At 36.3% G+C, this 144,179-nt stretch overlaps 2 protein-coding genes across 4 annotated transcripts; one reads left to right on the forward strand and one right to left on the reverse strand.

Annotated features, from left to right (window-relative positions):
* Positions 1–10,684: 10,684 nt before the first annotated feature.
* On the reverse strand, positions 10,685–71,031 carry mindy4 (MINDY lysine 48 deubiquitinase 4). 3 transcript variants are annotated; one of them, XM_088643030.1, is made up of 18 exons: positions 70,751–71,025; positions 69,207–69,326; positions 68,801–69,048; positions 67,482–67,761; positions 66,485–66,813; positions 50,967–51,025; positions 47,976–48,022; positions 47,397–47,513; positions 39,343–39,431; positions 35,311–35,412; positions 34,955–35,018; positions 34,455–34,520; positions 33,548–33,615; positions 26,196–26,259; positions 24,302–24,463; positions 19,687–19,867; positions 17,155–17,227; positions 10,685–11,504 (listed from the first exon to the last, which is right to left on the reverse strand). In XM_088643030.1, exons 1-18 carry the CDS (start codon positions 70,808–70,810, stop codon positions 11,456–11,458), a joined length of 2,178 nt encoding a protein of 725 aa, XP_088499156.1. In that variant the 5' UTR covers positions 70,811–71,025; the 3' UTR covers positions 10,685–11,455. The 3 variants fall into 3 exon arrangements, with proteins under 3 accessions (XP_088499156.1, XP_088499155.1, XP_088499157.1); XM_088643029.1 differs by having other exon boundaries at positions 47,913–48,022; positions 70,751–71,024; XM_088643031.1 differs by lacking the exons at positions 10,685–11,504; positions 17,155–17,227; positions 19,687–19,867; positions 24,302–24,463 and adding an exon at positions 24,470–25,380 and having other exon boundaries at positions 47,913–48,022; positions 70,751–71,031.
* A 20,277-nt stretch (positions 71,032–91,308) lies between these two features.
* On the forward strand, positions 91,309–113,232 carry LOC148657150 (uncharacterized). Its single transcript, XM_088644417.1, has 2 exons — positions 91,309–91,459; positions 112,211–113,232. The coding sequence occupies exons 1-2, from the start codon at positions 91,309–91,311 to the stop codon at positions 113,230–113,232; spliced, it is 1,173 nt and encodes a 390-aa protein (XP_088500543.1).
* The last annotated feature ends 30,947 nt before the right edge of the window (positions 113,233–144,179 follow it).

Genomic DNA, 144,179 nt, shown 5'->3' on the forward strand with positions numbered 1-144,179 from the left:
TTACAGTATTTGAGAGGTATGTCTTGACACCGATACAATGGAAATACTGCTCATGTATATGTTTCTAGGTTTATATTATGCATTTCATACGGTCAAATTACTTTTGAGCAACTGATAAGAAGCGCGAAACGGTATGCCCAGGGCGTTTTAGTTTTCGTTTTGTTTTAATGCAGTGCAGTGGATTGATTAGAGATATCAAGTACATACAAGTCATTTTTTAAATGTTGTAGTTCGTCTTGTAAAAATGTTACGAGTACATCATCTGTCAACAATTACACAGGTTCTGTTTCCATATTGCGGATTTGGTTACGTAATATTATTTTCTAATTTCACGTTGTGAATATATGATTTGGGCAAACAGAGCCGCAAAGAAGTACATTTTGGGTTGTTGTTTTTTTTTGCAGTTTTATCTAGAACAAGCGATGCTTAAACCTTTGTCTGATTCTTGTGAAACTATCCACACGACAGTTACCTAGGAGTTGACTTCAGTGATGTCACTGATGGGATGTTTCTAAAAATCCATCCACTGTAAAGCGTCTTCTCTAGTTGTCCTGCATATGTATTCGCTAATGAAGCTGTGTGTTCTGAGCCTGGTTCTCTACATTTCTGTATGAACCAGCTTAGAGGGCTAAAGACAGCTTGTGTTTAAATTGAGTGTAGGGTAATTTATGCTTCTAAAGTCATGATCAGCATTTATTATTGTACTGTGCTGTAAACTTGTTCTGTGCCTAATTACATTATTTTATAGCTTTATCAAATCTGTACATTGTCTGTCGATAATGTTTCTGTAGTGCTTTTTCAGCCCTCAGCATGTGACCGCGCCGGTGGCGCTGTGGGTTAGGTTCCTGACTCCCATGTCACACGGTCTGTGATTGAATCCCATGGAACTATGACTTTATTTTTTAACAAACATTTCTTTGAAAAAATGAAACGTTTCCCTTGGTCAGAGATTAAATAAAACCTCACTCGCACCAAACAAATTTATATTTCTAAATATCACAACATGATTGAATTTAAGTCTTTTTAATAACAATGAATAGTCACCTATGCGTTACAAAATAAACATTTATACTGATTTGAATCGCGTTTTGATTTAAATCGTGTTTATGTGTTTAAAGGCAATATACTGTATAAAAGCGCTGATTCTTATGGAATGTGTTCCGCCGGGGATTCAAAAAAAATATTTTTTTAATCACGTATCTAATGAAAATTGCAGTATAACTTTGTTCATGCACAAACAGTGGCAATTTACATTATAATTTGGGTGTCTCCTCTTGCCAGAAAGCTCTAAATTGCATTTTGAGTGCGGTTTTTGACTTTTTCTAAATTGCAACCCATAAATAAAGCTGATACAGTTTAGACTTACTGTATTTTAAACTGTATTACAGCAGCACATTGGACAATGCAACGTCAATTGCAAAAATGCACTTGGAATCTGTCCAAGCCCTACTACGAAAATTATTTAAACTGCGACACTTATCATTCATCTTTAAATAAACTTTATTTTATATAGCGTTTTAAGCAAATAGGTAATTAGATTGCTCATAAACCTAATCGCTTTTTCTACATAAACACGGCGTTATTGCTCTCTGAAAATGCTTTTTCTTTATATTTAGGCTCAGATTTCAACTATAGATCGTATTATTATAAACTTTCTTGGAAAAATGTATTTTATGTAAACCATGTTTGCTATTAATTCATTTAGGGCTAAAATACGTTCATTGTCTTCCAATCGAGTCGAGTTGACATTGGAAGCTTGCCACGCCCGGACTGTTACACCAACGCATTAGCATGTTAAAGCGATTTCATTGAGGAGCCTAGCTTTCTTAAGTAGTTAACACTGTACTTACCTGTGAAACCGGTTTAATTTGTCACAGCCAGCACTCCGGCAGAGAGGGGGGTTGTACTCGCTAATGTCCGATGACATACAAGTGGAAAGATTACAGATTTTAATCGTCTTTTTTCTGAACCAGGGAAAATCTGATCATGTTTCTCTATAACAATAAAAAATCTTTATTTTACATTATTTTACATATCCCGCTTACACATCGCACGACTTTAATAAATCTATTCTTTATTAATACTAAATAAATAATACTAAAAATACTACAGCAAAGAGGTCACTTGATTTTTGGAATAATTCCAAATAGCACAATGATCCACTGGCATCCCTGAAGTCTGTTTAGTCCATAATCTTCCAAATACAATCACTAAGCAATTATAAGAATTATACCATCCTATTTCTTTGTGATGTCCTGTAAAAACTAAACCTATTTTTATAAGGCTTTTACTCAAAAGATTTCCAAACACACAAAGCATTTGTGAAGTACTATAGTATTTCTAAAGGTTACTGGTACAACATCAATCATTAAAGCTTAACAATAAAGTTTAGATTGCTAACTATGGACTAACTATATTAACTAACTGCAATGCAACAGTATACATTTTACAAGTAAGAATATCTGGTTGAATTTACTGCGAGAGATTTTAAGTTTTAACAGAAGAAAACTACGAATATGAAAACAGCCATAACAACAAAAATAACTGTGCAAATATCAAAAGGCTACTTCAGTAATGAAATAATAATCACAGTAGAAACCAGACACTGTTTACACCATATTGTTAAGAAAGACTCAAGACAGAAATGTTCATGTACAGCTGGAAAAAACAACTTCTAAAACAACAGACAAATTAAACCGGTTTCACAGGTATTTTCAAAGTAGGAAGTACAGTGTTAACTACTTAAGAAAGCTAGGCTCCTCAATGAAATCGCTTTAACTTGCTAATGCGTTGGTGTAACAGTCCGGGCGTGGCAAGCTTCCAATGTCAACTCGACTCGATTGGAAGACAATGAACGTATTTTAGCCGTAAATGAATTAATAGCAAACATGGTTTACATAAAAGACATTTTTCCAAGAAAGTTTATAATAATACGATCTATAGTTGAAATCTGAGCCTAAATATAAAGAAAAAGCATTTTCAGAGAGCAATCACTGCTGTGTTTATGTAGAAAAAGCTATTAGGTTTATGAGCAATCTAATTACCTATTCGCTTAAAACGCTATATAAAATAAAGTTTATTTAAAGATGAATGATAAGTGTCGCAGTTTAAATAATTTTCGTAGTAGGGCTTGGACAGATTCCAAGTGCATTTTTGCAATTTATGTTGCATTGTCCAATGTGCTGTTGTAATACAGTTTAGAAATACAGTAAGTCTAAACTGTATCAGTTTATTTATGGGTTGCAATTTAGAAAAAGTCAAAAACCGCACTCAAAATGCAATTTAGAGCTTTCTGGCAAGAGGAGACACCCAAATTATAATGTAAATTGCCACTGTTTGTGCATGAACAAAGTTATACTGCAATTTTCCTTAGATACGCGATTAAAAAAATAAATTTTTTGAATCCCCGGCGGAACACATTCCATAAGAATCACCGCTTTTATACAGTATATTGCCTTTAAACACATATATTTAAACACGCGTTTACGATTTAAATCAAAACGCGATTCAAATCAATATAAATGTTTATTTTGTAACGCATAGGTGACTATTCATTGTTATTAAAAAGACTTAAATTCGATCATGTTGTGATATTTAGAAATATAAATTTGTTTGGTGCGAGTGAGGTTTTATTTAATCTCTGACCAAGGGAAACGTTTCATTTTTTCAAAGAAATGTTTGTTAAAAAATAAAGTCATAGTTCCATGGGATTCAATCACAGACCGTGTGACATGGGAGTCAGGAACCTAACCCACAGCGCCACCGGCGCGGTCACATGCTGAGGGCTGAAAAAGCACTACAGAAACATTATCGACAGACAATGTACAGATTTGATAAAGCTATAAAATAATGTAATTAGGCACAGAACAAGTTTACAGCACAGTACAATAATAAATGCTGATCATGACTTTAGAAGCATAAATTACCTTACACTCAATTTAAACACAAGCTGTCTTTAGCCCTCTAAGCTGGTTCATACAGAAATGTAGAGAACCAGGCTCAGAACACACAGCTTCATTAGCGAATACATATGCGGGACAACTAGAGAAGACGTTTTACAGTGGATGGATTTTTAGAAACATCCCATCAGTGACATCACTGAAGTCAACTCCTAGGTAACTGTCGTGTGGATAGTTTCACAAGAATCAGACAAAGGTTTAAGCATCGCTTGTTCTAGATAAAACTGCAAAAAAAAAACAACAACCCATAATGTACTTCTTTGCGGCTCTGTTTGCCCAAATCATATATTCACAACGTGAAATTAGAAAATAATATTACGTAACCAAAATCTGCAATATGAAAACAGAACCTGTGTAATTGTTGACAGATGATGTACTCGTAACATTTTTACAAGACGAACTACAACATTTAAAAAATGACTTGTATGTACTTGATATCTCTAATCAATCCACTGCACTGCATTAAAACAAAAAGAAAACTAAAACGCCCTGGGCATACCGTTTCGCGCTTCTTATCAGTTGCTCAAAAGTAATTTGACCGTATGAAATGCATAATATAAACCTAGAAACATGTGCGTGAGCAGTATTTCCGTAGTATCGGTGTCAAGACATACCTCTCAAATACTGTAAATCAAGTTAAAAATATCTCAAGACCGATTCTGGTCATAATGAAACCATGTTTCATGTATGTTTTCTTTAAAGTACCGAGACCAGCCATATACTGTATGTTTATGTTCCAAAATTAATATCGTTTATGGCCTTCACACGCGTTGCAGTATGCTCCTATTCTTTTTATGCTCAGCTACTAAGATTTCCCTTCAGTGGTAAAATTCCATATGAATATTCAATACTACAACGGGCACAGTAAAGACGTTTACTGTAAATCTTTCTACGACAGACCAACAGCGTGCCCCTGTCGGTCAACCAATCACGTACCGCGGTACCCCGCGTCATCTTGCGTCACAATGCGCGACGCCGTAGCCAATTACCTCCGGTACGTGTCTGTACCGTGCACTTTGAATGGCTGCATCTGTATACACTTAGCTATATTTTAATCTAATTTCTCTAGTGCAGACATTCAATTTGATCAGAGAATGTTACACCTGTAGAGATAGCTACAGTGAAGACACCTACAGTACATCCATGTCAGAACTAAAGGACATGAAAAAGTATTAATATCCTGGCATTTCATAAAGTCATTTAAGAAGCCTCTTTTTGGAAGGATGTACATACTGTCTTTATCTGTATTATACTGTCTTTATAATGTATCAATACTATATGTACTGTATTAATGTATCATTGTATCACACAATTTGCTTGAATGCTAAGCCATACATACTAAGGTCATTTCAGACTGTATGATCAAAGCAGTTTGCCATAATTACTTGGGATTTTTAGTGGTTATTTGATGTCTGATAGAGTTCACCAGCTTGTCCACATTATACATTCCAGACCATGTACCTACCTGTTCTGTTATTAGATGTTAAGAAAGCTTTGTGATAAACTTGAGTGATCATGTTCTATACACTAAACCTTAAGCAATGATGCATCTTCCCATTTTGCAATATCTGTGGGCTGTCATCAGTCAACCCAATGCTTGAATATCTGATATTTTGAATTATTTTGGTGATCTTGAACATTGACTAAGTCTGAATTCCTAACATTAAATTATGCAATGGAGAGAGCTAGCCTGCTATTGACTGTGCCTCTGATCATCAGCTTTCAATATCTTGATACTTATATGTCTTGATATGCCAGTACTGTAAACAACTTTAATAACATTTTTAATCAGGTGGGTGCTGACGTCAATAGATAGACATGTTTTCCTAATTTTCTTCAAGCCTTTGTCTGTACAATAAAAAATAATGGGATTCATTTCTTTAATATCTTTAACTCTATGAGTCCTCCTTCTCCAACATTAGTCTATCATGATAGATTGCTTTCAAGTTTAGAAATTTCTATGAAAATAAAAGCAACTTCTTATACTTATACTTGTGCACATTTTACGCTATTAAAAGCAAAAAAGCTTTTGGTTCGTGAAAGTATCAAGTTTATTTTTATACCTTTGGTTTGACTTTATTTACTACTTCTTTTAATGCTGATAACTCCCATATCAAGTCTACATTTACTCTTGGTTCCATAATCATGCAACTACTTATGATTTGACTTTTAGTAGAACAAAAGTATAAGACATGACAAATACATTCTCATTTTCTCTTTAATCACAAACATATTGTCTTTCTTTTTCTTGTCCATAATTTAGTGACAGTGGCATCACATTCAAGGAGATATTTTTAATGATGACAGTCTTTGCTTGTTCTAAGACTTGGAATCCAAGCTTCGTATCTCTTCTTTCTTTTTTTACTTACAGTACATCTCCATTCTACAATGGCATCCACTAGGGACAAATTTGCCTTGGCACCCAATGCATAAACTGTTGGATCTCAGGAAACAAAAGGGATCGGCCTCCTCAGTTTTTATTGCAGGCTTCACGTAAACCCTTAGGATTGGCTACCATCTGGAATATGGACTGGATGAAATGCAGACACAGATCTATTTACAGGGGCTTGTTTGCTGCTAAAAAGGCAGTGCATTGTGGCACTCCATATTCCCTCCACTGGCCTAATTGTTTCCTTGTCTATGTTGGTATCATTTATGTGGAGTTAATTTACTGTGTGGGGTTAGCAAAGGGAGTCCTGTTAAATAAAAAAGGTGCTGTCACTACTGGCAGGAGTTTGACTTCTGCTTTTGTCAAAAGGCAACCTAATCTTCACTTTTACAACCCAGTAAGATCTATAAATCCTGCATGGGCTGGTGATTGGAGAAGGAGTTTTGAAAGGGTGCCCTTTATGCACATCTGTTAGTGTTTGTATACAGTGTTTGATCTCATCAGATGCTGTTATTATTTGAATACAATATAAATAAACATTTTTGGTTACCAAAAGTAAATGTTAGTAGTACAGTGGTGCAGTGGCTAGCATAGCTGCCTTGCACTACTGGGGAAATGGGTTCAATTACAGAACTATCTGGCGTGCTATCTTCATGTTCAGAAACATACTGATAGGTTAATTGGCCCCCGGGAAAACTGGCCCGCAGTGTAAGTATTTGAATGTTTGTGTGACTGCCCTTCGATGGACTGGCATCCTGTCCAGGGTACACCTTGCCTTGTGTCAGGATATCCCGCATCCCTGAAAAATATTAAAAGTCTGTTATCTTGACCAATAATAAGAAAATAAATGAAATCTTAATAGGGAATTTGTTTTCTTAAAAATTATTAGGTAAAGTTTTTTTAAGATTGCCAGTGTACCTGTATCAATGACTATATAATGATCAATTTAGAGTTTTGTCAACATTCCATTCAAAGCAATGTCAATATGAAACATGCTGTCAACCCCATCCTCTTCACCTACCACTTTAAAAACCCTCATGTGAATTTATTATGTTAATAATTCAACTGAAAACATCTGAACATCATTCACAATCTACCTGTGCCGTATATTTTTCAAATCATTTTAGGTATCAGCTCCCATTCTCCCATATACTTTTGAGTTGCTATCAATGGATTAAATAAAAGCCTGAAGTCCTGATTTGAATTTAGGGAAAGAGTCCAAGTCACAGATCTCCCCTGTGAAGGAAATTCCACCTCAACAGTGCATAGCAACTAAAAACAAATTGCTATTCATCCATTTCTACTTGTGTGCTGTGGCAGCCAGTAATGTGATAAGACAAATAATTTATCAATAGGTGTATGTGTGATAACTCATGATTGAAAAATATAAATTTCTAAAATGATATCAAATTGAGTGATAGTGTCATATATTGGCAATCCTTGGTTGCCTTTTGAGTTGCAAGGTACAACCAAGATATTTTTATATTCTCACACAAAACACATCCTGGGGTGTATTATTCCTGAATCTTTGAATGTGTAGTTGTAAAACGAAGAAAAAAACAGGTGTTAAAGATAGCTTGTAGATTTGCTTCTAGAATCAAGTCTTGTTTAGGCTTTTTATATACAGTAGATTATAGATCTAAAACTACTTACATTAGGATAAGTAAGATTATTAAGGAAAAATTATAGGAGTGGCATATTAATTTTGTTTTACAAAAATTGCAACAGAAAGTATGATCATAACCTTAGGTCAAAAAGTAATTTTTTTTAAATAAATTATATTACAATTTATTCCCATTTCTTGTCTTTAAACTTTCTAATAAAAAAAAATGTTAGAAAGATAGAAATGTTAAAATAAACTATTTAAGTCACTCATATTTAAGAGTGAAACACCACAATTATCCTCTTTCATTTATATCTTAGGATTCTTTTTGATCTTCTTTAGGATTCCTTGTTATAAAGTATTATTGTGTAGTAAGGTCTGTTAAAACTCAATCAGCAAAGGAATTTTGTTTGGATTTCACTTATCAAAACATTCTACACTTTTGGTGTTAATATCAGTGTTGTAAAAATAAGAATTGATGCGTATTTTTGAAGAAAATAATAATATTTTACTGCTTCGTGAAATTGACAGGAATTAATCTGTTTGGTTTTACAGCAGCTTTTAAAGTGAACAGATTTGGCCAACTGTCTCTAAATGCAGCACAAATGCTGCTCTTGATTAAATGTCTGCACTGACAGAGCAATATTTCAGTTGCACTAATATTGTATTATATTTTAACAATGCAGCTGCCCAAATATAGCATAAAGATAAAAAATGTGGCTTTTACATTTTGATAGTACTGTATTAGTATGAAGCACAAATGCAACATTTTATGGACAAACGTTTTAGACATACTTCATTGAAAAAAATGTATAAATGTAGAAATGTATTTGTAAAAGCTGAATATTTATTATTGCAGCAATTTCCTTGATGTGAGTAAGTGTTTATTCAATGAAGACCGTTTCCAAGACTCCCTGCTGGCAAGGAACAAAAATCCAATCAGGAGCGTAACACATTTTATTCTGACATTTAGGGGACGTGGTTACCATGCAAATGGTTGTACTATTACTAGAATAAGTACTGAAAAAACGAATCCAAATTGAGAGTTTTTGTAAAGCTTCTAAACAATGATCTATTTATCTGTTTTAACCGTTTTCATTTTACAGGCAAGTTAATTTTGCATATAATCTCATTACTCATATTCATTAATGTTTGATATTGAAATGAGCATCAATGCACTTTGTATTGAACTTTTCAAATGATATTCAATATTTGAAAATTTAATATTTGGTACTTTTATCAATATTTTTCCATTTCCTCATAACCAGAAGAACATCTTGTAATTTATGGAGCTACAGTAAATGGTGTTATTGGTTTGTTTACAAATCATTGTGTTGTATTTGTGTTTCTGTCTGAACCAGGATACATACATAATCAAAATGAAGTAATTTGCTTCTTATCTTTCTTCCACTTACTGATCTTAATTACTGCACCATACTGTGACTTGTTTATTTTAGCAAATACATTTATAGAACTTCCTCTCCACCACACTTATCTGCACGAGAAAGTAAATACTTCTAGTAGAGAGTTTACATTGAGCCTACTGTGCTTATGTTCTTCCAAGGCTCATTGATAGACATTTGTCTTGGTCCTTTAATTAATATAAGTCACTGTACTTAAACATATATTTATTTGACTATCTTATTGGTATTATCACTATTAGTAGTATTAAAACTACTTTAAATCATGCTTCAGTTTTGAAGCCATAGCAAAGCCTGTTTTTTTTATTTCAAGGCCAATATGTTTTCAATATGTTTATGTTGTATACAGATAAGCAGGGAAAGGTTCTATTTTGCCATGAAATGGAGTTCTGCTTAAGTCTATTAAAAATTGATACTTGAAGTATCTATTGAAATAATACACCAATTTGAAATTGCCAGGAGAATGAGATTAAATTAGATGTGTTAATAAGTGAACACTGTAAACTTAAAAAAAAAAACAGCCTACTTTTTTATTTTGAACAGTTCTTTAAAAACTAAAGCCAAACTCTAAGGAAAGACCAGGGACTACCACATTGCTGCTTTGGAATCAGTCCAGAAAAGAACAAGAACGTAGTGTCTGTCCAACACTGACAAACTAAAATATCTGAACCTCTTAAGCCTTGGACAGATAAGACAACAAGGAACCTCAATCATGTATTCAAAATCGTCAAAAGCACAGACAACATCAACCTAATAGACGTCTTTAGAAATAACAATGAAAAATTAGCCAGCAGACAAAAGTGAAAATTATAGACATGTGCATTTTAAACACAACAGGACTCTTGTTCACACAAAGGGATGTAGGAGTAGGATCTGGCTACTCAGCTATGTTCCTGAAGCTGATGTTTGAAAGAAGCTACAGTGTATAAATTGACTCCTGAGTAATGGCTACTGTAGGTTCAATCCTCAGATCAACCAGCTGATAAAAACTAAATGAGTTAATAATCCACTAAAAAGATCAATTAGTTAAAAGCAAGTAAATAATCTGGGTGTTCCTAATGGCCTCCTCCTATTTGATACCTGGTTTATTTCTATTAATATAGTGTTATTGATATCAATATAGATAATCATCATTCTCAGTTTCATGGGCTTCATGCATTCTTCAATATTGACTCCCTAATTAAAGTCTCCTGTATTTCCTTTGTTTTCTCACCATTTCTAGAATTTACTAGCTTTTCCATCTGTATGAGGAACCAGTCAATAACTTTTTTAGTGTGACCTAACCAGTATGGAAAAAACGGTTTAAGCACTGTAGCACCAGATTCTCATTTTATTAACTGTGCATACAGGTAAACTCTACAGTACATGCATTGTATAAAAATAATAAAGATTTTAAGCAAATTAAGCATCTTACAACATTATCACTTTAGCAGGGCATGAGTCAATGAAATTAACAAAGTTGTATTATACTGTGCCTTTCAAGAAAGGCATCTGCTAAAACTTTCATGTGATTGACTTAAAGAAAAAGTGAACTACTTCCCGCTAAACATACGTAAATACTTGTCTCCATCCAACAAAAAAAAAGTAAATACCAAGCTAAAGAAAGCTTTCTTAAACATTTTATTTATGAAAATATTTGTATAAATAAAATTTAAACTGAAATGTAGTTTTTCGAAGGCAAAACATGTATTTCTATTCTTATCATTAATCGTTGAGTTAAAGCACAACAAGCCATACATTCACATGCAAGACATGAATCCTAAATACACAATAAAACAAATGTATAAATGGAATAAACTACATGATTACAGTCTGGTGTGAGCCTCATTAGTTATTCAACTTCATATATTCAAATAAATCCTAAGGTACATTCTTTACATATTTCATATTGTTTTCCAAATCAAAATTAAAGGCACAGGTATACAGGGTTGAGGCAATAAAACAGAATCCATGTCTTTATCTTAAATATTTGTATGGGTGCTTTACAAGTTGTGTTTTTCAGCTTCACTGATACTTTATGGCTATAAATTAGGTCATATATTTTTTTTCCATAGAAGAATTTCATGTCTATAGCACAATTAAATCAAAGTAAAGGTTCAGTTTCATTCCAGTCAACCATGGCACCTTTCCATCTAGAACAAGAGAAAAAGATAATCAGTTACATCACTAAATGAAATTTTAAATGAAAGATGAGGAGATGGTCAAAGCTTACTCCACTGCAGCCACGACCCTATGGATCCCCACTGTCCTACAGATGCAGCCATTCAAAATGCGCGGGCGATACCGCATTATTTTCCGGTGCGCTGTACGCAGTCTACCGCGAGTTACCGGTAAGTACTGCTAGTTACCGTAAATTCTCCTATAATACGGCAAGCAAAATAATAGTATCCGGAATTTCCGCAAGGTGGAGCTAATAAAGCTCAACCTCCCATGTTTGAGCTGCTGCCATCAAAGTCTTTAACGAAGATATTACTAATAGTATTAATAATGAATGACCTTGGACAAGCTGTAAGTGTAAACTCAAAGTATTGCCCTGGTCCACATTCTTTTTTTCATTGACCGTCTTTGTATAAGTAACACCACAGCATTTCGCAATCACGCATTTGTTTCCAATCATGCAAAGTACAGTAATTTTTGAGAATCGATTCACCATGCCTTTCACATGCTCATAAAAGAGATTGATTTAGAAACATAAACATATTACCATATGCAAACTGTACTGTTTACAGTATGTATATGTATATTTAATGTCTTAACTGTGCCCGTTTAAGTATTGAATATTTATATGGAATTTTACCACTGAAGGGAAATCTTAGTGCCTGAGCATAAAAAGAATAGGAGCATACTGCAACGCGTGTGAAGGCCATAAACGATATTAATTTTGGAACTTAAACATACAGTATATGGCTGGTCTTGGTACTTTAAAGAAAACATACACACCAGTATTCCATTTCTCCCTAAACATTTTAAGCATCGAAGTCTTTAACTAACCTGACACCGGAGTCAACAAGCATACTTTTAGAATTTGATTAAAAGGGAATATAATATGGAATCGCGTATCTCAAGAAATTAATAACTATATAATTATATTCATGTTGCAAAAAAACTGCAACGGACATAAAAACTCCCTTGCTTTTAACAGAGCGTTCCATAATTTCTAACTACGAAAATTATTTAAACTGCGACACTTATCATTCAACCAGAGCTCGAAATATCACAAGGACCCTCTAGAGCACAGCAAAGACTGTATTAAAAGAATCGCGTATCTCAAAAAATTAATAAGATATAATTATATTCGTGTACTGCGACAGGGCTGTGTAGGGCTGTTTCACCTCTGTCTTCATGTGACTCTATTCAAAAGCCATTTAGCAAAGAGGGGATGAGAAGAGTGACAAAGTAGTATACAGTACAGTACTTTAGATCTTTTTTTCTGAACCGGGGAAAATCTGATCATGTTTCTCTATAACAATAATAAAAAACATTGCCACACCCGGACTGTTAAACCAACGCATTAGCACGTCAAAGCCCATTGAGGAGCCGGGTGCAATAACTGTTTTGTCCCTTGATTTACTGATCTGCATTAATTACAGAAATCGAGTTCCTGCTCTTTGCAGGAACCTGGTCCTGCTGTCGCCCACAGAACAGAGGCTGCCGCAGAACCTGGCGCTGCTGGAGCAGCACTGTCAGACCTGAGTGCTGACAGTCAATCTGGACAAGACCAGAGTTATGGTTTTCCAGAAAAAAAGCCAGACCCCCATCAGTCTTCCTGAGATCGTCGGATTATGAACTAATAAAAGCATCTTATTAAAAACGCGTTTGCATTTGTCTGGGTATTTACTTTGTAATCTGTGGTTTACATCTACTGTATTGTTTTGAGATGCCACTTTTAAAGGTGATATGTAAAATAAAGTTTTTTATTATTGTTATAGAGAAACATGATCAGATTTTCCCTGGTTCAGAAAAAAGACGATTAAAATCTGTAATCTTTCCACTTGTATGTCATCAGAAAATACAAGAAGTTTCTGCTTTGTGCTAAGACATTAACGAGTACAACCCCCCTCTCTGCTGAGTGCTGGCTGTGACAAATTAAACCGGTTTCACAGGTATTTTCAAAGTAGGAAGTACAGTAGGACAGCACAAAAAAAAACAGACATTGTGTGGTACAGCACGGAGCTCAGTCAATTCAAACAAGTTCAGTTTAAAAAAAACTGCAACGGACATAAAAATTCCCTTGCTTTTAACAGAGCGTTTCATAATTGCCAACTACGAAATTTAGTTAAACTGCGACACTTATCATTCAACTTTAAATAGACTTTATTTCATATAGCGTTTTAAACGAATAAGTAATTAGATTGCTCATAAACCTAATCGCTTTTTCTACATAAACACAGCGTGATTGCTCTCTGAAAATGCTTTTTCTTTATATTTAGGCTCAGATTTCAACTATAGATCGTATTATTATAAACTTTCTTGGAAAAATGTATTTTATGTAAACCATGTTTGCTATTAATTCATTTAGGGCTAGAATATGTTCATTGTCTTCCAATCGAGTTGAGTTGACATTAGAAGCTTGCCACGCCCGGACTGTTACACCAAGCATTAGCATGTTAAAGCGACTTCATTGAGGAGCCTAGCTTTCTTAAGTAGTTAACACTGTACTTCCTACTTTGAAAATACCTGTGAAACCGGTTTAATTCGTCACAGCCAGCACTCCCGCAGAGAGGGGGGTTGTACTCGTTAATGTCTTAGCACAAAGCAGAAACTTCTTGTATTTTCTGATGACATACAAGTGGAAAGATTACAGATTTTAATCGTCTTTTTTCTGAACCAGGGAAAATCTGATCATGTTTCTCTATAACAATAATAAAAAACTTTATTTTACATATCACCTTTAAAAGTGGCATCTCAAAACAATACAGTAGATGTAAACCACAGATTACAAAGTAAATACCCAGACAAACGCAAACGCGTTTTTTATAATAAGATGCTTTTATTAGTTCATAATCCGACGATCTCAGGAAGACTGATGGGGGTCTGGCTTTTTTTCTGGAAAACCATAACTCTGGTCTTGTCCAGATTGACTGTCAGCGCTCAGGTCTGACAGTGCTGCTCCAGCAGCGCCAGGTTCTGCGGCAGCCTCTGTTCTGTGGGCGACAGCAGGACCAGGTTCCTGCAAAGAGCAGGAACTCGATTTCTGTAATTAATGCAGATCAGTAAATCAAGGGACAAAACAGTTATTGCACCCGGCTCCTCAATGGGCTTTGACGTGCTAATGCGTTGGTTTAACAGTCCGGGTGTGGCAATGTTTTTTATTATTGTTATAGAGAAACATGATCAGATTTTCCCCGGTTCAGAAAAAAAGATCTAAAGTACTGTACTGTATACTACTTTGTCACTCTTCTCATCCCCTCTTTGCTAAATGGCTTTTGAATAGAGTCACATGAAGACAGAGGTGAAACAGCCCTACACAGCCCTGTCGCAGTACACAAATATAATTATATCTTATTAATTTCTTGAGATACGCGATTCTTTTAATACAGTCTTTGCTGTGCTCTAGAGGGTCCTTGTGATATTTCGAGCTCTGGTTGAATGATAAGTGTCGCAGTTTAAATAATTTTTGTAGTTAGAAATTATGGAACGCTCTTTTAAAAGCAAGGGAGTTTTTATGTCCGTTGCAGTTTTTTTGCAACATGAATATAATTGTATCGTTATTAATTTCATGAGATACGCGATTCCATATTATATTCCCTTTTAATCAAATTCTAAAAGTATGCTTGTTGACTCCGGTATCATGTTAAAGACTTCGATGTTTAAAATGTTTAGGGAGAAATGGAATACTGGTGTGTATGTTTTCTTTAAAGTACCGAGACCAGCCATAAACTGTATGTTTAAGTTCCAAAATTAATATCGTTTATGGCCTTCACACGCGTTGCAGTATGCTCCTATTCTTTTTATGCTTAGGCACTAAGATTTCCCTTCAGTGGTAAAATTCCATATAAATATTCAATACTACAACGGGCACAGTAAAGATGTTTACTGTAAATCTTTCTACGACAGACCAACAGACCACGAGTGCCCCTGTAGGTCAACCAATCACGTACCGCGGTACCGCGCGTCATCGTGCGTCACAATGCGCGACGCCGTAGCCAATTACCTCCGGTACGTGTGTGTACCGCGCACTTTGAATGGCTGCATCTGTAGCATCTCAACCCATCCTTTCTCTCCCCATTACGTCCCTAATGCTGCCCAGGAGAGAAAGTCAATGCTAGCCCAAACATGCAGTTCTGTCTGGATAAGGCTCCTCTTTTCACAAGCTTCGCTGCCTCTGGTGTCTGCAGTGCAGTTTTGCTTCTTCAGGCATGGTGCCACCACTCCCTCACTTCCCTGCTAATTTCCAAGATCATGTAATATCAGCCTCTAACTCCCTCCTACCCCTACTTCACACTTGTCACTCTGGTTCACCTTCCCCATATTCCAGATACCTGCTTAAGGAAGAAATATTTGCAGACCCTGGGCTTTGTGAAAGTGAATCCTTTCTGGATTCCTCAACTGCATTTTGCAATTTGCTTTGCTGCTTTTTGGGGGACCTAAATGATGCAGAACAGACGCTGACTCCTCTTTTTTAACTCACCCAAAACAACACTCCACAGAGCATCATTTCCTGAACTCTCCACTCTCACTGGTTTACTTGGAAATACTGCTAAGGCTTCCATTTGCCTTTCATATCCTTTTTTTTCTTTACAAATTGCAGCTGTATACTTGTTTACCTGCATATTTAGTCTTTATAACTTAAAAATTCTGCATCAGCATTATGGGTTCTCTTTTGCTGCTTTTGCAGGTTCTTACAAAAATGGTTGTTGTTCTCCTCAACCCAGAAAGTTATCCAATAAAGCATACAGGCAGTTCTTGATTTACACACTCATAATTAAACCAAACATATTATTTGCATGTTGTTGGATTAATGTTTCACGAATATACAGTATACTTTCATTTAAGACAAATAAGTTGTCTGTTTAACATGCTTAAGCACAGACAACAACAAGAAATTTAATGGAATGTTTGAGGCAATACCAATACCCTCCAAACACCAGTTGAGTGCAGGGATGAGTAGAATTGCTTTGATGAGGCACAGGAAACTGTAATTTGTATCAATCTTTGTATCAGCATGCTTCCAGGCATCGTTCATGCCCCATCTTCTCATGCTAACTAAATAAATCTGTAAAAAGTATTATCTTAGTCTGTTCCTTATGTTTATATTATATAAAATCCTTGCATTTTCCACACTTTACACCAATCAATATTCACATAAGTCTTTCCTGCATATTTTTCAATAAATTGTTAAACATCAACAAGCATTTAGTTTTTTTACACAACTATGTGAACATCTTACATGAATACATCTGTTATTGTTTTTTTATGCATGTATTCTTATGGGAAATTACTTTTTAATTTAGAGAGCATGTTTGGAAACGGAGAACTATGTGTTTTAATTAAATTATCTTCTACTCTGCCTTACATTAGAATTTGGACAAACTACTGGAACGTTAATGAACCATCTAACCTACACGGCCACGGGAGAACATATGAACTCCATGCATGTCACGCTCCAGGTCACAAACTGAACCCAGGGCCCTAGCACTGCGAGGCAGCGATGCTAAGCACTGCAGCTCTGTGCTGTCCACATACAGTAGTTTAAAACAATATTAATTACAGCATTATTTAACAGAAAAGTCTATGTTGAATACTTCTGGGTAATGTATAAAAGTATTTTTTACAACTCACTTTGTCCTGATGCAGTGTTCAAGAGGCGGAATCAGGTCATTTTCCACATCAGGAACATAGTTTTGAGATGTGTCTGTAATATTCAAAAAGAACATGACATTAAATATTATTTCAAACAACCAATAATTAAATATTTAAATAATGTGAATAAGCTTAAAAGATAACAGAAAGTTGTATGGTATGTCTCTATTCAGTGAAGATCAAATAGGAATTTTACAGTAGCATGGAAAGTGTGCTTTATCCTTGTGTGACTGTACTACCCTATTTATCATCCAAGGAAGTACTTGTAATGTGGATCATAATGGCTGATTAGTAAATGGATCTGAGTCACCAATTACTGTACTTCTTCCAAAAAAATGCGTAATAGAAAGTTTGGATTTTTCTTAACTGTTATTATTGTGATATGGTCTATCATTTAGACCAGACGTTACAGGCTTTTGGAAGAGGTGTTTCACTAGGGCCAATAAGAAATTAGCAATGTCATTAAGCTACAGTATACATGATATTTTATTAAAGCATTGGGTGATACCAGGATAGTTGCAATGCACTGGTGGTCTTGTAGCAACAAAACTATTATACTGCATAGCACCTATGCTAAGCTATTTGCTATGTAATTATTCAGAGTGCAGGGTTTAGAAGTCACAATGAATGTGTTTTGCACCATTTGGTATATCTATTTTTGTTAAAGCAACAATATGAAACTGATGTTCCCCTAATAAGATACAGGCTCATACCATCCCATTTAATGTTAACCATGAAAACCTAAAAAAGCAAAAAATAAAGTGCACAATTAAAACATCTCACACATGGTACATTTAAAGGGAAAGTACAACAAACTCAGATCTCACAATCCATTTTAGCACTTGGATCGTACACTGCATTACAAATTATTTACAGTCATATAAACATTGTCCAAAATATTAGTAAAACATATAGTAAGTATAGTCATTCAAATTTAATACATATACTTGTGTTATTGCTTTACATCATATAAACCACAAGCACGCATGCACAATTTACATTTTTATATTATAAGTAGTGTTCTCATGTCTTCTAAGGATAATATGTCTTATAAGGATAGTTTGGACATTGAATGTGGATGTTTGGTTTGATATACTGCTAATCCGATGTCCCTCCAAAGGTGGTTTCAGACTTGCTGTACTTTCAGAAATCTGAAAGTGGTCTTTCTGTATATTTCTGTGGTTTCTGTGGTCAGATGCAGTGGTGTCCTGGCGCTCTGGGATTAGAGTGGGGGATGCTAATCGGCTGAACAAGCTCATCAAGAAGGCAAGTTCTGTCATTGGGTCTGGAGGTGATGGTTGAGAGGAGAATGGTGTCCAAATTAATATCCATCATGGACAATGTCTCCCACCCTTTATGACATGCTTGTTGGAATGAAGAGCAACATTCAGCAACAGGCTGCCATGGTGTGACAGGGAGCGTTACAGAAAATGGTTCGTGTCTACTGCCATAAGACCACGGTATGTCTGGGCAGGGGCAACACTGTCCTGTTGTGACACCATACTTGTACACCTGAAACCTGATTCCTCTGTAACAACAGGTGCTTTGTTTTACTGGTGTTCTGTCTACATCTAGCTTATAGAAGTGCAATACGTGGAAGTGGAATGGGCAAATTATTTTTTACAACTATGCAATAGTTGCAATAGTTACCTACTTTGTGCAATATGCTTGGGAGTGTGCAATTTCTATACTGTGTATTACATCTTCCTTATGTTCTGTACATTCATACTTTATTTGTGCGTGTGTGCCATTTCTGTTTTGTTTGCAATTCTTTATTCAATTTTTTTAAAATGTATTTACTGTATCATATTACTACATTTGTACTTTACTGTGTTGATTGTGCCTGGCTGCTGTAGCACTTGAATTTCCCACATGGGATTAATAAAGTACATACCTTTGTCATTACTGCATCAGCAATCAACCACTAACATAAAAAGTGAACTCTAGCAACTTATTATTATCAACAAGTTATTCTTACAAATAGTTATCATGTTTGGTCAATAGTAATATTTTGGCATGGCAGATAATAAGTTTGATACATTATTTTTTAATTATTTTCCCGTAATCTTAAAGTTAAAATGTCTATATATTGGTTAAAATCAAAAGTGCAATTAGTGGTATAAGTGTCATTTTATAGTAAAAGTAAGAATGTTTGCATATAATACTGAAATGTATCATGCCATTTTTACAATCTGCAGTTTTGGTTTTTAATAAAATATAGAAAACAACTGATTCAACTCAAACAAGTTCACTTATTCTGAGCTGTTGAGAAAACGTCATGGAAAACACATGACTATACAGTTGGTAAATGGTGAATTTTGCAAAAAGTATTTTTTTAGAATGTAAAATTATAAATGAAAAATTAAAATAACCTCCAGATATACAATAAATATACTGAGAAGCATTAAATTGAAACATGTTTTGTTTTTATGGATCTCAGCAGACAGTCATTTTTTAAACTCAAAACCTAATTTACTTGCTCAAATTGGAATAAAATCAATTCTCACACACCAACAGTTAGGCGTATTTCCTCCTGTTGATTTGCTAGGCTGTCATAGTAGTAAAGGTCAAATCTCCTCTCCATCCTCCAATCACTCATTAACTCCTTGCGTGTAGAGAAAAGCACACTGAAGTGACTTTCACTGCATATCACCCATATTGGATACCTGGGAGTCTTCATATAGGTGCCAACCTACCAATAAAAAAATAATACTGTAGCATGAAGAGAAATTATAAAGTTACTTGTACATGTTGTTACATTAATATAAAACATTGCATATTAACAATTTAGCAATAAACTCATGGAATAAAACAGAAAACAGACTGTGGAAATTGTGTCACCACATAATGCCATAATGATAGTGCTACCTTTGATGTGATTTAAAAATTATCTTTCTAATACTGTATGTAAGTCTGGCTGCGATGTAAAGTCCACTTGAACTCTGCACAGTTCATTTGTTGTTTTTTCTGCTGTGTGTTCAAAATTTACAAAGGTCTATAATCACTTTATTCTAACTATGCTTTGGGAGACAAAAGCAATGGAATTCATAATGATAATGTACAGTTATTTTTTATGAACATGAGTGTTTCTAATTAATTAATTTAACTACTCTAAAAAAAGAATTGACAGGAATATCAAAACAACTTCAGAGAGGTGAAACTATGCTGTGGTGTATGATAAAAACAATGCCCTTTCTGGTAAAAACCTTTTACTTTTCTTTCCAGCAACATAATCTTTATTTCATATAAGTGCAACATGCATGCACTGCATAGTGTGTCAAATTCATTATTCAATGCTTTATCCAGACTTATTATACTGCATTGCAGACGTTCACAACTTTCCCTCCTACAGATAAAGCTAAAAAACTTAATGTCAAACAAATGCTGAAGGTGCTCTAAGGTTTAAGAAGTTAGATGTGGTACCTTCCAGATTTACTCATACCCCTGATGACATAGAAACAAAATCAAAACATCATACTGTATAATATTAAGAGTTATGGATTAATAAATGTGTAATATATTGTAATTCTAATAGCATTGACCAAAGTCTTATTTGTCATAAATAATTTAATTTAAATAATTTAAGTCCAGAAATGATGAGGGTCACATTTATTTACAACCCTGTAATTAGTAAATACTCATCTGTCATAGATAACACTAATATTTGCTATTTGGTTATGGCATTTCTCAAGGGAAATTTTTCCTCCTGGCAGAATTGCTCTAGGTCTTTGAGACCTTTTCCATTTGTAAACAACATTCTTCATTGTGAATGTTCAGTTGAATTGAGTTCTAGAGATTGAGATGACCATTTAAGAATATTTTTCTATGCAGTTAACACTTCTTTGTCATTTAGATATGTTATATACAGTAGTGTATACATATGCTCTAGATCTAGATTATTGTCATGCTGTGATGTCCATTTTTGGCCAAATACAAGATTTTTAATGCTGGAAGATCTTGGTTGGTACATGTAACATGTTGGTTCATGATTCCTTCATTTTAAGATGGGCCTGCCATATTTCACAGAAGGAATTAATGTTTTTCAAACATGATCTTCAGGTTTTTTTTTCCATCCATCTTCTAAACTGTGTACAGACTATTTTTAAAGACCAAAGTTCAGCAAGATGCCAATTTTGACAGAGCTGCCCAGCAAAGAAGATAAAGCTATTTTTCCCTCTCCTCTTGTCTGCACCAGGACCCCCACAGCACAGAATAGCTTGCCAACAACGGACCATGGACCAATCCGCCAAGCTCCGTCTTACCAGTAGGAAGTTTAACTCTTTAAAAACATCATGGCACATTAAAATTCTCAACAGTTGAACTATTATTCCAAACACATTCGAGGTTTAGATAATGACAGTAAATGCATATTCATTTGTATTTGAGAATATATATGTTAATTAATTCTATGAGATGGATAGAACCTATGAGCTAGACCATAACATTATAGTGTTAGACATTATAGTCTGACATTATTAACTATGATCTTTATAACTCTGAGTGAACGATCAGCCTGTAATGTCACAGCAGATCACTCAATGAATATATTCAATTAAGTTTGTTGTTTTCTATGCATGTTTTAGTTTTATATCAATAAATTGTATATTTAGAATCTGTTGTGCGAGACAGTAAAGTATTATGTTTGTTTCCAAAAAGGTGTCAAGTACTCTCGCAATCTCAAGTACAATCACAATTTTAATTTATAGTAAATTAAAACCCAAAATCACCTACACCTGGACAGAATAGCAGTTGGTCGCAGGCCATCAACTTTTTTATGTTAAACATAATGCCGATTGAGCATATTCAATTTTAGTTTCATTTTCCCATGGGTCACATTGTCATTCAGCTGTAGTTTGGCATTTCCAAGCTGCATCCTTCTGTAGCTCACCCTCAGAAGAGACTTTTTTTCTTGCAACCCAGCCATAAATACAGTATCATATTCCCGGAGATGGCATGGAATGGTATTTTTCAACTTGTATCCTGAAGATGCCAGTTTGTATTAGATATCTTCAGTTGTTGCCACTGACTTTATTGTTACCTCCTGAACCACTTGTCTCATAGCTTTTGGTGACAAGATATATTTGCATCCTTCCGGGCATAGATCCCAGTAGGCTTAAATTGCTTAAAAATGAACACAATAGTGCAGCTTTTTGTGGAGGTCAATGACTACCAGCCTGCAGTATTCGGAAAATTATTTGACCTCAATAATGAAGATGCATGCTACTACTAGATTACTTACTGAATGAGTGTTAACTCCTTTCATACTCGGGGGACTTTAGGTGGCCTCTAAATACAGTAGTTCTGCAAATTAAAAATGCACTTCCAAAGAATGTTACTCTTTTTGTTGGATTTTATTAAATTGATACTTACAGCTACAAATAAATGTGACTCTTTTTATTTCCTGGAATGAAAGTTGACAAATATGATTTTTAACTCTGTGCATAACAGTGCCCTCAAAAAGTAGTAGGATGGTAAAGTCACAACTGTTATTTTTGCTTTACAATTAAAGACTATTTAATATTTGGACTATTTGATATTAACATAAATAATGTTTTATTTTTGGGTAAGTTCAGTCATTCATGTGACAATACTAATGGTTTTGATATCAATTGGTTGAACACAAAGTTTGATTGTAATAGTGTGGCAAATTCAATTTAAATACATTTTTCAGGATTGTCAGGATTTGGTAGCATACAGTATTTCTTGGAAGCATTAACTGCATGAAATCTGTGACCCATTGAGCTCATTAACCTTTTTGTGTAATCATTTGAGATGCTAATTATATATTTCTCAAATATTCTTTGGGTGTGATAAAATCATTTTTCTAAAGAATATAAAGTGCACTGGGTTAAAATCTCGAGACTCACTTGGCCAGTCTAAGATATTCCACTTACTTTCTCTTGATGAACCCCTTTAGTTCATCATATCAGTTCAATACAATATCAGTTGTATTTTTTGAGTTACCGCTATGCTGTAAAGTTCTGCCCAATAAGTAGTGATGCCATTTTGTGATGCCAAGAGTTTTTCTGTAAAGAATTGTATGAATTTATTCTGCTGCAGTCATCATTACATCATCTATAAGGACAAGTGATCCTGTTCCAGAAGCAGCTATTTGTTATTTTTTCTAATCTTTTCCAAATTCTTTAGAGTCATCTTTGAGCAAATTCTGAACTATGGCAAAGTTAATGTCATGGCCTTGGCATGTATGGTCACCTAGCTCACTCATCACCGATGATGTACATAATGATTACAAATACAAATGTAAAGCCAAAAGAACTTTCTCAAATATCCTACACATCCATATAAAATGATGAGACAACCTCTATGCATAATAGAAATAGAGTATGCTGATCTCTTTTTAATTACTAATTGGAAACATTATATTTATTTTTATACATAAACCATAAAATTCAAACATAAAATTTATTTTCAAACACAAAATATGAATCATGCAATTTAAATGTATTTACTGAACAAACAGAATGATAACATTATGGAAACTTTATGGATCACAAATCACCACAATGTTTCTCAAAGGAAAATGCATCATTAGTTACAGTATGTTTTTGCACAATATTTCTGTCAAATGTATTCCAAAATATCTTCCCATCTTAGCTGTAAAACTTGCTGGTACATTGAGCATTATTCCTCACAACTTTCAAAGTTGCCTGATCAATTTCAAGATTTTACTTATGCCCTTTATAGTCAGTCTCTTGCAAAGCGTATTCTTAATCTTTCCAACAAAGATGGGGCAAGGCAAAAGTCACAACAGTGCATCAATTTCTAACCATTCCAAAAAAAAACAATTATAATAATTTAAAGTAACAAGTGATTTTAGTTAAAGTTACAAGTGATTTAAGGTTAAGTTTGGAAAGTATGTTCAAGATCACTATTACATTGTAAACAAAACCATACCTCGTGAGGGATGAACAGCAGAGTTTGAAGAAGGTGACAACAGTTTGAAATAAATTAATATTTTATGCAGATTCTTGAGTTTAGTTACAAGTTATATTTCAAAAAGGCTTTTAAGAAGGTCCCAAAATCTTGACTGATTTACTGCTCATCATAAAAGTTCAGAAAGCTAAACACATATAAAAAATATAATTATGATAAAATACTCACATACCTTGCAAACATTGTAATGTTCAAATAAGGAAAGTAATCCAATGTCACTCCGTCCTTTGATTCCCTTCAACAGGGTAATGTTTCCATTCCCGGAATCCAGTTCAATTTCATCATTAAACACATTTGATACTGCTCTTCCAGTCAGAAGAAGATTTACAAGTTCCTGATACATTTATGTTAAAGAAAAAACATAAATATAAGCAATCCTTAAAATTCAGCATCAATAAATATGCAAAAGGTGCAAAAAATAGCATAACATAACAAATGGGTTATGTTACATCTTAACCTGGATGTTGAAGGTTAGTATATCAGTAATACAAAGACCCTCAAGATGCATACTCAGTGCCCCTCACTACAGTATATCCCAATGCCCAACATAAGAACTTAAGAAAGATGACAAAATAGCAGAGGACATCCATCTAACCTATTTAATTGAAGCTAACAGATCCCAAGATCTCATCCAGTTGTTTATTAAAAAGAAGCCAGGGGAGTGGAGGGACCATCTCACCATTCAATTGTGTGCTGCACAAGAGCACAAGAGCACATCAACCTCTAAACCTCTAGGAGTAATATTTCTATTTAAGAAATCCAAGGTTATAAATAATAAACCTAGCATCCCCTTTCTTTTGTAAAATGGGACCACAAAAAGGGTTGTCTACCAGAGCAGTTACATCATAATTGTGTTCATTATGCAGTAGAAAAGTTTACAGCTATTCCTATCACTCTGGTCTGGAACCTAGGTGGCTGGGGCTGCATCATTTGATCCTCAGTCTGAAGAGGGTAAATATCAGTCAGACTATAAAAACATGACAAATAAGAGGATACCTTAGTGGTACCCTTAGTGAAAGTGCCAGCGACCCAAAAGGATGCCGGTAACTTGGTGACACAGTAGGCTGACTACAATCCAAGTAGGCAGGCACTGTTTAGAGAGGTCAAGGCTTTTATGTTTAGTGACAACTGAAGACCTAAACTATCTGGTAGCAGCTCTTCATCCTCTTCATCCTGTTGAAGGCCAGTAGACAAAATGTCATGGGAACCAATCTGGAGTGCCAGAGAATGTCTTATGCCTGACTGCACAAGCTGCAATAAAATGGGAGAAGGCATGGCTGGCTCACCAGTGACAGGATTAAATCCCTCTAGGGGGTGAGTGAATTGGCAAGCAAGTGGTTTGAATGCCAGCAACATTTTAGTTCACTGATGCCCAGAGATGGTCCAAACCAGAGCAGACAATTAATGGATTTTGCTATTACTATGTTGACCTCTGGTCACACAAACACAAAGACAATAGCAACAATCTCTGGGTGGAGGCACCATTCCAACATGACTAGGCTTCCTGGACAGAGGATATACACTTTGTTTAAAAATCCTGGTAAGTAAATCACCCTGACAAAAGGTTCTGGTTACATCACAGAAGCAGAAAGTGTGCCACCCTGTTCATGACACAGGAGTAGCAACTGCACTGTATAGCCTTTATAATTTTCCAGAAGACAAATCCTTGATGTTGAAGAATAGAATAATGGATTTCCAAGGATGCTTTTTTCTTTCTGTATACAGATAAAACAATTGTAAAGCTTTATTCTACCACCTAGTACTTAACTGAAGGCACTATGCAAGACTGAAGGGGTATATACAACATTAGTTGCCATTAAACAAAAAAAGGATATTCTATCAGTTGAATTGTAAGAAAACTGTGCCAATGAAGATGAAGAAAACAACTAAAACAGATAACTGATGGACTTCTCCTTTAATATCAAGAACTCATCTTACTACTAATTTCAATTGCACTGCACATCTCATCATATTGTTAGGTAACAGTATATTTTTGTAAATGTGTATAACTCTTGATTGTAAGATTATTTTGTTTTCTGAGCCTGATTAAATCTTAAAATACTAACCTGAGTGCAGTATCCATGGGCTCCAATCACTGAGTTTGTAGGCACATCAAAATCTTTTCTCACTCTAAAACAAACAAAAAAACAGCAAAGACTTTTAAGATGATGCACTTGTTGCAGACATTGGTGATAATCCTTGTCACAGGAGTAATGATCCTATATATTCTTACTTGAAGAGCTTGACCAAGTAAGCATACTAATCAATTATGTAACACATATTTGCAAGTTTCTTCCTTGTACACCATTTTCTCCCTGTGTAGTTGTCCAAATTACATTAAATGAAAGGTACCTATGGGATCTACTCACTGCAGTTGGGCACGTTGCCAGCTACTGGTGAATTTCAGCACTTGTCCAAATTTGGTGGGTGTTTTTAACATATCTATATCTTTAAATTGAAAAATATGTAAACCAGTTTTTTAAAATCACCAACCAAAACCTGATTGCATAAGACCACGGAAGATATTATATTTGTGCTGCATTTGGTGTAGAAATATACATTAATTATTCAAAATATTAGTACAAAAGGTCCATACCAGTGCAGTGTATAAGCAGTGTAATAATGATATGTTTGTGTTTTATTTTTTATTTTTAGACTTTTTTGACAGAAAAAGATATGTTCAGATTATGGTAGCTTTGGATATTGATAATGGTGATAAAAATAAAATTTAAAATGGTCATGGAAACAGTCGTTTTTTTTAATCTTGGGTGCACCTGTTGTTCAGTAATATGTCCAGAATTATGCAGGTCGCATACTAAGTAAAAGTACTCTTCTTCAGGATATATTTCCTGTCCTGTGTGCATTGAACTGGCTCCCTGTAAAATGTACAATGGACCTTAATATTCTCCCAATTACATATTTGTCAGCTTCATCAGTGTTCTCTTGCTGTACTGAAAGCAAATTCCACCAACTATTGTTATGTGGCAATAAATAATTGAAAAACCTATTTTGCTGTACATCAGTACTTTTCCTGATGTTCCTTCTTATGATTAGCAGACTGACATTTCAAATTGATTAAAACTACATTAATGAAGTACTGATAAATCTGAACTCAGTTTGCTTGATGTACACTTTGATGGACAAATAATATTGGTACATATGTAACTACTGTTTTAATGAGTGACAGTCGTCAATATTAAATGATGTAATATTTACTGTAAATCTTGGCAGAAGATAAACCTTTTCTATAGACTTTCTAGGCCTACAAGTTCTCTCTTGGCGACAAAAACAGTTTCTCTCAAGCAATAGAAAATAATTATTTTCAGTAATAAAAGATATGTTAGAGATGTTTTTAAATTAGTTCACTAAATTAAAAATATAATTATGAATGATTGTAGTTTTAACATTTCTTGATGATTGTCTTCTCAAAAGCTGTACTACAACTGTAATGTTTGTACTACAGCTTAAGGAGCACATACTGTATATAGCCTTTCATAGATTGTAAGTGCCCACCAATAGTCTGAGGATAGTTGTTAATTTGTGCAATATGCCACATATCCTTAAACCAGCAATACCATCTTTAAATGTATTTTAGGGTTCAATGGTAAATGAAGGCATACGACTTGTGAGACATACTTGAAAGATCTGGCTAGTCTTAAAATATAAGCAAAAACATCCTTAAGATAAATGTAACCATTTGATGAAAGTGTTAGAAGCACTTTGATATAAAGCATTGCAGTAATCGAAAATATCTTTTTTTTTTCATCTACCAAAAGCCAACGTATTAAATAGGTAAGCCGGAAAAGTTTTTTGTTAAACACATTTTCAATACATTCTTCTCTAAGAACTGTGTTAATTGAAATAATGGAAATGTGCAGCTCTTCAGACTGGCAAAAACACACTGAAATAAATGGAAGCTGAAGAGAAATTACTAGATACAAATAATAACGTTAACACCTTTATTACAATTAAACAAAAGATAGTGTTACAGCTTTAGGTGACTGAGAAGTGTCTCTTAGATTTTAGATAAAGTTTGTGACACTTGGAAGAGTAAACACTTCTAGCTTTACAGATGTTTTCTAAGGAGGAGCCCCTTCAGTTTTCAATTGTAAAGTTAACCTAAGTATACCTAGGCAAGTTGTAGATTAATGATTGTCAAGGATCAGTACAGAAACACACAATATAAGAGCACTTATATCATCCAAACCAAACCTGACTGGAGCTAAGTATTAGAACCATGCTAGAGAGAGCATGGCATTCTCTTTTCTTGTCTTTTCTGCTTAGGGTGCATTTTTATGGATAGGGATATAGGCTTGCATATATTTAGTGGCATCTGGGGTGCAGAGAGAGAGATTTAACTGCAGGTTATATTGTATTTAGTTAGAAGGTAGCGTATCTCTTATGTGGCCTCTGTAGGCATTAAGAGTTTAATGCTTAGTAGCAGTCTGGGATTTTCTGGGTGACCAGAATGTTAGGCCTTGTGTTTTGTATGTTTTGTTGTGTGTAGTGTAGTACTTGTCTGGTGTCATTGTAATAAGTATTTTTTTTAACCATGTGTGCCTGGATTATTACTCCTCTTACCAAAGATATGCCAGAGAAAAAAGAATTCACATGCTTCTAATTATACCATCTGTTCACGTGTATTCTAGAGAAATCACTTACAATTGGGGGTTATGAATAATTATTTCACTTATTGACTAAACCCCTCGGTCAAATCCTGATTTTCGCAAGTTTTTTAACCCCACATTTGTAACAATATGATAAAATTATGATAAAATGATCATCTGTTGAATATTTATCTCACTAGAAATGGCACATCAATCAAAATTTGTGGAAGTTCTCGGCACACATGAGATTCCACTTTTTAACAATCCCATAAGTGTCGGCCCTGCTATTACATCATGTTGGAACATGCTACAAACACAATAACTGGAAATTGGAACTACACAAGCAGGCATGAAACAATAGAAACCACACATTATCCAGTATTTTTGGAATTCTGAAAGATATGCCTGGATTTCACATCGGAAACAACTGCTGGGTTGATAGATAATAAACGAAAACTAATCTTGCTCCCAGGGTAAATGGAAAACTTTGACACTGCCCGGCAGTTCTCACTCCTGGTAATCTTTCCTCCATTTAAGTTACAGCAAAAGTAATATATTCCAAAGTCTTTGCAGAAGAGCATTAGAAACAAATTACATACATACTGTATTAATTCCATGCTTCACAATGAAATTTAATATGTGTGATTCTAATGCTCTATAGAGTATATATACTATAGAGTATATATATATATTTTCTATAGAGTATAAAACTGAAATTAAACATATAATATTTATCGTGACAAAAATCCCTTATAATGTGTACTGAAATTAAGATTGTTATTATAAAACATTTTGACATCCTTTTAAATTTAAATGGTATAAAACATTTAGATGCATAAATCATCTAAGTTATACCAATCTTTACAAAGTATATTAAGATGATAAACACTTTAGAACAGATAGCGATTTATTCTTTTTAAAGACATGGGGGAAAATAACAGTTTCTTGTTATAATACACAAGACTACATGTTCCCTTATGAAACAATGACATACATGCAATAACAATTATACATTGTACACTAAATTATTGTCTATTATTGTTATAAACTACACACTAATATTGTAATGTGCCTAGAATATCAGTAAATTGGTATATTATTGTAATTTTGTGTCTTGACAGTTTTTTTTAAATGACATTGAACGCAAAGTAAGTTTGTATTAGTACAACTGACCATAATCTATGGGATTTTGCACTTAATGAACCAGACTACAAAGACTGACTCCATGGGCTCATTAAACTTGACAAGATGCTACAGTACATAACAGAAAACCTGCTTTAATACCAAAATGTTCTATATCCTTTGTTAAGTATTTGGGAATGTATGAAGTGTGTCCAAAGCCTAGGCTTAAAATAAATCAATTAAGCTTTTAGTTACAGTAAACCCACGTTTCAACAGACTACACTTTAACAAACGTCAGATTTAACTGACAAAAACTGTTAAAGATGGGTTTTGTCTGCAAAAGAGACATCTGAGTTGTTGAATTGCGATCTGCAGTCAAACATTCTAGAATGATAATGTTCAGGGCTACATCTAAGATATAAAAAGGCACTCATATATGTCTGTGTTTCAGAGATTTGAGAAAACATGTCCCTGTTTTGCTATCTGAGGGAACATTTAGAGGGAATATGGAAGTAAAAATTTTTAACACAACATCATAATCTTGCAGTCTCTGGATTAGCAAACTACAGCCTTTAGCAAAACATACACCTTTCCTTCAGAAAAAATTCTGTGAATGATTTTTGCAAACATATTTCAGATTTTAACTGTCACTATTATCATATAAATATATTATTGTACTTGTTACATAGGAAATGAAAAGAAAAGATCTAAACCTAAAAGAAGGGAGTGTGCTATTTCTAAAAAACATTGCCTAAACATTCACCTAAACATGAAAACAGTGTTTACCAATTATCACAATAACACGGTTATTAGTAGCTAAAATAACATTCTAGGATACATAAAAGGCAATCTTTACTTCAGAAGTTGCAAAAATCTTTCAATATACTATATATTATAGTGACAATCTATAATCTGATAAGATCTTGGGAAACAGTTGGAATCTCATAGGACATGCTGCAAGATAGAATCTCAAGGCTTTTTGACATGTTCAAGACCAAACCAAATCAGAGGTTATAAGTGACAGTCTTCACTACCTGTATGCAAAATACAGTATGTTTTCATCTATATTATACATCATCTGCTAGTCTTGAATTTTATATACATTTTTTTTAAATTCAACATTCTACTTCTACAGTATTTTCTAATCCTTCTATTTTAGCATCACCTGCAAACATCACTAGTACAGTATACTAACTAGGGCTGGGCAATAATTCGATAACGATAATTATTGCAATATAATTTTCCTCAATATAATTTTAACAAAAGTTCGATAAATGTTCTATATATATGTTTATGCTTTGCGCATGATATGTGCATGCGCACAAAATACTGCGCGAGTGCACGTGCGTGTTGCAGACCAGGCAGCTAACGTGGTGTTGTTTACCCACACGGTGGTGGCTGACAGGATTGTAGTTAGGGTAGAGAAATAAGCGACACTGAAGCAAATGTAGTGCTGCCAACGACCAGCTTGAAGGACGATGACATCGTCGACAGAAAGGGTCATTCAACTTCGGTAATTTGGAGATATTTTGGCTTTTTACGATCAGACATAAAACAGAGCACTTTAAACTTTGCAGTCTGTCTGAGCCATCTTCTATGTGTGTTTTATCACACACCAGTATTTAATTTTTTTATTAAGATATTTATTTTGTAAATTTTACTCATGCATATTTTGACATAAAAAAGACTTGAATACTCTCTACCTCAGATTTGTTTAATGTTTCTGCTGTTTGGCAAGTGTTTGTTGTGTTCTTAAAATAGAGAGTTGTTTAATTTACCAATTAACTGTCTGGTTTTCACTCAGGAGAAAACATCTGCCTTTAAACTTGAAAGAAATAATGATTTGACATTTATTGTGATAATTATCTATATCGACTGGTATTAAAATTTTTATCGTGATAATGTTTTCGGCCATATCGCCCAGCCCTAATACTAACTATACCAGAATCATGGTCATTGACTTAAATTAAGTAGAGAAGTAGCCCTAGTCCCTGCGATAATCCACTAAGTACATCATCCCAGTTTGATGAAAGGGTGAATCATCCCAGTGTTGGGTCTGTGCTGCAGAGCAGACACACACTGCAAAGGTTTCCCAACTCAGGAAAATGTACATATACTGTATATATACAGTGCTGTGAAAAAGTAAAGTAAGGTAAGTACACCCAATGAAAAGGTGTGTGTTTTTCAACATATTTGCATGTATGGATATTTGATCTTCATTTCAACAATATTGATAGATAAAGGTGATCTAATTTAACAAATAACAATGAAAATTATTCTTTGCAATAATTAATTCAACAAAAATAATTGTCAGAAAGTCAGGAATGCAATTGTCTGCTGTGGAAAAAAAAAGTACACCCTATTGACTTGGCCATTCCATAACCCTCCATTTCTTTCTGAGACATTCTTTTGTGGATTTGCTTGAGTGTTTTGGGTCATTGTCTTGTTGTAAGTGCACTTATGGTTCAGCTTCAGCTTTTTGACATATGGCATCACATTCTCCTCAGGTACTCTCTGGTACAATGTGGAATTCATGGTTGACTCTATGATGGCAAGCCAGCCAAGCCCTGAGGCAGAAAAGAACCCCCAAACCATAATGTTTCCACCACCATGTGCAGTCTCTTTCGGATGGTTGACTCATGCACTTTGACATTGACTGAGGCAAGACTTGCCTATAAATCCCTTGATGTTATCCTGGGGTTCTTGGAGACTTACTGCAGCATCTTTCGGTCAGCTCTTGGTCTGAATTTGGTGAGACATCCTGGCCTGGATAGATTGCCAGTGGTTTGCAATTTTCTCCATTTGTAGATGATCTTTCAGACAGTGGAGTGATCGACTACAAATTGCTTGGAAATGGCTTTAAAACCCTTTCCCAGACTCATTAGCATCAACAATCTTTCTTCTGAGGGCCTCAGAGAGCACTTTTGATCTTGACATGATGTAGCCATATACCTCAATTGCTAAAACAAAACCAGACCACATGTTTCTGATGTTTATAGAAGGCAGTGCCCTCCATGTTACTCTCTAATGATGTTCTATTCATTTGCACCTGTTTTGGTGCACCTGATTCTAATTTTAGGCATTTGATCCAATGATAAAGGTAGGGGTGTACTAACGTTTTCCCCACAGGGAAATTGCATTTCTATTGATTTAGATAGTACAAATGAGTGCAAAATTTGATTTTTCAATGTTATTTTTAAAAATTAGATCACCTTTATCTATCAGTTTTGTTGAAATGACGATCAAATATCCTTTTGTCCAAAAATGTTAAAAATACCTTTTCAGGGAGTGTACTTACCTTTTCACACCACTGTATAGTACATGCTCATGAAGAAGTCTGTTTCACACTTTGAGTCCTTGTCCTGTTCTTTGATATCTCATTACTTCTGGTCATTTTCATTGGTATTTGGTCTTTGAAGGTTTATCCCATTTTATGGTGTTTGTGGGTGTTTGGTAATGCCTATCTCATCAGATTTCAGTAATTACTCTTATACATTCTGCAACAGGTTTGAGAAGTAATATTGTGGTACTGCATTCGGTATGTGCAATACATATTGGTATCGGTATGTGTTCCACTTTAGGATAATGTAACTGACAAAACTTCACCTTATTGTGATTTATTATGACACTAATCATGATATCTGAACACTTTAGTTTGTTAAGCATTGTTTAAAGCTTAAATTACTTACAGTTCTATAGATCTGGAAAGAATTGCTGAAATGGTTAGTAAAATACATCCAGAAGGGCCCAGCTCAAACTGAAAAAAGAGAAAAAAAATATTGTGTTAAATATTATTTCAAACAACCAATTAATAAAAAAGTAACTACAACACAACAAGTAAAGAGCTATAACAGTGTAACATACAGGCACACAGACTGTATGGCAGGCATGACTGCTAGCTCATAACATTCCATTTTGACACTGTGTAAAATTATATTTAACCATTTAATTTAACCTCTTGCACTCCCCCATAGTCCATTCCAAAGCAAAAATATTACTTTTTAGTTAAAGTGCATGAACTCCATAACATGCCACTTATTGAGAAAACAAGCACATTTATAAACATTTGCTACTGTATCTGAATTTAGTTCTTGTCCATCTACAAAACAGAAAGCTTAGGTTTCTCTCTCCAACATAAGCGATTGTAGGTTGCTCATGGGTCATCACTAATTTGTCTTGTGAGGGAAGTATTCTGTCCACTATTTCCCCTGATTGTGCTTATTTTTGAAAATGCTGGTTTTAGCACTCAGGAAGGAAATCCATTTGACCTTAACTTGATAGTACTTGCAGAGTACTATCAGAAGAAAAATAAACAAACTTGATATCAACCCAAGAATATTTTGACACTAATAAACCTATGGTTACTACTAATATTATCATCACTATTTATAGTAGTAATAAATAAAAGTAATAAGTGTAAAGAACTGATTTTCATGGACATATGCGATTTGTGCAACTTGTGAGACATAATGGTAGATGAGAAGTCCTTTAAACACAATAAGATAGAGCACTTTTACATCCGTATATATAGACATTTCCAACACAATCATTTTCATGTTAGAAAAAGATATTTGTTTATTTTGTAGTGTACAATACCTGATGTATACTCTCATTCAGAAACAATTTCAGGTCTTCCAGACTAGTCACAGTATTCAGTGTTATCTGAAAAGCATATAAGTCAATTTATCATCTTATTTAGATTATAATTATATCATGATAAAATAAAACTATATACGACATATTAAGTGTTGAAATAAAAAAAAACAATTCCAACCTGTATAGCCTGGTTTTGAAACACATGATTCTGCATTTTAGACTGTTCTTATATCTACAATGCAGATATACATAGGTAGATTCTTAGATGATTTTATTGTGTACATGACCCAGGACTTTTTTGTTTATTTCAATACTGAGCTGTTCCACACAACTTATACTTCTTCTTGTGAAGCTTGGAAAATGACTTTATTTTAGTCAGATTACAAATGCATTACATATGTTACTTGCACAGCACTGTTTTTCAGTAAATTTAAGATCTATTCGTATTTTTCTTGATATCAAAACATAGTTTTTTTTAAGATTAAAATCAAAATAAATACCGTTTCTAAAATTCCATCTGCTTTATATCTTCCAGCAGGTACAAAATGTTTTCTGCCTGAAGATCTGTAGCAACAAATAAAACAAAATAGAACATACAAGAATGAAATAACCATGAGTAACTGTATGTACGAGAAAACAAAATACATAAGAAATAATAGCAAATATGAAGTCAGATAGGCTAACTGATATTTAACCAATAGATTGTGTTTAGACATCTTGAAGGAATATTAATTTATATTATGCATACTTTTTACTCAACATAAATTCAGTGTTTCGATACAAAAAGCAGAATTGTATTAAAAATGCAGGAAGCCTTTTTAAAAGATGTAGTATTAATATAAAAAATATAACTTACATTGCAATAGTAGCCCTCTTTTTTTCTCCAGCTCGCCATAAAATTTCAGCAACAGCTAAAATAAGACACTTGGTTCTCGTAGATTTTGAAGGCTGCAATTTTCTGATCAGAAAACAGTTTGTATTAGCGTAGTATTCCTTTTTGCATTCAAATTAATTACCGACATTTAATGCATAATATGTCTATATGTCAAAAGATTTTATTTTAATTATTTATACAATCAGGAAAACATAGCATTTTATACATTTTATGTCATTTTAGATGTCATAGATTAAAATCAGTTACACTTGTGGTTTTAAATTTAACCACTATTTTGTTTGAAAATAATTATGGTTTTCCTAATTTTTAGTCCCTTTTATTGACTTGTGTTTACTGTACTGACCACAATTAAACAATGCAAGTCAAACTACAACAAAATTACATAAATACTATAAAAGTTCCCTTTTCAGTAGATTACCGCAACAAATCCTACTAATAACCACAAAGTATGATTTGCCTTACTAATTTTCACAAAGTTACTTCAAAGCTCCACAAACAACTATAATTTCATTTAAGTGAAAAACAGTAATTCAGATTATCTCTGAAACAGCAATACAGTAATATTATCACTGGAATATTATTTATTGTCAACTAATCACTGCAATCTTTCAGAAATGGCTTGCCAATAGTTATTTAGAATATAACTGGTTCAGTTCTATTAACAGATCTGCATGACATTGATACTTTATTCTCAATAATAATCCTATCTACATTTTAGCTGCTTAATATTAACATGCAGATCATTATTGTTCAGTGGGATCTTTGCCCTTCCTTCTCTAGTTCTCCAGTCTTGGGTTTGTATTTTGTACTTTAAGCTGCACATGTCTGTGAATGCTCAATAGATTACTAGCTCCAAGAAGGACAAAGGAATTACTTCATTTGTGAAAACATATCAAATATAATACCTCTGTTTACAGAGGTGTGTAGATCCAAATGCTGAAAGCACTTAAAAAGCCAATTACCTGTACTTCAAACCATCAAATTGCAATGCCCCAAAAGTCATAATACAGACCCTGTGATCTCTCTTGGTAGCCTCAAATGAGTGTCATAGATGCCTAAACTTTAAAGTTTGTAAGTCTGAACATTGTAATTCAGTGAATTACATTTCAAAATCTTAAACACTCTTCAACGCTGTCAAATCCATGTTGCTAGTATCACCGTGGATGGTCTGGTTTCATTTGAGAATTTGATTAGAGAATCCATGCCAAAAAGTTGGAAATGTTGAAAATTGACAGATAAATTGATGTGAAGTGAATTCTTGCATGTACTGTACATTCCAGTCTTGCCAACATTGACACTAATGCTTCAATAGCTCTTTAATTTAAGGAGGTCTCCTAAGAAACAAACTGTGATTTTTGCACAAAATGCCTTTCACGATTCAAAAATTGCTGAATTTATTTAGAAGTGCAGTGAAATCAGTCAGGAACATTGGATGTACAACCCATGTGCTATGCAATTTGGGGTAGTTTTGATGTTCTTTGAAAACAAACATAGTTCCCACAGCCTATCCAATGAACACTAATGTAAAATTCAAGTCCTTGTATGCACTGTCCACCCCCTCAAGCAGATCTTGAAGCTGCCTTTGCATCAAGAGAGGTAAAAAAAAGTAAAATTCACTATCCTTACCATTATAGTCATCACATTTCTATACTTTTCTTGATTAATAATGCAATGAAACTATACCATTAGGTGGGCAATTTGATCCTCAATGATCTTTACAAACCCCTTCTGTTTTCTGACCAAAGCAGTGGCACAGTCCTTATATTGAACAAATCCAAATTCAACTCTCCCAAGTGAGCTAAAAGTAGTGAACATTTATCTTTGCTTCTTTGATTGTAAAACATGTTAACATGATCAGTGGCACACATTGTAAGCTTTACTCTGAGTCAGGTAAAACTGTCCCTGCTAATAACCAGGATTCATTGAATAACATATTTTTTAATACTTAGTATCTTCAGAGTTTAGAATTACACAGATCATTCATAATGATCATTCTGGTTACTTATGGCATGTATGCTATACAGTACTGATCACTGGCTTGATAAATGAGCAATCTAGCCATCACACCCACAGATGTGATTTAAGTCACTGTATTTCTTGAACTTGAACTTTATTGCCATATGTAACCGGTACATGTACTGGTACAATGGAATTCTTACTTACAGAAAGTCTCTCAATTGTTAAAAAAAAAGTGCAGACAGTGCATCAAGACACTATAGAAACAAAAAGTAGACAATGTACAAGTAAACAAGTAAACAGTTTGAATGTAAACAATGCAATAAATAAGAAATTAGAATGAGGTAGATGGTGTGGGTGTGGTCTGAGGAGCATGGCCAAATGTGTTTGCCAATCACACTGCTTGTGGGCAGAAGCTATTGAAGAATCTAGTGGTAAGTGTCTGTATGCTCTTGTATCTCTTGCCTGAAGGCAGTGGGGTGAAGAGCTCATGCCGAGGTGGTGACTATCCTCTGTGAGGGCCAGAATTCTACCACGGCAGCGGTCCTTGTAGAGCTGTTTAATCTCTGTGAGACCATGGCCGATGATTTCTGTCTCTAAATAGATTATTTCTATTTCTGTTGTGTAATCTGCAATTTCTGTAAGTGTAAATCTGCAAATCAGTCTACACCACATTATAATTTATCACTAAAGAGGACTGATGGTGAATTGATCTGAAGTGCCTTAGTTCAGTCTCCAGTTTAGTGACACAATGAGTAGCTGTTCAATTGAGAGGCAGGATATATTGGTTCCTTTTTCATTCCTGATTTTCAATAGGCTAGACAGTCAAGGTTAAAAGGTCAACAGCTAATCACGTCATATGTGCCCATTTACAGTACCTATAGAAAGTACAAAGCCTTTCTGAAGTAAAACATTTCACGTCTTAACAGACTGAAATCAAGGCACATTAAATCAGTATTCATTTTACCTTTATAAACACATAGTAACAACCATCAGGTGACAAACAAATGCTCTAACAAGTACAAATTATACTAGAAAATGGGTTATAAACAAATCCTTTATTCCCATAAAACAATTAAAATGTTATTTCAGTGACAATTTGATTTTATTTCATAATTTGCTTTCGGTTGTAGTTTGCTCCTCTAGCTTTGTGATTAATAGTAGGATATCATAACATGTAAAGCCAGCATTACCTATTATGATATCGTACATATTTTAAATCAAAGATACGGAAATAAATAACATTTATTTTAATAAGTAACAGTCATGTGTCTATATCACAACACAAGAAATATCTAAAGAAATTAGAATTTTCCTCATGATTGTCAAGTTGTGGCGTGCTTCAAAAAGTATTACAGAATACAGAATTTTAAATTTATATTTAAATTCACAGACTGAAACTTATACTAAAAAAACAAAAAAATATACTGCACATTATGACCCAAATTCAAAATTCCATCCTTGTTATAAAAGGTGGAATCGGTTATTTACAGAAACTTGAATACCATGAACAACTATTACCAAAACTCTTGATTTTGAAACTTTACCATGCAACCATTTTACAAAGTTGAAAAAAAAAGTTAAATATAGTTTCAAATAGCAATTTAATAGTCTACTTGATTTATCAAAAATCTGCAAATATCTAACCTTTAAATTTAAAAGACCCCACACAATACAAAGTAACAAAAAGCTTATTTAAATTCCCTGTGACTTCAGTCTTTTTCCATCACATAACACAAAGAGCACAGCAAATTTGGCTTATTTAAAGATTAAATAAATAAATTCATTCTGAATTCCATTTGATCAAAACGGACCAGGTCTGATAAAAAGCTAGTCTTTCCATGTCATTGTGAATTGACAATGTCTGCCTTCCAATACCCCTAGAACCCTGGCTCAATGAACGAGAATAAATCAATAGACAATTCTTTTAGTATAAGTGTCAGAGTCCTACAATACAAGACTTAGAAAGGCTTCTTACTATTGTGTTGATCAGGGTGTGAGAAGGTTCAGTAATGTTTTGGTAAAGCAGGGACTCACTTGGTTCCAGAGCTAGTGCTTGTGTCCTCAAACAGAAGCTTTTGCAAGACACAGGCCTGGACAGATGCCAGTACTCCACAAGGGCCACCCTTAGAAAAAGCGAGACATTCTTGTCACTTTGTTTTGCAGTTTTAAGAATACTTTATTCCCTTAATATTTAAAATCCTTTCCAGTCACATATTACGATTTTATATTCAGCAAAATCAAAGCAGTATTAGCATTTTGCTTATAAAAAACATGGTGCCAATACAATACAAATACACTCCAGATTAAAAAAAAACATACATTTTAATTAAAACATTGTTTTCAATGATAAATGATCATTGAAATTGTTATCATCTTTATGTAGCATTATTATTATTAGAATTATCATATATAAATATCATTAGAATTGTTTATTCTTATTATAAACAACTTACATAAAATTGTGCTTAAATACAGAAGACATTGTTGAATAATTGAATAAACAGAAATACAATATATCCTTTCCTGATAATATGCAATAATAGACTTGTCCAGAAAAGCATAAATGCACAACAGCTATTGATCTAGGTAATTCAATGTAGCGTAATCATCCTAAAGTTTCTTGTGGTCATTAGAATGGAATTTTTTTTTAATCCAGGCTTCAGATTTAAATTTTGATTGTTTACAATTCAGATATTAAAGTGAAAAAATGTTTGCACCTTTCTACTTGTAAAGTGAATTTCACTTTATGTGAATTCTACAATAGTTAACAAAAATATTTTATGTAATGCAGTACATTAACAAACCTGATGAAAAATATCACATTACTGATATTTAGCATCACTGTGGTTGAAAATATTGTTTTTAAGACTTATTTAAAACATCACTCTATGATGGAGTTGTCTGCTCTAGATCTACATAAAAAACGATGCCAAGGCATTTAATCCACTTTTTGGGGTTAGAATACCAACCCCCAGCAGAGAAAAAGAAAAGCTTTTTAAACCGTTTGGATTCTTGCCTTAATAGGGTTATTCATTTACATTTTGAGAGTGTTGTGTTTTGAAACCTAGTGAAATCACAGATAGGTTATAAAGCCAACACAAAATGTTTGAAAAGTCATATTTTGTTTTTCCTCTGTGAAGCATAGAAAATTACAAAACATTCCAAAATGTTTTTGTAACATAAAAACAATAATTGTTATGTTTTAATTTCTTGAAGTTCTTAATGAAGCAATCACTAATAATGAAAGAGTAGAGAAAATATTACTAACTGATGTTCTATTGATGGCACCAGCTTTACTACTATTCAAACGAATAATAATTCTAGAACTGGAAAACGTTTTTACCTACTTATTGGTAACTTTGGTTAATGTGGTACTACCACTGTTTCAATTGATAACTTTATAACTGCTATCATTTACATATTTAAAAAAATCTGTCTTCAAATTAGAATTAAATGAACCAATATTTCATAGGCATAAAATCTCAGCATGCACATAATGTTTTCATCAGTAGTTTATTTGTATGTTTTATTAAATTATTATTTTATTTGTTTCAATTCATATTATTCCTATTTGTCAATTTGATTGTAAAGTTTGATTCTCTAGTTTAGATTCATATTTTAGTTTGCATTGTCATTTGTTTTAATATTGTATATAAATTCAATTATACTTCCCTCAGAGTCACAGTATTCTGAGAGGAAAGCTGAGTTGAGTAGTTACAGAGAAGTCACAGTAAGACTACAGTGAAGCGAAATCACATAAAGTCTGTGTGGATGCAGACAGCAGCTGGCGCTGTTGGGCACAGATCAGGTGAAATAACATAGTGAGTTGGCTGCATGTACAGGATCTACAATAACCTCACACCTCATATGCAGGCTTATTTGTCTCCGTTTAAAACTGTCAATGTTGAGTTATTTCCACAGTATATAGCATGATGGCACAATGGTTAGCATTGCTGCCTTGCAGTGCTGGGGCCCTGGGTTCAATTCCTGGGATACTGTTTGGGGGGATAGGTTATCCCAGGGTATGTGGGTTTCCTCTGAATCCTCCAGTTTCCTCTCATAGTTCAAAGACATACTAGCAGAAATGGGCTTCTGTAAAACTGGACCTGGTGCAAGTGTTTGCTCTATGATAGACTGGTGTCCTGTCCAGGATGTATACCGCCTAGCACCTATTGATTGCTGGGTTAGGCTCTGTCCCACCCCCCCAACCCTATACTGGATGAAGAGGTTTAGAAAATGGATGGAAGGTAAAGAATAATTGGTGTACCATCCAGGGTCTATTCTGCCTGAATTAGATAAGCGTTTTTTTAAAGTGATGTGAATGCATGTAAAAAACAAGTTTTTGAAGCAACCAAAGTGACATATGTACGGTACAACAGAATACATTTATATGAATCAGTGCAACTTAAATTCCTTGCTATATTTTTCTCTAAAGCTGCTGAAAACAAAGTATTAAAAATAAAATACCCTATTTAGCTGTTAATAGCTACTTTGCTAATGCTCCATTATTTAAGAAATTCAACATAACTGATAGTGAGGTATTACACGGAGAAGGACAGCTAAAAACTAATTAATCATTAAGGGCCTGATGGTGTCATTAACTGAACTTTAAGTGTGAAATTTCAACTATAACTTAGGATGGAAGCTGTAAAGACTATATAAATGCAAATTTAGGCATTAAACTATAAGCCAATTAGTTTTACTTCTATTAATGTCAAAAATAATAATAATAATAATAATAATAATAATAATAATAATAATAATAATAATAATAATAACTGCTTACACTTATATAGCTTTTCTGGACACTCCACTCAAAGCGCTTTACAGGTAATGGGGACTCCCCTCCACCACCGTGTAGCATCTGCCTGGATGATGCGACAGCAGCCATAGTGCGCCAGAACTGTTCAGCTATCACACATCAGCTATTAGTGGGGAGGAGAAGCCAATTCATAAATGGGGATTATTAGGAGGAAATGACTCGGGAATTTGGCCAGGACGCCGGGGTTACACCCCTACTCTTTTCGAGAAACATCCTGGGATTTTTAATGACCACAGAGAGTCAGGACCTTTCTGGACTTGGAGAAGGCATATGACCGTGTGCCCAGAGAGGTGGTGTATTGGTGCTTGAGGAAGAAAGGAGTACCAGAAAGCATGGTGAAGTTAGTTCAAGCAACCTATAGAGATGCTACTACGAAGATGATAACACAACGGGGAGAGACAAAAGAGTTTGAAATCACAGTTGGAGTAAACCAAGGATCAGCACTAAGTCCTTTCCTTTTCATAAACATTATTGACACACTGAAAGAGGAGGTAAGAACAAAAGTGCCTTGGGAACTCATCTTTGCTGATGATGTGGCACTGAGGGCAGATTCAGAAGTAGAACTACAGGAGAAAGTGTTAAAATGGCAGAGGAGTCTGGAAAAGGGTGGACTGAAAATGAATGCAGAAAAATCTGAAATAATGGTAAAGGAGAGAAGAGGATATACTATGACCAATGTTGAGGAGACAAATGGAGGAAAACTGAAACAAATTGATGGCTTTAAATACCTTGGATCAAAACTGGTAAAGGGAGGAGAAACACTGGAGGCAGTAAAACAAAGAGTGAACGCTGGATGGAACAAGTGGAGAGAAATAACTGGAATAATCTGTGACAGGAAATTCCTAGAAAGTTAAAGTGCAAAATGTACAAGACTGTGATTAGACCTGTACTACTATATGGAGCTGAATGCTTGGCAGTTGGAAAGAGGGAAGAGAACTTGATGAGAAGAACTGAAATGAGGATGTTGAGATGGATTCTGCAGATTTCAATGAAGGATAAGATCAGAAATGAAGAAATCCGTAGACGATGTAGGGTGGTGGATGTGGTTGAGAAGATGCGAGAGGCGAGGTTACGGTGGTATGGACATATCATGAGGAGGGACGTTGAGGAAGTAACAAAGAGGGTAATGGAATTTGAGGTGGAAGGTAACAGAAGAAGAGGCATGCCTAGAAAGAGATGGATAGATTGTGAGAAAAGATATGGAGATATGTGAAGTGAGTGAGGAAGATGTGCTTGACAGAGACAAGTGGAGAAGAGCAACCAAAGCAGCTGACCCCAGGACAGTCTGGGACTAAGGCTGTGAAGAAGAAGAAGAGGAAGAGGAAGAGAGTCAGGACCTTGGTTTTACATCTCATCCGAAGGACGGCGCCTGTTTACAGTATAGTGTCCTCGTCACTATACTGGGGCATTAGGACCCACATAGACCGCAGGGTGAGCGCCCCCTGCTGCCCCCACTAACACCACTTCCAGCAGCAACCTTTTCCCAAGAGGTCTCTCATCCAGGTACTGACCAGGCTCACACCTGCTTAGCTTCAGTGGGCTGCCAGTTGAGAGTTGCAGGGTGATATGGCTGCAGGCATATGGAAACTGTAGGTACAGCTAAACTAGGAGGAAATATTCAAACTATCAGCAAATGCAGTATCAGCAGTCAGCCAACATGGATTTGATGGTCTTATTAAACTATGTTATTAGAATACTTAATAAAGCTAATATGTTGTATTTAGATTTCCAGAAAGCTATGAATAAGGTCCCCTTAAATAAATTCTCCTATTAAAAGCTATATCAATTTTTGGTAATACGTCCACATGGATTGAGAACTGCTTCAAATCAAGAAATTCTTTTATGTGGCACAATTAGGCTGATGATTGGCAATGGTGTACAGCAGGGATTTGCTAGGACCCATTACTCATAATAATGAATATCAATAATTCAGATTCTAGAATACTTAGAAAATAAGTTATAGTTCCAGATTATACAAAATATGTGAGTGGTAAACAGAAGTAGCTGCAGGGGACTTATAAAAGAGTCAGGCAAAATCATAGATTGAGTAGACAACAGGCAAATCACAATTAATGTTGACAAGAGTAAAGTGATCAAGCAAGATGTCGGAACATTTCTGAGTTTCAGGAAGCTAAGCATGAAAAGGGATCTGGGTGTTTGTGGATTTTGCTATGTCCTTATCATGACAATACAGGGAAGCAATAAAAAATCTAATACAATATCTGGGTATGCAGAAAGTGTGGTATTTAAATCAAGGGAAGTTATGCTCAGGGTTTACAATCCTTCACTAACAGTTAATTTAGAATACTGTCTCCAGTTTTAGTCACTAGACGTCAAAAAGGATGTTATAGTCTTAGAAAGAGTTCAAAGAAGAACGCAAGAATGATTCCGGTTCTCATGGGATTGTACAGGTTTAAGGAACAACATTTCTTCAGCACAGAACAAAGGAGATTGAGAACAAAATTGATCCATATACAGTATATACTACTGTAAGCATCAACATATTTTTTTCACTTATAACCAAAACATATTCTGAATTCTATTAATAGGGAAGGGACTTTATTTCTACAACAGGTGCTTTGACATTTTATTGAACAGACATGACCCATGCACATTTTTTAAACTGATTTAGAAATGGGGAAATGGAAAAACATTTTTACATAAAGATTTGCTGGTGTCTAAACATTTAGTTTATCAGATAGGTGGTTCAGGCACAAAGTCTGGATATTTTTATTAAAGTGCCTGGATGACATTTTAGGACTGCTTAGATACAGTACTAAACAACCACATACAAAATAAGCCAAATGGCATGCTCTCATTTGTTATACCCAAAATATGTCAAATATTTTTTGATAATTATAAGCATAGCTGCTTATATCTTGCCATAGATTATGACAGTTTAACCTTATAACTGTAACAGAGCAGCCATCACATTTTAGGGTTTTATTACTTTTAGCATGTCAGAAAGGTTTTTATATCATGATGTGATCTAAATCACATTTAGGGTTTAGGGTTTTAAAGAGAATGGTGCAGGAACATTAATTTGTACATGATCGCAACATGTCCTGAACCTGTTAGTGGGTATCAATCTCTTTAAATGGGTTGAAAGAAGCTCATGGTGGGACTCACCCAGTTAACAACAGTCTCTCTCTTGGGTATTGCCCAGTGATAGTATGGGGTTATGGCAATGCTTCAGTTGGGAAGGCTAGAAAAGTTTGATTTTGAGGTATTGGTCATTTCTAGACACCATCCAGGGAGCACTCTCCAGGAATGGTTTTGCTCAAGGTTATGGAAGGGGAGCAGGAGGAAAGGAGCACAACTAGCTCTCGCTAGTGGATTCGTTTGAAAGGTTAGGAGTCCTGGTCTTGCTCTAAAGGCTAGAATGTAGGTGTAATTCTCAAGTGGAAGTTGTGTTGGTGACTGCTAGATTGATTAGGAAGTTATCCCGTCAGAAATCCAAGAAGACTAGGAAAGTAGTAGAAAACTTGACTAGAGCTGCTAAATCCAGCTAAAGAAACAGCTGAAACACTATGCTTCAAATCTGCATGACTGGGAATGTTGCCGTGCCATTGAAGCTTAATTATTTTTTTCTACCTTATACACTACTGTGTATGAGAAAACACTGAAATTAGAAATATAAACCTTAAGAAAATATTCAGCCCATCTAATCCTTTTGGTAGTAGCCAAAGGTAACCGATCCAAGGATCACATCTGGCCATTTCTTAAAAGAAGACAAGGGCCATGTCCTTACTGTCACCCTAAGCCCTTCCTCTAAGTCCACACTTTTGTGAAGTAACACAAATGTGGACTTAAAGCGCACAAGTAATTGAAGGTGCAGCATTATAAGAAGGGCAATGGGAAACCCTCATGCTAAGTGCCTCCATTCGCAGTTTGACAAAATTGAATTTTATCTCATCTATCCCTGCACAAAAGTAATGTCATATTGTTTTCATTTATGTTTTGCAGCCTTGTCACAAAACAGGCAAAGTAAACTAAGGAAAACTTGGCAATACCACTGTTTATTCAAAGTTTTGTATTACTAAATACATTTCATATCACTAGTACAAAAATGACAGCACGACAAACATGACATAATACGTTAATTCACATTCAAAGTAAATTATGTAAGGTAAACCTCAAAGCTTTGTACTATTAAATATGTGGACTATTAAGTATTCAAAGTACAAAATACACCACAGGTAAACGAATATTCATCTGTTGAAATCGGATGACAAAATAAAAGCTTTATGTCAAAACTTCATACCTAGAATACATACAGTATGAATCTAAAGTAGCCTAATGCAAATTTATTTTTGCATAAAATGAGTTTTAAAACTGTAAAACATTTAACAATTTAATATTGTATTCTCTGTGGCAATTTCTCTCCTGTTTGAATAGCTAGAACATGAAACGTCACCATTCCGCAAAGAGTTGGGGGTAATTCCCTTCCAATGCGAACTTCAGAGAAGGGTGCAATAGGGGAGCATTGGGAGCACCCATGAACACCCTTGTGGAACACAAATGTAGAAATGGGACACCCTAAGACCTTGCAGACATGAGCAAAAACGCGCATACGAACGGCGCAAGATCGCAATGTGCACATTGGGACACGGCTAAAGCATGGGCTTCAACTACACAGCTGGGTACCTTGTTCTGTAGTCCCACAAATCTTAGTGTAAAAAAGGGCCTTTTGTTCTTAGTTTTAAATGCACTTTTACATAGTTTCTAATTGTGCCATCTGGTTCATGTTTCACTACTGACTGTTTAACTTTTTAATTGCTTTCCCTCATTATCTTGTAGGCTGATGCAAATAATATTTACAAAATAAAGATTTTTTCATAAACTCTTCATTTTCCATTTTGACTTACAGTTTATGTTTTTGCTGTTTATAATGTTCGGTATGTGTCTATATTAAGTGTTATTTGCCAGGTGTTTGCTCCATCCTATATATTCTCACTTTTTTAATTCTGTTTGTGCAGATCACTGATATAAATTAGGAACTGTAGTGCTCCTTGTAAAGATAAACTAAAAAATGGCATTTCAAACTTACTGTAGATTATGGATTATTCTAAAATACTATATAGTATTCTTGTAAATATGTACATTTTTATCAACTCAGTAGGTTGAACCTATTGTAATGTACTGTATCTGGATTGGAGACAAATTATAAACATGAAAACAACACATTCAGGTCAAGAAAACCTGTAACTAAATAAAAGTAATACAATGAAAACCAATTATATCCACATAAATCACACTGAATTACCTTTTTCTGCACAATGCCATATTTCAGCTGGGGAATCTCAGAAAATGTAAAACTTTGAGCCTTCCACTCTTCATTGAAACAATTCAAACTGGAACCAAACAGAAGTCCCTTGAGGGCCTGAAATAAAAAAAAAATGCAATACAGTAACTGTGTAAAAAAATATTTACAAATTGAGCTGATTTCTATAAATCTAAGCTTAAATGCTTTAATTTTAAATGCTTTACCATTAAAAAAAAAATTGAGAACAAATTCTCCATCACAGTGATAAAGTGAAGAAAATATGGTATTGGAGAAATCTTAGTGAAGTGCAATGACTCACTGGTTTTACAGTTGTATCCCACGTGGGATTTGAACCCACAACCTCCCAGTCCACTTCCTCACCACTACCTCATGCAGTGGTTAACATAATTGTTCAGAGCTTTAGATTCAAGAATAAAAACACTTAAATTTCCAGCAATGGTCCATTAACAAAAAAGAAAATAAAGTAAAGAGAAAAGACAAAAACTGAAGGCGTACACTTGCAAGATTTATATCTATTGGATTTGAATTTACACGGAGCTGAGCTGCATTTGAAATTACAGGCACACTGATAATCCCTCGAAGGTCCTCTTCATCATTGATATCATCTGAAAAATGATGAAACACAAAATAAAATGTCAATAATCCAATTAAAAAACAATCAAATTCCCTAATTTTATTTTGTTAAAAAATGGATTGCCTGGTTTTCTTCTAAGTTATAAATAGACAATACAATAAAATAACAATGGACAAAGAACATGACAAATGTGCCCTGGATACAACAATAATACCAAATAACTGCTTTCTCTGGTGTTTTATGTCATTAACAAAAACTACAAGCGTGGAAACCAATAACACTTCAATATATTATTATCATTTATTTAAACTACTTAGTAAAAAAAATAGTAATAAATTATCTAAATAAAAAAAATATTTATATAAAACAGGCATTGCATTAAGTCAACTATTCCCATTGCTTTCATTCTTACATTTCTTGCCACAAAAGCTGAAAACATGCAGGGCAGTGACTGAATGCAATATAGCACAGTAACTGTGAGCCACATTTCTCCTTCTGTGTTGTGAAATTAGGCAAAACTATGTAGACTATTCAAACATCATGCAGACCAAATATAATCACAAAACATAGAGGATATTCAGCTAAAATTGCATAATGCAATTAACAACATACAGTATTTAAATGGAAATTAATTACATTGTTACCTCATCGCTAGTCTGGTAATAATTAAGCAAAATGTTCTGATTACCTGCTAGTTTTTTACTGTTAATATTGCCCTGAACTTAGCTATACAATGGTAATGTTGCATGACCAAACATAAGCAACTAATATGCAAAACGCTATTTGCTTGATATAGCAAAAATTAACTTCTAAAACTTCTTATTTCTATTCAGAAAGTAGCTATTAGATACATACAAATCAAGCATGATGGTTTTGCATTATTTTTTGAACCACACCACATTGTTGATTTTTTTGTTTGATTACACAATTACAAAGCCCTTTATACGTTTATAGCCATTTGTAAGCCTATGTTCAGTTTCACTGAGACCAATGGTGGTTAAGTCACCGAGTTTGCTCCAAACTTTGAAGGTGGGGTTTGGAGGAAGTGTGTGTATGTGCTTTGCACTCATTATGCAAAGATGTGTTCCTGTGATCAATTACATCATCAAACAGGAGCCCTGCAATTGGACAGAAGTAGAGAACCACAGGAAGTGAACATTTGTGTTTTGGATGCATTAGTATTAATAAGTCTACTTACTTTGTATGTAGACTACAAAGGTCCAGATATAGCCTCTATTTCAAATTGATTCTAACCTGCTTACCAAAGAAGGCCATGGTCAGAGTTTAGCATATTTAATCTGGCATTCATGGCGTATCAGGCTTTGTTTAGTTCTGATTGTAAATACAACATTTTGTAGTCTGTGTGGTTTTCAACAGATTGAGTTTTTCTTATATTTTATTTCAAAACTGTTGACTTCCCTGCAAAGCTGTTTTTTGAAAACTAGATTTCCTCATCTTTCTGGACCATGTAATTATTGGACACTTGTTTTTAATTTTTGTTATGACTTCTGTGACCATTCATCACAAGGTTCTATGGGGCCAATCAAACATGTTGATGATCATAATGGCACAAAACCCAAACATTGACAAATGTTTAACTTCATTAAACTTCATAACTACCTGTAACTTCAAATGCATTTTCTACAGCTGCAAAAAGTGGAAGGCCTACCCTAAAATCAGCAGACAAAAACTTTGCTATCTAACACAGAAAATATTAATATAACCTGTACCACGTTTTTTTCCTATATGTTAATATTTAAAAAAAATTTAATTACCCTAATGGATGTGAAATCAGGAACCACTACAGACTATAATGTCTCACATAACATCACAGTATACCACAAATATTTTAGCAGTCTAGAACAATTCTTGAATTACTTAAGAACACTGCATATGCCAGTTGACCCCACTTAATCACTGATGTAATCTAAACCTGTTTAAATTCTGACTGAATGTCAGTAACAGTATTGTGTTCTGAATCTCAACCTTATTCCTGGCTTATACTACTGATTAGTGTTCCTGCCAAGTTCTTGTTCGCAGTCTAATTGATTTAATTTAAGTTCTTCCAGTCCTACAGTAGGTTTATTTTTTAATTATTTTAGTGTTTTACATGTTGAAATTGTTGGACCAATGCACTTTAATTTAGTGTGAATTTAGAGTGCATTAGAGTGACTTGAATTTAACAAAAGTCTAAACAAGCAAACGCATCAATTGAAGGCATTAGCACAAGCCTTAATGTTCATTTGGAATGAAAACCAGCAGACTTGGGTACTACAGGACCAAGGTTGGCAATCATTGGTATAGTGTATGATTGAGAAGCTCTGAGGTTAATGGTGTTCTACCCATTTGTCATCAGCCTATTCCTGTGCTGGCTTTAAAAATGGTAGCATATTTGCAGCACCCAGAAAGGAGTAAAATAATAGTTTTTTTCTCCTCTTCAAATTGGACTATAACAAAGCTGAAGAGCTGTGGTGGGCAATTTAATTGTACAGCTGTATAGTCTTGGATCATTTTCTTCACATATCAAAGGTTCAAATCCAGAGTCATTGAACTAAAGACAGGCACCAATTATTTTATAGCTATTCATGTAAATGTCTAATGTAAAATGCATTTTCTACAGCTGTAAAAAGTCCTGCTCTGAAATCAGCAGACAAAAACTTTGCTATCTAACATGGAAAGTATTAATACAACCTGCACCATGTTTTATGTCATTCTATTAATATGTGTTTTTAAAAATTGTATAAACCAAATTACATATAATTAAGAATATTATCATATTAATCAATATTAATATGAATATATGAGCTCAACTAGCAGGAAACCCTCAGTGCATATCTATTGTCTTTTTACAGTAATTTCCTAATTTTTCTCTGGTATCATTTGTTAATTCTGTAGTTTTGATTTGTTATACCTCTGCTATGAAATCACAGTAACGGAAAGATGAACAAATCTTACTTGATAAATACATAAATTACCTAATTTCATGGCATACAATGGCATATCTTCTACTTTGGCACTGGGGGTTGAGATCTTCCTGAAAAATAAAATTAAGTAAAGTTTGCAAAGAGCATTTATAATATTAAAAAAAAATACAAGATATTTATGTTTGGAAGCCAACATGTTTGGATACAGCTCAATAGTGTGATGCTACAGGAGTCTCAACACAAACTGTGTAACATAAATTACTATAATATAATCATCAATGGTTTGCAGATTAGGCCAACCAATCAGGTGAACAATTTTGGTGTTTTTCTTAACCACTGAAAATCATGTAAAAAATCATTAAATGGTCTCCATTTTTCATCTGTGTAATTTTATCCTGTAATTTCCTCAGTCAGAAGTTGATGAACAATTCTTGCCATCGATTGTTCACGATTGGATTACAGCAATGCACTGTTTTCTGGCACATAATATCCAGAGGCCTTTGTATGTTCAAATTCAGATGTTATAATTATAACCAGAATTATAACCAGAACTAAACCTTACAAGCATACTGCTCTTGTTTTGTTCTTCCTCTATTTGCTCCCTATAAGGTAAATACTAATTTCAAATAATTCTCTTGATCTCCTTGACAACTAAAAGACGTTCTGTGTTATTACAGCCCACTCTACAAGCTTTTCTCATTTTAGTCTTTTGTGATGGGGTATCCTACAGTTATGTAGAAGGTCGTATGAGACTCCCAGTGTCTGTACAAGTTGTTTAAAAACATTTTAAAACCTGCATTTCCTGGTTTTAATAAAACTGGTTTTTCTTTTCTTTGTTTTTCTGTCATTTATTATTGTACCTAGGTTTTTTTTTCATTTTTCTAATTGTAATTGTAATTAGGTACCTGTTTTTCAGGCATAAAAAGTGTTTTTTTAACTATCTAAAACGTTTTATGGTTTTTTCAGTCATGCATTAAGTTGGACAGGGACACATTATTTCTTAGTTTTTGATTTTCTTAGAATAAAAAAATCAGGTGCCCAGCAGACATTTAGTAATTGTGGTCTGCATGCAGAAGAGCACACGCCTGGGGAGTGGTTTAATTTTTGAATGGAGCACACTAACTTATTATATCATGACCCAGCATGAGACAATGAACATCCCACTGCAAATATGTTGCCAGACAAGAAAAGAGGGTGTAGAAATTATTAGGAGACTACTTAGAGGGTGGAAGGGGATGAGGGGGATTCAAGGGAGATGCAAACATCTGAAACATTTGGTTTCATAACATCAATAATATTAAATCTTTGCTGTTCATTGTGTGTCTAAAGCTACCTTGAAGTGTAATGGAAAATTAAACTGTCAATAAAACTACCACACAGATGACTGTCCATGAAGAGTTTATATGTTCTGTTTCAAACGGAATAGGAAGTGTATTCCTCAACAAGTACAACATAGCAACAAGATTTGTAGTTTTTAATTTGGCTCAGGAGTCAAATATATTTGTGAGGCAAATAAATTACACAAATAAACTACATTTCCCAATGCCCCACACATGTAACATTATCATTTATCACATGCAGTAAAGTATCAGTTAGACAAAGCAAAGTAATGTCAAAATGAGTAAGGGGAAAGTTACCGAGTTAAAGAAATCCATGAAGTTATATCCACAATATACATACAGTACATCAACTGTTACTGCAATTCTGCAGACTGCTTTCATAGACAGTAGATGCAATTATTTATACCAATGTTTACAAGCGATTACTAAAATGTAAAAATGTTTAGAGTGGTACATACAGTAACTCAAGAATATAATGGCAAATTACAAAATTAACAATTTAAATATACTGATCTAAATATAGTGCAGACTTCCACAAAGTGAATACTTGTATCTTGTATTCTGACTTCTTCTGTTTTTCATGTGTTTATTTGCTTTGAAAAAACATTTTCTAAAGCCACTATGTATATTTTTATCATTAAAATGTAAAATAAAATTATTTGTCTTCTAAGTACTATTCTCACATAATTCTATATACGGTTTGCAAAAAAAAAATATAATTTTGTTACTGTTATATAGTATTGTGACATCTCATTTACAGTTGTTAAAGCGAGGTAACAACATCATGTCTCAACAAAGTAATCATTGTATTTAATGTGTTTTTCAATAGTTTGTACAGTATATAGTATGATTAGTGCAGGTAAGCACTAATGGGTTGAATAAACATTCAAAACTGTACTGGTCTGTCGAACAATCACACACAACTGCAGTACTTTGAGGATTCATTTCACCACCTGTCAGTTTTAGAAAGTACTGCAGTTCTGCATCAGATTATTTAAAAAAATAAAAAAGTGATACCACATTTCAGTATGTGACACACCGGTTCTTACCACAGTTTACTGTACACACTGACATCTCACACATTCTAGATAGCTGTTTCTTTCTATTAAATCTAAAACTATTTTGTAGTCATGTGCTGGTCAGTTAACGAAAAGATGTTGAACATAAAAACTAAAATCGAAATTTAATGATTTAGGGGACAGTTAATGAATGGCAAGCTGTTGAATGTTTAGAGATGCTAGTGTACGAACAGGAAGAATTATATAGTAAAAACGGAAGACAATTTTTAGTCATGTCACTACTGTCCTGCAACAGCTAATTTGTCATTATTCAAATGATCCTTGCCATTTCTAAATGTGTTAAGTTTAAAAAAAAATACATTTGTTTTAATATGGCTGAGGAAAAACAAGTTTATAATCGACAGGAGTCAGATCTGGTTATAATTTCAAATTGGTATTACTCTGAATTCATTCTCAGCATGTTTCTTCTATAAAATACAGATTAATAAAAGAAAATTAACACCCTGCTTACACTCTTTATGGGTACTGAATATTGATTAAACATTTTTAATAATTTAATCAATCTGAATCATTGCAATTCATTGTTCATGACTAATTAACTTGAGTTGATTTGACTGTTGCATAAGCACTAAATGACCTTACTAGTAAGAGTGTTATTTGGTCACAGATAATGAGGTTATTTAAGGTGAAGAATGTCAAGCCTGGTGAAAATTAAGAGAAACATAGAAACCTATGTCCACCTACTTGTAAACTTATAATAGAAAATAACAGTGACAAGGGTATTCTGGGAGCTTGACTTAGTCATTACAGTGTCACTTGTCCTCTGGCTTTTAGGGGCAGCACATTGTTAAAGACAAAAACAGTCCATAAATTTACAGTCCATAAATACAAATACAGTCTAATTAAATACAACAGAATTTAATTAGTAGTGATTATTGGCAACCTGCCTGCTCAGTAATTTGTTGACAGTCCTCCCCGTGGGCTTAACTTGATATGATAGCATTTCCGCATATCAACATTTTCATCTGCATAACTTTGTAATTTTACAAAATGGAACACCATTCAAGAAGAGGCTGAAAACTTTTGCAAGACACTGTACATTACATTTATAATGTGTTTAATGAGAAATAAAATATTTTTTTATTTGTTATACTGTCTGATAGATTTGTAACGGATTTCCATGACTTCCAGAAAATGTTGGAAGCTGAGTTAACAGTAATCTACTGTATCAAAGATCCTCACAGTAATTTACAAATACATGAAATCGAGTATAAAGCTGCCATTTAACAATGATTGATAAAGGAATAAAACTTACCTTAAATCACCTTTAGAATTCTTTAAAAAATATCTGTTTTGTTTAATAGTTTATTGTTTGAAATTGGTCATAAAAATCCTACTCGTTTTCAAATGCAAGATTATGAATTTTTTATATGAATAAAAAATATATTATGACAACCTATCAGATGTCATTTGGGTGCTTGTTTATCCACAACACTAAAAGTTTTTGAATACCTAGGACCTTCCAAACCTCAAAATATTACTACTTACAAAGAACATATTTACATATATAGTTGTATGCAAAAGTTTGGGCATCCGTGGACAAATTACATGTTCTTTTGATTTTCTAAGTGAAAAGAAGTTAACACAACCTCTGCAGTAAACAAACTAAAAGTTGACATATTTCTGCAAATTTTAATGCACATTATTTATTTGCTGAATTTCACAGATTGAAAAAAAACAGTAAATGTGGCATGTGTAAAAGTTTGGTTGATCCACTTGTGTTATTTTTTTTAAGGTCTCAGAATTTAATTGACTCGTTAGGCCTTAATCTAAGTCAGGTGATGAAAATTCCAGACCTTAAATAAATTATCTGACTCTTCAAACCTCTCAGGGTGTTATCCTTACACTCAACAAACATGGGCTCCTGTAAGCACCTGACTGAGGATCAGAAAATAAAGATAATTGAGTCTTACAAAACAGGGGAAGGCTATAAAAAGGTATCTAAATACTTCCTGCTTGCAATTTCCACTGTCTGAAATGTCATTAAGAAATGGAAGTTAAGGAGAACTGTTTAAGTCAAGACAAGATCTGGAAGACCAAGAAAAATCTCTGATAGAACCGCTCATAGACTGTTCAGGAATGCATAGCAAAACCCCCATATCACTGCTAATATCACCATATCACTCCATATCACTCACTAATGATTCTTCCATGCAGATCATGTTTGTGCAAGCAACGCTGCACAGTTTACCAGTGCACCACTACTCCCGTGTCAGCTTAACCTTCCTGCAGGTCCTTTGCATATCACTGCAAAGGACCTGCAGGAAGGTTAAGCTGACACGGGAGTAGTGGTGCACTGGTAAACTGTGCAGCGTTGCTTGCACAAACATGATCTGCATGGAAGAATCATCAGAAGGAAACCTTAGTTGCGATCTCATCACAAAAGTCAACGTCTGCATTATGCAACACAACACTTGGATAAGCCAAAGGCATTTTGTAACCAAGTGCTCTGATCTGATGAAGTAAAAATTGAACTATTTGGCTACAATCCCCAAAGGTACGTTTGGAGAAAAAAAGAAAGAAAGAAAAGAACACTTTGCCAACTGTAAAGCATGGGGGTGGATCTATTATACTTTGGGGTTGTATGGCAGCCAGGGGCACAGGAAATATTGTGCAGGTAGAGGGAAAATTGGATTCTACTAAGTATCAACAAGTCCTGGAAGCTAAAGTCCCACAGTCACTGAAGAAGCTGAAGCTGAAAAGAGTTTGGATATTTCGACAGACAATGATCCAAAACATACCTCAAAATCAACCATGAACTACTTCAAGAAAGGAAAGATTAAGGTTTTGGAATAGCCTTCACAGTCCCCAGACTTGAATATTATTGAAAATCTGTAGGTAGATCTTAAACATGCAGTGCATGCAAGACAACCTAATAATATTTCTGAACTAGAAGCGTTCTGCAAGGAAGAGTGAAAACAAATTCCTAAAGCAAGCACAGAAAGACTGTTGGCTGGCTTCAAGAAACATTTGGAGGCTGTGATTTCTGCCAAAGTGGGTGTTACTAAGCACTGACTGATAGGGTGCCCAAATTTTTGCAAATGCCACATTTACTGTTTTTTTTCACAATCTGTTAAATTCTGCAAACAAATAGTAACTCTGCATTAAAATTTGTAGAAATATGTTTGTTCACTGCAGAGGCTGTGTAAACTTCTTTTCATTTAGAAAATCAACAAAACATGTAATTTGGCCAGGGGTACCCAAACTTTTGCATACAACTGTATACCATATTTAAAGAATAACATTACTTCCAATTATTTGGTACTCTAGAGAATGCCAACCAAGATCAGTTTTATGATATAAAAAATAATAATAGTGTTTATAAATTTCACCAAAGTGAGTTCACAGGTTGTTTTCTACTTGACCTCAGGAGAATTGAAATTTTCTTATGAGAAACTGTATGTTCAACATTTCAACTTCTGTTAAAGCTATCAGATACAGGAATAATTGTTCCTGAACAACATTTGAGCCACTGATTGTTTTTTTTCTAGAGGATGTCTTCCACCTAGTCCCTTTAGATTTTTCCCAGACTACAAAAGAACAAAAAGGTGCCAGTTAAAAATAAATAATAATGCTTTTCACGTGCAACTTTCTGCTTTAAACTTTGAATTTACCAAAACACAACAAACAGAAATCATAAAGTAATGTCTTGAACATTAAGACATTGACCCTTGATATTTAGACTAAGGATAATACTTTGGAGACTTCTGTGACAAAATTTTCTGTCTATGTAGACAGTAGGGATAAAGGCGTAGGGCCATTTTATCATCAGACTAAGTTCTAGTGCTGTGATCATGGTGTTATTTTCACACCTGAACCATAATTTTTTTCCATATAAAAAAGAACAGACTGAAGTACAGATGATAAATAAAGACATTATGAGGTGCACCGCCTCTAGCTGATATCCAGCATATTACTTTACAAATTTATAATAATCTAAGTCAAATTCACACACTTAAAATTCTCAAAGAAGAGTAAAGCATTTAAAATATTTTTAATCATAATATACAGTAATAGCACATACAGAACTACAATGGAAGAAACTCGTTCAAAGAATCATGTTTCAAATAAATTATAGATTAATTAAACTAGTTAAGTTTAGTGAAGAATTAAACTAGTGAAGAGCTAATAATTAGACCTGCACAGATTCACTTTATAAAGCTTTATATATTATGATATTAGAAATGACTGAATTATTTTTACATTTTCATACTAATAATGGTTGGGAACACAAAAGTATCATCTCAGTCAGATAAGGTCATTTCAAGAAGCAGTGAAAGAACTGTAGTTAGGAGCTTAGATGTCCTGCAAAGTAATGCTATGGTTTTTTTTTTCAGGACACACACAGTTACTGTACTATTGGGATTCTATAGTGCCATGGAAAAAGAAAATGAGCACTTTTATGCAGACATTTTATGCAGTTGGGTCTTGACATTTGCATGATTAGCAAATTTTACATATAATCAATTCCAATCCTATACCATTGCATAATGTACTATAGTATATAGAATGTGTGGTTAAAAAGACTTATATTACTCTCCCTTATCTGAGTACAAATGCATTGGCTGTAAGAATATTAAATATTTATTAAAATTACACTGAACAATGAAAACTCAGCTATGACCTGTTCAATCATTAGCAAGCTCAATTGTAATGAAAAGGTCTGCAAGCCTGTAATGTCGTCTACAGCCTGCCATTCTCCACACTGCCGACATAAAACTTGGAGCAGTTACAATACAAAAACAAGACCACGTTGAGATGCAGAGTAGTGGGTATTTTTGAAGAGAGGCAGGAAGACTAACTCAACAGCTAGATTTGTCTCACATTTCTCTGTGGCAGATGCTGCAACAGCTAAATTCAAAGTCAAGCTTAACAATTTTAGGCTCAGTTTCATCCATATCTGCTCTTAAACATAACAGAACTCCAATTTATATAAACGATAGCACTTCTTTAGAATATACAAAGCAGAATCTTAAGTAACTTCATCCTGGTTTTGTCCAACCATCTTATACTACAAATATACATTCAGTGCTGGTTTTTGTTTAAATTATGATCAGCTCCATAATGCCAAAATTAAAGCAGAAAGAAATCTAATCTGACATCTGTAACAAAACATCAGATTATATTTGCCAATTTAAGCACATCTTGACTTCTACAATTTGTATTGACTCCTGTAACACTCTACTTGCTGTGATTTCTGAACGCACATTGAACAAACACCAGTATGTTCAAAATGTGGCAGCCAGAATTCTGACCAGGTCTAGTGCAAGTGATCACATTACTTCTATCCTGGAGTCCTGGCACTGGCTTCCTGTCACGTTTTGCACAATCTTCATGCTCACCTATAAGGCTCTGCATGGCTTGGCACCTCAGTACCTGCCTGAGCTACTATCGCCCTACTCCCCACCTCACAACCTTCACTCTTCTAATTCTGTTCCCTTATCTGTCCCCCAAGCCCGTCTACACTCTATGGGTCTCATGGCCTTCTCCTGTTAAGACCCAAAGCTCTGGAACTCAATCCTTCAAATCCTTTACTTAATGGGTTCTGTTCTTTACCCCTCTGGTCCTACTGTATTAAAAGTACCCTCATCTAGTGTCTCCTCTCATTGTATATTCTCATTGTGCATAACTTGTGTATTTTGTATTGTTGTTGTCATTCTGTCATTCTTTGAGTAGCCACCTCAAATGGCACTGTATAAAACAATTTGTTTTTGACAGTGAACGTGAATTCAAGTGAAGTTTCTGGGCTCACTACCAGGTCCACATCATATTCCAGATTCTGCACTGGCAGCAAACTCTTTCTTAATACTACAGATGCCAAGCATATAGAGTCTTAGTATGGACTACTCTTCACAATAGATAAGCCATCTAGCAGTCTGAATTTTATATTGTATCAGTCCCTTTTTAAATAATTTAATTTACTTACAGCAAAATGTCTGCTCACCAAAAATATCAGGCATAACTTATTACTTCAGCATATAATTCTAAATTTTTCTGCTTAAATACAAACAAATATCAACCAATATAAAACATATCAAACAAAAAGGTTTTCCTGATACAAAAGAAGGAAATATTTAACAACGGTAATGAACACGTTTCGTGTCAAAATCATCTTATTCTCATGCAGTTGTCATTTCTTCAAAGCATGTCATTGTTCCACAATATCTGTACATCTATTATAGGAACAATGGGTACAGGATACACAATGTTTCTTAAGAAAACAAACAGATGCAGTGCATTGTTCAAATGATATACACTTTCTGCTTTTCAAATTATAAGTATCAGAGATACGTATCAACATGTAATTTAAATATAATTCCAAAAGAGTAAAATGATTTTTCTGATGCTCTTCAGTTTCAAAAACATGAAATGCAAAATTTGTTATATTTGAATTTGTCTGAAATATCCATTATCAAATTATTTGTAACAAAATAAAATGTGTATATAATATATACATACTGTACAACTTCTATGTACAGTTCCTACCAACAGAATGGTATGTATGCTTTACAATCAATTATTTGTGATAATGAGAATAATATTAATGATAAATACAATAAATTATACATTTTATGGAAATCTTAACTTAAATAATCAATAAAGACAAATAAACCAGGACCAGACAAGGCTCATTTAAAAGTGATATTGCAGAGGGGAAAATCAATGTCCTAGATTACATGTTGGGGCAAAGAGGTGACTTCCAAACGGGATTAAAGCGAATTTACTGACCAGGTCTGCCACACGCTTTAGATGCTGCTGGCATTCTGTAAAGTATCTTCACTTACAGAGTATATTTAGATTGATATGATTTACCCCAATATTTTTTGTTTCTTACAGTATGTTCACTATTCCCCCCAAACATTACAGTTTGTAGTAGTTATTTATCCAAACTAACAAGCAAAATTGCAAGTTACCTAAAGCAGTAACAGTAAATTAAATTGTAACTGAGAAGTGTCTCTTAGATTTTAGATAAAGTTTGTGACACTTGGAAGAGTAAACACTTCTAGCTTTAAAGCTGAGAGGATCTTGGCTGAGGTCTGGGGGGTCCCTTCAGCAAAAAAACTATTGTAAAGTTTACCTTGATATACCTATGCAAGTTGTGGGTTAATGAGCAGTACAGAAACATACAATATAAGATCACATTAATAACAAGAAGAGGACAAAAAGACACAAATAGAGAGAAGAGAGAGTAGTCAAGAGGAGTTGAACTTGAAACATGCGCCACATCATGATCATCCAAACAAAACCCAACTGGAGCTAAGTATTTGAACCTTGCTAGAGAAAGCTTACTATGCTTTGTCTTGAGGGAAATTGGGTTTCCTGGGTAACAGATACCTTGGTCAAAAAAGTATTTCCTGCTTAGGTTGCATTTTTAGAAAAGGGAGATAGGCTCCCATTTATTGTGTGGCATCTGGGTGCAGAGAGAAAGATTTAACTGCAGGTTGTATCACATTTATTTAGAAGGCAGCATATCTCTTCTTTGGCCTCTGTAGGCATTATTTAAGAGTTTTATACTTAGTAGAAATCTTACTTTTACTTACTTTTATACTTAGTTTTTTTCTAGGTGATTAGAAATGTAGGCCTGATATGCCTTCTTTGTAAATATTATACATAGAGTAACTTGTGTATTGTATTGTTTTGTTGTGTGTAGTGTAGTTTGTGTCTCGTAATTGTAACAAATATTTGTTTAACTAAGTGTGCCTGGATTATTAATCTTTTCACCAAAGCTGTGCAAGAGACTAAAGAATCCACACTCCTCTAATTATACCAATCACTTGGGTATATTCTGGAGAAATCACTTACACGTTGGGGGTTATGAATAATTATCTTAGATATTGACTTAACTGCTTGGTCAAATTTTCACCATTTTTGTAACCCCCCCCATTTGTAAAATTATGTTATGTCCATCCACCTTATGTCATTTAACACTGGTAAAATATTAGTATTGCCCTTCTAAGAAATAATAGACACGGATTGAATTACCTGCCCTCATCATAGTTATAACAGTACACTCTTTTCTTTTACCCTGTACTAACCTTTAGCTTTCCTGTTCTCTCTTTTCACTTCTTTCTGAACTGCCCTCTTGAGCTGTGCATCCCCCTGAGAAAAAGCAGGTTTCTTTATAAGAAGTAGATTTTAGGATTTCTTGGTTACCCACAGCTTATTGAAAAAACTCCTTTAAGTATTTGGATGTAATAATAAATCTACATAGAAAGTAATATAATTAGATATTACATGAACAAATTAATGAATATTCTCTGATGTCCCCTTAAAGACATACACTTGTTTATAGTCAAACAATGTAGCTGTTTAGTACTTTTTTAGTCCCAGACTTCTACTGATCTTATGTCCAGTTTGTTCCCATTTGAAAAATTACTAATAAACTGGCCTGAAAAGCACTGTATTGTGATTAGACTTACTGAGCGGAGACTTTGCAAGGTATTAGTAGATATTTAAAAGTTTCTCATAGCATAGATCACTATTTATCTGTCAGTTTATTAAAGAACACTGAATACCATCATGGGCCCATTCTAAATGATTTTACAAACTGGTGCAACAAGTTCTCCCTAAAGTTAAATGTTTCAAAAACAAAGGAACTGGTTATTGATTTTAGGAAAAATACCACACCCCCTCAACCCACTATACTTGATGGTCAGCCTGTTAAAATTGTCAATGACTGTAAGTACTTGGGACTGGTCACTGACAAGAACCTAAAATGGCACAAATGTTGTGACATGATTTATAAAAAAGGCCAACAGAGACTCAGGTACTTTATGGTGGATAGAACTATTCTTACACTTTTCTACAAAACATTAATTGAAAGTGTCTTAACATACTGCTCCACTTGTTGGTTTGGCAACATAAGTGCTGGTAATTGTAATAGGCTGGGTAAATAGTAGTAAATTAAATTAGTAAATATAAGTGGCAAAATAATCGGGAATAATCAAATCAACTTAAGCATCCTTTACAAACAGAGGGTAACTAAGAAACTCAAAAGCATCAGGGAGTGTGTGTCTCACCCCCTCCATTGTGAATTCACACTTCTCCCATCTGGGAGACGCCTCTCTGCCCCCAGGTGTAAAACCAAGAGACTCAGGAAATCTTTCATCCCCACTGCAATTACACTCTTACACAATGTAAAGTAACTAACTTGTCTCTTGTCTCTTGTTTCTTGTTTCTTGTTTCTTGTTTCTTTCTGCTGTAACACTGCTGTATTCTCTTCCCTTTTGATAATGTGTATTGTCATTGTGTTGTGTTGTGTTGTGTTGTGTTGTGTTGTGTTTGACTGTGCCGTAAAACAAATTTCCCCTAGGGGACAATAAAGCTTGAATTGAAACAGGTCTTAAAAGTACAAAGTTTTGAAGTGCAACTATTAAAATTCAACTTGGGAACCTTAGGAACATTTGGGGCTGTACAGTCCAATTTCAGAGTAACATCATAAACGATTTTATATACTTTTCTAAATTAGCTTTAGGGTGAATGTAAACAATTGTTATAAAAAGCTGTGAAACTCTTAAAGGAGATAAAAGCAACTCAGAGTCACTAAACAGTCCAATGAGATTAAACATGTAAATAACACACAATCTCTGACAACAATAATTTGGCAGCAACTACAGTATGACCAACCAAATGCAGTTTACCATTACAACATACCCCTTCTACATGATGTTTACCTGTGATGTCCTTGTCTCTATCTGACCAGTGTAATGAAAACCTATCACCTAACTTTGTTGTCCAACAGACTGTAGTCAAGCCACATCCTACCACATGCAACTATCCAGGCACTGTGAAATTAATGCAAGAACTTCACATTAGCATTCAGTTTGCCTATGTTGCTTTTCAATCATCAAAGATTAGACAGACTTGGCAGGTGTAGTTTATTCCCCCCAAAGTTTTTTTTGTCATTTTGTGGAGTTTGCACTTCGGCTAAATTCATATTCTGTGTAAAACCAAGAATATCTTAAAGAAATTTGGAAACTAGCATATCTAAGTATTGAAACAGATTGCAGAGTGCACGAAAAGTCTGCTTACCATTGTGCTGAAACGGTACATTCTTAAAGGTGGCAGTTGAGAAACCACAATCACAAGCACTGCTTGTATAACGAGTAAAAATTCTTTAAATTGTAAGAAAAGAGTTGGCTTTTCATCTGGAACGACTATACATTTGAATTCCATTAAGTATTTATGGTTGATGTAAATATTAATGTGCAAATACAGTATTTACATAGAATGTATAGAAATAAAACTTTTGTATTTCTGAGCATTTTATCCATTTGTCATACAATATTTTCTTCTCAGAAGCCAAAGCACTCTTAAACGCTTACCATGCAACAGTAGTACTACTGCCTATAATTATAAAGTTCTAATGTAACTGTAGCATCTTCTGATCAGTTGCACGATAACCACGCATAGTATAAGAACATAATAAAGGATATACAGTTGTATGCAAAATTTGGTCCTGGACAAGCAAACTTAGCCCTGTAGTTTGATAAGTAAAGTACCAATAAACTATTCATTAAGTAGTCTTTTATTTAGTATGCATTAATGTATTTTATTTATTTTGGGGTGTGTTTTGTGTAATGATGCTTAATTCAGATTTTTTTACATTTAATATGTACTAAATATTATACTAGGGTGATGACAAATTTTGCTGGGCTACTCTTCCCCACATTACAACATGTAGTCCATGGGAATATTAAATCTGAATAACTTCATTTTAAATAATGCTGCACTAATTCTCATTGTAAGTCAGAAACATTATATACAGTACATGGATTTACATGAATGCCTAAAAGCTTGCAATTAATGTTTTATAGGAAAACCCGTCAAAAACCTTTGAAAAATCAAAATATACCATATTGTTACCTATGGGGGGGGGGGATTAAATAAATTTAATTTAAGACAACAAATAAGACAACAGGTGTTTTCTCATTCTTGCAAGTTGGTATCACAACATGATTTTCTGCTTTAAATTTAAGCCTGCTTATATCAGACTCCCTCCATAGTATAATATCAAACACTTTGTTCATATCAATTTCTGCTGTTACTTGTTCAAATACATACGGTACATATTCGTTAAGCAAGACCTGTTCAAATCTACATTAGCAGTAACTTTGAATCCTACTGCCCTACAGATGTACTGTACAGTATGGCAAGCTGTAATTATTGTCTGCATAATCTTGTTTGTAAAAAATGACAGACTATAATGTTAAGCTCTATAATCATCTGGTTTAGGTTTGTCACAGTTTTTACAGATGGGAGCTTGATTAACAATTTTCCAGACAGCGAGCACCACCATCATTTGCAGTGACTGATAGAATAGTTATGTTAATTACCATCTCGTATTTAAGTAAAACTGGTAGAATACTTTCAGGGCCCAAAGCTTTATTCGAGCTGACTCCGGTAACTCTAACATTCAGACTCTTCTACAGTTTTAATAAGGTAATATTATTTAATACTGAACTTTCAGCCTGCAAAAAGATTACATTAAATCACATTCTTTGCCTTTCTAATATTTTTAACCTGCATCTAATAGCCTTTTTAATGTTGTTGGTTTTTTTAACTAAATCTTATTTTATTTGTAAAATGATGACTGTTGCATTGGAATTGAATCATGCCTTTTACAAAATCCATCCAAAGATTCATCACTACACATGATCAATACTTGCAATATTGATCTGTGGGTTGCAGTTCACTGCTTATATTAGATTTCCTCAATCATATTCAGCTCCAAGCTGCTTTGAAGTAGATTGTAAAGTGGAGAGTTTGTCTTTGCATTTATGACTCTCTCCAAAGATGGCATTTTGGAAGAGCATGATTGCAAACAATAACAGTAAGGCAGCAATGGTGAGTAAGGATACCTCCAGTAGTTGTTGAAATATCTGATCAGTCATCATTAGCTTTGCTTTTTGGGTTGCATACCTAGTGGGTGTAGCTTGCTCCAACAAACACGTTCTTTTTGTTCTCATATTAGTTTTCAATAAGTTTGATATAAAGTGAATTTTATTTTTTCATTTGATAGGCCTCTACTAAATTATAGACCTAATTGCCCTAAGATATTTCTGTTTTTTTCCCCTTTTGCATCCCATCATCATGTGCTGGTATAAATCTGAATTAGAATATTCTATACTTTGTATACTGGGTTTATTGCAACAGAAGATTTTTTACATTCAGAATAATTTTAGTGCCACACCTCAGTGCAAATATTAATGAATTGTTTCACTGAAGAAACATTAGTGTCCATAATACACTTACTGTACTTCAAAACAATCCTTGGATCAGTTTAATCTTATCTGCTTTTTAATATGCCTCCCCAATACTTCCACCCCCATGCATCTAAGAATGTGCAGGACTGTACACCCCTTTCCTTTATTAAACATTCTTAGATAAAAATGTGTACTTAGCAATGTGTTCTAATAACAACTGATAAAACGCAACAAGAATAAAGCAAATATTGCGTAGCTCAAGTATTTAACATTTTGTATTAATAAAAACGCTAATACAAAAAGTAAGAAAATACTGAACTAGTTCATAAGTTTAATAAATATCCATTGCCTTTGGTACTGAAGAAAAAAGTGCATCAGTTTCACAAAATCTCTTGAACTTCCAGAAAAAGTCCAATATATGCTGGAGTAGTGTTTAATAAATCTTTAAAATGCTCTGCACTGCATTTACGAAAGAAAAATCCTGTGTCACACAGTAGGAAACCTAGTTCTTGGAGTGCTGTACAGTATTATAGTGACCTGTTTATTTTCTTTGGACACCAGAGCTATGTTTTTTAATGGTCCTTCTGTTTTGTGACTAAACATGCTTCTTCCCATGATTTAAAATGTTCTATAAATAACTGAAGTGTGTCAGTGTGTGTCAATCTTCCAATTATAAAATATCTTGGAAAACAGATAAACAATTTATCTGCTTGGTTGCTCAATTTTACAAAGAAATTAAACTGTAATGAATACTTAAGATTCTTGCAGCTCTCCAAGACAGGAGTGTACCATACATTCTGTACAAAGTTGTTACATTACAGACAGCCAGACTTTTCTTTATATTTCTGTGCTGAAGAACTGAATTGTCCTGGGATTATTACAAACATTGTATATTCTCTATTTGTTAATTTTTTTAAAGTTACAAAAAAGCATATATTACTTACTTATACAGAAGATCCTTAGACGGTTCATTTTCCTCTTTATTCTTCAGTTCCATGTTGTCAGTTTTGAGGGAATCATTACATTTTCTCAGCCCAGTCTGAAGTTTAGAAACCCTTTTCTCTTCTTGTGTATCACAAGATTGTTTCCTTTCTCTTTGAGAAAGCACATCTGTAAAAGCATCTTCAATGGATGCAGTTTTACTAGATTGTGTTCTTATTGGAGCACCATCCTTTAGAGACAGAACAGAATCTTCTTTCTTATCTTCATCTTTTGACTGAAGAATAAAACTTGATCCAGATGGTCTTCTTGGTTGACGTTTTCTGTTACATTCCTGGTGAAGGAAAATAAAAAGATCACACATATAGTCACAGTTTGATGTTACATAAATGCTCCCTATTGGTTATTTTTCATTCCTAAGGATAATTAAAAATAGGATTAGCCATACTCCTAGAGTTTTTTTTTATCTAAAATAAAGTTAGATTAGTGCCCATCAGTGTCCATAAAGTAAACAGAAAATGTTAACAGGCAACATGTCTGGTCTAAGCTAAAATCTTTTTATTGTATGTAAAGAACACCAATTGCATACCTTAACATACATACTGTATATAGGAGTAGAGATCAATGTATTATATTTATCATTTATATTTTTAAACCAAATACATTTTAAAAATAGATATACTGTATACTGTTCACAAGAAAATATTTAAAGGATATTGATTGCATGTCAATACATATTCTAGATTAATCATGTATAATCTCCTCTCTGTAATCCATATTAAAAAGACTTCATCTGGAAATAAATCGCACTTGAAAATGGTATTGCACAGAGGCCATTGGGCATATGTGTCAAATGTATTTTAAGTGCCCCTGCAAATAATTCAAAAGTATGTGATGGGAATGATCAACACACATCAGTCATAAAATGTGAAATTAAGTGAAAAACAATAATACAAAAATGTAATTCACCTTTGCAAAATCTGTGCATAACAAGTCACTAACCTGTTGTGAACTAGCAATAGGACCAGCCATCATTCCACGCACAAAGCGACTGCTTCTATGTTTTTGAATCTCTGAACAAATGTTCTTTTTTTCTAAATACAAACCAGCTTTAAAACTATCATTGTCAATTTCTGAAAAGGAAGGTATAATGTGATTGTCTTTCTCACTTTCTGAAACTAAGCTGGTGCTTATCAAATGCTTCACTGTTTTTTTAGAGTCAAACTGAGACTTCTGAGGTGAAGGCCATTTATTAGATGGGAGAAGTGCATCCTTACAAGCTCTAAAAATAGAAAAAAAGCAACAGAGGTTAAAAATTACGAAGTTCTAAAAAATAACATTAGAAGCATCCCATTTCATTGTAACTGCAGTGACCATATGACTCTGTATTCACTCGCACATTTTGGCACAATAAAAATGTTGTGATTCACATGTCTAATTTTTACAAAACATACAAAATAAATATAAAAATTCTACCTCTTTCCTCCACATTCTGTAGAAAAAGCATTAGGTGCTGGTTAAAAAAAAAAGAATACAAGTATAAATGATATTTAAAACTTGCATTTCATTACTTTCAGTTGTTTTTTAAATTGACCCTTTTATCAAAGGCATATCTCTCCATGAAGAGACAGCAATTTACTAAAAGAGATGTACAAGTGACATCAATGGAAATCATATCATCTGTCATCTGGTGAAATACTGTATGAACGTCAATTATCCCTTTGTATAATAAAAAAGGGAGAAACTGCTGAGGCAGTTCTTATTAAAAACTTTTTTAATGAAAAAATATTCAATACCCATCAAAATCACATTTCATGATAACTATGTACATTCCTAATTATCAGGTTTATCTGGAAATTTCAAAAATAAAAAGGTGATTTGGTAAAATCAGTACAAATATCTGAAAGTACACAATATTATAATTTTACATTGGAAGATTTCAATCTAATTTTCCATTACCAACATTTCCAAATCAGTCCTTACAAAAAGCTATGCCCAGGCAAAAAAGGCAAAGAGTTGTAAGTTGCAGTGTAAATTGAAAATTCCATTGTTCAAACCATATTAAATACTCAAAAAGTTGCCTCTATGTACCGTATATATATATTATCAGAATTCAATACTGAAACAGATAAAGAACTTAGCCTTATTAATAACTCTTTATGTTTTTATTTTAAAATAATTGTCTAAAGGGTATTATATTTGTCTTGTGTTATTTCAGAACTGGTGAAGGCTACTTGTACTGTGAGGATTCCTCAGACATTAGTTTAAAATCCAACATATTTGATGAACGAAATGTTTAATAAAGAAATTTTCTGTCATACCTGTAAACATCAGTTTTACTTTGGTCAGATACAGCTGTACTTCCTCCTTTCTCCTCTTCAGAGATATCATGCATACTAACAGCTGGCACAATGGTAGACTTAGCCTTAGGCACTACAATTGGCTGAAATAAAAATGCACAATGATCTTGCTCACTGCTACTATTAGTCTTACTCCTCGTCTCTCCACATTTTTCCATGTGGTGCTTTACAATAATCTCTAGCATTGCTTTTAAAGGGGTTTCCTGGGCCTGAAATTCAAAAAGGAAGAGAACAATAAGGATTGCATGTGTGGAGTCACATTAGCCAACAAAGTGCAAAAAAATAGAAAATTTAATGCTGCATTTGAAATAAGATCCTAATGCACAGTCTGAGAGTTCCAGAAACATTTTTCAACTGTTGCAATTACCTTATTCTTTTTATAAAGAGACTCCAAATGCAAGATTCTTCGAAGATCACTTCTGTTGTTAATGCTTAAATCAGTCCTTGGAAGTTCTTGATCCATGCTAGCAATTGTCTGCTTTAATCCCTACATAGATAATAGATAGCAAACAAAGGAATATGTTTTGAAATAACCGTGATTGCATACATCTTATTATTTGATGACAGTCCATATCTAAATGTATACATGTTTCAACCAATGAGATTGTCAAAAAAGCAGTCCCTATGAAATATCTGGAACTTCACTTAAGTAATTACATCAAAGTTCAACATTCAAAAAACAGCTTTTAATGAATGTTTTTTAAAAAAGCCAAACACTGCATTTTTGTCTTCTGAGAAGAAATTCTAAGGTCTAAGGAACCGAAGGAGAAGATTTTTTAAATGGACTGTAACATAATGAACAGTAGGATGAACTACATAGAGACATTTTCAATTATTTGCATAGTTCATTTAATCTTTTATATGTAGTAACCCACCACTGAGACTACACTACACACCTACTGTAGGTGACACGTGGCAGTTATTCAGTATCAGCAGTAGCTAAAGTGAACAAGTGAAGAAATAGGCTACTTAAATTAAACTGAGAGAAGAGAAAGTGGCCAAAACTAAAAATGAATTGGAATTTAGCCGGGAAAACATGATTTGTGCAGTTCATCTCTTAGAAATTGTGTCCTGGGCTTTGTAATGACCACAGGTAATCAAAAAGCTCCCTTAATATTTTATCTGAAGGACAACAGCCCATTTCAACCTGTCATATTAATAACTTAGAATTTCTGATGTTCATTGGAAAGAGTGCCACCTACCGGTCTTAACGCATTTACTGTTATACCTGGAGCCAGTGTAGCCTTCACTGGAAATTTCGTGTGAACTGAAACTGATGCAGGGAAGAAAATAAGACTCGCATGATTTGGAAGATTTTAAATCTTACGGCCACCACGATCATACAGAAGTCAATAAAAGGGATTTCGTATTTTATTTTTGGTTGTTTATGCGTTTATGTTGTTGTGATACATTTATCTCGAACTTTAGTCTTTAAAATACATGCAGTGGAGTAAGATATCCGTGGTACAAATGTGTCGTTGTATAAATCACATAATTAAATATTTCAAAAGTATGTATGGGAATCAACAAAAAAGCGGAATACGTTAGTAAGATCAGCTATCGATACAGCTGCAGTACCATGTGCTTTTGCATGGAGGTTAAAGGTAAGCAACAGCTTTTTATGTGTCGTCTATGGGTACAAAAAAAAAACAAACAAAACAAAAGCCTGTTACGTAGAGCTGAAAGAAAACGTTTTCGAAATTTGGTGAAAAATACTATTGTAACGCCGACTTATTTGTCTTCCACAATTTACATTTAAAAATCTACAATACATAGTAAAATGAAACATCGGGGGGGGGGGGGGAATGGAACACGATGTACTGTAAACCGTATTAAAATGCAATTTTCGAATTACAGAACATGAATGATTAGCTTTCTTAAAATATAGTATTTAGCCAGTTAGTAATTTACCTTCCGACTGAGATATTCCCTTACTAATGATGCAGCAACCTCTTCCACTGGGTTTGTCATTTTTCTTGGAAAACTATATATATATATCCCTGCTCGGGATTTCAAAAGAAAGTCAGTGGCTAACGCTAAATTGCACACTACTTATCTTTATAAAATACGAATACGATGTTATATTCCACACATTTTTCTTTCAAAAACAAAGGAGTCAGTTAAGGAAGTACTGCCTCTGTAATTCCAATTGGAGAGTCGCAGACCTGAATCACGAAGATCACAAATCCGGGCTTTTTGATTGTGTGATTCACCCATCACTCATGTTTAAAAAGCTTCGGAGCTGGTTGCTATGGATCTGTGATCGTGTGGAAATGGATTTGCGCAGCTTCCGTTGTGTCTTGCTTTAGTCAAGTCACGCTACTCTTTAGAAAAGACTACAAACCAATGAGGATTGTTATTGTTTGTCATCATGAGCATGTTTTTAAAATATTGTAACGTACAGCTTAATGGGATTTGAAATAATGTCAATCCTGTTGTAAAGCCTATTTTTTTTATCTTAACCTAATAATTTATTGGTTTGTGAATCTTATACATCTACAATGCAGCCTTTTCATATACCAGTTTAATACAAAACATAGATAAACGCTGGTACCTGGCGCCTAATAGCTGTCGGTCTGTACCCAGAGCTGCATGGAGTTTTGAAATGAGACTGTATTATAATTTCTCTAAATAAACTATTGCATTTTATTATTTTATGATTTATGAATTACGATGTACTATAATCGATTATACTGTAGCTTCTGTAGGAGTGGTTAAAGTACCAAGTTAAAAACTGAACAAACGTAAATGTTTTTTGCCTAAAAGGGTGTGTGCGTGAAACAGATATATGCTTAACGTTATTAAGCGATGAAAACACAGAAATACAAGAGATAAATATTTAATTAGCTTTGCCAACTTTATTTAAACAACCAAGCATTTTGTTTTCAAGTATTGTCGCAAATAGTGCAGTTAGTAATTAATTTAAAGTCCACCAGAGGTCAGTATAACCCACGAAATGAAAACGTTTTGCCACTATGGTAAGCGTAAAACAAATGGATCAATTATAATAGCCTCAGATTCCCAACGTTATTAATAAGATGAAAATATCTTTTAGTAAGGTTCATTCATATTTAAACAAACAGCTAATTGATCATTTTCATCAACAAGGAAACTGTCAAAATCCCAGGTAAAAGGAGTATGGCCACTGCTGAGTTAAACAAGCTGTATTTTTCTGATGCATGCTTTACCCATGTTTGCAGATGTTGTCCTTTGGAATTATATTCAGTTACCCTTGTAGATCCTAAAACAAGCTTGTGCTAATTGACTGTTTTCTGAATCCTAGATTCCACATTGTTCCAGCTCTTCCCACAAATATTCAATTGGACTCAAGTCTGGTAAGCAGGCCATCACAAGAAAAGAGTCACACAAGCAGCACAAGGTGTGTTGAGTTTTTATTTAGATACCAAATGTCTTGAAAAAATATTTCAGTACTTCCCTCTTAACTTTGTGAAATTGTTGCAGTTATAGATTCTTTTGGTGTTTAGTATATACTTATATATATGGTAATTTCAGAAGGCAGTAGTCACTTAATGAGTAGGAAGTAGATAAAGATGACTAAGGTAAATTTCAAGTGCGGTTTTTTTTAAAAGTGTTTTTTAAAGCACAATATTTTCTGGATGTAATGTACACTTACCTTTAAAATTAATATTTCATATCTAAACTGACTGCTTTTGTGTTTGTACTTTCAAAGGAAGGAATGTATTAACACAAATTAATCCATCATACATTCAACAATTAAATGTAATCACCCACAGAAGCCATGAAATGCACAGGCCTCGGCAAGGTTACTTTCTATTGTGGTGTGAGCATGGAATATAACTCAAGTTATCCAGCCTTTGTATGTAGTTCTAGATTTTGAAAGAAAGATTACTCATAAAAATGATGAAATACAGAAATAATGTTTTATCCAGGTACTGGTGAAATGAGCTGAAATGTCAAGGACTTTTTTCTGGTTTGTTTTTTCAGATTTATAAAAAGCAAGTTGGTTACTGAGTGGGCAAGCCATTCAGAAGATAGAAAGCATAAAACAATTGTACTTGCAGGGGCATTAACAATGATATGTACTGAAAATTATTTTCTTGTTCTCAGCAATGTGTGTTGGCACTTGCAGTTTTATGCAGGCTAGGGCTGGGAAAGACAAGTAAAAACAACATAAACCTTGCAGGCAATTTGTATGTGCAAAGAAAACAAAAAATCACATTCAATCTCCAACCTAAGAGATAAGAGCCATGATGTACAAATATAAATAAATTAATTTTCATTATACAGTATCTCTGGGGAATGCTGACTTGCAAAAGCAATGCATGTTGGTAAATTATATGATATGAATATGATAAGAAATGATCAGCTGTGTTAGATGTTTGCTTATTAAATTGCAGCAGGGACGTAGAAACTGCAACGAATACATACCTGTAGCTGGTTGTAAAATTTAGTGTTATTTACATTTATACTGATAGTAGATCCACAATAACAATAATAAGTCGAGATCCAGAAGACAAAGTCAGAGACAAAGCCAGCGGTCAGAGCCAAAAACCTAGAACTCATGCAAAACAGGGAGCAGGAAACAATGAAGCTTTAGCTAGGTAAAAACCCAATACTGAGCAAGGAGTGGTGTGTCAGGTTGGTTTAAGTAGGCAGGTGGAAGAAGGTGTGTCTGATTAATTAATTGGAGACTCCACTAGAATGTGAAGGAGTTGATTAAGGGCGGTGAATTCTCTGGGGGCCTGATGTAACATTACTCCCCTCCCCAGGGGCAGCTCCTGACACCCTTGATGGACAGTTGGGAAAATCAAGATGGAAATCTTTGATTAGTTGAGGGTCTAAAATATCCTTTTCTGCGACCTCTCCTCGGGTCCGAAACCCTCCTAATCAACAAGATATTGTAAAGTTCAACTGGACCAACAAGAATCCAGAATCTTATTCACAGTAAATGCTGGGAGACCATCAATAATGCGGGGGAGTGGGGTTCTAGGGTGTGGTTTTGAAAGGGGGAGATCTGTGACAAGGTTAAAGGAGGGAAAGATGGAAAGTTGGGTGGATCTTTAAAGAAGGAGAGAGAGCTAAGCGATACGTAAGTGTGGTGACCTGGGCTAGTACACGAAACGTACCGATAAAGTGAGGAGCCAGTTTATGGAAAGAGTACCACAGAGGGAGGTTGCAGGTAGACAACCAAACCCATTGTCCTCGTCTGAGCCCGGGTACCACTTGCCGATGTTTATCTGCCGTCTGCTTCTGGTGACTCTTGGTATACTGGAGAGCTGATTTCGCTGTCTTCCAGACTTTGTGTATCTTGACTAAATATTCCTGAACCGACGGCACCTGAATATCTGGGAGGGAATGAGGAAATAGAGATGGCTGTTAGCTCAGGGAACACTGGAATGGAGACAAGCCAGTAGGAGAGGTGGAAAGGGAATAATGTGCATATTCTCCCAGGGTAGCAGGGAAACCCGGTTGTTCTGTGAGGAGGAGATATATGCCCTTACAAAAGTCAAGAGTTCCCAATTCATCCTTTCGGTCTGCCCATTCGCTTGGGGATGATAGGTGGATGTCAAGGAGACAGAGCCCCCGAGTGATTTGCAGAAGCCTTTCCAAAACCTAGATATAAATCAGGGACCTCCATCCGAAACTATAACATTTTTTGGATTCCATGTAATAGGAAAACATGTTAAATGAATAGGTCAGCGAGTTCCTGAGCAGAGGGAAGCGAAGGGAGAGGAATGAAATGGGCAGACTTGGAAAACCTGTCAACAATAACTAAGATAGTATTGCAACTTTGGCTAACAGGAAGGTCTGTAATAAAATAAACGGAGAGGTGAGACCAGGGATGAGCCAGAGTGGCTAAAGGTTGCAGATCAACGGGGGGTCTTGGAACAAGGAATCTTGATTCGGGCAAAAACAGTGCATGCCCGAACCGGACATAATCCCTGACAACTTTTATGGTAGGCCAAAAAAATCTCTTGAAATCAATTAGTGTGTACATTTAATTCCTGGATGACCCGAAAAAAATGGGAATCATGTCCCCACTGTAGGATCAAGGATCTTACAGAGTTGGTTACAAAAAGTTTATCCGGAGGGCACTGCAAGGGAACCAGATGACCAAGCTGAGTGCCTATTACCTCCTCCGCGATATGCCTTCTTACAGCAGCAAGGATCTTGTATGGAGGAATGATGTGTTCCAGGGGGTGATCGACATTAGGGGTTCACAGAGGTGTGAAAGGGCATTCACTTTGATATTCTTGGTACCTGGGGTATAGTTATAGTGAAGTTGAAGTTGGAGAAAATTAAAGCCCATCTACAGACGCAGCCATTTAAAATGCACGGTACAAACCCGCGGTACGGGAAAGCCACCGCAGGGCACCACGGTAAGTGATTGGCTGGCCAAAATGACCGACAGGGGCACTCGTGGTGCATTGGTCGGTAGTGAAAAGATTTAATCATTTAATCTCTTTACTGTGCACATTTTAATACGCTTAGTATTGAATATTTATATGACATTTTACCACTAAAGTGAAATTTTAGTAGCTGAGCATAAAAAGAAGAGGAGCATAACGCATCTGAAGGTCATAAACAATATTAATTTAGGAACATAAACATTACTGTATGTAAACTGTACTGTGTATGGCTGGTCTTGGTAGTTTAAAGAAAAAAACATCCCTAAAAATTTTAGCATGAAAGTTTTATGAAACGGTACCCAAATATGCGATTGCTGTATAGAATGAATTTTAAATTAAAAAATTATTTAACACGAAAATTAAGCTGTTTACATCTTCCGCCTGAGAACATAGTCACCCGTTGCTACCCAACACAGAAACACAGCCACTAACTAGCAAAGAGAGGACATTAGCTAGCCAATATGATAAATGATTATTTTGTTTATTTCTTTTGCACATTTATTTGAACATTTCCATCAATTGTACAAGCACTTGGAAACGCCCATTTTCCATGTAAATAGTTCCCTGGTTCCGCATCCCGCACCAAACAAATTTATATTTCTAAATATCACAACATGATCGAATTTAAGTCATTTTAATAACAATGAATAGTCACCTATGCGTTACGATATAAACATTTATATTGATTTAAATCGCGTTTAAATCGCCTTTATTTAAAACCCATAAATAAAGCTGATACTGTTTAGACTTTTAATTATTTAAAACTGTATTACAGCAGCACAATGCACAATGCAACGTAAATCGCTATCTTTGTCTTCTGCGTAATTATGTTCACCACTCTGTACAGCAAATTAACAACAATAATAATAATAATGAACTTTATTGTATATAGCGCCTTTAAAGGTGGCTCCTCAAAGCGCTTTACAGGATAAAAACAATAACAACAATAGGGTTAGGCTGGGCAAACGATTTTTTAATTTTTATAGAAATACAAAATGAGATATAATGATGTGTTCCGGCTTAGACATTAACGAAGAGCATAACATGTGGGCGGCATAGCGGTCGGCTCTGGCTTTCCCATCTATACCGATGCACTGCAAGTACAAGCCCCCTCTCTGCGTGCTGGCTGTGACGAATTAAACCGGTTTCACAGGTATTTTCAAAGTAGGAGGGGGTGAGATTTCCAGCGAAAGACACCTCCCCCCCTCCAAAACCACCCAGTAAGTACATTACTACAGTACTAGTTCAAAAAGCTAGGCTCCTCAATGAAATCGCTTTAACATGCTAATACGTTGGTGTAACAGTCCAGGCGTGGCAAGCTTCTAATGTCAACCCGACTACGGTGGGAGATTCAAGAAGGTAGAATTGTATACGTTCAGAATGTAAAGCACCGATTTTTAAGTACAGGGGTGAGGTCTGCCAATTTATGAAGCTCGGAGAAAGAAGGGATCCGTCCAAGGCCTGCACTTGCAGAGGGGTGTTCACGGGCAGCAAGGAGATGTTCCAAGAACGTGCCACAGAGAAGGCTAAAAAGTTTCTGGTGGCTCCTGAATCAATAAAAATGAGACGAGTTAGCTTATTGTTGCTCCAGGACAGGAGAGCTGGGATAGACAAGGCATTAGTAGGAGCTATGGAACACTGTCCTCGACTCACCTGCCATTTGGGGCTAGATAGCAGGCGCTGTGGTGGGCGGGATGGGCAGTTTAGACGAAGGTGTCCAGAGTGTCCACAGTACAGACGACAGCCCTCGTGTAGACGCTTCTCCTGTTCCTGATGGGTGAGATGGGAATGACCGATCTCCATAGGTTCCTGGACTGGAAGACAATGGGTCGGGGGGAGAGGGTTTGAGAGGAAAAATGCAAGCGGGTTCTGAAACGCTCCAATCATCTTGCACGTAACCGGCCATCCAGATTGATGACTTAGAGGTCACTTCCTCAAAGGTTTTCCCTCTTTTTTAGGAAAGTTTATTACTGCAATTTCCTGTTTTTCAGTAATTGACTTACTCTTGTTGTTAGGTTTTGGGTTTACTGTTTCTTTTATTTAACTGCAATCTGCTAAAGACAAACGTCATATTTTCTGATGAAGACAGATGATTTCATTAACTACTAGAATTAATAATGGGAATGGACTTTTATTGTTTTGGAAAATGTGACCCAAATTAATTAACAGCCATCCAATTTCTAAACCCCTTTACCCACTACAGGGTTGCGGGGGAGGCGGACCCTAACCTGGCAATTAACAGGCACAAGGAAGTGTATGCCCTGGATGGAACACCAGTCACTCGCAGGCCACATACAAACACAAACACCAAGGCCACTTTTCCCAGAAACCAATTAACATACCAGTATCTTAGGGCCCTAGGGCCCCAGCACTGCAAGGCAGCAATACTTACCAGTGTACCATGCCGTACCCACATTATTTACAGTTCAGTTAAATTCAAATTTAAAATGTTTCAGTTTGATTCATATTTTACTACTGTATATAGGCTACTTATAAAGTGGTGTGGTGGGCAGTGCAGTGGCTCTGTTGCTGAGGATCTGCACCTGTGGCTGGAAGGTTGCCAGTTCATATCCCGGGGCCAGCAGAGGAATCCTACTCCATTGGGTCCCTGAGCAAGGCCCTTAACCCCCACTGCTCCAGGGGTATACGAAAAGACAAATTCCTAATACAAGAAATTGGCCAATAAAAGAGATCTTATATTATCAAAACCATTAAACCTGGGTTAAGTTAGAAAGCATTTTTATACTGTGAGCTGGAAAACAAAGTATTATGTCAAGGATATGTGACAATGTTTATGCATGACTTAGTTTGTTAGAGTGTGTAAACCATGTTTAGTTTTGTTTCTAAGCAGTGCTTCAAACAAAAAAAAAGTATACTTGGATACGTCCAAGTTAAAAATAATTATTTCATTCCAAACACATCCGCCTTTCAAAATTGATTTAATTGACTAAAAGCCACTTCACAGGCAGAGTGGTAATGTTATTATACAATACACTGGTAGTAATATGCCGTGGGATATGATTTTGGCACTTATGCGTAATTGCACAAAACCTTTGCATTCATGTTAGTGGGTGCACCCACTACCTCTTGTACATCATCCTTGAAATCACTGAGTAACTCTATGTACAATGAAAAAAAAACTGTTTCGATATCCAAATAAAAACCTCCTAACTATTACACACATAAAATATAAAATAGAGTAGTAATCTGAAAGTTTAGAAACAGTAATATTCTAAAAGTTTAGAATCACTATTTAGGTGATTGATCAATGGTTATTTTAGTACAGTAATTCCATTTTACATATCTTTACTTGAAGGTTGTTAAGCAGACTGGCAGATGTTACAATTCACATTGCTGTAGGCTTTCCGGAGATCTCTAAATTATTTGTCTTGATAGATGAGGTTATCTAAATGATGCTGCTCTGAGTGGCTTCCATCTGGACTATTACTGCCCTAAGGTTCTGGGGAAAACTCTAGCTATAAGAAAGGAATGCTGAGGAGACTGGAGGAAGTAAAGGAGGACATGCAAATGTATGCAGCGAAGCAGTCCGCAAAGTGTTATCCTTTATAAAAACAGAGCTTTTAGGTTCTGTGTGGGAAATACAGTGTGAAAAAGGTACTGTATAGCAGATAGCTCCACAATGCACATTTTGAATGAATGTAGCAGTATTTCTTATCTTTCCAGTGCTTGCTTGTTTTTACACCTACCTGAGTTTATTGGTAATGCCAGATCAGAGTGTAAATGTAATAATACTTCTACTAATAAGAATAATAATACTTATTATTATTATTATTATTATTATTATTATTATTATTTTATTTTATTTTTTTAGAAAAATGTTAACAGCTGTTGGAGCAGCACTTTGGGAGATTGCCAAGTGAAATTGCATTGTTGAGGTGCCCTGTTGAAACTATCCTCCTAGAATTAAACAGGTGGAGCTGACTTGAGTCAGTTGATGCTTCATTGATGGATTTAACTGGTTGGTCCTATTTATGTGTAGCTGCTTAAGTTTATTGCTACAACTCCTCAGACAAATCCCACTTTACAGAGTATGTTCTTCTTTTCTTTTTATCAGGAATGACAATTATGATGTTTCCAAAGCAAAATGTATTTATTCCAAAGCAAAATGTAGTTAGCAAAATAAACTAAAACCTAAACAGAGTTCCTGTAGAAATATAAAACATAAATAATACATTTGAAATACATTTAAAAACAGTCAACTGTCTTTTTCCCTAGTGTATTCATTAAAACTTACATGATACTGTATATGTACTGTAGTATTTTACATGTTACATCCTTGAATGTATGATCATGTATGCTTATGTATGATTTGGAAATTATGTTTCCCGATTAATGTACTAAAAAAATAAAATAAAACAGTCTCCACTCAAGCTCTGGAACAGTGTCAATCAAGTGTTTCTTTTCCTCTCAGACAGTTGTTCTGAACGGACTATTTTAAAACATTCTCAGAACAATTGGCTTGAGCTGTTTTAAATTGATAAACTTTGTATTTGTTGGTCTCTCTACAAATTACTATGTAGGACAAGGTATAGACAAATGTATATTTAATACATATCCAAATCTCAGAAAGCTCTTTAAAATCATGCAGAAGGTATCCTTCCTTATATTTCATGATTAAACCAAACATAGCATCTGTCTTTTGTGAATGGAACATATTTGTCACAAGCTGAGTTACCTGTACTGTACATTGATGATAGATACTTCATATTGGATCCTTTTGAAAAGGGAATACATGGGCCTATATATGGAAAATAAAATAATAGCATTCCAAAGTCATAATAGAATAAAAAAGTAGAATTATGATTCAAATGTTAAAAGCCATTATATTTTTTATTACCAAAATTGTGTTCTAGTAATTTGTTTTATATAATTGTTTTGTACTTATCTCACATCACACAAGACATCTATATACTGTAATCTCTTTTTAGCCACAGATGAACCATTTTTACATTTAGAATTTACCATTCTTAACCATGCTAGATCACCATTTTTACATTTAGAATTTACAGCATCTTTTATTAGCAGGACACAAATATCTGACTGTTTAAATGTGGTATTAAAAGCTTTTTTTAAAAGAGGGGTTGGGTCATAGCATATCACATTCTTGAAGATCTATACCATTAAAAAAATCTGTTTATGTCACCCCAGCTGTTTACAATAACTTTCTGAAGGACATAAATTCTAAACGAGTGGGTTTGCTTGCTAGAAAAAGTATAAAAACAGTCCATGCCAGTTAATCAGCTATTTTTCTCTTAGATTAATGTGCAACTGAACTCACCCTTAAATAATAGAATAACAGAGATAGGAATTACACACAACACAAACATGGGAGTGAGTTTTTTAGATACCTCCTACACTCTGCTAAAGTGTTATTGATTTGAAACCCTAAATATCCCCTTTCAGTATCTTATTCCACACTAGACTCTTTCTATCTCTGTTCTTCACTCTCTATGGAAACAGAAACCATAACATCAATTATATTCATCTTCAATTATTAAACAATTAATATCACTACAATGAACTACAGATGGAGCCATTCGGAACAAAACAGCAGAACCCATTGACATGTTACAGGGGCTATGCTTTACTTTGCTATACCGCAGTGGAGTTCGGCTGTGTGATTCACTGGCCAAAGATAATTGATAGGTGGCACTTCTGGTGTGTTAGGTATTAATGAAAACAATAGCTTCCTAACACAAAACTACAGTCTTTTTTTAAATCCACTTACTCTGGAATATTAATATGGAATTGTGTAATTAAAGGGAAATGTTGGTACCTGAAAATCAAAATAAGTTTCTGAACGTCATTAATGATATCAATTTATTTGGATTTGGTAGGGTATTCCATTTTTTTCATAAACACCTGCATCTTAGTTTTTAACTTGGTCACATGTGGTTCTTTTGGAAATGTTTTGACGTGTCTTTTTAAGTACAGTACATTTTCTTTCATGATTGTTGAAAAGCGTGTTCAAACAATTCCTTTAAACTGATTGATGATTTCGTTCAGTGGTAGAATTGTCACGTGTGAGCTAGGTTTGCTTCCTGATGACTGTTCCAGTCGTAGTTTTAAGAAACAAAGACCCTTCTGTAATATTTACATCAAATAAATAATAAGTACTGTACATAGTATTTTTTACGTCTTTATTATTTACAGTAGAATCACGTCAATGCTTATTAATAGTACAGGAATTAAGTATAATCTCTGTGGTGACGGACACAGAAAGGCATGTCCATGTGGTTCAGATTTAAGGTGTTTTTCTGTCTAATACAGTTTCCTGATAAGGAACAGCTCCCAGGGCTGAGACTCTCCAGCCACCTTAATGAATGGTCACCTCTGGTGCCTTTCTGTCTGGGAGATTCCAAGGGAGAGTCTCATCTCAAATTGTTTACAACCTTAAGTTCAGAGAGCACTGTTATTCATCCTCCACCTTGATCAGCCAATCCAGAAGTGGTAGAGTGGGGTAACCCCAAGTGAGTCTGGAATGCCCGCGAAACTTTAAACCAATGAATGACCGTAGTTCCTCCAGATAAAAGAGGCAGCACAAGGCCCAGAGGTTGCCCCTCCAGGACGTTCTCAGCTCGGACAATCATGTTATGGCCAGTGTATCTGAATGCCAGGTCTTTACCTTGTTCTAGTTGAGACCGGAGGTTGCCCTCACGTAACCAAAGGATCCGCTCGAGGTAAACCCAGCAGCAAGCCTCGTGAACCGCCGGTAACCCACCGTGAGTGCTCGCCTGATCAACAAGTGAACTACGGTCGGAACTGTCGACAGCTGAATCTTAGTATTCAGGACTAGTGCTACATCGGGAGCAAACCGGTCTTCTTCCCATCTAAAGACTGACTTGCTCTTACCCACAGTCACTTTTCATGTGCACAGACTCTGCTAGTTAAGCCAGGACTAACTAGCCAGGTCCTCAGAGAGGCACTGCCAACGAGCTGCAGCAGGAATCTCTCCCTCCTTCTCCCACACCTCGCCGCACCAGGACTGGCTGGCCCCGAGCCAGAGGATGCCGATTGGAAGCAGCAGCAGCCTGTCATTCTTCCTTTGTATCCGCAGGAGATCTGAATCCACATAAATTGGATGAGTATTCAACATTCTACATTGCAGCTTGAGAATTCAATTGTTACCTCAATCCCAGTTGATGTCAATTTAATTTATATGAGTGATGTACTTGCTTTTGAGTATCTAGTGTAGAAGTTGTTTATTTTCCAGAATTAACGCATGTAAACAAAAGCCAAATATTTCTCTTTATGCGTTTGTTTTTGCATTTCTTTGACTAATTAAAAGTCAGTATGAAAATGTAGGAAGTCACAACGTAGTAACAGGTTCTGGTGCAACATTCTCTGAATTTCAGTGCCACTTTCTCGTTTTACTTTGTAAATCTGGTTTTACTTTGTAAATTCCTACAGTACATTAAAAAACAGAAAAATACAAATCCTGTCTAATCATTATGTGTGCAACTGTAAGCATGCATCACACTTTTATATGCACATCATACTTTTCCGATCTTTTTTTTTTCATTCTCCAGGGTGTGCTCTCAGTATGGTACTTTGAAACATCCTACCTGGCCTTTGCCTTTTAGTCATATTTCAAACATTTGCTTGACACAGAGACAGCAAGAGTTCATGTCCTAAATTATCTTAGAATTAATTATGAAAAGGGTATTTGATCCCTGCTGGATTTATTGTATTATCAGCCTTAGACTCAGGTGATTACAATGTTTTGTGTATTTATCTGTTCAAGCTTCTGTTTCATGCTTTAAAATAGGTCAGATCCTATCTCCACAGGCTGCAGTGATGACATCTCTGTCACAAAGTAGTCATCACATTTTCTCAGGTTAAGTTCAGGAGTACCACAGGGTTCTTTTCTGGGCCCATTTACTGTATTATCCAGATTTTCATTTTGCCTCTTGGGGTAATGCTTGATAATAAATTCCATATGTATGCTGATGACAGTCAGCTCTAATTGTCTGTCATGTCTGATGTTTCTTGGGCTGTTTTGGTGCATTTTTTCTCTCTGCTGTAGAAAACTGGATAAACGTTGTTCTTGCTGTTAATTTTCAATGGAACAGAAAACAATGTTCATTGGAGCACATGAAACTTTAATACAAGGAGGCATGATGTAAGCATTACACTGCAACTATGGAACAAGTAATTTCCAAGGAGACATTTTTTTCTACTTTCAAAGCCATCTCCAGCTTGCACACCATCTCACAGCTTCCCAAGTATATGATTTGCTGCTAAACTAGAACTTGCAGAAAACAAAATTTGAATACAACTTTTTAGGTTCTTCTCCAAACAGAACTTTTTTTTTCAGGTCATCTCCTCTATGTCTGGTATTGATGTGTACAGTGCTTGAGTCAAATTCAAATTTAGGGTAAAGTTTGATTCAGTCAGTGCTGCAAGTTTTTATCCTTCCTACCAGTCACATTCCATACATAGAAAAAAATCAATCATGTATTCAATAACCTCTTCATATATTTGTGAAATATAATGTGTAATGTCCATTGATTTTGCAATCTATTTGAATATACTGTAATTTCCTGCTTCTAAAGTGTTTGGTAATCCTCCTACTTTGGTATCTTCTATAAACTTTCTAGGCTTAATAACTATACCAGAATTAAGGTCATTGACATAAATTAAGAACAGCAGACCTAGTACAGATCCCTGTAGTCACCAATAATTATAACACCACAGTGTGAGCATGTATGCCATATCTGTATTTTCTATTTTCTAGTAACAAATTCTCAATCAAGGTAAACACGTTTACCCATTACTTTTGTTTCTTGTTTAAATAACTCTAAAGCTGGTTAGGCATGACCTATTCTTTTCTAAATCCATGCTAACTATTCCCTAAGATGTTATTTCCATGATCCTCTCATTCCTAATTGTTTCTGTAACATGACATGTAATGGAAGTTAAATATATTGGTCTATAATTATTTGGTTTAATTTTCCAGCCCATCTTAAGGATGAGCATTACCTAAGCAAATGTATGGGTACTAACCTTGTCTTGAGTGACTGTTGAAAGAGATGCATCAATTGCTTCTAAATTACTCATTTACTTGAACACATTTAGTAAAATACCATTGGGCCCCAGGGATTTATTAATCTTGAGTGCTTGTGGTACCTAAAACACATCTGTCTCTTCTATACACAAACTATTTAGTACAGATCTTGATCCTTATATTGGCATATTGACATCTTCCATAATAAAAACTTCACTGAAACTGTCTTCCAGTAAATTAGCCATTTTAATTGCATTGCTAGGATGCAAATATTCCATGAAAATATTTATTTTATCTTTGATGGTTATTTTGTTGTTGAAGTACTGAAAGGAATTCTTACAGTAAAGATACTGTATCTTTCAATTTCTTTCTTGGACTTTCTTATATCCCTTTTTATCTGTAGTTGCAATTTGTGTACTTCCTTTGTTTTCTATTGATAATGTTGATCTTTTTCCTTATATTTGTCCTAATCAATTTGTTGAACCATTTTGGGATACCTTTTATTTACCCACTTTTGGGATAAATATGTTCAAAGCTTCAAGAACAATCTCATAAAAATGGATTAGACTGTATTACTGATTTCATATCTATCCTATTTCATTCGTCCTAACCAGGCACAAATTGGCACAATTGTACAAGTACAATATTTGTTCATTTGATTACATTCAAGTGCATTCATTCACCTTATTACAGCTGTCATATTTTATTCTTTATTTTTTTAAAAATATTTATAACTGTGAAGTGCATAGTCAGAGTTAACACTTTACTGAAACAAAAAAAGATTCAAACCATTTTGAAAAATTAAAAACTTTAATTCAGTATTTTTTAAAAGTTTTTAAAATACTGTTGTTTGGCAGAACATAGACAAACCACATTTTTATGCAACTAATATCCACACAAACTATCTTGCTATTTTGCCAGACAATGCATTGTTACACCTAGCAATCTACATAACGTACCGTTAATTTATTAAGAGCCTAGTTGTTAGTTTTTCCCACACCCAAAACATGACAAAGGCACAGATTGCACTACTGGAGACAGGAAAGGACTCGGACATCAAAGGAGGACTTTATTGAAAGCAGTAAAGGAAGACCCAGGCATCTTCTGCCTTTCCCGTATCCTGTATCTGACTCGCAGAAACAGGTAAGGAAAAGAGGGCGGCATCATGTGATCACACAGTTTGGGGCCAGTGGAACTGAAGGTCTCAAAGTTTTGTTCCTTTCTTCGACACAAGAATGCATCCCAAAATACTAGATGGTATCTATTTATGTTCACAGTGGATGAATAGGTTGAAGTGTTGCTCTTGGATTTTCTATTCTCTTTATTAACTTGCTTGGGGTTACTGGGGACTATAAATCTTATTTGTTTTGATTGTGTATCCCTTGTGGGTGCTTTCTTTCTATGGTCAAATAGTGATGCATTGTAAATGTTAGAGGAATAAAAAAAGAAAATATGTAATATTAATGTTTTGTGCAGGTCTGGATGTGCTGGTGGCTCAGGGAGACACAAAGAACCTGCTGTGGGGGAAAAGGTTCCTAGCACCCTCCAAACAGCTACAGTACAGTAGATGGCAAAATCTGCTACAAGTTTCTTCAAGTTGTCACTGGCATGACAAATCCACTTGATTGGCTCACTATCAAGTATCTGAACAGTGAGGATGTTGCATTTTTCTCATATTGCATACTGTTTCACTGTCTTGTAAAAAGACCACTGGTACAGTACCTGACAGCTGCGTTTGTGTCTTTTTTTCCTTGGTGTACCAGTTTTAGAGATCCCATTACTGTACCCTGGCCTCAGTCTGTCACAATATAAAATGTATTTTCATGGTACTGAGAATCAAATGAAAATATTGCAATTTGCACAAGCAAAATACAGTACATGTGATTTCAGTATTGACTAATGTTTCCTCTGCATTATGTTGTTTTGTTGTTGAGTAGGAATGAACACTTACTTGATTTTTGACAACCACCTCTCCACTGTTTAATAAGTTGCAGTTGCAGTAAAAAACAATGGAAACATCAAAACAATGTTTTATTGAAATCCGCATCTTTCACCAAAATATTACAGTAAAAGACTTTCCCTTATCTTGGTTTCGAGGGCTGCAGTGTTTGCTTAATAAAAAGTCTAATAGTTTTAACCTGCAGCAATAGTAGCAGTGCTATTTTAGTAACACAGAACAATATGCATAAACGGGGTGAATATGTATCCTTTATCCTTTAAAAAATGAGAAGGTTCAATGCAAGAGTTCTCAGTGTCATGTTTCTGTAATTTAAACCAAGAAAATTGGCATCTTACACGGTGATAGCAGATTTAGAATACACTGACCTGCAGTATCGATATTTGAGAAATTAAGATATTTTGGGACTTTTTTCATTTTCAAATTACCTGAATAAAACTATAAAACTTTAATTTACAAGCCTGCTTTTTACTACAAGGTAATGTGAAACAATATGAAAACTACTATTGGATTATATAAAGATCTCTAGTAATACAGTACTGTATATATCTTGTTATTTGGGTCACATTCTCTTTTTCAGTTGAAACAGTTTCAGCTTTACTGTCTTCCGTGAAAACACTGGACTCTGGTAGGTGAAAAAAACATGTTGAGTGAAAAATTAAAGTAATAAGCAATAATGTGAAATTAGCTGTTATTGATGTTACTTAACATGGTTATTTGTGCAAATCTTAATAAAATATTAACCTACTGAGCACAGACTTTTGCATATCAAATATGTAATTGTATATGAATTGTTTTACTCATATCCAGGGTTAACTCTCAAGGGTGTTAATAACCAAGCTTCATAAGCCAGAAAAGTCATGAAATCTGCTTCTGTTTAACTCCCTTACTGGGCATGGTGTAGAGAGGGAGTGCATGCCTGAAAGATGTCCACTTCTCAATGTTCCATCAGCCCACTGGTTGTGATCAGTCTGCTCTAGGGCCCAGGTATTCTATGAACCCCTACCCAAATATACTGTACCAATGCTGTTTTAGACACGATAAAGACAGTAAAGTAAGACAGGGAAATAAACAGAAAAAAGTCAAAAAGCACATACAGGTATGTACAGTATATTAAAACATTCAGTGAACTAGTAATAAATGTGAGTGCTCAGGGCTCCATATTTGTTGTAATATAGGCACAGACCTTCCATGTCATTCTTTTCTTTTAGAGATTCATATAATTTAATTTACTACAAAGAGCTGTGAACTTGTACAGATGTTTCCCATTTTGTTTTCCTTTTATATCCCTTTCTGGAAATGAAAAAAAACATCTTTGTTACTTTTTTGACCCATTAACATGGCATTGGAGGGCTATCTTGTACCCAGTAGATGTTTCCAAACTGATTTTATTTTACATACTGTACTGTACATCCTTTTAGAAAAAAATCACTGATTTCTAATTTACAATGAACAGTTTAAACAGCAAGAGATGTTTCTGTACAAGTACTTACCTGTCTTTAAACCTGCACATAACTTTTGGCATGGCGTTTAAGAGAAAACCACATCTTTATCAACTGACCCATAGTTTCACAATAAATCTATGAAAATAACAGCTTCAAAGGTACATTTTTAACTGCCATTTCAAAAATAAATTGATTAAAATAAAGAGCTTGTTGAAACATCTGCATTCTTGTAAAGGAGTCTCTGATATATTAAAATAATTAAAAAAACAACTGAAGGAGGTATTTAGAAAACCCGTATAAAATTGTGCTTTTTAAAATGTAAATATACAATGAGTGCATCTTTTGTCAGTGATAATATTTCACACTGAAGTGCTTTAATGAAATGAACAAAACAATGCTTTCATTTGCATATATTAGTGCCTAATGTAAAGGCTGAAGATTTCATATGCAATGGGACTAATTATGTTTTCAGACAGAATTTCTAGCAGTGGGCATGGCAGCTATTAAATGGCATTGTAACAATGAGTTTTTTTCCCTAAGAACACCTCAAATGAAATGAAATGAACAGTTTTGACATAATTACTGCTATTACTATGCACTTTTAATTAAATTTATCACTTTAAACATAAGACAAAATAATTAAACTGTACATTGTGAAGGAGAGAATACCAACAATAGGTGTTTGATGTTAACAAATATTTTATTAAAAAATTTAATAAAATATATTAGATAAAATTGGATAAAAGTTTACAATTTTTGGACATTGCTGTACTTTTGGCAACAATACAGCGTAGACAGTAAAAATAAGACTCATACATTCTTTAAATGCAGAATAAAGAAGATGGAAATAAGAAGGTAAAGAAGAACAGAAACTGTACCATGAGAAGGATAATCATTGGCCAGGCAAAAACAAGGAAATCAACCAGGTAATATGAGCATTGACAAGACTTAGATTAAATAAAAACAACTTGTCTTATAGAAGTGGGACTATTTATTTAGTATCCACCCAGCAAAAGAAATAATTCTTGTATTTTGATATACTGATAGTGGTACAGTGAGAATGGTTCCCCTTTGTTACCATCTGTTTAGGGAGTGACTTTGACCTGAGTAAGGTCTTTATAAGAAAAAAAAGTTTCCGATAGATGTACCTCATTTGTAGAGATAAGTTTCATTTCTTTGTTTTGTGAGAGGCTCAGAAAGGCTGGGCCAAAGTATTCACAATTGTCATAAATAAATTGCAAGCTGGCAAGAGGAGAGTAAATGGACAGCCTGGAAAATAACACCAGTCTTCTTTATAATTTAACCAGGTTAGCAAACAAAAGATATAACCCGAACCTTTGTGGAATAAATAGCACTGTAAGAAACGTCACCCTTGTACAGGTACTATTATCCAACAAATACAATTTCCTCAGATTACTCTCCTATAATAATGATAGAAAATATATTATACCTCAGAAATAAAAAAAACACAACACAAACCATTAATTCCAGGTGACCCAGCTATGAAAAATAAATTTACCACAGCTGCACTTTCAACTCTCATTTTAAGGTGTCCTTACTTGGTCCTTAATCCTTTCAGTGGTAAGGACAGCATTACAGTTTGAGAGCTCATTGGTCTCCTGGAAGTAATGTTGGTATTGTACATCCTAAAACAATAAACTGCAATTGCTAAAATTCCAAAGGGCCCTGGTAATATATATTGATAAAAACATTTAGTATAGATTTCAGCAGTCCTATCGATCAGTAAAGATTGTGGTTTAGCATTTTTTTCTATTAATGTATAGTTAGTTACATGATAGGAAGCCCAATCTTAATTATATAAAAATAAAAATCTTAGCAATAATTTCTGTCAAAAAAGAAAGCCTTTAAAAGAGTACAGAGACATTATTTTTTATACTAATTGATATGATTCTGTTGAATGCCTAATACATTTATAAAATGACACTGGGAAAAGCTGCTTCTTACAAAAGTTGCCATCTGAACCAAGATGCTGAGTTTATAACCTAAATGGAAAGAAAACGTTTACATTCAGCACAAGTACAATGTTTGTACTTTTTATTATTTTTTACAATTGCTTATTTGTAGATCACTACAAGTTGACCATGGCAACAGTAAAATATTTAATATACCTGTATGTATGTGCACTAAATGCTAAATAGTGTACCTCTTCATATATTTTCATGTTTCAGAGAATAACACAGTAAAGAACTCCAAACTTTCTAGTTCTTTCTTCCCCTTTGTGTTATTATTATTATTATTATTTAACCTTGTATTGGCAATACCTTACTCTGTTGTGAATACAGTAAGACCCTGAGTCAATTCTTCCACTGATTATAAATATGTTCATTCATTTGTTTATCCATATTGTTAATAATATTATTAATTATTAATAATAATTCATTTAGCAGATCATTTAATACAAAGCAATATAGGTGACCAGTAAGTGTCTCAAAGAGTCTAGCTAAAGTATAACACCTGGCAGTGTCTTCAAAGCAAAGGAGATGTTTGCTGATATGTACAGTAAGTGGTCCATATCCTCTGACCAAAGCAATCATAAAGTTTACCTTGGTTTGCCTTAGTTAATTACATTCTAGGTAAATGATTAAATGTCAATCAACAGTCCAGAAAGACACCATATAAGATCAGATCAAGGCAGGGCAGGAGAGAGAAGGAAATATGAGAAAAGAAGGTCAGATCACAAGAAAGAGAGGAGACAGGAGGGGAATTTGAAGCTTATGCCAAGTGAGAGTTCCTGATTCAAGATCATCTGAAATTTAGAGCCAAGTATTTAAACCTTGCTAAAGAGAGGTTGCTATTCTGCGTTTTAAGGGAACTTGGATTTAGTGAGTAAAGAATCCCTTGGTTAAAAAATGGCCTTTTCTGCTTGTTGGGTGAATTTTTTAAGATAAGGAGATAGACTCTCATTTATTTAAAGACTTATTGATTTTCAGAATTGAGAATCATTAGGGAATGGAAATCTAATAAAGTGTGCTTTGAATTATTTGTGGAAACTTGAGTCCAAAACATTTTTATTATAATTTCAGGAAAGCAATGTTTTGCAGAGTAAAATCTAAACAAAAGGTATAACAGTTGGTTCAACAAACTAATCAGTAGAAATATAAAGGAAACAAAAGCTTTCTATAAAATGTTTAATGAGCAAGAAAAGGAGTACAGCGAATTATGAGCACTGGCTAAACAAAAAAAACAGGTTAGAAAGGTCAAGGGATAGAAGAAAAGGAATACTGCAAAGGAGACTAAAATATATAGCAAAACGTTCCACAGTACTGTAGCGGCGAGGCTTATTAAAATACAGAAATTAAGCTTTCTGTTCCCTTGCCAGTCCCCCTCTCTTTCATCTCAGTGGTGTTTGATACAGAGAGGCCATTCCATTTGGTTCACAATTAAGGTGTTTTCTACCTGATAGAGTGTCCTGATAAGGAGCAACTCCCAATGCTGATATTCTCCAGCACTTTAATAAATGGTCATCTGGCGCCTCAAAGTCTGAGAGATTCCAAGGGAAAGTGTTATTCAAAGTTGGCTTACAACCCTAAGGTCAAAGTTCATGGTTACTCATCATCAGCCAATCAGGAACTGGTAGGGCAGGTTAACCCCACGTGGGTCTCTGATGCCCATGAAACTTTCAACCAATGAACGACCTGCAGTTCTTCCAGGCAAAACAGGCAACACAGAGTTCCTGTAGAACAGTTCCCAAGCGCAGGACATTCTCGCAGCGCGCCTGCTGGACTTTCAGCATCAGGGCTCCTCCTGAAAATCCTCACACTCAGTCCGGACCACCACGTAACGGCCAGTGTGTCCGAGTGGAGGACTTTCCTTTGTTCTAAGAGTCGAGGACGGAGGTTGCCAGCGGGTAACCAAAGGATCCACCCGAGGTTAGCATCAGCAGCAGGCCTCGTGAACAGGTCGGAACTGAGGACAGCTGAATCACTATTCAGAACTAGCGCTTCATCAGGAACGAACCGGTAATCTTCCTGACCTACTGGGACACGCAGTCACTTTTATCCTGTGCACAAACTTTGCTAGTTCAGCCAACACTAACTAGCCGGTCTTCAGAGAGCATCAGCCGCAGGAATCTCTCCCACTCGTGCGCCACTACAGCACTGTCTGGCACAGAGCCAGAGACCGCCAATTGGACAGCAACAAGCCTGCCACTGCTTCTTTGTGCCTGCAGGATATCTGAATCCCCACAGAGATTGGATGAGTATTCAACTTTCTGCATTACCGCTTGAGAATTCAATTGTTGCCTAAACCTGAGTTGATATCAATTTAATTTCCATAAGTGATGTACTTGCTTTTGAGTATCTAATGTAGAAGTTGTAACCAAGTTAATTTGCGAAACGGTCTAAATGAATGATATACTGAACGTATGTCCCTCTTGGTATTTGTAACTCTTCTTGATTGAATATATACATCTAGTATTAATAAATGTATTTCGTGTATTAGTACCCGTGTGTGTGTGTTGTTTGAGTTATCCCGCAAGGTTGGATTCTAATACCATCAGAAGAATCATTTTGTGACTTACTGCTACAATTAACAATTGTCCAGTTATGCACAAACCCCTACATTTACTGGTGCCTCGGGAGAGGATACCTACAGTACTGTAGTAGCGCGACTTTAGGAATATAACAGCAAAATAAAAGTAAAAGAGTAAAATGTATTAGGGATAATACATCACTTCTGGAAAATGATTGATGTAACAAAGATGTATTTCATTCAAGTGTTCACTAAAGAAGAAATCAATAATGTGCCTCAGGCAGGAGTTTGCAGACAGATAATGTCTGTGTACCAAAAGAGGAGAATGATCATATACTCTATAAGCAGCAAATAGAAAATGTTTTAGATAAAATTCCAGATTTTACAAAAACCTGAAAGATAATATTTAATGTCAACAAGTGCAGAATACTATGGTACAAGCACATAGCAAAATCATAAACTATAAAAGAAGGGAAGGGAAAAGTTTACTTATGAAAAAGTCCAAGGTGTTTATGTTGACACAATATATTTTCAAGTCAATGTTGATAAGACATAAAAATTCAAACAACATTTTAGGGTACACAGTTACAGTATAATGTAGAATTTAAATCAAGGAATGTTATGTAAAAATTGTACATTACACAAATAAGATCTCTTTCAGAATATTGTGTACACATTTAGTCACCACATTATAAAGAAATTGCTGAGCTGGAATCAGGCCAGAAAAGAACCACCTGCTAGATTCTGGAAATTCATGGAATATCTTACTCTAGCAGACTGATGGAATTTAACTTTTTTGGTCCTGAATAGAGATGTCTATGAAGGGAACTGATTAATGGATTTAAAACAATTAAAAACCCAGGAGACTTCAGTGAAACATGAAGCAAAGGACACAAGTGAAGGACACAAGTGAAGACTAGAACTGCAGAAGTGCACTTGAAAGTGATAGCAGAAGGCACTTTCTTACACAAAGAGTCTTATAAGAGTCTTGAACAAACTTCCATGTTATGTTGCTGAAGCTGAGACCCTGGCTTCTTTCAAGAAACACCTGGATGAGATCCTTGGATCAATTAATTAATAACTATCAAATGGGCTAGATAGGCCGGATGGCCTCCTTTCATTTGACACCTTTATTTATGTTCTAAATTTATTTTATCTTCATAGGTTTAAAATTAGGGTTAGTGTTTGGTTCGGGGTTAGTATGTGGCACTATTTCATCTGGGCCACAAAACCAAGGCCTCAGTATAGTGATCACAGGCACTACAGTAGTCATTGATTGGACATGCCATTAGGTCCTGACTACTTTGCCATTAAAGTTTCCATGGCAATGTTCATAAGACAATGTATTTTAACCCTAGTGTACTGGTGAAATGATATGATGTGCCTGTACAATTTGACCTACCAAAATTCCCTACTTAATTCAAATGGTGAAACAATATCTCACTTCTCTATTTGATCTGCTGTGTATTGGGACTAAAGGCCCTTAATGATGGACATGCAAAATATTTTCTATGCTATTAACTGGCATTATGACCAAATCAAATGCACAATCTGTTTCAGTTTCCACAGGAATGTTTTTGTCTTGTATTTTGTTCAACAATGCATTAATTTAAAAAGAATCACTGATTTTATTCTGTTCTAAGGTCAATATAATTATGATTGGAACTGTTTCCAATGCATCTCTAAAATGAAAATGTTGTCTATTAAGTCATATTGTAGCGGTTATAAGTGCAAATGTTCTAGTCAATTAAAATTGTACTGTATATGCAAAACAAGCATATGTTACTTAATTTCTTTAGTTAATTACCAAATATCTAATCCCATTCAAAAATAAAGAAATAAATTACCATTGTGTTATAGAAAGGCATGTATAAAGGTATATTTATTCTGGAATTTTGCATTAATAATATTAACTATAAATATTTTGTACAGACCTGATGTTCTAAAGACTGCTGAGGCTACTCAGAAGCATCAAGTTATCAAGGCTATGAAATACGTAAATAATTAGCTCCTCAACCACTATGCATCTAAATACTGTATGAAGACATATGATAAAAGGGGAAACTAATATGGATAGTTCTCTGAGACAGAAATCAATAGTGTTAGGTGTCAAATCATACAGATGTCTTAATCTTAATCCTGTATTTTTCACATTCATGTAATTCAACTATATTAATTCCTTCATTCTATTAGATACTTCATTACTACTAAAAGCATTAATGACAACTGTACAGTACAACATAGTGATAGAAAGTATATTGCAAAATAAATCCTGTACATGACATATATAAAAATAAGTAGACATAATTTCTGTGTTTATACAATCATTTGTTTCATTGCATTGCTCATTTAAATTAATTCAGTCACTGAACTCTGCAAACAGATTCCTCATGCTTGTGTTTTATGTGATATGTAACACTATCTGAAGGGATAAGTACATCATCATGGTCAGAAGTTTTGCTTAAAACTGATAATTAATGTTTAATTAAATACTGATAATTATAACCACTTATTCTCATATTTTATTTTCATTTTCATTTGTAATATTGTTACAGCTATTATGACTATTGAAGTGTCTAAGAATCTACATACAGTGGGTGACACCTAGTCAGGTAGTTTCAACATTTCCAGTTCACAGGGTCTTCAAAGCAAGGAGATGTTTGCTGAGATGTAGGGATATGAGATTCAGTCAAGATCAAATCAATAATAAAGTTTACCTTTGTTCACCTTAGTTAATTAAGTTCTTGGTAAATGATTAAGAGTTTCATCAACAGACTAGGAAACAACATAAAATTTGCAGGTCCAAAAGAGGGGTTTGTAACAAGAGACAGAAACAAGAGAGGAGAGAGGAGAAAGGAGGACAGAAAATAAAGTATGTGCCAGAGAGGTCCTTATCCAAATCATCTATAAAGACCAGATTGCATTAGGTATTTGAACCCAGTTAAAAGAGCTTGCCATTCTGTTGTTGTTAGGAACTCTGATTTCCTGTATAAAGAATCCCTCAGTTAAAAACGGCCTCTGCTGGTTACTGAGTACATTTTTAGAATAGGGAGATAGGTTGACATTCATTTTGTAGCATTTGGGTTTACATAAAGAGATCTAACTGTAGATCATAATCTAGTCATATTTACATTGGATTTAGTTTAGAAAGAAATGTTTTCTTTTCTGTGCTTTTATAGGCATTGTGTCTAGGCATATACAGTATAGGCATTATGGAAAAGATGAATACTGAAGTCTGGGGTTTTTCCGAGTGGTCAAGACATAGGCCTCTAATATGCCTTGTTAGTAAATTTGCACATAGTGTACACTAACTTGTTTGTTGTATGTTTATTTTGTGTGTAATGTAGTGTGTGTATTGTCACTGTGAATAAATATTTGTTTAACTCACTGTTCCTGAATTATTGCTCTTTTCACCAAAGCTGTTCAAAGAACAAAGAATTCATGTGCCTCTAATTATAGCAACTTATCAGGTATATTCTTGGCAAAATCATTTTAAATTTGGGGCTTTGATTAATTAATTGATTATTTAATTAAATTGATTATTATTACTGATGAATGTGCTTTTTCATTTTCATAACACTCCTGTTTGTAATATTTTAACAAATTTGTCACATTTTGTAAAAATATAAAATTATGCATTCACATTTTTTAAACATAACCAAAAACCTGAATGTTCAAAGACAGGCTACAGTAAATGTAAAAAAAGAGAAAGAGAAACAAATATTTTGATTGCATAATTATTCACGCCCATAACCTCTTTATTTGGTGGAACAAGTATTTTGTGTAAGTCTCTGCCTACTTTGTGCACTAGCTTAGTACAACTTTTGCACATTCCTGATGGCAGATTTGCTCAAACTCTCTAAGGTTGCCAAGGATAATTTTTGACAGTAGGTACAGTATCACAACTTTCCACAAATTGTCAGTATGCAAGTCTGGATTTTGCTATTCAAGGACATTCACTTTCTTATTTGTAGCTTTGGGCTCGTGTTTTGGATCATTGTCCTGCTGAAAGGTGATGTTTTTTCCAGTCTGAAGCAGGTTCTTCCTATAGATTTACCATTACTTTGTTCCAGGCCCTGATGATGAGCAGCAAAACTATAACATAATATTGTCACTACACACTTTGTATCAGATGAAATGGCCTGCATTAAAGACAAAAATGTTTCAATTTTGTATTGTCTGATCACAAATTCTTTTGCCACCTCTATGCAGTATCACTAAGTTGCACTGCTGGAAGCCCTGTGCAAGCTCTGAGGTGTTTTCTTTTCAGTTCCATACAAGATCCCTTTTTGGAGTGACCAGGTTATTGTTACTGTAACTGATGGACATTTTCTCATTGTAATTGTCAGTATGTCTCAGTATGTTGTGAAATCCATCCAGGGAGAAGCAACCAGATACATTCAGGGGCTTTGGGGAATATCCTGAAGGAACGTAACCTTTTTAGTTTTGAACAAAGAAGACTACATGGGTATCAGATATAAGTATTCAAAATTCTTAAAGTAATTGAAAAAATTAACCCAGTGGATTGTTTCCAAATGAACAGTGAAACATGAACCAGAGAGACAAGTGAAAACTATGTGGAAATGCATTTAAAACATAGAGCAGGAGATGCTTCTTTCCCAAAGGGATAGGGGAGTATAGAGGAAGCCACCCATCCATGTGTTTACAAACTGTGCACTAAGTTACTTTGCAGTATGTTCTTTTGATTCACTACTTGCTACGCTCAGATCATATTATTCTCATCTGATACACTTTCTGAATTTCTGAATGGAGTTTCTAAATTAAAAAAAAAAACTCTTTAAAGGCAATACCAATGCATGGTACCCAAATACTTAATAATGTTTTTGATGGATTAATAATTTTTAGGGTGGTACAGTGGTTAGCATTGCTGTCTCACACTACTGGGGTCCTGGGTTCATTTCTGGACCTAGTTCTTTGGACATCCTTGTTTGCAAAACATATTGTGATGTTGCTGAGGTGTTGTCATCAAACTGGTTGTGTTAAAGGTGGACCACAAACAAACTTCCATCTAGCTCCCAGTTCTTGATCTTCAGTCACAGTTGTTTTCTTCTGGTTATTCATGTTATTCAGTTCACTTTTTGCTTCCAGTCCACACTTCCTCATAGGATGTTTCTTTATTTTCCTTCCTCAAAGGTCAGATGTGTTTTATCTTTCAAGTCCATGCCACTTCACTTTTCCTCTCTAATTCCTCTAAAGTTTAACAGCAAGTTATTTCCCCAGATACTGTATAAAAATATCATTTACTTCATCCTGTATGTTACTTCAATCTTTTCTGGTGTTTTAAGTACAGTATCTTCCTTAAGCATTAAGTTACTTATATTGTCTGGAACAGGGTTTGAACCTGTATCGTGTTCCAGTAAGGACGAACCACTGACATTTTACATGCTGCCGTCATTCCAGCCATCTTAGGCAGAGGGAAAGCTATGCACAATATGGGTATTTCCTGGGAACATAATGCCCGATTCTGTTCTAAAATATAGATGAACACAATTTCAACATACAAGTATAGGCGTTTCTCGAAAAGAGTAGGGGTGTAACCTGTCTTGGCCAAATTTCCCATTGGCCCTTACCAATCATGGCCTCCTAATAATCCCCATCTATGAATTGGCTTCATTACTCTGCTCTCCTCCCCACTGATAGCTGATGTGTGATGAGCGTTCTGGCGCACTATGGCTGCCGTCGCATCATCCAGGTGGATGCTGCACATTGGTGGTGGTGGAGGGGAGTCCCCATTACCTGTAAAGCGCTTTGAGTGGAGTATCCAGAAAAGCGCTATATAAGTGTAAGCAATTATAATTATTATTAATTATAAACAGTGAAAATCAATAAATCATTTTGCATTAAAGAACTAGTGTGGAGACAGACAAATGCTTCTGCCTTAAGCACACTTCAGTGTTGTAGCAATGATAAATATTACCAGGAAAATGTTTAAGATGTCCATGAGTTCTGCAAACGTTTGACATTTAGCGAGTTTCAAAAATGACTGAAACTAAAAAACAAACCAGAATGGAGGTAAGCTTGTCACTCTCAAAACCGAAATATAATCTAGATCTAATTTTAAGAACTGTCAGTTAGCACATTCAATTGGTAAGTCATGTATGTATTGATTTGGACAGCAACTTGAAATGGCTAGTTTTATTATCTTGCCTGGCTCAGTAAACCAATCGCCTGGCCATGTAAACAAGTCAGAACCCAACCCCACACCCCCCTTGCCAGGGAACTACTACAAGAGTGAAGATGGAGTAAAAGAAAGGATGTTAAAATAAAATGCAAAGCTAGGTCAGTTAGAATCAGGACATTTAAGCATCAGTAGGTGGTAGTGGACAAGTTAAGGTTTTGACCTCCTCCTGAACTTTTGTGTAAAATTGCATCTGTGAAGGATTCTTTTTTTCAGAATTTCTTTTGATACAGTAGCTTTGGTTATGAACATGCTACATAAATCTACACTATTCAGTCATTCATTATTTTTCTTTTATAAATCACATTATGAACCCAATTTCATATTCAGTGTTTTAAGTTTGTGTAGGGGTTTTGTGAATTTACTGGCACAATATTGAGTTGTAACGGTAAAGGACTGCTAGCCCTTCATCTCCTCATCTATGGACTGCATGTTCCACTAATGTACATTTTGGACACTGCATTAATATACTGCTTATACTGTGGTACTCTAAATCTGTATATACCTATACACATTTTGCACATATTTTATTGTTTTACCGTGATAAAACCATACTTATTTAAATTTTTAGTCTATTCTGATGTCTGTTTTTGCTTGTCTTGGGCTGCTGTAACACCTCAATTTCCCTTCATAATAGAGACTTATCTGTCTATCTAAATTGCAGGAGTTTACTTTGGCTAATAGAAATCAATTGCTAGAACAACAAGGAGTCTTCACAAGGATTTAAACACTGTATACATTTATTGATACATAAAATCAATTATTTATTGCTACAAAATAGCATTTAAAATATCAAGCTAATACAGAAAAGATACATAAAAAAGGATACCATGGTAAGTATACTGTTGGTTACACTAACTTTGTAATCAGTCTCATTAGAAGAATCAACATTCAGGGACTCTTAAATAATTACAACTACTGTACTTAAATGAATTAAATTGAAATAAATGTGTTAATATTGCAATTGTATTCTCAAGATGGTGAATATTGAATTATACTCATCTACAACCATGGATTCGTAACTCTCACACAGAAGGATGGGGAACAGCTGACTGGATTCATTGCATTGCTGTCCAATCCATGCTCTGCTGGCTCAGTGGCACCAAGCTCAAGGTATCAAGGAAAGAGAGAGAAGGATCTTGCTGTAGCCTAGTGCTGACAGTCGATTCCCTCAAATAGATTGTCCATGTCAGCACTGAGCTTAACTGGGGACAAAGTCTGTGCACAGGGTGGTGACTGCTCAGTTGGGGCAAATCACACAAAAAAGGGAGAAATTCTGCTCCCGGTGTAACGACGGTTGCTGAAAAATACTCTGTTCAGGTGTGTTGACGAAAAGTCTAACTGTATTGCTCCGGTGATCAAGTGGGCACACAGTGGTAGCTGGCTGGTCGCAAGATCCTGCTGCAGGCTAGACCTCAGATAGAATTCTGTCTTTTATGTACAGGCCTACTCTGTAACTCAGCTCTTAAAATGTTTAAGTCCCAAAGTTCAGACAACCAGTGTGGCAGGCATGTGGTTCCATGGTCAGTAAGCCAAGTCGGTTCAGTGGAAAGAGGAAGGTGGCAAAGTTAGAGGTAATACACTGCTTTTTAACTGGGGAAAATACAGTTGGAGACTGGTCAAGAAGCTACCAGCCGGAGTGGGTATCCACACCCTGCAAGTCCCTGGATGGCTGGTCATCTTCTTGGATGATTGACCATACCCTGTGACTTTTATAAATATCTCCACATGTAACTATGTCCATCTGCCAGACATAAAGGTGCCAGCAGTGGACATCAAAGTTAAAACTCTAGCCATACCCGTCCCCAAAATGGAAGTCAAGGTCAATGTCTACCTGTAATGGATGTACTCTTTAATAATATGAATTTTGAATATATCCAAGTCTGGATACACCTATCATTTTTTTGGTTTAAAATTAGACAATGAGAGAGTATATCATGAAGAAAGTGTGTTTTCAATCTTTTGATTTTTTACCTTTGTTGATTGATAGGCATGCAGGTCAGCAGAAATTGCGAAATGGCCCAAATTATTTTTTTGAGGAAATACCAAGACAACAGTTTTCCTACATTTCAAATGCATTTTTAAACTCAGCAAATGCATCACAAAATGTCTAGATGCTGTTCAAAACCTCTCTAACTCTAACCCTAGCCCGGGCACTTCTAGAAAATAAAATATGTCAGAAACCTTACCGTGTTCAAAAAGTTACCTAAAAGAGTCCAAAATAGTCATAAACACTTTAAGCAGCCAATTTTCCTGTATTTTAAATGTATCTGGTGGGAATTTGTTTAATTTTCCAGTATTCTTTTTTTGTAGCCTGCTGCTGTGCATAAAATGAGCAAGTATTGTGCAGTTTACAGCACAGCACTTACAGCCCAGTACTTACCTAGTTTCAACTAACACCCATCAAGAAAATACAAGTATACAGGCGGTACATATTAACAGTCAATGTCTAATTTCCAGAGCAAGGGTATACTGTAGCTCAACATAGTTTCTAACATGTAGATGTAATGCTCGCACTTGGGTAAATGCTGTTTCTAGCTATAATAACACCATGGCTGGTAGTCAGTCACCAATTAATCATTCAATCTGCCTATGCCAGTGGCAATGCAGTCTGCCACATTGTCAGTCCCACCGGCCTGTTAATAAATGGCACTTATCTTGTTCACAACAGAAATGTATTCCCATTCCAGAGCTTGGTCTTAGGCCTTGCTTTGTGTGGAGGTTGTTTCTTTACTCTGCGCCTGCGTTATTTTCTCCTCGTGTTTTGAATTCTCTCTGGCTTGACTCACTACTGATTACCTCAATATTGTGTACTGGATCTCCCTCTGGCTTAATTAACATCTTCCTGTGTTTGACCCAGAATCCCCAACCTTGTTAAAGGTTTGGACCTCTCACCTGCCTGACCACCCCATTTGGTTTTTCCCCTGTGCTTCTACCTTTTTTCATCTCCATGGCATGCCTGCAGCTCTGTGACTGTGTGGCTGTGAATACATACAGTACCAGCTTCACTTACTTGCTTTCTCTTACAGTACTGCTGCCTGTCATCATCTCTCCTTAGTTCTGAGCGTATTTGCCTCTGTATAAAGATCCTTCTTCCAACCCAGACTGCTACACTCTTCACGTTCATTCAGCATTCCATTATAGTGGATAGTTCTTTTTAATAGTTCAGGTGGGTAGCTGTGTCAGCATGCGTAGGCTGCAAAGGAACAAGTAATAGGTTTATTCCATGCTGAAAAAAAGAAGAGAGAAAAAACACAACATTTCGGCCGTGGAGCCTTCTTCAGGTGTGAGAGAGACAAGGCAGTAGGCAAAGGTAATGTAGCAGGAGAACAAAGGCTGTGAGAGAGGAGTGAGAGGTGGGAGCAGGGGACAGAAAGAGAGGCCAATCAAGAGGTGTGAAGTCAGAATAGGTGTAGAGAGGTGTGAAATGAAACTTCCAATGAATGGAGAAAATTTAAAAGAAGAGTAGTCTGTTGTTGAGAGATGAGGGAATGTGTGATCCTAGCTGCAGGATAAGTTTGGTTTCGGTAGTCTTTCTGATGTATGGGTTCGGAAAACCGTCTTTGAGAACACAGATGGAGAGATTAGAGATTAGAGTTCTTTTTAATGGTTTTTGAAAGCCACGCTTAATTTTTAAATAAGAAAGAAACAACTTGGTTTTAAATGATAATTTTATTCATAGTACTGTATATACTTGAGTGGGAGGTTAATGTTTGTTTTTATGGTTTTCAAAACTAGCAAAAACCTGTTAAAGAAGCTTAATGTAAATGTCAGCCATTTGCCTGAATTCACTAAACAAATATAATGAGCTTAGAGGACATCTCTGTCTGAGACTTCACTGTTTTTTCAAAGACGATTGAAGTAAAAGCTTTTAGGTTTTGTAATATACTAGTCCTGTCAAAAATACAATAAGCCAGCAGCTATATCACCCTGCACCTCTCAATTGGCTACCAACTGAAGCTAAGCAGGGTTGAGCCTGGTCAGTACCTGGATGAGAGACTTCCTAGGACGCTATGGTTGCTGCTGGAAGTGGTGTTAGTGGGACCAGCGTGGGGTGTCCACCCTGCGGTCTGTGTGGGTTCTAATGCCCCAGTTAAGTGTACGCAGTTTTTCGGATGAGATGTTAAACAGAGGTCCTGACTCTCAGTGGTCATTAAAAATCCCCGGGCATTTCTCGATAAGAGTTGGGAGTTATCTCGGTGTCTGAGCCAAATTTCTCCCCTTGGCCTTTACTGTGGCCTCCAAATTGTCCCCATGTATGATTGGCTTGCACTTGCCCTGCGATGGACTGGCACCCCATCCAGGGTGTACCCTGCCTTGTGCTCGTTTCTCCAGCTTCAAAGCAAAGATATAATCAGATTATGTGTGTGTTCGTAATTATGATTATGTGTTGTCCGGGTGTTCCTTTGATTAAGAGAGGACCATGGGGAAGGTCAAGGTTGAGCTCTGGGAATAAGGAATAAAATGTTTATTTAAGTTATTTGTATCACATACACATTGTTGATTTGATCTGGGAGATGGTGGTTATTTGCATAAAAAAACTTCAAGAGTCTTTAAAAGCTGGAGTTTAGAATAGTTATTTTTAACACTATCAAGAATATTAAAGCGTTTTAACTAAAACTTTCACAACTTGCTGCTTCATCATCTGCTTCTTTCTGCCACCTTCTACTTGCATTTGGCTCCTCCTTATAACATGGTGTAAAAAGTGTAAAAACATACAACCTGGACTAAAATTGTTTACTCATATGAATGTAAAGTTATATGCCTAACAATATACTATATAATAGTGAAAAATAAAACAATTTACTAAATATATTAAACATATCCTTGACTATTACTATGCTTATATATAGTGCTCTTTAACAGAAAATACATAAATTATTTAGGATATATAAGGATTCAACAAACTGGCATTTTCATTAAAAGCCTTCTCAAATTCTATATAGGCCATAACATATACTACAGTATGTGTGCATCCATTAATTTGTTGTTTGTTGAAATAATTGCTCAGGCAAGACCTATATATTAATTAATTTAATTAATTATTTTTTATCTTAATTCTCATTGCAATATTCCTTTCTATCTCTGTGGATCTTTTAACATCCCTTTTCACCTGTGCTTACAATTTGTTGTTCTCCTTTTCTGTTGTTAAAATTGATCAAATTGGACATACTAAAATCAACAAGTTGGATAATAAATATTTGCCATTGATGACTGGAGAATTATCGGAGCCAACAAGGGAACACTAAAAACTGTCATTGAAGTCACCCACAAACTCAAAAGTGCAGCATTGAAGGTATTAGTATCAGAGCTTGATACTATGATGAGATGTAAACATCCTGAGGATGTAACTACTGATGGCAGAAGCAAAATTAATTCTGAAATTTACAGAAATATATTTTCTGCTTATGCAACAGTAAATATTTCCATAGCCAGCACATCACTATGCTGCATCACACTATTCCAAAACATACAGCTCAGTTACCCAAGGACTTCGTCAAGATAAGGTCCAAGACTGGAAAAATCAATCTCCAGATTTACAAACAATTTACCATGCATTTTACACACAGAAGTAAAGAATTGTTAGAACAATCCAAGAATATTCATAAACCCAATGTGACTGCAGCAAAAGCTTGAAAGTGGATCTTAAATGATTACAAAGAGAATCTGGTGAGCTTAATGGGTAATCAGACTTCATGTAATTATTTTCATTAAAAAAATATGCAACCAAATACCAAATATACTGTACTGTAAGTCCCCATACATCTGGTTATTTGGCAGCACTTGGAATTACACATAAATAAAATATATACTGTACCACATGTTTAGTCATCTTAATTTTATGATCACATAAACAAATTTCTTGACTTTATTGTAAAGCAGTAAAAATAATTTTGACTTTACTGTCCAATACAATTGGAGGGCACTGTACTAACATTTACAGAATGCTAATAATAAAGTTCCTTATTAACTATGAATGTATCAATTGCAGGAACAGGTTAATAACTAAAAAATAGGTAAATATGAATTAGGGGTCAATATTCAAACAGAGGTGGTATAACTATTTTATAGGATTTGTACTAAGACTGCTATTCCTATTTTATATCAGTGATTTAGAGTTTGATATAATTTGTAAATTAGTTAAATTCACAGTTGATTCCAAAATAGGATTAGAAAACAATGTACACTAAGAAGCTGCAAAGTAAATTAAAAAACACAAATGCAGTACCTGGCAGAATACTTTTATATTGATCAGTGAAGTGTTAAATACACATACAGTAGCAGAAACATAAACTGTAAATACTGTACATAAAAGGAAAAGTACTGAATTTGATGAAGCTATTGAAGAAAAAAGATTTTAGCGTTTATGCTAACAAAACAGGCACATCTAGACAGTGTGGAGATACATTAAGAAAAGCAAACAGAATGTATTTGGATTTTTTATATTTCATGTATTTTCCACTGTCCATGTTATTTACATATATATTCAGTGTAGATGCTCTGTGGAAACATGGGAAGGTTTTTCTGTTAATGGAGGAATATGTGCAGTGTTTATACATGTTACGGTTGACATCCCTCCTCTACAGTGGGCTCTAATCGGCTAGTTCTAGATTTAATTATTTCCTGGTGTGTGTTCTCTGTATTCGTCTATATAAACCTTGAGGCTCAGGTGTTCCGGGCTCAGTTCTGGAAGACGGCGTCTGAAGGCCTGCCTACCACCAGGCCACGGAGGAGCCTGAGGGCATAGGCCTTATCCCCAGATGTCCTCACCTCTGAGCCCGGGACCCGGTGATTTCAGTCCCGTCTGTGTGTTCTTTGTCTTGTTATCCCCCTTCTGGGAATTATATCATGTCCTTGTCTCAGATGGATTACCTGGCTTTGGATTACAGACTGTTCCCTGAATACCCACCTGGATTTGCCGGGACTCGTTTGCCTTTGGTCGTTCCCCTGTTAACTGGATCACGAACTGTTATCCCGAAGTCTGTCTCCTGTCTTTTCCAGAAAAACTGTCACGCATAGGTTCTAACTGAATTCCACACGAGAGACCGACCTGGCTCCCGTTACAATACATCATTAACAACGGTCTGACCCAAGATCAACAGATCTCTTCGCCCGTCGCAATTGGCAAGCTTCATTATGTAACGCTTACGGCCGACAGGTACTGTGTAAGAGCCGGCGTACCAGAGCAGGTGACGTCACTGCCCTTCCCTGTGATAGCAGGACTACAGCTACTGGGCTGTAGAGAGATCTCTCTTTAGCTCACGGGGCTAGGTCACTGCAGAGAGACGCGGGAGTCCCGGGTTCGAGCCTCAGTCGGGATGGGGCCGACCAGATGCGGCAAGGGCGCCCGCCTGAGCCCCCGTTGCGTTACAATTAAATAAAACATTTCATTTAAAAGAGTACATAATACTTCAGCTCCCCCGTACTAGATAAAATGGTTAGAAAACAGATGGATGAATGGAGTACATAATAATATGCAAACTAAAAAGAGGCAATGAGGCCCATCTTTTTCATTAAAATAATATTTTCCTTCCCATTCTTTGAAGATCTCACAGAATCAGCTTTAACCACACGTCCTGGAAGTTTTTCTTGTCTCAAAAACAAAGTTTAAAGTATACAATTCAATCTAAAACTGCTTGTTGTCTCACTTGTTATCCAGCTGAAGTGTAAAGATATCATAATAATAAGATCCTTTATTTTTTGTATCACTCCAGTGTCACCCTAGAATTACACCAAAATCTGCTTCATTCTCAACTCAATGAAAGAAACTAATACAAATCTGTTGCATTCTGTCTAGGGTGTGCCAGCCGATTACTTTGATCTAAAACCAATGTTTTCCTTGTCTCCAAAAAAGTATCATAATAACAGATAACATAAAACAGGAGGTAGATCTCATTGTAAATAAAATGGCCAGAGGAATATAGTTACACACTACAACAACTAACTACAAGTATTTCTACACTGGTGAAACTGTCTTTGCTTGTATTTGTCAAACAATATGGAATAATCTTTGCTGCAGAAGTTTGCAGTTAGAAAACAGCAGGGGGTCTGTGGCTTAAAAAACAAAAGAGGCGCTTCCAGGTAAATAGCACAGCTCTTCATGGTATCCCACCTTTTTGTTCTTCATATTTATTTTTTTTACTTGATTTGACTGAAACATTGCTTTTTTTATGGTATGATCCATCACATTTTCTGTGATATCTGTGTCAACTATAAAGGTAATTGCGATTTAAATAATTTTAACAGTTTTCCTATACTTACATACCTTTTATTTAAGTATTTTAGATTAAACTACTATACAAACAGTATATATAATTTTATATATATAAAAAAATGTATCAACTATATTAATATTTTATTCCAAAATATATAATGATATATGATAAGATGTTTTCTGTTAAATGTTAAAAAAATATTTCAATCAAAATTGAAGACTAAAATGTCTTTACTTATATTATAGTAGATATCCAATTAACCTTAGAGAAGATTTGGACATTAAAGTTACAGTATGTCAGTAATATAATCCATCTATCCATTTTCTAACCACAATATCCAATTTAAGGTCACAATGGTTTCAGAGCCTATTCTAGCAAGCAACAGGTGCAAGGCTGGAAACACCCTAAATGGGATGCAGGGCAGAAAAACAAATGTGCACATTTGCACACACATCTAGGGCCACTTTTCCCAGAACCTGGAAGCCAATTAACCTACCAGTGTGTCTTTAGACTGTGGGAGGAAAGAGAAGCACCTGTTGAAAACCCCCATGAACATGCAAATAGCACCCTGGGTCCAGAAATGAACCCAAGGTCCCAGTGCTGTGAGGCACCAATGTTAATCACTGTGCCACCCCAGTAATATACAGTAATTGACATTAATAATGATTGTTAGCATATACTGTGTACTGAGAGGAATTAAAATGCAAAAAGTGAGAATTGAAACCAATAGCATGTGTTGTGTTTTACATTTTAATTTAATTCATTTACATTTTATTAAAAGCAGTTATAAGAAAGTAGTACATGATACCCAATGTACCTTGGCAACAGAAAATGCAATGCATTCTACATCCAGTAATATATTATAGATAGATTTGCTGACTGGCAAGTAATTAGCACATAGACATTAACTGCATTATTTTTGTTTTGCTACTGATTTGATAGGTTTATAGATTAGAACCTGAAGCATGATTAAATTTTGCCACCCAATTGTCAAGCATAATGTAGTCAACTGCCATTTCTTTTTAATTTGGAGTTTTTGCAGTAGCTTTGAAAAAGATGAAAATTAAATCAGTGTATTTCCTGTTTTCCTTGTCAGTCACATGTATTATAATTTGAATGGAAAAATGGAGAACAAATTGATCACACTCTTTGAAAAATAATAAACCTTTTGCATCTCAGTTAACATTTTTTTTTATTAATGTATTCCAGTGTAAACTATGCAGAGACTGAAATCAATACTATATTGAATGGAGGATCTATCATAATATTCCTTCAAAGGATATGTATCCCTAATGAATATTTTCCATTTTAGGACTTCAGATTATATACAGAAGTAAAGTTTGGTTGTATTGTTCCTATGACAAACATGGTTTTTTAACAAAAAGTGTTGTATGTTTCACAGTAATTAATGTTGATTATCTCTGTCTAAATTAAAGCACTTGAGAATAACACCCCATCTTGAGCATTTAGTAGTTAAGTGATTCTTAAATTTTAGTCAGTCTCATCTTTCACCCACCAGGTTGGGAAACTTGCTCCACATATCCACTGCACTGTGTATAAACACATTTTTTTTTCTATTATCAGTCATAAATTATTTCTCTGCCAGTTATAATTACTTGTTCTTTCTTAACTACTATTGGAGAAATAGTTTCCCGGTTTGGCAATATCTATATGCTATAACGTGTAACGTACAGTTCTTTCCGGGCCCTATGCAGACAACACGATCTGGGGTTGAATGAGAAAACACTGGGAAAAAATTCATGCAGGATAGGGGAAAGAAGACAAGGGGTGTGTCCATGGACTGCTGGTGGTCGGGGGAGGTGTGGCCGAGACAAACGATCCAGGGATGAGACGAACGGGAAATCCAAAAAACAGGGCAAAAGTCCAAAGCCAGGCGATCCATCCGAGACAGACGATTTAAAAACAGGAACCGGGTCGGAACCGGCAGGGGGCATGGGAACGGGAACAAGAAACAGAAACTAAAAGCATAATGGAGCCAGGCACATCCAGGTCCCAGGCTCGCATGATGCGGAAACCAATGCAGAGCACGGATTAATGTCAGCGTCTGGCTTTTAAGGTGAGCTGGAAGGAGGCTGGAACAGGGGGCAGGTGCACAAAATCAAGTCCGAAGTGAAAGAGCCAGAGCGCCCTTAAGGGGAGAGGGACTACAATCGTTACAATAAGACTGTATTTACTTCAATCAAGTAAATTCCAATATTGTTTGGTATAACCTCAAGTAAATACTGAAATTGCTATTTTGTAGCAAAATATTGTTTCTCCCCATTGAATGAGACTATAGAAGAAGTTACATAAACACTGAGATCATAATTTCTATTATTTCCTGAAGCACAGAAACACCTATGCAACATTCATAGTATGAATCAGAAATGATGGTATTGTATCATAAACCGATCACCACATGACCTGTCCAGTGTGTTTTAAATTCAAATTAATTTAGTTTATAATTAAAATAAACTTAATTCAGAGTTAAATTCAATGTTCACATCAGAAATCTTGAGAATTAAATTATTATTCTAAACAAGTTTGACAAAGTTGAGCACAGGACAGTAAATTAGTTGACATGAATAGTTACAGTATACGTGACGATGCTGACCACAACAAATGTTATGTTATAAGCAATATGTTTCTAACCCTCATATCCTTAATAAATTTGTAATCCCTGAGTGAATAATTAGTTATTTGTATCAAAGCAAATTAAAATTCATATGCTATTGTTCTTGTTGTTATTAATGTATTAATGTTTTTTTGTTGTAATAACAAACTGTATATTGTAAACTTTGACCCTGTGTTTAAATTCCTTTTTGTATTGAATTTCTTTCATTTTGAAATTGGTTCATTAAATTCAAGCCATCACGTCACTACAACAATATACTAGTAGCATTAAATTTATTCTACAGTGTACACAACAGTTTTGTGTCTTCCTTACAATCATTCCCCAGCTCCTGGAGATCAATGACCATTTACTTGCAATCTTTGTGTTCTCTGACCTTGAAGAGTATAATCTCTGTATTATCTTTTATACCCAAGGTATGTCCAAAGTAAACAGGAAAACTTCAGATGCCTCTTTATATTTTCAAAGCTTTCCTTTGGAATTCCAAAGATCAGACTTTTATGGTAGATCTGTCTCTATTGGACTTTATTTAAAGTGTTATTTAGAGGTGTGAATAAATGTGACCCTCTTTTCTGGAATTTAGTTAATTATTAATAACAAATATGAATTTGCTTTGTTCAATTATGTTATTACAATATAACACATTATCCAATCCATAACTCATTCATATTTCAGCAGGAGGGTATGAATACAATTGGAGCATACTCTGTATATGGCCTGTAAAAGGAAAACAAAACACTTTTCATTATCACTATTCATTTTATGTTTTTCATTTCCTTTTACTCTGTGAAAACAATAAAATGAAAGAGAAATTAATTTTGTTTCAGAATACAATATCAGGTCTTATATTGCAGCTAGTATAATGCTGATTTTAGATCTGCTATACAATTTGTCTTTGAAGTGTAAGCTGCAAATAGTTTAGTTAATTATTTTTAAGGAAGGTAAATAAACATTCAATTGATCACAAAATTAGTATGCAAATCTTTTTACATTCTTAGTTGATAAGCATCTACCTTTCTAAAAACTTTCTAACAGGAAATGTAAGCTGCAAATAGTTTAGTTAATTATTTTTAAGGTTAATAAACATTCAATTGGTCACAAAATTAGTATGCAAATCTTACATTCTTAGTTTATAAGCATCTACCTTTCTAAAAACTTTCAAACAGGAAATGATGTAAGATGACAAATTGTGTGATGTAATTTTAGTTTTTTGGGTCTGACGTTTTACATTGACTACAATGACAAAAGGCAATACTTTTGCTTTAAATTGTAAAATTTGCATTGTAAACTTTTTTTTTCCCATTGGCAATGGTGAAACAAAAGTGAACCAAAACAAAATTTAAAAGCAGCAATCCTTTCCACTGAAGGCCATATGAGTTTCTGAGGGTATAATAAAACAAAATAGAAATGTTTTCTTGGAGTAGGCTGTAGACTGCTTAGATGCCAAAATGAGAGTCTATGCCTCCAACTTCAAATGTTTTAATATGACATTCAAAAGTATTTGTCCACCTACTGTACATAAAATGTAATGTACTGTAAAACTTAAAAATAAAATAAGTACAGATGTATAAGAATTAAAATACACTTTGTCATTCTTATAGTATTTTAAAAAGAAAAATATTAGCAAGCTGATTTTCTTTATGAAGAGAAGTGCCTCACATTAAAGTCTGTTTAATATATCATGTACTGTATGTGTGTTCAGTTTCATGGCCAAATGTCATATGGCAAAACTTTTTTGGCACATACATTATGCCATATGACATTTATAAAGAACAAACTTATTAATTCTTTATTCTTTATTTAGAATTATTTAGAATGATCAGTCACCATGGCACAGACTGGCAGGTGTTTCACCTTTTAATCTGTAAAGATCCTGCCAAATTTTGATTGTGCTTACTAGTGAAAACAGTTACTGTACATACAGTATGCATTGTGTCACATCATCACATAGGAGCTTCACTGGGCACAGAGGAGCCATACATGATTTTGATCGCAGATTGAAGCAGAATGAATAGAGTCACCAATTCCATCTAGGCATGATTATTGACAAAATAAAAGAAATGCCTTCAAATGCTACGTGGAGAGACTATTGTAGTCATCAACAAGCTGAACTCTAAAGTTGGCATTAAAGGCTTTCTATATCACTGTTGCAACATCCAAAACAATGATACTCCTTTCACAGACCTCAGTAAAATTCTTATGGTAGCTACTATCTACCATTCTTTACCAAATGTGACAAAACAATCACACTTTACTTATTTCTATAGGTTGCTGTCCATCTTAATGCAGAAACAGCATGCATCACATAGTGAGAGCCTTGAGCTGTAATTAAGTTTAAAGGGCTTCCATGGTGTTAGTAGCCATAGTTGTTTTTAGGAAAGTTACCCCTAAGATAATGCCTATATACATCTAAAATGGTTAGCACCACTAACACTTGACTTTAGGGAAATCACATTTGACTATTTCTACCCACAGCTTTACCAGAGCACATTTCTTCTCTCTTTCACTAAGTATTGTTGCAAGGCAGTAAAAACTGATGAACACGTGTAAGCATCACACTTGAATGTGAAAACTCCTAAGCACACACTTCTTACTTCTTACCATTTTTTGTCATTTCATATTCAGGAGGTAATGAAGAAAGAGACATGAGCTGTTACTCCAGGTATCATATTGTAACGCCCTCGCCTGGTGGTGAGGAGGAAGCGCCCCTAGGCGCTCGTAGTACCTCTGGGCATGCTGGGAGTGGTAGCCGGGGAGAGTCTGAGGGTCAGCACGATGACCAGTGGCTGACCCTACCTGTGTAAATAATGTCCTAGTAGTTCTAGTGCCCTGTGTAGTCTTATAAAAGTATAGCGTGTTGTTAAGTAATTACCACCCTAAAGATGTGTACGTGTTCCGTCAGTCTCCTCATGTGCTTGTCTATCCTGTGTTTGGTTTTGTGTGGTTGTTGATGAATAAAGCTAGCGCTTGGTTTGTTAATCGCGTCTCCACTGGTCCTTTGTTCTGAAAAGAAACTGTAAACGCTACATTGGTGTCAGAAGCGGGCAGGATGAACAATTCGTGGCAGACACTATCTGATTCTGTTAAGTGCCGGCTGACGCTGAAAGAAACAGAACCCATCGGCAGTGCACATAGGGAGCCTGAGCAACTTTTGGGTGCGACAGGTGGCCATAGCCCTTACCAGGGCTACCCAGTAGTGGTCCCGCCGGTAGAATTGGGGCGACTGGCCGCTACTCCTGGTCAGCGGCTGCCCCAGAGAGAGGATACCCTCCCTGCTGGAGCCGATCAGCGATTCCCACACCCATCGGCGCGGGTGCGACTAGGTCGCTACAATGGGGAAGCGCCTTGGGAAACCTACGAGGCGCAGTTCCAGCTTGCGGCCCGGACGAATGGCTGGAGCCGGGTGGAGATGGCCGGCCACCTGGCAGCGGCGCTGGAAGGAGCGGCTTGCCAGGTGCTCCTGGACGTCTCGGAGGAGGACAGAAGCGAATACACGGCGCTGGCAGCAGCTCTCCAGCAGCGCTTCGGTGTGGAGGAGGCGCCGGACTTGATGCAGGAGAGGCTGGCCCTGCGGCGGTGCCGACCAGGAGAGCGACTGGGCCCGGTTGCCGCGGATGTCATGTTCCTCGTCCGCCGAGGATACCCAACTTTCCCCCGGGAGGTGCAGTGGGAGATGGCTCTCCAGGCCTTTCTCAAGGCCCTCTCACCCGAGGAGCTGCGGCGCCACGTGCAGCTGGCCGCGCCAACATCACTGGAGCAGGCCTTGGCCCTTGCTACACGGGCTGAGGCCGTGTTCGGGGTGGCTGGAAGCGCCAGCAGATGCAGTGCGTCCTGCCGGCTGACCGAGGCGGCGACGGAGGAATCCAGCGAGGGGGAAGAGGAGCCAGCCTGTGCAGCGACCCCCGCGGAACAGCCCTGCTCGCTGATTTGCAACCGCTGCGGGAAGAGAGGACACCGAGCCCGGTTCTGCACTCCTCGATCGGCGTCAGGAAACGGGAACGGGGCGGCTCAGCGCGGGGAAGACCGCCCTTGAGCACCTCAACCCGCGCTCCAAAGAGCGCTGTAAAGACCGGCTCCCCTCACGCCACCGTGGGGAGAGTCGGCTGTAGCCGGGGCCTGTACCTCCACTGCCAAATTGAGGACCAACCCTGCCTGGCCATACTCGACACCGGTTCATCGGTAACCCTACTCTGGCCAGGCGTCCTCCCCGACACCGAGGGCACCAACCCCCCAGGATGGGAGGCCTCCAGCCTGCGGCTAAGGACCGTGACGGGTCAGCTCGCTGCAGTCCGGGGGAAACAGGTGCTTGCCTTCTGTCTAGGTGCAGCGACGGTGCGTCACCCCTGCTACCTCGCACCCATCCAGGAGGACTGCATTCTGGGGCTGGACCTACTGCAGCGAGTGGGGGCCAGTTTGGACTTGGACCGGTAGGAGTTGGTGTGGCAGGGGGAGCGACTTCACCTGGTGGAGGGCAGGACCGGTGAAGGCCGAGGGACGCGGGCTTGCCGGAGCCGGGGGAAAAAGAGGCAGTGGCGGCGGCGGCGGCAGTCGCCGGGGCAGACCAGGCCTGTGAGCCGGGGAGCGAGCGTGCCGGATCCTGTCCCCGAGTCGGCCGGGGGGCCAGACAAGGCGGCGGCGGTGGGGGCCGAGCGTTGCATGGAAGCGAGGCGGGCTGTTGATGACCTCTACCAGCAGAGCTGCGAGGGCCTTGATCAGGACCAGCGGCAGCGGCTCCAGGAGCTACTCGCCCAGAACGAGGATCTCTTTGCGACGAGTGATGAGGACTGCACCCGCACTGCCCTGGTCCAACATGAAATCAACATTGGCGACGCTCGGCCCATCCGCATCCCACCGGGACGCATGGTTCACGCCAAGTGGACCACCGCCAAGGAAAAGATCCGGGAGATGGCCGCAGCAGGGGTGATTGAGCCCTCCGCGAGCCCGTGGTCGGCGCCAGCTGTATTGGTAAAAAAAAAAGAAGGCTCGTGGAGGTTCTGCGTCAACTACCGCAAGCTGAACGAGGTCACCCGGAAAGATTCCTACCCCCTGCCAAGGATAGATGACGCCCTGGACTACATCACCGGGTCGACCTGGTTCAGCTCCCTGGACCTCCGCTGCGGCTACCGGCAGGTACCGCTTGCTCACGATGCTCGCCCGAAGACAGCCTTTTCCATCGGCCAGGGCCTCTGGCAGTTTACTGTCATGCCTTTTGGCCTGTACAATGCCCCGGCGACGTTCGAGAGGCTGATGGAGAGGGTGCTTGCATCGGTCCCGCGGAACCAGTGTGCGCTGTATCTGGACGATCTGCTGGTTCATGCCCGGGGTTTCGACCAGGCCTTGACGAACCTCCAGGCGGTGCTGGCCTGCATCCGCCGTGCTGGCCTGAGGCTCAACCCCCGCAAGTGCGAGCTCCTGCGGCGGGAGGTGACCTTCCTGGGACATGTTGTTGGACCGCAAGGGGTGGCTACGGACCCAGGTAAGGTCGCCGCAGTGAGGGGCTGGCCGACTCCACGCACCGTCGCGGAGCTGCGCAGCTTTCTGGGGTTGGCCTCGTACTACCGGAGGTTCGTCCGGGACTTTGCCAGCATCGCTGCCCCGCTGCACCGCCTCACCGACAAGGGCCGCCATTTCGACTGGGACTCGGGCTGTGAGACGGCCTTCGGCCGGTTGCGTGAAGCTCTGGTGGGGGCCCCCATGCTGGCCTACCCCGACCCGCGGTTACCGTATGTTCTCGATACCGACGCGAGTAACTCGGGGGTGGGTGTGGTGTTGGTGCAGGAGGGGCCAGATGGGGAACTACTGCGTGACCCGTCGCGAGCTGCTGGCGGTGATGGCGGCGGTCCACCACTTCAGGCCGTACCTGTTCGGGACCCAGTTCCGGCTGAGGACTGACCATGCGTTCCTCACCTGGCTGCTCCACTTTAAGGAGCCGGAGGGGCAGATGGCGCAATGGATAGAGATCCTGCAGGAGTACGACTTCACTGTCGTGCACCGTGCGGGGTCTCGCCATCTCAATGCTGACGCTCTCTCGCGGCACCCCTGCGAGGCTGCGGACTGCCACCACTGCGCCCGGCGGGAGCAGCGTGAGGAGGCTGTCCGCACTGTGGCGGAGGCGAGCACCGCGGCCACGGCCCGGGAGGGGCCGCTGGGGGTGGGCCTGTCAGACCTGGTGCAGCGTCAGGTGGGGGTGGATGTTTTAGGCCCGTTTCCGCACACCGAGGCTGGGAACCGCTACGTCTTGGTGGCCATGGACTATTTTACGAAGTGGCCGGAGGCCTACGCCCTCCCGGACCAGAGTGCCCCCACGGAGGCCGATGCACTGCTGGAGGGGATGTTTGCCAGGCTGGGGGTGCCGGAGGAGTTACACAGTGACCAGGGGCGTAACTTCGAGTCCCAGGTCTTCGCCAGAGTGTGCCAGCGCCTGGGGATCACTAAGACACGGACCACCCCGCTGCATCCCCAGAGCAACGGGTTGGTGGAGCGTTTTATTCGGACGCTCGCCACCCAGCTGGCCACCCTGGTGTCCCGGCACCAACGGGACTGGGACCGCCACCTCCCCCTTGCGCTCTGGGCGTATAGGACCTGCCTTGGGACCTGCTTGGGGCCTGCCTTCCAGCCCGGGGACTCGGTTTGGGTGTACAACCCGCGCTGCCGCAAAGGCTCAGCCCTAAGCTGGTGCCGTCGTGGGAGGGGCCCGCTGAGGTACTCGGGGTGGTGGGCGAGGTCTGCTACCGTGTCCGGTTGCGAACACGGGGGAGAGTGGTGGTCCTGCACCGAGACCGCCTGGCCCCCTACCGGGCCAGGGAGGAGGAGCCGTGTGGGGAGGCTCCAGAGGAGCAGCCGGGGCTGGAGCCGGCCGATAGTGGGGCGTCCGTGGGTCGCCAGCCGTCACCGCGGCACAGCGGCAGGCTCACGCAGGGTTCCACAGCAGTTAGCCGAGTACGAGTACAGCCTGAGGGGGGTGTTCGACGTCGGTGAGACGCCAGACGCTTCAGGTGGGGGCAGTGTAACGCCCTCGCCTGGTGGTGAGAAGGAAGCGCCCCTAGGCACTCGTAGTACCGCTGGGCATGCTGGGAGTGGTAGCCGGGGAGAGTCTGAGGGTCAGCACGATTGTGTTTCGTCAGTCTCCTCATGTTGTGTCTATCCTGTGTTTGGTTTTGTTTGGTTGTTAATAAATAGAGCTAGCGCTTGGTTTGTTAATCGCGTCTCCACTGGTTCTTTGTTCTGAAAAGAACCTGTAAACACTACAATATTTTAAACAGATTACTCAGTTATTAGTATTTAGAGAAAACTAGGGTTGAAATGTTAATTAAATTTTTAAAGTGTTTTTGTATACAACAGGAAATGTTCAGCATGTAAGATCCTACTTTTGACAGCATCACTCAGGGGACTTGTGTAAGTAGAATATTCTGATCTCCATTAAAATTGAAGATCCAAGAGTCTTCCTGGCTTATATAAAAAATATTGTTTTCTAGAAAAAGAATAACATAATAAAAGCAAAAGACTCCTTAATAATAAAATTAAAAGATTTCCATAAAATAAAAAAGAAACTTTAAAGAAAGAGGCTACCACTACACCTTGGCTATTCTAAGAACTACTACAAACCACAATTAAACAGTACATGACTTACTTCCCAACTACTACTTCTCACATTTTAACTGCCCTCTCTCAAAAAATGCAGCTCCCTAACTAATACACCTAAACTCTCACCATAAGACATCCTTTTATGCTAAACAAATCATGTGACAATACACATCCATCCATTTTTTAATGGATTTATCCAATACCGGGTTCAACTGTCCCAAAGCGCGCGCACACACACACACACACACACACACACACACACACACTAAGGCCAATTCTCCAAGAAGCTAATTAACCTACCAGTATGTCTTTGGTGGGTTAAAACAGGAGCACCCAGAGGAAAACCACTTGAACACAGGGAGAACATACAAACTCCATGCAGATAGTACCCCAGAAATTGAACTCAGGGTCCTAAAGGTTAGCAGCAATGCTACCCACTGTACCACTACAATGCATATGCCCATATTTCATTCACTTAACAAATTATCCTGCACTCAGCAACTTATTAAACTTAAGGCAAAACTATTGAATTTAATTTAGTCTGCTGTTTGGCGACCTCTTGTAACAGGGTTACTTCTGTGTTTTTTATTAGCCCCCAGCTGCAAGTGTTTAGAATTTTGGGTGGATGATAAGCTCTAGCCAAAGAAGTAGTTCATGTTAACTGAAGTATTTATTCTCTCTCGATGAGTTAAAATATGTTTCATAATCTGCTTAGAAAAATGCTTCATTTAAAATGCAGAGAGCTCTTTAACTTTTATATTGTTTGTGATTATTTGCACTGTATTTAAATGTTAAGCCACTATTTATAAATATTTCACATTTTGTTCCTTCCTCTGTTTCTGTTCCTCTCCATTAGATTATTTTTAACTGCACTGTAATGTTCATTCTGCTTGAACAGAATAAAGAGCTCTGCTAATTGAATGTAACCTATTAAATCTGAAGAGATCTGAAGAGATAAAAGTAAACAAATTGTGAACCTTATAGATCCTTTTAAGTTTGATTCCACTGTATACTATGCTTAATGTTTTTAACTCTATATTGCTCAATTCTTACGCACTTCTGAGTTTTTAAGCTAATCACTAAACTTCTCTTTAATCTCTCTTTCAATTGCTACTATCTTTATCAAATTAAACATAAAGGTTTCAAATAGTTTCTATCATGGTCTTTAGGTTTTCCTTTATTTGTTTTGCATGTTCCGAGACCGAGAAAAGAAAGGTAGGATGCAAAAGTGCAAAGTGCAGATGTGTATTGAGTCTGAGGCCCTGCAGTTAGCTGTTCCGGATGCACACTGCAGTGGGATATAGGCACAGGCGTTTTAATGCATGGGCTTATCTAGGCTTCACCCCAGGGGCCCTGAATGATCAGGGGGCCTCTCATTGGCCAGGGTTTAAAAAGTTTTTTTTCACCCTAACGCCGATTGGCTGCTGTATCAGATGCACTTTTGACTGTTTATGGAATGTTACGTTAGAGGTATTTAGCAATGTCAGAGTTCAGGAGGTATGAGAGTGGGGCACAAAAACAGAAAGCGCAAAAAGAAAGATACGAGAGCAGGCGTTGACAAAAAAAAGATCCCCAAAATAACTGAATTTTTAACTCTACTGCCATCTAACCAAGAAAAGGGTGAGGCGTCCGTCTTTTATTAGCCACATCAGTTAGCCCACCAGCTATTGCTAGCCATGACGTACCGTTAGCCTTAGACCAACCACTAATATCTTCGTTAGTGACTAATACTGTGGCATCTGATGAGCAAAAAGAGCTGGGAGATGAGACCAGATATGAAGTAACAAATACGATGATGTTCCTGTCCACTATTTCTGCTGCATCTGCCCTTGTGATGTGGACAGCAGAGGACAGCATTAGCATCGCCCCACCGGAGCCACCAAACGCTGAACACCCTGATGGCAGCGTTAACTGTTGCCAGGAGATAGAAGAGTTTTTTTAAGTTTGTCCAGTCAATTTTTAACTTTTTTTCAAAGTCTACTTTAAGCTGGCAGACTTTACGCAGGGCTTCAGCCTAATGAGAAAAAATGAATTGAAATGCTTGATGCACTCTAATGCAACCAGAGCCCTCTGCCAGAACTATAGTAACATCCAGCAGGTGCTAAAGAGTATTACTAATGATAATTGTAAATTATGGAATACTATACTTTTATGATTTCAGAGGGTTGTGATTCAGACAGTTGAACTTGACCTGTACAAAGCTGTGGACCTAGTGTGTTCACTGAGAGACTCTGTGGCAGACCTCTTCAGTGATGAGTTTGAAACGAAAAAGACAGCCCGATGAATCTTTAGAACCAGAAAGTCAGTTGGCAGGCCATACTAGGTATTCACAGTAGTGATCGATAGGCTACTGTCAGAGCTAGACAGAAGATACCGCACATACCAGGATGTTCAGGAAAGCTTTGGGTTTTTGAACACATTGTCTTCTATTTCCGAGCAAGATCTCTGCTCATCTGCATTAACCCTTCAAAAGAAATTTATTTTATTTATTTATTTTTCACCTATGTTGGAACAGTAGTGCAGTGTTTTTTTCCCCATGCATTGTTAATGAGAAATAATCACTTGATAGGCTGTAGCTTTATGTAGACCTGGATATGCTGTTTTGGATCCGCTGATTGTTTATCTCATAAGTCCATGTTGGGAGTGCCTACCCCTTTGGTTTTCATGCTTGTTATGACCTGTGTAATTTGTCCATGCAGGGAGGGAGCTGAATTGTGGTGTGTTGCCTCATACTGATTTTACAGATTTGGAAAAGGGCCACTAGTAGACCCATAGCCCCAGGGCAAAGACCAGGTTAAATCACCTCTGGATATAGGCTGTTCTTGAGTCTAGTGGTCCTTGCTTTAACAGTGCTGTACCATCTGCCAGAGGGTAGGGGGAGAACAGTTTGTGGCCGGGATGGTTGGGATCCATCAGCATATTATTCTTTTCTTTAAGAAAGGAAATTATTTTTTCAGAAATACTTTTCCTAATTTCCTGTTCTGCTCTAGAAATTGTATTAGACATCTGACATACAGTATTGTGGGAGTATGTAACAGTTATTTTGTTAAAGCTGATACGTTGGCTTTTGTTTAAGAAATAGCTTAATGAGATCTTTGGATTAATTAACTATTTCATATAAAACAGGCGAGAGACACTAGGTGGCCTCTTGTTTGTAACCTTTCTCATGTTCTTGTTCTTTTGATACTAAAGCACAGTCTCTACACAGCACATGGAGAGAAATGGGATGGAAACATGGGATGGAAACAATCATGCAATGTGGGCTGTAATTACATCAAGTTAATTTTTAATGATGGTCAGAAGGGTAGAACAAATCAGATAAAAAGTTGTGACAAAGCTGTACGAACCTGATAGGCAACTGTAGAGACCATTTTGAGGTATCCATAGAACTGAAAATTAGACAGAATGTGATCTTGAGGTTGTTTCTTTATTGCACAGTTCAAAGTACACATATGTTGTTCTTCCACATACAGTATCACTTGTTTCCATATTTTGGTTGCATCACAATAGGTTTGGTATTGCAATACATAAAGTCAGTAGGCCAGTATCATATGAAAATATGGTATGCATTATATTATGCAGCATTATAAAAGATAAGGATTTTTAAAGTCATGTTGTTCAATCAGTTGTTGCATACAAGAGAAATATATTTACTGTATGTATATAGGGTTGTGTATAAGAGAAAGAAACTACAGGTTCGAATAATATAAAACCCTACATATAAGGAGTCTTCCTTAGCAAAATTTACAGCACCTCCAAATAGGCATCATCAAAGATCCTTTAGATGTGTAGTGTGCTCTCTGAAGGCACCAGTTCTGTAGGGTTTGGGCAATTATTAATTGTAGCAGTAAATCACAAAATTGATTCTTTTGATGGCTTTAGAATCCAACCATGCGATATAACTCAAACAACGCACACACACAGGTACTAATACACGAGGATACATTTATTAATACATAGAATATGCATGTAAACCTAACAGATCGTATCAAGAGGGTTATCAGAATACAAAAGGTATATATTCAGTCAGTTACAAAGTGTTACACATATCAAGAGGACATACGTTCAGTATATCATTCATTTAGACCGTTTCGTAAATGAATTTGGTTATAACTTCTACATTAGATACTCAAAACAAGTACATAACTCTTAGGAATTAAATTGATATCAACTAGTTGGGATAACAATTAAATTCTTGAGCTGTAATGCACTGAAGTTGAATACTCATCCAATCTCTGGGGATTCAGCTCTCTGGCTCCGTGCCAGGCTGTGCTGTGCGGCTTGCGACGGTGCGCTGCTGATGCTCACTGACCGGCTAGTTAGTGTTTAACTAGCACAGTTTGTGCACAGGAGAAAAGATGACTGTGGGTCTCAGCAGGTCAGGAAGAGGACCGGTTCATTCCTGATGAAGTGCTAGTTCTGAATAGTGATTCAGCTGTCCACAGTTCCGACCTGTTCAAGAGGCTTGCTGCTGATGCTAACCTCGGGTGGATCCTCTGGTTACTCTCTGGCAACCTCCGCTCTCGACTCTTCGAACAAAGGAAAGTTCTGGCACTCGGACACACTGGCCGTTCCGTGGTTGTCCGGGCTGAGTCTCAGGATGGTCAGGAGGCGCTCTGCAAGAATGTCCTGCCCTTGGGAGCCTTTCTGCTCCTGGGCTGTCCTGCCCTGGAATTCTCCTTTTTAATTCTCCTTTTCAGAAAAGTCCACCACAGTCTCTCTCTGTGTTGCCTGTTTTTACCTGGAGGAACTTCAGCTTGTTCATTGGCTGAAAGTTCCATGGGCATCAGAGTCCCACGTGGGTTACTCGGCCCTACCAGTCCCTGATTGGTTGATCAAGGTGAGATATGAGCCACTTACTCCTGACACTTAGGAATGCAGTCCAGATGTCCATCTGGCACTCCCTAGACAGATAGGCGCCAATGGATGACCATTGATCATGATAGCCAGGCTTAGCTAAGTGCATCCCCCTTTGGGAGCTGTCCCTTATCAAAAGAAAACATCTTTAAATCAGCCTGCATGAATAGTTTCTCTGTGGCGGCACCACAGAGATGAACAGAGAGATGAGGCCTCATTTGGGAAAGCACAGCAACACTTAATTCTGTCTTATTAATAAGCCTCGCCCCTACAGATGGATCAATAACTTTAGTTTATTACTAAAATTAGCTCAGCCCTAAAAGAGCCCAACATTCAAAGGACACAAACCATTTAATTTCACTTATTTGTCCAATTGAGCTGATTATTCAAACTCTGTATAGCAGATGAAAATTGATCAATTCACTATGTTTTTTAAAATGTTGGCTTTAGTGCAAATTAATCAACTTATACTGTGAGACAGCTTTGTATTTAAATTATACCAAAATATTGAGATTATATAAAGAGGAAGATTGTGCTGTTGGTGGAGTTAGAGGTAGACTTACAAAAAACCCAATTTGAGTACTATTAATGTTAAGGTTACATTAGAAATGATTAACTAAAGATTAAGTTAGTTCCAAACAGACCTTTAAATCAGTGTAATTTTTCTCCTTGTAACAGATTCCTCCCTTATAGGTAGCACAGCAAGGGAATCTTCTTATACAAACACGAGGATAAGGAGATTAAACAGCCCAGGGAAACACCCGGATGTTACTCCCTAGCCACCCCAGTGGTTTACATATACTGCATTTTTAACTGCTTGTTCTCACCCCTGCAGCAGTGGAAAATTCTCTGGTCAGTTCGGTGTGGCTGGTCTCACTCTTACCCGTCTTCCTTTTTACCAGTGAGCCAACACGGAAATGACTGAGGCTGCTACTAGACCAAACAAGTCTTTACCAAACTCTCACCCCAAGATCGTTTAGAACTTACTGCCCAGTGTGACTGTGAGGGTCTTTTCAGAAAACCTCTGACTCTTTTCACTCATGGGAAAACAAGGAATGTATCCTTGGGACTGTGGCAATGCTACCCTCTGGTAGTTCAAACTTGTAACTACAGTCCTAGGTTGTTTACTTTGCTACATTTTTCTATACTCAACTGCCTCATACTGAATACATCCCTTAAACAGTACTTCGACAAGGCTTAGGTAGGACCAAAAACCCACTCATGTCATATGAGGTCAAGATTAACACACTACTATTAACATTATACATCTCTAACTTCAGTAGAAAAGTAATCCTAACCCTACCTCAACCTCAATCTGCCTCATTTCCATAGAGCTTTAAACCTTAATTCCACTTGATTGCACTACTGAGTTGATTATTCAAAATCTGATTGCTGTAAGCTTTAGTTTCATTTGATTGTACAACTGAGATGATTGTTGAAAATATGACTACAGAAGAGCTGAAATGTCACTTTAATATGGTCGGTAGCATGCCTGTTTATTTCATAATATTCATAATTCATAATCTTACCCTTTGAATCAATGGTGTATTTGAATTATACTAAATGTTGAGATTGCATGAAGAGAGACTTGTATTGTTGGTTTGGGTTAAGTTTAGGTTAGGCCAGTAGGGCAGAACTTGTCATTTAAAGGTTATATGATATACTGTGAGTTCTAGTAATGTTATTTTTATGCAAGAAAATCTTAAGAGAGTGTGAGGTTAATGGTTCTCCTTATTCTATTGGCACATACTGAAAATCTGCTTAAAACATGATATCTAGGAATCTCAGGATAGGACCAAAATACCACTCATTCATTATATGTGTTCCATAATAGATAATCAATAATTATTATTTGTATCTTTAAGCAGAAATTTAAGTCCCTAAAACAAGACTTCAAGAATGGTCATTGTAGGACAAAATTACTGTTTCACCAATGAACATCATCCAAATTAAATCACAGTTGTGTTAGAAGTACAATGTCTGTGCAGCACAGACCACTGTGAAAACAATGTCAATTTAGAGGTAAAGTTATAGGTAGGAATCAATTACTATAGTAAATAAGGATGAGATGTTATGCCAGAAAGTAAATTAGGAGTCAATTGAGGAAAACACATGTGAATGAAAGAACAAAAATGGATAATCAGTCACTCCTGGAAAAGAATAAATGAGCTAACAACCAGATCTGTGAGCAGTTAGCACTCTTTTCTCTCCTGCAGTAACAAGTAGAGAGATGGGTGTTGAAGTATTCAAGAAACATAGGATATTGAGTGAAAATATATATAAACAATATTTTAGTCAAATAGTAAAAAGAACAGGGGCATGGTAGAGGAACAATAACTTTAACAACAATGGGAAGTCAGTTTAACAACATGAGACTCCAAAACGTAAGGAAAAATAAGAAAGGAAGACAACTACCCCATCTAGTCATTTTAGCCCTGATTGTAGCAACTAACACACCTAATATCCCTAATATCTGGTCTTATTTCAAGAAACATGGATGAGAGCCTTGGATGGACACTTAGCTGCTAAGTACTAAACAAGCTAGATGGACCAAATAGCTACTTTTCATTCATAAACAGTATTATGTTTTATGTTCTCATATTCCATCTTTTCCTTAGCAACACAACTGTATTGCTCAACAGACTAGATAAAGGTTAAATTATTGAACTGAGCTTGTTTTCAATACTCAGCTGTGCAGTACATAGTGCCTAGAAAATGACTGTATTTCATTTAGCACATTTCTAATTTAGAGGTAGTGTCCAACCTGTGTCCTCTAAATATCTCTACTTCAAATGCTGTCTACAGTATCTGTTCTCCTCTTGCTCCTCAGTCACCTACTAGGGGGGTAAAGAGGTTTGGAGCTTCAGTCTTTATTACAATTTTTTCAGTTTCTTTGCATGATACATTTGCATTGCCCAGATTTTGCCTGGAATAGATATCTAATAAATTACAGGCTCAGTCATTTGTAGCTAAGATATATTTTAATAGTCTTTGCCATTCCTCCAGAAATTTGCCACAACAATAGTTATTCATGACTAGATTTTAAAACTTATTTGCAGGATTGTTTTTATTACGTCATACGTTCTGTGTCATACGTACTTCTTCCAATGTGTTCGCTTCAGCTGGGTGTGAACCATACAGATTCCTTGTCATCTCTATCAGAAATGATGCAATGTCAGTAAATGGGTCTGCAGGCTGCTCCTCTCAAGTATCATTTAGCCATGTGCAAAGGAGTGTGGAAGGGTCTTCCATATAGGAGCTCAAATGGAGAAAAGTAATTGGATACCTAGAGTGCATTTCTGTTGATAAACAAATTCCAATCCCTGCCCCATCTCTGAATAGTATCCTCAGCATCGTGAACAAATTCTAATTAAACCTTCATCTACAAGGCAATCTGTCTGTGGATGATATGCAGTTGTTTCTGTAACTTTCATGCCTAGTATGATGCACAATTACACTCTAAAATATCATCTGCACTGCATGTACTGTATATAACAGTTAAATGATTTAGATTGGTATTAAACCACTATGATCAGTCACTAGCTCTCACTATAAATTGGCACTCTATTGTTTATTGTTAATCAGATGTACTGTAGTTACAAACACCTACATTCATAGCTTATCAAAATAAATTGGGCTTTGATCAGTTACAGCAGAAGGAGTCCTGTGTGCCCTGGAATACTGATACTAACACAGTTAGCAATAGACATTGAAGCTGTGGAATGCCTGTCTTATTTTCTAATGTTCTATGCATTCCATTTAGAACTCATTTGAACAGTTCCTTCTCTAATTACTCATTAGTCCACAAGTTGTCAGGAGCTTTTGTCTAATTGATTATAAGGGCATGAAAAATTCCACCTTGTATATGGAAAACTGGCACAAATCTGATGTTGCCTAAGAGGAAACAAAGGTGTATTCAGTCTGTAGGAAGTGATGCCAGGCAGGAAGTGATACACATAAAATAAACATAATAGTTATGACAAAGACTTCAAAACCTAAACTGCATATTGTTATGAAGTGGGTTTCAGAAGAAAAAATATCTTTGTCTAGGATTTCAAGAGACTGCTTCACTGCAAATTCAGTTTCTCACACCAAACATCCTCAAACCCTTTTTTTACACACATACAACAAACAAACAAACAAACAAACAAACAAACAAACAAACAAACAAACACAAGTACTTAACTATCACACACGTAAATCATTAGCACGTATAGATATATACATAAAAAATGTATATAAAATCCAATTATGTCAAAAACATTTAAATTAGTTGTCATATCTTTTACATGTGTTGTAGTGAAATGTAGACCTTTTCTGATCAGATTTTCATTTATGTAGTATAAAGAAGTACAAGTTACTGTTCTCTCTATTCCATGGTAGTGACTCACAGCATGCATACACAGTACATACACATGCACATTCCAAACAAACCTGTTCCTTTTAGTGACTGCAGTTCCTTTTTGGCTACAGTTATTACAGTTTAGTGAGCATGCAAAAATGAAGGAAAAGCCAGAAGAAAATTACACAAGCTAATCAGTGCTGACAGTCACAGGGTTGGAGTCTGGACCAGCCTGTCAAGTCTAACAGAATTCAGTTGATGGCAAAGATGACCTATTTTTCCAATGGTGGTCATGAATTGCCAGTTGTTCATCTGCTTTTCTTACTGTACACTGCCAGACCCTCTTATATATTGCTTCCTTGTTAGTGTAGTCAGCAAATGAGAAGCTGAGTCTTATCAATACAGGACAGTTGTATCAGACAAAATATTTTTGTGATGCCAAAAAAAATAAAATCATCAGCCACATACATACTGTACATATAATGTGAATCTATGGCTAAGGAGAGGCATTTTATTTAAGTAAACAAAACGAAATATTTTAAAGTACCTTTGGCAATTTGAAAATAAAAAAAACAAAATAATATTTAGAATTGGTTGTGTTTATCTGTCTAAATTTGCTTTAGCATCCTGCAAGACCATTTAATGGTATGGCTGCCACAGTATTATTTACAGAATAAAAACACAGTTTTAATTATTGACATTTATATCACTCTGATGCATCATTCAGTTAGTTTATATTTCACAGACCATTTTGACAAGAATATTGAGTTAGGGGAAACGTATAATCATGACAAATGCCCTGAGGTTGTGATGCTATTTATAAACAGTAGATCCTTTCAGTAAAGCACACAACATCCTTTGTAATCCTTTGTAATATGGACAAAAAATACTATTTAGAAGACTACTGTGGTTTTCACTTAGAATCAGCAATACAATACAATAATATATTTCTTAACCTATATCTAACATTAAGGAAATTACACTAGGAATATGATTTACAGTATATGAATACATTAAATGGGTTTCTATTGCTGTTTATGTACTGTAATTGGATAAACCTATACCAGTGCTCCCCATTAAAGAACAGCACATTCTGTTGGTCCTCATATAAATATAATCTAAAAAAATGAATGTGTTTTATATCATTTTAGACATAAAAGAACATTTTTAATAAAGATTGTAATATTCTAGGCAAAAGAAGCAAGAACAACAGAAAAAGTGGATTAACCAGCTAATGTGACAAGAGAGCTGGCCACATGGAAATAAAGACACAAAACAAATTGTAATAAAGATCTACATAACAGGAAATGCAGTAGAAGTGGAGTAGGGTTCCTACTTGTCAGCAGGCATGGGCCTTAGAATACATACTTTTCACACGCTGCCTAAAACTTGCAGTTTCTTGACAGCATTTTATATGACCTATGGCTGCATTTTCGTCTAAGGTCACAGTTTAATTAGAGGTAAGAGGAACATCTTTACTACCATTTGCTAGTGTAGAGGCAATACTGATAAGTACAATTGAATGCAAAAGGTTACACTTAGATAACAATTCACAGACCTCTTTTAATAAAAGCCTTTGAATGTAGTTAAATAAACATTTACTGTATGTACTAGTTCACTTTCCACAGTAATGATGACAATTAGAGTTTATTAACTCACTGGTTAACATTTAGAACAGAGTACCAATTGTTAGTCTTGTGGCTGTATTTCACAAATATATTTGCACAGACATTTTATATGATGTTTTATAAAATGATTTGAAATGATTTTTTTGGCTATTCTTTTGATTATACAGTAATTTGATTGAACTACAGTATCAAATTTCTAGCTAAAACTAGCAGAAATATCCAATTTCCATTTAAAATACAATCATAGCACCGACTGCTGTGTTGTAATGTTTTTCCACTTCTAGGTTTGATTTTTTTTTACAAAAAAGTATAGGTAATTATGGAACACATATTTCTGAGTCATTTATTTACTATGATCACCCACAAGACCAGTTAAAGTTTGTTAGGTTTGTAGTGTGCTCTCTGAAGGCACCAGTTCTGTAGGGTTTGGGCATTTACTGGGACAATTATTAATTGTAGCAGTAAATCACAAAATGATTATTTTAATGGCTTTAGAATCCAACCATGCGATATAACTCAAACAACGCACACACACAGGTACTAATACACAAGGATACATTTATTAATACATAGAATATGCATGTAAACCTAACAGATCTTATCGAGAGGGTTATCAGAATACAAAAGGTATATATTCAGTCAGTTACAAAGAGTTACATATATCAAGAGGACATACGTTCAGTATATCATTCATTTAGACCGTTTCGTAAATGAACTTGGTTATAACTTCTACATTGGATACTCAAAACAAGTACATAACTCTTATGAATTAAATTGATATCAACTTGTTGGGATAACAATTGAATTCTTGAGCTGTAATGCACTGAAGTTGAATACTCATCCAATCTCTGGGGATTCAGCTCTCTGGCTCCGTGCCAGGCTGTGCTGTGCGGCTTGCGACGGTGCGCTGCTGATGCTCACTGACCGGCTAGTTAGTGTTTAACTAGCACAGTTTGTGCACAGGAGAAAAGATGACTGTGGGTCTCAGCAGGTCAGGAAGAGGACCGGTTCATTCCTGATGAAGTGCTAGTTCTGAATAGTGATTCAGCTGTCCACAGTTCCGACCTGTTCACGAGGCTTGCTGCTGATGCTAACCTCGGGTGGATCCTCTGGTTACTCTCTGGCAACCTCCGCTCTCGACTCTTAGAACAAAGGAAAGTTCTGGCACTCGGACACACTGGCCGTTCCGTGGTTGTCTCAGGATGGTCAGGAGGCGCTCTGCAAGAATGTCCTGCCCTTGGGAGCCTTTCTGCTCCTGGGCCGTCCTGCCCTGGAATTCTCCTTTTTAATTCTCCTTTTCAGAAAAGTCCACCACAGGCTCTCTCTGTGTTGCCTGTTTTTACCTGGAGGAACTTCAGCTCATTCATTGGCTGAAAGTTCCATGGGCATCAGAGTCCCACGTGGGTTACTCGGCCCTACCAGTCCCTGATTGGTTGATCAAGGTGAGATATGAGTCACTTACTCCTGACACCTAGGAATGCAGTCCAGATGTCCATCTGGCACTCCCTAGACAGATAGGCGCCAATGGATGACCATTGATCATGATAGCCAGGCTTAGCTAAGTGCATCCCCATTTGGGAGCTGTCCCTTATCAAAAGAAAACATCTTTAAGTCAGCCTGCATGAATAGCTTCTCTGTGGCTGCACCACAGAGATGAAGAGGGAGATGGGGCCTCATTTGGGAAAGCACAGCAACACTTAATTCTGTCTTATTAACAAGCATTGCCGCTACAGGTTGTTCCCACCTCTAAATATGATTTTGTTTGTGTCAGTGTCTGCGTTGGGTCTTGAATGATACTTAATACCAAGCTACACTGTTTGCCTAGGCCCTGTTTTGTATTAGATGATGGGTCACATTTTAACACGATTTTTGTCAAGGCTTCTCACTTAAACATAGCAATTAATTAAAACTGCATTGATTTGTGCTCTAGTTATAAAGCAATATAGCGTAGGTGAGGAAACCTTGAGCATAACTACTGTATTGCTTATTTTAATAACAGGTTTCATCCAGTTTAGATTTTTTCAGACGACAGAAATGCTGAATCACTCTATCTTTAGTTTTGTGTTTTTTAAACAGAAGTAAAGACAATTTTGCTGACCTTTTATGGAATTCTTCCTATTTGTAAATAGTTTTATAGAAGTTGAGCTTATGACTCAGGTACAAGAGCTATATTTTACTCTTGATAGTACCTAGTCTTTCCCAGTGAGGCTTCTTCTTACACTGTATCTGTTATTCCAAATTTATTTCACTTTGTCATGAAACTTGTTCCAAATTTCTGGATTAGAAGGTAGTCTCATATTTATACAAATAAAGCATTTTTATTAATGTTTCCCTCAATTATTTTGTTTTCAGCTTTTACAAATGAAACATTTTGTTAGTCACAAGTTTTTTTTACAAGGATATGTGAAAATCAGGTTAACATTATCTGTAACCAAGGAATTTAAACACACCTGAAATAGGTCTATGTTTTCTCTGGACAGTGTTTTACTGTTTTGAAAGGATATTGTTCAAATTATTTTTCCAAGAGTGAGAAAATACTGAATAATAATGATAATAATAAGCAGCATATAAAGTTCCTTGTCACTGTACCTAGTGAAAAAGAGAGAAAATACAGTAGTAAATAGAAAAAGAAAAACATTAAAAAGAACATATAAGATAAACTTAAGAGCAATCAGACATAGGACCTAGTAAAAAGGTGAATTTTAAGTTTAGATTTGAAGAATTTGTCTCTCAAAGAGTCCATAACAAAGGAGCAGTAACAAAACAGCAAGGCCACCATTTAGATTTAGTCCCAGGTACAGTGAGCAAAGGATCTGGCTCAACTGAACGGAGCCTACTGGAGACAGTGTAAATATGAAGCAGCTCAGATAATTAGGATGGAGCCAGATTATATAAGGGCTTAAAATAAGTAACAAGATCTTATATTGAATATGTGTCTTTATAGTCAGCCAACATAGAGATTTAAGTGTAGGAGTAATATGCTGCCAAGGTCTGGTGGGAGTTAGAAGTCTAGTTGCAGAGTTGTAGGGATTTTGCAAATTACTGAGAAGAGTCTTCAGGAGCCTATAAAGTAAAGAGTTGCAGACATCAAAACTTTATGTTATAAATGTGTAAATCAAGCACCCAGCATCAGACATTGACAAACTTGCCTAATGCAGCAATCTTGTCAGTATTTACTATTTAGCTTCAGGGAATTTGATATCAACTGGAGCATGATGTCAAACCAGATAAGAGATAAGTGTCAAAGGTGGAAGATCAGATGTGGAATAGGTTTTAACAAAAATCTGAGTGTCATCTGCATAACAGTGAAATTGAAGACCATGTTAGTGTATAATTTGAGAGGAAGCATATACAGTATATATAATTAACAACAATGGATCTAATGAAGACTTAACCCTGCGGCGCACTGTTATTGCCTAGGGCCAATGGTAGATTTATGAGGACCAAGAATAAAAAAATGAAGAAGACTGCTAACGGCCTTAACTGATCTTTTAACATGAATAATAAAGACACCATAGATTAACAATAACAACGAAAACCTTGATGCAGCCAATTGTATGAACGGGGTGAAATTATATATAGGAATTTGAAAGAATAGTCAATGGTAGTCAACAAAAATGCAAAACATATAAAAGCTACTGTACTGTATATAAAGAATTAGATTTAATTCTAAAACACACAGGATTTGTAAATTGTGTAGTGAATAATACAATTTAAAATAGATTTGCATTGTAAACACTGTCCATTGAACCTGGCAACATGTTACATTCCATGATATTTATATTGAGGCTGAATATAATTCATTGTGGGAATTAAAAGTCAGTTACAGATGCAGCCATTCAAAATGCGCGGTACAGACACGTACCAGAGGTAATTGGCTACGGAGTCGCGCATCGTGACGCAAGATGACGTGGGGTACCGCGGTACGTGATTGGTTGACGGACAGGGGCACTCGTGGTCCGTTGGTCTGTCGTAGAAAGATTTACAGTAAACGTCTTAACTGTGCCTGTTTAAGTATTGAATATTCATATGGAATTTTACCACTGAAGGGAAATCTTAGTAGCTCAGCATAAAAAGAATAGGAGCATACTGCAACGCGTGTGAAGGCCATAAACGATATTAATTTTGGAACTTAAACATACAGTATATGGCTGGTCTCGGTACTTTAAAGAAAACATACACACCAGTATTCCATTTCTCCCTAAACATTTTAAGCATCGAAGTCTTTAACTAACATGATACCGGAGTCAACAAGCATACTTTTAGAATTTGATTAAAGGGGAATATAATATGAAATCGCGTATCTCAAGAAATTAATAACGATATAATTATATTCATGTTGCAAAAAAACTGCAACGGACATAAAAACTCCCTTGCTTTTAACAGAGCGTTCCATAATTTCTAACTACGAAAATGATTTAAACTGCGACACTTATCATTCAACCAGAGCTCGAAATATCACAAGGATCCTCTAGAGCACAGCAAAGACTGTATTTAAAGAATCGCGTATCTCAAGAAAGATATAATTATATTCGTGTACTGCGACAGGGCTGTGTAGGGCTGTTTCACCTCTGTCTTCATGTGACTCTATTCAAAAGCTATTTAGCAAAGAGGGGATGAGAAGAGTGACAAACTAGTATACAGTACAGTACTTCAGATCTTTTTTTCTGAACCGGGGAAAATCTGATCATGTTTCTCTATAACAATAATAAAAAACATTGCCACACCCGGACTGTTAAACCAACGCATTAGCACGTCAAAGCCCATTGAGGAGCCGGGCGCAATAACTGTTTTGTCCCTTGATTTACTGATCTGCATTAATTACAGAAATCGAGTTCCTCCTCTTTGCAGACGAACTGGTCCTGCTGTCGCCCACAGAACAGAGGCTGGAGCAGCACTGTCAGACCTGGGCGCAGACAGTCAATCTGGACAAGACCAGAGTTATGGTTTTCCAGAAAAAAAGCCAGACCCCCATTAGTCTTCCTGAGATCGTCGGATTATGAACGAATAAAAGCATCTTATTAAAAACGCGTTTGCTTTTGTCTGGGTATTTACTTTGTAATCTGTGGTTTACATCTACTGTATTGTTTTGAGATGCCACTTTTAAAGGTGATATGTAAAATAAAGTTTTTTATTATTGTTATAGAGAAACATGATCAGATTTTCCCTGGTTCAGAAAAAAGACGATTAAAATCTGTAATCTTTCCACTTGTATGTCATCTGAAAATACAAGAAGTTTCAGCTTTGTGCTAAGACATTAACGAGTACAACCCCCCTCTCTGCGGGAGGGCTGGCTGTGACGAATTAAACCGGTTTCACAGGTACTTTTGCAGATCTAAATTGCTAATACTACTGGATTTTGGAGAGCCACAGTTTTTTGTGGATTTCATCCATATGCTGACTTGCTCTAAATAACATTTATTTTCATTCTATTAACCATTGAGTAGTTTATTACAAATGTGTATCTCCAGGATTGAACAGTATTTATCACTGATCTTACTTGGTGCCTACTTCAAAATACTTACAATTTAAGTAACAGAGAATTTTATATAGCTTTTATGTCTTAATCCATGTAGGAAATTTGGATTGGGTAAGATTTCATTTTATTATTTTAAAAAAATGTAAATATCACATATTACCTCTGTTGTTTACTTTTCATTAAATATTGTTCTAATAATGTACAGCACATGTATGTTATGTACAGTATAATGTGTTTGCTCTATTTATAAGAATAAGAGTTTTATATAACAACATAATTAACAATACCAAAATGTAAGGGATATTACATTCTAAGTTAAGTGATTTTGTATAATGCATCACTATGACTTGCAGAATATTTTTACAATGTCTATTTACAAAAGGCTTTTCATGTTAAGAAGAAATGCACAATAACCCCTAAGGCTAAGAAGGAACAATGTGCTCTCTGACTATGTTAAAACTAAACAGCAAAAATAATAGAAAGCTGTCTTTCCTTCGGAGCTAAGAAAACTGATGAGGATAACTGCTTGTGTAATCTTAAAGTCTATTTTTGGTTATTTCACAAGTCACACCATTAACTGAATAATGAGACTGGAGGACAGATTTCTGTATATTTTAAGTAAGTTATTCTTAGAAATATCAGGACATACTGTATTTGTTTTAATTACTCTCCAACTGGTCAAAAGACAATCCTCTCAGCATGAAACCATGTACAGTATACTGTCAGATTCTAAGTATAAAGCTGTTAATGAATCTGGAATTCATTAAACTGAGCAAAGGTGATTACAAATTACTTTTTGCTCTCTCTTGAAGAAAGATTAAAGTGGGTGATTTAAATAAAACGGTTAAAATGTTCCTAATGTGGGAAGTTAAACTTATTAAACATTTGTGTAACACTAGACCATTTCTTAAATAATAAATATTATTAAACATCAAGGCAGGGTGTATGAAACATTGAAACATTATCTTTAAAAACACAGATACAAATACATTTTCCCTACAAGGTTTAATAAGCTAGATTTTCTAAAACGTAATTATTAGCATCCTGGATATTAATATTATTAGATTTGCAATGTTCAGTCTTTAGTACAAATTATTTTATCCCTTGTCATTTTGTAATATTTCTTCACAAGGCTTGCATTACAACTGATCAAAAGTTCCCAAATGCTTTTTTGCAATTTGGGAATATTTTTTATAATATTATCTTTTTTTAAAGTTAGCTGGGTATTGTAATGCACTCTACAGGACATAACAATGTGCATTTCTTTTAAAACTATTCATTATTTCCCATAAAAATATGTTCTGCCTTGACTTGACTTAGAAAATCCCTCTTGGTTTCTAAAGATTTCTTATTCTGTTCATTAACCATGAGATATGGTGGAGAAACACTGGAATTCCTTTCTTCATATCCTGTATTCAAATGGCTGGTAACATAGAAAATACAGAAAAAATATTAATTTATTGCTTGCATTTCAATTAAATTTACTGTAACAATCATAAATTGTAACAGTAAATTGTGAGAGTATTTGACAACTTTTAGGAACCAACCATACATAATAATTTACAGTCTCACACACAGATTATAAATATACAATAAACTGTACAATTGATATAAAGCCAAAACATGCAAAACAAACAACAAACATAACAGTTTATATGTTGTGTAGGGACTTTGTGTATTTACTGGGACAATTATTAATTGTAGCAAAATGATTCTTTGATGGCTATAAGAAAACCGACCTTGCGGGATAACTCAGGAACGCACACACACAGATACTAATACACAACAATACATTTATTAATACATAAAATGTGCATATAAACATAAGAGATCTTATAGTGAGGGTTAGCAGAATACAAAAAGTATATATTCAATATATTCAATCACGAAGAGATATCAACTGGGGTTGAGGTAACAATTGAATTCTCGAGATGTAATGTAGAATGTTGAATACTCATCCAATCTGTGTGGATTCAGATCTCCCGCGGACACAAGGGAAAAGCGACAGGCTGTTGCTGCCTCCAATCTGCATCCTCTGGCCTGATGCCAGGCAGTCCTGGTTTGGCGTGAGGTGTGGGAGAAGGAGGGAAAGATTCCTGCTGCAACACGCTGGCAGTGGGCTCTCTGAAGACCGGCTAGTTAGTCCTGTCTGAACTAGCAGAGATTCTGCACATGGAAAATGACTGCTGGTCCAAGCAAATCACACTCTTTAGATAGGTAGAAGACCAGTTCGTTCCCGATGTAGCGCTAGTCCTGAATACTGATATTCAGCTGTTGACAGTTCCGACCATAGTTCACTTATTGATCAGGCAGGTGTTCGCGGTGGGTACCGGCAGTTCACGAGGCTTGCTGCTGGGCAAACCTTGGGCGGATCCTTTGGTTACAAGCGGGTGACCTCCGGTCTCAACTCTTAGAACAAAGTAAAGTCCTGGCACTCGTACACACTGGCCGTCACGTGATTGTCCGAGCTGAGTCTGAGAACGTCCTGGAGGAGCCCCTTCTGGGTCCTGTGCTGCCTGTTTTAGCTGGAGGAACTACGGTCGTTCATTGGTTGAATGTTCTACGGGCATGTGGGGTTACCCTGCCCTACCAGTTCCTGATTGGCTGATTGAGGTGGAGGATGAGTAACCATGCTCTCTGACATTATGGTTGTAAGCAACCTGAGATGTGATTCTCCCAAGGAATTTCCCAGACAGTAAGGCGCCAGAGATTACTATTTGTTATGGTGGCTGTGAATCTCAGCCTTGGGAGCTGTTCCTTATCAGAAAACTGTATCAGCTAGAAAAACACTTTAAATGTGAACCAAGTGGAATGGCCTCTCCGTATCCAGCACCACTGAGATGAGGGAGAGAGAGACTGGCAAGGGAGCAGCAATCTTAATTCCTGTAATTTTAATAAGCCTTGCCGCTACAGCTGTTATGTTTGTTGTTTGTATATATGGGTGAAATGATCTACTGTGATATGAAAACTGAACATTCACTCAGAGATTACAAACATCAGAGATAAAAACTTAAGAGTTAAAACACATCTACTATAATTTGTCACAGCCTATCTTGTAAGTTCTGTCAGTCGCATACTATTAAATCAATGTCCATTATATTATAATTAATCATATATGCTTTGTAGAAGATATAATACAAGTATAAATAAATAAATAAATAAATAAATAAATAAATAAATAGTCATGGGTAATGAAATATTATGCTTTTATTTTTTCATGACTATTAAAAAATGATATAAGCATAACCAATAATAAAACTTTCCAGGTTTTAAAAGTGAGAAGGACTTTAATCATTTTTTTAAAGTAACACCTAATATTGTCCTCCACTTGCCATGAGACAGTCCATTCACCCTCTACCTCTACCTTTTTTTCTGACTGTGCATGACCAGTTTTTTTTTTTTAGAAAAAATGAGTAATCTCACCACAGAGCAGTCCAGGCCTCATATATTTTTTTTAACAAATTGTATTGTGATTGAATAATGTTCCCTACACATTAAAAGTTTTAGGTGTTATTTAGGGAATTATTATATGATTTCTTCAATTAAAGCAAATTTCAGCCCTTTACGTATCCCTCACTTAGAGATGCTGTTTTGTGAGATGAGACACTTAAACCTGCGTCACCTATTTACAGGTTTTCTTCTTTGGAGTTTTTTTATGACAATAGCATACCATACTCAATTTCCAGAGTGTATTATGCTTTTCAGTTGCCTGATTATCAACTGAAAAATTGTAGATGACATGGGTTATCCTAATTTTATATGAAAGCTTTTAGTTTTTTCTTCATGAAATGATACAAATATCATCTGACAGTACTTTTGTTCTCATTGCTAAAGCAAGTAAATATCTCCATAACAAAGAAGTGCCCCCCTAGATATGGGTATTTTATTTAAGAAAATAAAGAAAAATATGCAGTATAGTGGTATTGATAGTCAATGTTTAAGATTATGTTATAAAATTAATAAGTAAAAATCAATGCATTATTTTTAGTTCACAGATAATCACTCAGATAATCATAACACAGATAATCATAGTTAAAGTTTTATACACATTTAATAATTTACTTGTATATTCCAAAATAGGCCAAATCATTCCAAACAATGAATGTGTTCTATTACAATGAATAGTAAGGTTGCTCTACAGCCAACTATTAAAAAAAACGTTTTCCTGTCAAATATAGAATGGACACTAACCTTATATTTTTATAAATATATTTTACTTTTTGAAACACTTTCTTTAACTTAATTTCAGGTATTCTAACACATTTTAGAGGTCCACCTCAACAAATAAATAACATATAATACATAAATAAAAATAACTTTTCAACATGTATTATATATAATTTAAAATATAGACTGTGTTTGTGAAATTCCTTCTGAATAGTGGTATGCCACTTTTCCTAGATTCCCTTAATTCATTCTGCCATTTTGGTGCTGAAGATATCATGTCCCAGGAAGAGCAAAAAAGAAGGTAACTTTCAAACAGATTTAAATTTGATGAAGGATAAAGTCAGGAAAGAACAGTTCAGAATTGCTTTGAACAAGAGGTTTAGCATTTGAAAAGAAAAAGAGGAAGCAGATGTTGAAAAACTATGGAAAGTAATTAAGGCTTAACAGAAACAATGGAGTGAGAAAGGAAGAAGACACTGATTCATTGAAGAATGCGAAGAAATTATTAAGAAGAGGAAAACTGTAAGAAAGAAATGGCTTACAAACAAAAATGGCCCAGAAACTTACAAAGAATATGAAGAGACTTGTAAACAAACCAAAAGGCTAATTAGGAGAGAGAAAACAAAATATATTGAAAATATATGGAAAATGACAGGTCAAAAAACAACTGGATTGACATAATCAAAGACAAAAAAGGAAACTTGGTAACAGATGAAGAAAAGGCTTTAGGAGAATGGAAGAAGTATTTTGAAGAATAGTGACAAGATCCCCGACAGTGCTCGAGAAAAACAGAGGACACAGAGGATGTACAGACTGTAGTGGATGATCCAAATTTGGAAGAGGTAAAGTTAGTAATCTAGAAGATGAAGAAAGGAAAGGCCCCAGGGATTGATAGCATACATACTGAAATAATGGAATGAGCTGCTGCCCTCAATAACCTAAAAATTTGTGGGAAGACAGTTGGTCAGGTGAGTGTTTAAAACGCAGGAAGCAGAGGCTTTCTGAGTCAGTCAATGAACCTGCTATCTGGATGCCAGAGAGTAGATCCTCCAATTACAGCCTCACCAGAGGGAGAAGGACTGACAACAGACTTTGGAACTTTGAATCAGTGAATTTTCAGTTAATTTAGAGGAGTTTCAAAAGAGTCTTGTTGGAGATTTCTAAACCTGGAGGACTATATTTTGGTAAAGAGTCTCGGAGAGAAACTTTTCTTCAGCATTTTCCTGAAGAGTCGGAGAGAGACTGAAGTTGTTTTTCATATAAAAACAATGTAAAAACATTAGCTCCCCAATATGTTAGGTAATTGAAGAAGCCTAATCAGGAACTCAAACAGGAGCTACTGTAGGTTTTTGTTAGACGTATTTTTGGTTGTGTATTCCTACATTGTAAATAAAAAGTACTACTTTGAACCTCACAGCTGTGCATGTACTGTATGTGTTTGCTGTCCTGAACCTGCTTATTATAGCAATCCTGCACAGCACCCAAAGGAGGTTTTATAATGATGTTATTATTAACAAGAGCCTGATTTTCACTTTCTTTGAAAAAGAAGGACTGAAAGGTAGTTGTGGAATAATGTGAAATACATGAGTCATTATGACTCTTAGGATGAAGATCAAATATCACTAAAATGTACAGTATATATCTTGCAGAGATATAGCTGTAGAGGTAGTAGAGCTGCAGGAAAGCTAGTACGGAGCAGAAATAGAGCATCATAGATAAAAAAATAGAAAATGCATATTTTCTATATTCCGGGGAAAGTTATTTTAACAAAAAGGGGATGATAAAGATCAAGACAAAATATTTAAAATTAATCATTTCAACTCCTAAAACCAGGAATTACCAAGTGTTCACTGCAGAATGTCCTTTAGTTTATAACTGATATAATTCATAATAATAATAACCAGGCCCAGACTTAGACAAGATACATATTTCTTAATAATTTGCACAACTATACCTCAATAAGTGGGTTTCAGAATACTATACACTAATTGACCTAGTCAATTCTGCCTTTGTCATCTAAATACACCAAAATACACTCTGTCTGAAAGAAAAAAATAATGTATCACTACAATAACAGAGATGTCTGTAGCATGATTTCAACAATTTTCAGCATGGTATAAACCTTGTTCCTTTGAGTACAATATTCTTAAAACATATTCCAAAAAAAGGATAAAATATTATAGCTTTTTATGAAGTGCAGTATGTAAACTTTATAATGTTAGAACAAGCTTGTTAAAGCTTTTCCAAAATACCCACCATAAGTTACCAAATTAAACACTTTGATGCATTAAATATTTATGAAGAAGGTAGAACATGTTTTAATTAATTTAATATTTAACATACTGTAATACTGAGTTTAAAATTAATAAAAGTCTAAACAGTATAAACTTACATTCTATAATTGGAAAAGGATTGTTTCAAGGGGCTCAATATTGACTGGGATTTCAAAACCAGATGTTTTCTGGCATCAGCCCAAATGCTTCCATATGCCATGTTAAGCACCATGTGCCACTTGGAGGCTGTACAAAATAGTGCAGTCCAAAAACAGATTTTTTAAATAATGGGGTGTGTTAAATTGTGCTCAGGCATGTGCACTGCAAAGTGCTGCAGTATCCGGCATGCATTCTGAATAGCTAAATCTGTATGAGCTAATATATAAGTAGTATTTGTCGGCAAAACTGTCTCAAATCAAATTGCAATATTTCTATTGGATTAAAAGAGATATATTCACAACCCTGCTTTTTTACAATATAATAAGGCTTGTTCACATCACTGGAAGTTTTGTTGCATTGTTCTGAATCACAGACAATAATGGCAATATGGTGTTGTGTATTCCTGAAAATGTCATCGATTTTGTAATGTAAATTGGAGGTTTGTGGTTTGAAAAGACGATTCTTTCTAACCCCAAAATATAAAAATGAATGACCTTATTAGAAATGGCCCTATAACTCTTCAATGTTTATTTTTTTTAAATGGCAGTACTGAGGATTTACTATTAAGTTAATTACCCCAAGAAAATAATTTGGAACATCCTTTGATCATCTGTGACTTCTTTCACATTTACTTGTCTTAAAGCCCAAGAGCAGTCTTTATTAAACTTTTTTTAACCTGGAACAAATATATAAGAATAACTATTTCATTGTCTTCGATAGACATAATTCACTAAAAATATGTCAAGGCATATGATTATGATAAGTACCGTGCTATGGCAAGGCTTTATAAGATACATTGAAACAAAAAGACAGGGTATCACCAGAGATACAGAAAAGAACATGAACTCCAACTGGGATAACAAGGAAGAACCTAAACAGGTTTGACTCCTCACATTTAGAATTTTATACTACAGATATTTTCATTGGTATAATTGAGAGTATTAAAATAGACAACTGTATTTATGGTTATGTACTCTAAATACATCAGCTGTTTTTACATGAAATGTTGAATGGATAGCTGTACAATGTACAGTTCGCACAATGGTACAGTTACATTTACAAAAGCAGGATCTGAAGATGTTTTCCTTATACTGTGATAACATAACAAAAAGACAGATGGCAAATTCTGTAAGGAAGAGTTAAGGCAAAACCATCAGCAAAAACCAAAAAGAAATTGAAATCCATGATAAGTAGTGCAGGAGTTGGGAATTTTAATTTGCTGTAAAAATCAGGAATTGTAACAGTAAATTGTGAGAGTACTTGATAACTTTTAGAAACCAATCAAACATAGTCATTTACAGTCTCACACATGCATTTGAAATATACAGTTATACAATTAATTGATATAACCAAAACATGCATAACAACCAACAAACATAATACAATATATATCAGGGAAATGATCTGCTGAGAAAACAAATGCTGATAATTCACTCTGGGATCAGAGTTATCGATTGTAACGTTTTAAAGTCTAGCTCATAGGTTATATCACTCTCATATAACTAAATCCCATTTATATTTTCAGAAACAAGTAAATATACATTTACTTTCGTAAACTAAACATCAAACTTGCATTTGCTGTAATATTTCTCGAGAATTATATGATTAATGAAGTAATACTATCAATTCTGTTGACCAAACATTCTTGATGAGTTTAAACTTCACGCTGGTAAAGAGTTGGGCTGGGTTTGTCCATGGCAGACAGGGGAGATAGAAAGCTTTTCCTTGCACTGAGCTCAGGTGGCTCGGCCAAAGTAGAGTCGTACTGACTTCGGTCTTTAAAAAGAGTACACAGTCTGTGCACAGTTTATCTTCTTGAGGTACAGCAAGTTAGACAAAAGGGAGACTCAGTTCGTTCCATGTCATATCTTTTGTTCAGAATATTTGGATATTCTGTATGTTGACAAAAACAGTCCAGCTGTCTGATTCCGTTGATCAGGTGAAAATAACAGTAGGTTTGTGAACACAAGATTTCCTCTGTTTCAGGAAGAATATCTTGGACAGACTTCTGCACTTCACTGACTCACTCTCTCAGCCTGGTGTCTTTTAACTTTAAGTGCTGACTGCTTGCAATCACACGTTTGTAATGGGAATTTAAATCATCCTTCTCCTGGGGAAGATTGTTCCCCAGGACAAACACATCTCCCTCTTTAGCTTCATTCCTGTGCATTTAGAAATAGGCAAACAAAGATTATTAGAAATCTTAAATAATATTTAATTCTAAGTGGAAAAAATAGGCCTTAACACTAGAGTAGTATGGAAGTGTGCTTCTGCCACATTATGCAGGAAATGCACTGAGACAATAATGAGTTCAACATTTTACTGCTGAGATCTAACAAAATACTCTGCTAATAAAGAATGAAATTCTTTTTTTTCTCAAAACTAATGAATAATTAAATATAAAGTATTGTAACGCCCTGGCCTGGTGGTGAGGAGGAAGTGCCCCGAGGCGCTCGTAGTACCACTGGGCATGCTGGGAGTGGTAGCCGGGGAGAGTCTGAGGGTCAGCACGATGACCAGCGGCTGACCCTACCTGTGTAAATAATGTCCTAGTAGTTCTAGTGCCCTGTGTAGTCTTGTTAAAGTATAGCGTGTTGTTAGGTAATTACCACCCTAAAGATGTGTACGTGTTCCGTCAGTCTCCTCATGTGCGTGTATATCCTGTGTTTGGTTTTGTGTGGTTGTTAACGAATAAAGCTAACGCTTGGTTGGTTAATCGCGTCTCCACTGTTCTTTCGTTCTGAAAAGAACCTGTAAACGCTACATTGGTGTCAGAAGCGGGCAGGAAAAACAATTCGTGGCAGACACTACCCGATTCTGTTAAGCGCCGGCTGACGCTGAGAGAAACAGAACCCATCGGCAGCGCACATAGGGAGCCTGAGCAACTCCTGGGTGCGACAGGTGGCCACAGCCCTTACCAGGGCTACCCAGTAGTGGTCCCGCCAGTAGAATTGGGGCAACTGGCCGCTACTCCTGGTCAGCGGCTGCCCCAGAGAGAGGATGCCCTGCCTGCCGGAGCCGATCAGCGATTCCCACACCCATCGGCGCGGGTGCGACCAGGTCGCTACGATGGTGAAGCGCCTTGGGAAACCTACGAGGCGCAGTTCCAGCTCGTGGCCCGGACGAATGGCTGGAGCCGGGCAGAGATGGCCGGCCACCTGGCGGCGGCGCTGGAAGAAGCGGCCTGCCAGGTGCTCCTAGACGTCCCGGAGGAGGACAGAGGCGACTACACGGCGCTGGCAGCAGCTCTCCAGCTGCGCTTCGGTGTGGAGGAGGCGCTGGACTTGATGCGGGAGAAGCTGGCCCTGCGGCAGCGCCGACCAGGAGAGCGACTGGGCCCGGTTGCCGCGGATGTCATGTTCCTCGCCCGCCGAGGATACACAACTTTTCCCCTGTAGGCGCAGCGGGAGATGGCTCTCCAGGCCTTTCTCAAGGCCCTCTCACCCGAAGAGCTGCAGCGCCACGTGCAGCTGGCCGCGCCAACATCGCTGGAGCAGGCCTTGGCCCTTGCTACACGGGCTGAGGCTGTGTTTAGGGTGACTGGAAGCGCCAGCAGACACAGTGCGTCCTGCCGGCTGACCGAGGCGGGTACCCTCCAGTGGCGAGGTACGGTGGCAGCTGGTGGTGCCTCGGTCGCTCCGTGGGGCGGTGCTCCGAGCAGTGCATGGCCAGCCGGGCGTGGGGCACTTTGGAGGTAAAAAAAACCTGCAGCGTCTCCAAGGCTATTTTTATTGGGGTCTTTGCCACCGGGCCGTGGAGCGGTACTGCCGAACGTGTGCGGTGTGCGTGGCACAGAAGGGTCCCCCGGAGCGCTCTCGGGCCCCCCTCCAACAACATCAGGTGGGGGCTCCTATGGAGCGGGTGGGGGTGGACGTTTTAGGCCCGTTTCCGCGCACCGAGGCTGGGAACCGCTACGTCTTGGTGGCCATGGACTATTTTACGAAGTGGCCGGAGGCCTACGCCCTCCCGGACCAGAGTGCCCCCACGGAGGCTGATGCACTGCTGGAGGGGATGTTTGCCAGGCTGGGGGTGCTGGAGGAGTTACACAGTGACCAGGGGCGTAACTTCGAGTCCCAGGTCTTCGCCAGAGTGTGCCAGCACCTGGGGATCACTAAGACGCGGACCACACCGCCTGCATCCCCAGAGGGATGGGTTGGTGTAGCAGTTTAATCGGACGCTCGCCACCCAGCTGGCCACCCTGGTGTCCCGGCACCAACGGGACTGGGACCGCCACCTCCCCCTTGCGCTCTGGGCGTATAGGACCGCGGTCCAGGAATCCACCGGGTGCACCCCGGCCTCGCTCATGCTGGACCGGGAAATGCGAACCTCGGTGGACCTGGTCTTTGGCCCGCCGCCTGGAGACGGGTCGGCACCGCCGGCTGGACCACTACGAGTGGGACCTGCGGCAGCGGATGCGGCGGGTGCACAGCTTTGCACGGACCCACCTGACACAGGCGGGGATCCGGCAGAAGCGGCACTACGACCTGCGCT

This window comes from Lepisosteus platostomus, chromosome 8 (assembly GCF_059453375.1).
Source record: "Lepisosteus platostomus isolate fLepPlt1 chromosome 8, fLepPlt1.hap1, whole genome shotgun sequence".
Lineage (NCBI taxonomy): Eukaryota > Metazoa > Chordata > Actinopteri > Semionotiformes > Lepisosteidae > Lepisosteus > Lepisosteus platostomus.

Coding starts and splice junctions, on each gene's coding strand:
- mindy4 (XM_088643029.1), bottom strand. CDS start 70,810: ATGACAAACCCAGTGGAAGAGGTTGCTGCATCATTAGTAAGGGAATAT. Junction 35,019..35,310: donor AAGAGGGCTACTATTGCAAT/GTAAGTTATATT, acceptor TTGTTGCTACAG/ATCTTCAGGCAGAAAACATT. Junction 34,521..34,954: donor CAGATGGAATTTTAGAAACG/GTATTTATTTTG, acceptor TATGCTTTTCAG/ATAACACTGAATACTGTGAC.
- LOC148657150 (XM_088644417.1), top strand. CDS start 91,309: ATGAACGACCTGCAGTTCTTCCAGGCAAAACAGGCAACACAGAGTTCC. Junction 91,460..112,210: donor CACTCAGTCCGGACCACCAC/GTAACGGCCAGT, acceptor TGTTCTGAAAAG/AAACTGTAAACGCTACATTG.